Here is a 136088-nt window from a genome sequence, read left to right as displayed (position 1 = left end):
AGGGTTCAAGGAAGTGCAATGTCAAATTTGGCGCGATTTGGGTATGTGATACATTCAATAAATGTTTAATAAAAAGATGACTAGCGATCTGTAGCTGGGAATTCCTCAACTTATGTGATGTCAATCACGACAACAGGAATGACAATGGAATCTGATTCTGCAGTTCGGGGTTCTGCGTACTCAAGCTTCACGTAACTTTGGATAAAGAGGTGAACAGCTCTTTGTGCAGCAGCGATGGTGCAGCTTCAGCACTGAGTCCTGCAGCCAGTCTTCACTTGCTGTAGCTCGATTACTGAAGGTCACTTTTACGGTTTCAGAATCCAGCCTCACCACAGGCTAAGCAAACAGTCCATTCCAAAACTCAGGTTTAGAAGCTAGGCAAGACAGTATTCGTTAAGGGAGAGCATGAGTTGTCATCTTTTTAGCTTGGTCACCCTGGCCTCACTGATGCATCAGTGTTATGTCAGTTTAGCCAGGCTTCCCCTCTCGTGTCATGGGTGCGTGCCCCGGGACAATAGGCCGCTGCTCCCTCAATCCAGCTATGAAACAGAACAGTGATGCAATCTCCAACCTCCTCCATACACACAGGATAACGGATGGCCTTCTACAAGCACAGCAGTCATAGTAATCCAGGCTCCAGGAACACAGATGGTGGATCTGATCTGGGTCACAGAACTTCTGAAATGTGAGGTGTAACCATCACAGAGAGATGTCCGCCTGTAGCTTCATCACACCAACACTTCTGTGACTCTCGCCTGCTTTTGCACCAACATGTATGACTGCAGAGAATAAGCTTAGCAATCATTGAAGTCTAACATTCATCTATTTGGGCTCAGTTTGTCTAATGGATTAGTCTGAATATTACATGGTCTCATTGGAACTGATGACTGTCATTTACCATGACATACATTGTGTGTAAGGTCAGGTCAGTAAAAAAGCTGTGGCCTAGTAATGAACTATATTTGAAACGAAAATTAAAGCAAGGGTTGGTAATCCTGGAAAAGTTAGCAAGAGCATGCTACACAAAAAAATGCAACTGATACATCCTACAACGTAGAGTAGGGGCCAGAGCCTTCGGCTATCAAGCCTCTCTCCCCTGGAATCATCTTCCACTTTCAGTTCGGGAGGCACCCCCCCTTTCTATGTGTAATAGTTGGCTTCAAACCTTCCTTTTTGATAAAGCTTATAGTAAGACTTGGCTCAGGTCTGCCTTAAAGGCCTAGATTGTCGGTGGACACTTGGAACTTCTGTTTCCTCCTCTCCCTATTCATCACACTAATGTCTCATCAATACATGCTACTGACTTGACTTCCTCCGGGGAGTCCTTGTGCTTTATCGTTGCATATCCAAGATTGAAGCTATTGTGGACCGTGGATCACGGTGGCAGCTGATCGTGGATTATGATTATGACTACATTGCTTAGACATGCACTGAACCCCAGAGATACTGACTTTCTGCTGACTTTCTCCAGCAAGTCCCAGGCCCCTCGGTCAAAAGTCAGCAGAAAGTCTGAAGGAGCGAGAAGTTGTGAAGTTGACGTTTCAAAAAACCAAAAGAAAACAAATATCTTCAGATGAAAAAGCAGTACCATACATGTAGAAGACACCATCGAAGATGTCAGGAGAGCTGGAATTTATATGTTACATAATGCCTCTGTCTGCTGTACAACCCCTCACCTGAACGCTCTGCAGATTTCTGTGTTGTTGTGAACGCTTCTGAGCAGAGAACTTCAGAGACCCAATTCTTCTGACAGCTTCCTGAGGTCATGTCTGAAAACTGCTATATACTACTATTACTGGTGAAATCGTTATCATTACAGATGTCATTGCTGCTCCCTTCATCCCTGTCAAATATTTTCTTTTGCATTAATACTTTAAACATTGATACATCTCTCCATTTACATCTGCCCGTCCTGGGAGAGCGACCCCTCATATGTGGCTCTCTCTGATTTTTTTCCTTGTTAAAAAAGTTTATTATGGTCATTTGTCCTCACTCAAGTCGAGGGTTAAAGGCAGAGAATGCTGCACCTTGTAAAGCCCAATGAGGCAAATTTTGATTTGAGAATATTGCAGGATTTAAGAAAAGTTTTTTCAAAAAGCATTTGAAAGCACTGACTATGTACTGATGACACAGCACAGTACAGACAGAACTGGGGGATAAAAAAGTTGTGCTGCGAGGGGAGGGGAGGGGAATTTATGTGGGATGAAATCATAACTATAATATTCAACAAACTTGACAACCCACTTTCCAGTGGCTTCTTCTTAGGCCCTCCCCCTCATTCCCAGACACGTGAGGAAGTGGAACATGGTTGCATAGAACAACTTGTCACATGGGGGGGAAGGGCCCATATGCGCCTTCGTTTAGGCAGTGGTCCACTCTAGTAAATATGAGCCTGTTGATAGTGATGAGTGTTGGCACTGCCAAGTCAAGGACACGCTTGTTTACTCCTGTCATCCCCAGCAAAGACCCAGCTCCTCATTTTACTCCTTCTGCCCCACGACTTTGACTCTTAATGATAAGATAAATAGAGTAATATAGAGTGAGTAAATATCCAATCACAGGGGCAGGAATTCCTCTTTTGATGCCAGGTATTTCACCTGTTAATATTAAAACTTGAGGGTTGGCAATAAACAGGAAGTCAGGGTTTTCCAGATGTACGTTCTTTTATGTATTGTTTACACAAGGAGGGGTTATCAGAGGCAGAGGCTAGGAAAAATAAATTCTACACTGACTGATAACAATGGGAGTATATTTCTGCCAAAATAATCATTTAGATGCAAATGGTCTTTTGAAAATTACTCAAGTATGTTTCTCTACAAATATTATGTGATATAATAATAGTGAAAGGTGTCTATTATGTACATATTCTGTACTACCTCACTTTTGACTATCTGCAGCTGTAACAAGTGAATTTCCCCAGCATGGGATCAACAATGTATATCTTGACATATATACGCGAAGAAACAAAAGTTAAGACATTGCCATAAGCACTAAATCAAATTGCTCTGAAACTGCCCAACTACTACATATCTATTCATATGAACCACAATTTCATAACGGGCGTAGTTATGACCAGCTTCATCTGTGATATTTGGTCGAAGACTGAGGCAAACCTTACAAGTTTAACTTCAGATTCTGCTGATACATTCCTCAAGTGCATTCTTGAACCTGCACAGAGTCCATTAATTATGGAATGCAACTGTGCACAGCCATGTGCTACAATGGGGGAGACTCTATTTGCCTGGCTGACCCTCATAAACCAACTTCCTCCTCCAGGTTACTGGCAATGGGAGAACTGGAAGTGCATCTGTAAACTTGTGCAAACAAATCAATATTCCAATGAGAAGCAAACTCTTGTTCATCTGAAAACACTGATACTGGAGATAACAGCCAACACAAGCTTTACTTAGTACATCGAGCAGTGGAGGGAAAGCCCCTCACAAGTCCTTAAATGATGTCACCAGATGCCTCGACACCAGAAGATTGCAGCTTCCTTAGCTTGTTGGAGATAATACCATGCTATCAGTCTGACACGTTCTGACAGGCTGTCAGTGCACAACCAGCCAGACCCTGACCCACTTTGAAGAAAGCAGCTGACTGCTTCTCTTAAGAGTCTGCGGGGAGGGATTGCCTGGTTGAAGGTGGGGGCCCTCAGAATTTCTGTTTGTAAACATACGTGTCACAGAGCATCGAGAGGTGTGCAGGCTTATTCAGGAGAAATGACGAGTGTTGTGTGGAAGTGTGTGAGCCGTCAAATTTCCAGGAGTGTCACTGTTTATGATATTGTCTGTTGCGCTGCCCATCACTCACATACTTCTATTGAAACGTGTTGAACTGCCTCACTGTTATCAGCAGATCAATGCTAGTATTGCACCAGCACATCACCATGGGAACTATCTCAAGAGGAAGGGATGTATGTGTGAGCTGTGTGGGCAGAGATACTCAAGCCTTTACTGGGTTGTGGTGAGTTCGGAGAGGATGCAAAGCCGTTTAAAGTAGGGTCATTTATTTCCAAGAAAGAAGTTTAATGCTAGCAAAGAATTTTCAGCTGTGTCACTTACTAATAAAGCAGATGACCAATCTTTCAAACCTACCTAGTTTGGTCTGGACCTTCAAACTTTTCAGTTAAGTTCAACCAAAGTAACACATGCCTTGGACCACAGCCCGGAACAACAGACCAAACTTTAGTTCAGACAAAAGAGGGGATCTTTGTCCGGATCAAACTGAACCTTGACATTGGGGTATATATAGTCTGTGTTGCTTTTATCTGGTGACCTCTTATAGCTCTACAAACACTTGTTTCACACCTACACTCTACCAATGAGGCCAAACCCCTCCCTGGCTTTACCCTTGACTCCTAACCTCCAGGACAAGAGGGATGCTTTGCATATTGATACTGGCTCTCATTTCCACTAAGACATGGAAACTTAATTGGGTTAGATTCGATGTCGCTCGTCTGGGTGGCCAGGTCCTACAGTCTGCTTGTGGCATTTGGGTCCTTTCCAAGCCATCGCACCAAGTCTGACACTCACAGCCCTGCCCCCTCCTGCCTGCCCCCTCCTGCCTGCCCCACATCCTTGTCTGGCCTACTGTCACATACATCCTGCCAAATTGTGGCACAGAATCGACCAACATGACTCAACATGTCTGTAAGCTAGTGCAACTTTTCACATTTCACTCATTTTGTTCACTTTTCTTTAAACTCTTCACCATTCTGTGATTATGTGCAGCAGCTAACTGCAAATTTAAAAACAAAAGGAATGCGAGAGATTTGTTGTTCTAATTGAAGAAAAGTGAAATTTTCGAGATCTGAATGGACATTCTCTTGCTTTTGGGATGACTCAAACAACCAATACTAAAATAGTCAAAAGGTTACATAGTAGATATAAAATCTGTCTATGACTTTGAGGTCTTAGATTTTCAGATTATTTGTTTTGATCACACAAAGTGCTCTTGGACCATAGTGATCATTATTCTGTGATTTCTCATTGTAGCCAGTCAAACTATCTTTCAACACTTTCACCATTTAGTAGAGGGCTACAGCGCTCACGTGGTCTCCTGAGAACAACAGATGCACAAGTGCACACACACAGATACACTGATAAATTAAAGCAAGATGTAAACTCAAAATTCCCATCACACACAAACACACCAAAACAAGGCCTGACTTCAGCCTCCCTCATTCCTGGAAAGGAATAAATCAACCTTTTTTCCCTCTCATTGACATGCGGATCAAATAAATGCGAATGAACATCGAGTACCAGCACTGCGGTCATAAGTTTAAAGCCAAGGACTCGCTTCTGCACTCCAGTCAACACAGCAAAACCTACCGGGCAGAATAAAAATACACAATGCAAAGTTTGGTTTTGTGCTGCAGGAATAAGCACTTACTTGGCTTATTAACAAAGTGATTTGCATGGATTTACAACTTTGTGGTGGATTCAAACAAACTAACAGACTTAATACAGTAGAGTCCTGCAACAGTTTGGTGGGTGGAGCCTCTTTGGAAAATGAAAACAACATTTCTAATCTCATAGCCTACACCAGAGAAACATGAGCTGCTCATCTCTGGTATGTTCCCCGCAGCGTCCTCAAAATCTGCAGTTTCGTTGACAGCAACAGAGTAAATTCTTTCATTTCAAATAAAACTCAAAAATCCAGTCTCACAAATGCGATGCAGTCCACTTTGAAACTGAGACGGGGTGTGTGTGATGGAATAGATCACACACACTACTTGTGTCTGTGCAGCCCTCGTAGCTTCTGCACTTCTCCCTGGAGCTCATTGTACATTAACAAGTTCCATATGAGCCAAGTATGCAGAGAAAAAAGTCATAAACAAATCCACTCCTTCTGCTCTCGACGTGCTCCACAGGATGTCACGTGGCACCGACGACTGCCAAAATCTAGAAGCATAATATTTTGATTTTCCTGTGTGAGCGCGCTCATGTACCCACCCACCCACCACCCACCCACCAACCACCCACCAACCCACCCACCCACACACACAAAGTCTGTCTGAGGTAAGACCCGTGCACACAGAAGATTCAGCCCAAAACAAACAAAGCAGGGAGACATTCACCATTTAAGGACTTCCACATAAGTGAAGTTCATTGGGTCACATTGGAAGTAGACCTGGTTAAAACTTTCAGCTCAAGTCTAAAGCGTCATTAAATTTACTCTCTTTTAAAATGTTTGCAATCCTAAAGACACTTGAACAGAGTGGGAAGTGGATGAATTGTTGTGTCAGGTGTTTAAACTAGGACAAAGAGAAGGCCTGCTTGTCCTTGCAAATCAGATTAATGAGTAGCAGATGAAATGCTGACTTTGTGTTTTTTTTTGTTTCTGGTGGGAGGCGAGATGTGGAACTAAACTTCTTTTCAGATGCAAAGATCATTAACATGAATGTCACACCTTTGTGTGCAGGGGTCTTGCTGTCATGTGCACTCTGTTGTTCACCGGTTTCGAAAATAAAAACTGTGTAAACATCATCAACTGTTAAAAGTCAAGAATCATGACACCTCCCCACTTGGCTGAACACAGAGAGTGTGTTTTTATTTTCCATCTGTGCAAAAGGGATTTTTGCGGTTCGGTTGCTCTCACAAATGTGTGGGATTTGTGTGCATGTGAGTGTGTGTGCGGGCGTGTGTGTGCATGCCTGATATAAAAATGTGTATTTGGGAGAGAGAGAGAGAGAGAGAGAGAGAGAGAGGAGGGGGTGAATGCAGGTGACTGTTGTATTAGGTAACGGTTCAGTGAATTCAATCTGACTTGTATCTAAACCTCATAACATTGTATTGACACAGAGGACAGATTGTGCAGAGAGGGGGGGGTACACGCAGGTTTTTTAAATGGTAAGCCCACTAAAAAAGGCCATTGACTCCTTTCCCATTGCCAGTTGGAGTGTGCCAGTGTTTTTTCAAACTGAAGCAGCTGTGGTCATACAGGATGAGGTCCCTGATCTTGCCTGGAACATGGGGTCGGTCTCATGAGGTCTCAACCAGCTTGTGTGGGATTGATCCGTAGGTATTGGCGAGGTCATGCCAAGGGACTAGGTCCACCCTACATTTCATTTTGGCCTGGTGGATCTTCAGGCCATACTGGCTGATTGCATCCATTCCCATTGCACACAAAAATCCCAGATATTAGCAGGTGATCGTTGTTTTTTTTACCAGTGAAAAAGGGGCTTTGTAGAATACATATCGTACACCTGTAGTTTCTACCAGTGATGCTTTTGTAAAGTTAATTTAATTTGACCAAATATAAATGCTGAATATATATATAAAAAAAAATAAAAAAAACAATTAGTGGAACTCAAACATTGCATAATTTTTTGGGGGGTATAAAGTAAATTATTTTCATTGCAGTAATCCAAAAGTATTCTGATTAGATTACATTTCACAGTAATCCAATGGACTAATTACAAAACTTGCCATGTTATTTGCATTCAGTAACCGACTAAATTTTAAAAGTAAACTGACCCAATCCTGTGAAACAAACATTTTTCTATAGTCTTTGACAATCAGCTCCTCAGATGTTGCTGTTCTGTGTTTAGTTCTCAAGTTTCAGATGTTTGCGTTTCTTAACATTTTCTCTTTGTGCTTCTGTTTGTTTGGCGAGTGGGGTCAGTGTTTCCGAGCCTTAAGGCCCAAAAAACAACTATGATAATTTTACTTTGACCTAAATAACTGAAACAGGAACAAGAAGAAAGAAAGAAAAACTACAGGAGAGACAACATACTGTGTTTTATCTCATGCGAGTGTCAAGTCTATGCGTCTTATCTTACACCAGTACAGCTGTATGGACTGAACCTCTGGTCTAAGCCTTCTCTCTGCACCCAGCTCTCAATGTTTGTACGAATGAAATTGGGTTGCATACACATATGTTGGTCTGCCATGTCGTCACGAGGATGCCTCAGCTATCAATATGGTACCAGCTTAGATAAAACCAGGGCACCACTCCAGTTGTATTTGTTTCTATGTAGTGCCATGGCCAGTAAGTGCTTCAATACCACTAGTGCAATCATTAGTGCTATCATGATGAGAAACCATCAATATCACACGGACAAAAGCGCTTCAGACCAGGGTGCTATTGACCCTGCTGCTGTATTCACTCTCTGTCCTGAGAGAAAGTGGATGTCCGTCAATAACAATGAGACAGGTCAGCGTAGTAGCTGAGTTATATTCTAAACTTGCAGCATATAAACCTCCCAACATCTGCACCAACTGTTCCCTAAATGAGTCCACAATGAGCTGCTCTGCAAACTGTCCAGATGGTTTTGTTGATTTTGAGGGAGTCGCTGACGATTTTGTGAACATCAGCATCCATTTGAAAATGCCACCCCGGAGTTTTCTGCTGCGAGTTTCAGTGCAGCTCTCTAGGTTCACGTGTTCCCAAGGCTGCTGACAAGAAAGAGTTACAGCTGAGCGCTCAGAGAGCTATCCTGCATTCCCCAAACGGCCATTTCTGAAAACTCAAGTTGACTTCTTGGTATGACATTACTTAGAATTTCTATTGAGCACGTGGATTTGATCCAGAGCTGCATGTTCACATCAGGGTTTCAGAGTTTAATGAGGAATCACAGTTATTGTAAATTTGTTAAAGTACTTGAACGGCTACATTACCCAACACTCTATTTTGGCTTACTCATCTTTTATACTTATAATTGGAAGGAATGTGCAGTGTTGCCCAGTCTCGACTCCAGACATTAATCACACAGTGAAATGCATAGTGATATTGATATTTCTTAGCCAACTGAGCATCTCTGATGAAGTTGGACAGACGTGCACAGGACAACACATCTCCACAGGGTTTATGCCTTATACTGCACCCAGCCACCAGGTGCTTCCATCTTTTTATACGGCCTATGATTTCACTTGCCGATTCTGTTTTGGATCTACTTTCCACTTTTTAACATGAGCTTAGACTCCTTGGATGTTAGTCTTCAAGTTATTAAATATGACAAATTAGTTTTTATTGTATCTGAAAGTGGTTTATATTTGCAATTCAACAAGTAGCAACAAACTGGAAACTGACTGAACATTAATAGCTCATATACAGCTGTAAATACATTACTTGAGATTATAAACCAACAGATATACTGTATATTCACTGTGGATATCAGTAATGGATGCTGATCTGGTCCTGTAGCATTCCACAGAGTTCATTTTCCTAGAACAAACCTGAAAGTGCTGACTCAAAGTGTAGATTCTAACTTCCCTGCAGCAAGAGTCACGCTTCACAAATTAAAACCGGCTCTGTTCATGACAGAGTTATAAAGTTATAAATGAGTGGCAATTAGCATCATTAAAAAATACACGTGTCTAACAATGTGAACCAAGACATCAACCTTCTATGCCCATGTCACAATCCTCCCTAATTCCCCAGCCACTTTTCAGTCCAACTGCAAACGGTGCAATGATCAATTACGCATTGGGCTGGTTCTTTTGAATCAATCTGTGAGGAACATCCCTAAGGCAGTTTAATTGATTTGTAACATTGTGACGTCTGTGTTGTGGCACATTGCTCTGGGTGTGGTTCAATGTGACATTGTCAAATGGAACTTGCACGAGTCACTGTCACTTTGAAAACAAGATGATTAAGCCTCTATATTTATAAAAATCTGTTGTAAATAAATAAAGTAACTAAGGATGGACGACATTACTGCTCCCCAAAAGTGAAGCCCAAATATTTTTGATAGCCACCTGGTGGCTGGCGGCAGTATAGGTTAAAAACCCTTCCTCCTCCATGTTAATGTATGGTACATGGAGTAAACTAAAGTAAAAATGGAACATGGTTTCTCTCATTTGAAGTAGTTCTTATCCCACTGATGTATGTTCAACTGCAATTTTTTCTGTTAAGTTTGGTTTTAATTACTTATGTGATGCTATAAAACCCGGTCAAAACCTTATGATTGACAGCTGACACTGACTCGTGATTGGTCGAGCATGTGTATTGGCAGGACCTCACTACTGTAGCTCCATCCCCTGATCGCTACTACAGAGAAAACGGCTACAAATTTATGCGCAAGATGGCGGTGTTCGTATCCAGGATATTTTCACTTCATTTCTGGATAGTGGCAGGAAGTGGCGACACATCACTCTTCTTTATATAACGTGTATGTATAAATCAAACAGTGGATTCTGTGCGTAGAAAAATAACCTGTACTTCAAAATGTATTTGTATAATATTTAACATTTGAGCAACAAAATACACTTTCTGTATTAACACATTTGATCTAATATCATATGTTTATATGAATAAAGAGCAATTTTGCATTCAAACATACATAAGTGCAGTTGAGGATATACCATAAATCTGTGTAAATCGTAGCATGCTGTATTCATGGGGGAGAGAGTGTGAATAAAAGCAGCAGCTCGGTGAGTTAAAGGTTTGTGAGTGCAGGCTCTGAGCACTATTGGGGTGCTGCAGTGTTTTTCTGCTCATTCTCAGAGCACGTGATGATGGATGCACGATTCTGCAGAGGTTACTTTGACCAAAAAGCTGTACCTTTCCATCGCTCCTTCATCCCCTCCCTCTGGTTCTCCCTCTGTCCTGTCACCACCCCCCGCACCATTATATCTCATGTAAAGTATATGCATCATTCAACGTGTTGACGTGCTTCTCCTCCCACTGACAAAGTCACATTATTGATTACCTCCTCCATCCCACCTGCACTCTCTCTCTCTCTCTCTCTCTCTCTCTCCCCACACTTCTCTCTGCTGCCACCCCTCTCTTTGCTGCAGTGTGGAATTTTCCAAGCACGGCGAACGCTGCAGTGCCAAGGCTCGCATGATGGTATGAAGGAGGAAAAGGAAGGGAGCATTGTGATGAAGGACCCACATCCTCATCTCCTTCCATAGATTCAGACATAATGATAGTGGAAATCCCCCAAACACACTGAGGACATTTTATGTAGATTACACTGAATGGATCATTAAAAAATCATTAGCATTTCTACTAGCATTATATACAAGCATCCTAGTGAAATGTAATGGGAATAAGTTAATAAATGAAGAGCCTACAGACAGTAACCAATTAATCACAGATCTTGTCATTTTACTCATAGCAATGATGGTCAATTACATAATTTTCTCATCTCCTCTATAAATATATCACTGAACAATGACACAGCTCACTACATATTTAACTCTTAGTTTCGTTAACACTTACTCATTTTCCATACCTCATTTCCTACATTCAGAGAAACTGTGGCTACATTTTCTCTAATGTGTTTGTGTAGTCAAAGTGCAGTTAAACAGAAGGAGTCTATAAAGGACAATATAAAAAAGATGAGGCTCTCCACTTCTCTTCAATAAGTATGGAGAATGTGACCATTTACATATTTCTATCACAATAAAAGATACAGCATTATAATCAAGGCAAGGGATTTTTTGTTCAGGACAAATGGTTCCAGGCAGTTGCCAACGGTCTCTACAGGAACAAGAATCATGCGGCCTCAGTCAGATACTGCAGTGTTTCTGGTGTGAAAGTGGAGGGGGTGACTGGAAATGTGTTAATGACATTCTGTTACTGTGACGACTGTGCAGCAACGGCCTCCTCTTTAAATGTGGTAATGGTTGCGGTAGGTAGATTCATGTGGCCGGTCTGCAGTCTGCTCAGACAGCGTTAGAACAATGATGTTGTAAATGGTTGTGAAATTGGTTAGCTGGAAGTGCGTGTGTGCGTATTACTTCATCACAGATGATGTGTAGGGCATGACAGCATTTAGCCTCCTACTGAGACTCCTCATTTCCAGAAACCTCAGTGGGCACATTCACATAATTACCATGGTGTCCACGCACATTTGCAGTATACACACACAGGTGCTTGCCTGTTAGGTTCACCTCGCTTAAACAAATGCAGTCTAATACAACAGTATTGAAATAAATCCTCCTTTCAAGGTTCAGTTCTATTTCAGTCGATTCACTTGTTACAACAAATTAAGATTAGGATACTGTGCCGCTCCAGTCACCTCTATTAAAGCCTTTACGGGAGATGACCTGTGATGGTGTATGTGAGACCACGCCTGCACTTAGGAACATCCGTATCTTCTTACACTCTTCATTTCACTAGGAGCCCCTCAGTCGGGGGAGCTAAGTGCAACTGGTTTGCTCAGTTTCCTTAGGCTACTGCTAGCTCAAAGTTAGCTTAACTGCCCCTGTCGGTGTTAGCCATCACTGCCTTAATACTGCCTACATTCAGATTTCTGTTTCAACCACAAGCTTATGTTTCGGAATGAGCACTAAGCTTTAACAAGCAAAGAAGTCTTCTGTTCGACCCTGTCGTCAGGGGTGCACCTTTGTTGAGCTCTGCTTTAGAGAGCTGCTAATCATTGAGGAGGCTGTAGTTTGTGGTGCTGTTGAATTGAATTTTGCTATACAGACAAGTGTGTTATTTAACCTCCCCTCATTGATATAAATGGGGTGGACCAAATAATAGACTAGAACGGTGATTGGAGGGCAAATACCTCCGCCAAGGCTAATGCCCTATCTTGCCTTGTTAAAGAAAGAGAGAAAAAATGGAAACTGGAGGCACTTCTTATCTGGATTAGCCACACCTCTCCACAAAATTTCATGGAAAGTGGTTTTTGAGTAATCCTGTTGACTGACAGACAGACAAACAAACAGCATGAAAACAGACCCTCCACGGCAGAGCTAAAAAGCCAGTCAGTATGAACCAATACAACCTACACAACCGATCAATTGACAACTTGGGCTGCTGTGGCTGAGGGGTAGAGTGGTTGTCCTCCAACCGGTCGGCAGTTCAATCCCCAATCTTCCCCAACCCTGAATTGCCCCTCATAGAACAACAAAGTGCTGCTAATAGATGCACTGTATGAATGTGTGTGTGAATGGGTGAATGAAAAACTGTACTGTAAAGAGCTTTGGGTGGTCATCAAGACTAGAAAAGCGCTATATAAATACTTTACCATTTACAACTCCTTACATCATTTTAAACAAAAACTGAACTTTAAAACCTTCATGAAGGGCAGATTTACTAAAGGGCTGAACAGATTGCGTCACTTTCAGCTAGGTTTCCCTAATAAACTTGTATCAAAGCAAACACACTTACTCACACTCAGTATAGTTGTAAACAGATGAACTTTACCTTAAAATTACACTGTTGTTTTAAGACATGAAACGTGAGTGTTGCACAATCCACCCTATCTTGAATGGATCACATATAGTTAATGGGATTACACTAATCAACACTGAGTGGCAGTTGATTCTGGAAAATTCTTTAACAGGATTACAAATTGCTAAAATTGTCTTTCTCATTTAAAGAAAAAAGTTATTGTAGGACTCAGTGACAGTGACCTATCTGAACCATGCAACATAAATTGGAGTTAATGGTTAGTAGAAGTGTTAGCGTAATTGCTTGGCACCCACCCAGTCAAGCCTGAGAATATATCAGGTAATTAGGTTAGACGCTGCTATGCTGGCCAATGCTACGGATGAGTGGAGCAATTGACAGCAATTTGCCAAGACATTCATTGAGAAGGTTTGACATATATGAGATATATCCAGGGTAACAAACACCAACCAGCATGGATGTGTCTATGTGAGAGAAACCTCAGTACCTCCTTTGTTGCTCTCTTTCTGTCACTTTCTGGTGCCAAAGAAAACTAGCCCCAGTGAGCCTCCGTGACAGGAGAGGGTTTATGGGAATCCCGAGTGGCCTGGGACCTGGGCCAGAGTAGGCAACTGCCACAGGTGCCATTCATCTGTCCTTGTATGCACAAGCTCAGGGACACTGTCAAAGCAGCCAAAAGGAGAAGGGTCCAGCAAGGCCGACATTAGGTAACCAGTTTAAAACATAGATAGGTGAATCCTCAACAAAGGACACAGCAAGTGTCTTAACACCAGATACTCCACTTAACACAGATCATGCATCTCTATATAAAAATTGTGTATTATTTCTTCTATCCAGCTCTTTAAGAATGTGCCTCAACTACTGGCCTATGTACTGTAGTTTCAGCCTGTCTGAATCAATTTGTCCGATGGAATAATCCCAGGGTTGCATAACTCTGACCCCGAGCCCACCATCATAACCACTGGCGGTAAATCCCAGAGATCAAGAAAGGGATCAGACAAAAGGAGAAAAGAAAGAACAATGACAAGGCAGGGTGAGATAGGAGGGGCCAGGGATGTAAAGCCCTTTGACTGGCAGGCAGCAATGGGCAGTTGGCGCTTTCCTCTTAGAACACAGAGTGGGTGAGAACACGATGGCTGCAGACTGGGGCACGGCCAGAAAACAGAGTGGCTTGTTCTGCAAAAACAAATGTCAATACAAGCTCCCAATGAACAGCGTCCGTTTTCCCTGTGCTGTGAGCAACATGGAGGTGGCAGGGCTTAAGTAAACAAGTAAAGTGAAGAGGTAATTATGCCAGCAGGAGCTGCAGTGGTATCAGATAATGAAATGAGGCAGACAAGAAGAAAGATTTTCTGAAGTAATCTGTATTTCCCACCTATTCTCCTTGATCGGGCACAAAGCCTTCAGACAGAAGCTCTGCCAAAAAGAGAGCTGGGAACTGGGACAGGCCTCCCTGGGCGTAAGATAAGCTATCAGTGAAAAGTCAGGAATGAAAACAGGCAACCCAGAAATTGTCTTGGAGGGAGGGATAATTAAAATAAAATTGATAAATCACAGCATAGGAAAGAAGGGGGTGTTGAGACAGTTTCAAATCACTTTCTCTTTCCATTCTCTTTTCCATTCTTTGTTTCTAAAGTAAGATACCTAAAAAACCCTGCTAGCACCTGGCTTGTATCTGCCCTGGAAATAGATACACCGAGCATTCACTCCTGGGTCAAAGGATTCTGCAGTAGACGTGTTTTTTTATCGGCTCCGGCACCGATCAGCAGTGTTGAACACAAGACATCCAGATGGACGTGCTAATTTCTTCTTCATCTTTTACTTTATTTTGGCAGTCTACACGCAGATGCACATAGTATTTGGGGGTGTTAGCGAGTACATTAACATGAACTTTGGCATACTTGTTTTTGTTTTTTTTTCTCGGGAACTGCGTGCTAAAGCAATTTTTTCTTTTTATTGTGCAAGATGCACAACTGGGAAGACTCTGACATGTTTGTGATGTCTAACATGACTCACTGGGGTAAAAATAACAAAAAAGGAAACTCCCATAGTGGTAATGGGAAAGGAGTCAAATGCCTTTTCTTAAGAAGTTTTACCCATGTTTAAAAATCTGCGTATACCTGTACATTTTGGTGTAAAAGTATTAGTATTCTTTGTCAGAGAACTTGGTGGCGACATTTGGACCAGGCGATTGGGTTCATACTGTGAACTATACTGAGAATGTAAGCAATGATCCTTATAAGGGTAATGACTGTAAGCTTGTTATATTCCTGATCTTTTTGGAAAAGGATGGACACAAGTTATTTGTTATTATTGTATATTGAATAGAGAAAAAACGCAAGTGGGCCACCTTATAGTGAATAAAGACAGTAACAGAAGTGCTTATCAAATCATCAGCTAGAATCTGAAACCACTGCTTCCCCCACACACCTTCCAGTCGTTGGAACTGGGGCGAGGTTAAAATTGGCAATTAACAAGATGACCGGAGGGGAGAACAAAAGCTGAGTTTTTTTACATTTTTCCTCAGACTCTCTTTTTTCATTCTTCTCTCAACTTGTTCATTCACATTTGTGTACACCCGAGAGCAATGCTGCAGATGATGTCCAGGTGAAAATGTGCATCTCATCCCCATATTTTAGCTATTATAACAATTGCCCTCTCACTATGGGGGCAGGCTTTTCACTCTTCACTTGAGTGCAGTAGTCCAGGACAAATATAAACACATTCACCCTCCTACTGATGTGACAACACATTCTTTTATTCCAAGCGTACATGGGTCTTGATAGAGAAATGTCAGCCAAAGTTGGGGTGTTAACACATGCATGACTCCAGCTTGTCTTTGCAGTGTTCACGTCAGTTTCCTTTCTTGCTTCGTTCTCTCCATAACACCCCTTCATCCCAAAAGAACACACTCAGTCCCACAGAGGCCTGCAGAGAATTTCCTGGACTTGGACAGAGGTGAAAAATGAGAGGTCAGACATCCAGTCAGCAGCCAGAGTCAACACCCAACTTCTGCTTGCTTTGGCAACGGCAAGACAGTGAAGACATTTCATGTGTGCAGCATTTTTTTCACTTGGTTTAAACCAATACCAAAAACGATAAAAATCAGGAGGGATTTGTGTGTGTCAGTAATAATAGCCTTCATGTGCCTTTCTACAATACATTGCATATGTTTTGCATGTGTGTCTTTGAGTATGTGTGCATGACCCTCTCTTTATCAGCCATTCATCTTTGTGGCGAGCCTATGTGTCAGCAGAGCTTAGCCGCCCTGAGAACCCTTGTAGGCATCACCACAAGGAGCAAACATAAGCACATAGGAAAGGTCATTGACACTATTGACACTATTGACATTTGCTGCTCAGAGACCTTTTGCCTATGTAAGATTCAGGGAATCTGATCTATGTCAGTACGTTGGAGTTACACAGCTCGTAACAAACATGCTGAGGAAATCACCAGACTATTTACAAACTTGGGCTAAGACAGAAGACTGAAGACTTAGCTCTGAGTCATTTTTGTTCTTTCTAGGTGGAGTGTCAGAGATTCTTTGAAAAGGATAATTATGTGTATGACGGCCTAATGCCATGATGGCTGCACAATGATTAAGAACTGGACTGGACTTAAAAGAAAGCTATCATACAAATCCAACTGTACTTTAGTATCATGCACAGACAAGGTTTTAGTCCATGATATTAAACACCTGTGATACAGCGGGTTTGAGTTCATGTATTCCCGTCACATCATCTTAATGGGAGCACCATCATAAAAATAGATGTGTTTGGGGACATTATCTCACAGGAGGGATTTTATTTTTCCTGTTAAAACTCATCTCATCTGTGTCGGTATCTCCAGCAAGGGACATACCAGTTATAAATGTGCTCTGAGTGAGATACATAATATAAAACATATGCATATAAGATGAAAGGGAATTTAAATTATTCTTTTTGGAGTTTAGTTTGTTTAAGCATGCATTATATATGAGGTAGTTTGTACACTATTGCTAGATTATTAATAAAAAATTGAAAATGTTCTTAACTCTATTTTAGGGTCAGTACGTATAGTTCTTATGCCATAGTGGTGTTAAAATGACTAATGAAAATCAGACCTAATAAATTAATGTATGTTGTTTCGTTGCCTGTGATGTTTGAATGAAGGCAGTTTTGGATCACAACAATGTCGGCACGTTTTTACAAACACTCTTTATGAGAGGGGTTAGTTTTTATTCACCTTATGTAAACATCAGAGCTAAATATCCTCTTTTACACCACAATTTGCAGGTATATGCAGGTTCTAAAAAAGGCAATTGACTCCTTACTGATTGCTGCTAGAGGAGTTTGCCTTTCAGTTTTGTTTTCCACGTCCCTCACCTCCCTCACCTCGCTGTCTCGCCGGTGTTGCATCTTGCATAATATGAAGAGATTAATCACTGATGCATATTGTTCCCAAGATGAAAAAAACAATAAGTACACATTCATGGCGATTACGCGTCAATACTTGGTAGTTCAATATGTGTCATAACGTCTAAGCTGCCAAAATAAAGAAGAAGAAGAAAAAGTTAGCAGTTAGCACGTTCACCCATACGTCATTGCAGTCATTTGATTTAGGAGTGAATGCCGATTGTATCCATTCCCATTGCAGACACAAGCCAGAGGGTTTTCTGACCTGTGCCTCCTAGCGCTTATTTAGTGCATGTCACAACTAGTTTCTCAAAATATATTCAAAAGCTCATTTTCCTAAAAGATAATGTGGATGTATGTCATCTGTTGCTTCTCTCTGCGATGACAGAATCTGCAAATGTGTTTATATCAAACTACAAATCATAACAGGATATATACGGCACAAAGACTTTGTGTACTGGAAACAGGAGTACAGCAGGTGTTACATGATAGTGTGTGTCTCTGTGTGTCAGGGCCTCTCCGGGCCTGAGCGCTTCACTTATTTATCCAAACCTCCGCAGTTTGTAATCTGAGCCTCTGGGACATGGTAATCTAACACGGGGCAACCTCTGATCTGAGGTGGCTCAGTGGATCCAGCAGGATACTTAATACTGCACATCAATATGCCTGCATACTATTATGTGCACATGCTTCTGTCAGTGAGAGAAAGAGAGAACGATTTTGTGTTGGTAATTATACCGACCAAATAGACTATTTTTGAAGCCCCCAAGAGAAAAGGTAAGAAAAGAGTCAAATGATCCCATCTCACTGTGACCTCAGCTATGTTCCAACACGTGCAAAAGACAATTATCCTGATAACTGGGGCATCACTGATGTTTTCCAAAATCGTTCCAACGATGTTTGCTGAAATATCAATGAAATACTTGATCAAATATATATGTTTAGAGCCTTTTGTCTGTTGATGTGTTTCACCAGACAATGCATTATTGTCTGGTGTAGCCAGAACGTTTGCCGACTCTCTCAAGCCGACTCTCTCTGGCTCAAGAAAACAGTGTGATCTGTGTAAACAGTGCACAGTGCCAGCAAATACACGACATCAGGTCTACATAAACACACAGATCCGGAGGATGATTGGTGGGCTTGCACCGATGCGGTTGCATCACCCGGTGTTTTTAATACCTCATATCTGCTGAGCTGACAGACCTAACCGCACGTAATGTACTGGCAAAGGCTAAGCGAAGCGCTGCCCATGACTCCCTGTTGGATATAGGTGTTTAACAGATGACACCCCCGTCTCGGAGTCTCTAAAACATCACAGTTGGAAGATCACTGGACTTTGGCTGGTCCCCTGTCATCAGAGGGCTTACAGGAATCAACCGTTTATCTACGTTCTGTCAAATGATACACAGCACTGTTAAGGGCTTTGAGAATCATTTTCTTTTTGCCGGAGTCAGTGCTGAGTAAGACGGTGTGGTTGGCTCAAAAACATGTTCACATGCAACCCGACCACTCCCTTGTTGTGTGTCCTCCTGGCCTGAGCAACTGAACTCAGCCATGTGAGGAACACGTAGATCCAGGGGTCACAGCAACAGTAACCCCTCAACACATTGCAGCAGCCCCTCGTGCCAGCACTGGTTTAATGGTCATTCCTAATCTATAAATAAAGACTTTCCCAACCTCTTGTAAATGGGGTGCTCTCGCACATTGTGGTCTAGTACTGCAAGTCCCTCTCAATTAAGAGTCACTGTGGCTTGCGTCTCAATCTAAAAATGTAAAAGAGGCGGATAGATAACCAATTAAACACTTTGACCCAAATGACATCTCCATATTTGCACATTTCCAAGCACATGACAAAAGCCGATGAGAGGAAAGATTGGACCCTGGATTTTCTGGCTAACGTACAAGAGAAGGTTCAGACTTAAATGTCCTGGCGTTGTCCCAGTGTCCCAACGTTCCAAAGCGCACTTTCTGCAGATTTCTGCAGGGTGTGGCTTGTACACAAAATTCCTAAAAAGATATTTATCATTCTTGAAGTGAATCCTGGTGTAGGCCAGACAGATGCAAGAAAAAAAACAACTTTTGGATGCACTATCGAAAAACATTACAAAAGACCTCATCTCCACTTTATAGAATATAGCATAGAATTCACATGCATGCACACTGTATATACCCCAATGAGGTACTGCAACGATTTTATATAATAATAATACTATGAGATAAAAACATCGTCATAATGTAATTTATACTATATGATGACAAATGATAAAAGGAGATGGAGCTTATGTCTCAAATCTTATCGTTTGCATAAGTTTATACATTACTACACTATATGATGTCATTTTCTGACTTCAATGAGATGTTGTGACAAGGTCATTCCTTCATAATTGATTTTTCAATCTCTATAATATTCAGGTCATGTCTTTAGTCCTATCGGTTGCAGAGCTCCAATCTAGAAAAATGCATTTTGGAGCTTACATGATGTCATTTTATTAACGTCTGTCTAACTTTTTCAAGACGTCACTTACAATAAAAAAATTGTTGATTTTTCATATGATGGGGAAGAATTTTCGGATCAACAGAAGCATAAAATGTCTTTGTAGCTTTAATATTTGCATTATTTGATATCTTGGAAAATGTGTCTTTCAGACCACACTTTTGTTGACCTCGATCTTTTACCTTTGACCAAGCAGCCAAAATAGTCAATCATCTGGAAATACACACACACACACACACACACACACACACACACACACACACACACACACACACAGAAGTGAGAACAATACCTTGTTTCCGACTATGCAGTCGCACAGGAACACTTTTCACTTTGGAAAACTTGATCTGATAGTTATAGTCTGTTATATGTTGAGATAACAGAACAATAGAAGCTGCTGCGACTTCAAACAGGAATAACTACAGGTTTCATTTCAGTCCGTTGCTGACAGGAAACATCTGAGTTAATCTGTAATTGACGCATTGAATGCACTGAACTTCCTGCTGACTCAGTTGGGCACAGTTCCAGAGAAGCAGGACTAATCCTGAAAAAAACCTGAAAGAACTTCACTTAACTGAAAACAAAAATGTGTTGCCTCCATGGAAATGAAACAGAAACTTGACTGAGATTGTTTTGCTCTGACACACCTGATGGGAAACAGAGCTTTGCAAATGGACCTGTCTTATTAGGAGAAGAGTACAGACTGGAATGGTTGAGCCCCCATCCCCTGCCTTCTTATTTACCACCTACACAAGAAGATTTTTTATTATTTTCAACATTGTACTGCCTGCAAAAAAACAGCTCTGAAGGCACTCATAATACAGCTGGAAATGGTTTCTAAAATAAAAAATAGAGTTAATTTGAGGAACAAACTAAAATTAAAAATACCCTGTCTCTTCTCCTGCATTTTAAAAAAACCATGCAATGGCAGTAATTGCTCAAATAATATAACAGTGTCTGGCTACTAAAGAAAAAAATGTTTTACACGTATTTTGGATAAAAAAGTAAAATTTGTGAAAACATCTCCATAGATCCCCCTTTAAAAACCCATGTTTCGTCTCTTTGCAACCTGCTAAACCTGATTTAGAAATATAATAAAACCATAATTGCCACTAAATAAATACATTGATGTGTTTGAGTGGGTGATAACACTATGTATGTTAGAGTCTCTCCAAGGTCAGTAATTATAGATAAAAACACATACTTCCAGTCTGGACATTAGCAGTTAGCTGTTAGCCATTATCCAGCCCCTCAGGGTTACTCTGTGGCTGACAACAGTAAGGCCGCTGTTAGCTGTCCAGGACTAGAACAGGTACAGATAGGCTTATTCTCTCCTGATATCAGGGGATCAGACTCAGTCTTTGTGTGTTTGGCATCCAGCTGATAGCTTCAACAGAGCAGCCACTGTCTGCGCTCGATGTCAGAACATTCAAAAGACTGTTCAGTATCTGTCTTTTTGTGTACCGGACTTTTCTCCTTCAGTTCATGTGTTGCTCTGGGGCGCCAGTCATCCTGTTTCCTACCCCGGGCTCAACAGCGATGTTACCAGTGCAGTCCAGCACACTGAGGGCTACAGAAAGACAATCTGAGGTCTGAAAAGAGGAAGTGCATTTGGGAGTGGGCTGGCTGAATTCAGGAAGTGGACTTATCATGACGATCTGCACAGCGAAACAAAGCATTCATCCTGTCCTCTCTCTCTAGCTCTGAGATACAGTGTCCTCATAACTGCTGAGTCTGCTCATGTCTTAAGAAAGGACGATCACAAGATGCAACGGCTAAGACAAGAGAAAAAATGTGGTCTTTAGTGCAACAGAGATTACAAAGCCGGTGCGACGCACTTTTACTGACGTTGATTTATATGTAAAAGTAAATAAGAAACAAGTTCAAACACAACCGCCCGTTCTGTCTAGTTCACAAAGCAGCCGACACAAAAACACAAAAAAAGACGCGTCACGTGTCATGTTCACAGTGCACAGAGTTCAATCTCCCCTGGGAAAGGTGAGTATAAATAAACTAAGGAGTGGTGTCTTAACTGGTGGACTGTCGTGAGCATAGAAACAGGTCTGGTAGGTACGTAAAGGAAAACCCAAAGAGAAGTTGAGGTGAATAAACAGACAGATACTTAACTGAGTACACGGATGGAAATACACAGACACGTGGTCTTTGTAGACAGGGGAGAGAGTGAGGAAGTACACACACGCACGCTCACACAACCAGTGACAACCCAGTGCGCACACACACTGTCTCCAGGCCTTCAGAGGACACTACATTGACTTATTAGAGGCTACTCTGTCTAACCCCTACACTATCTTTGCCTTAAAATTGAATGATTTACAGGGATTTGTTTTTTTGCTTTTTGTCACCAGAAGGAAGACAAGTACCGATAATGTGGCTTTGTAAACAGATTCAGTTCTCAACAACATCAGTTATACCTACATGCACACACACTCACACACACACTCACATACACACACACACGACTGCACACAGGTTGTCCATGACAACTATGAATTACTGAATTACATAAAATCCAAATGCATAAAATGTTTAGCATGGAAGTGCGTTTAACAACAAGATGATGGAACAACAACACAAGCAGCTTTAATAGGTGGAAAATAAACAGTGCAGTTATGTTCTAAGGAGTTGTCATGAGAGAAATAATTGTTTAAGAGATAATTGATTAATTAGCAGCATGCAACGTTCCAAATATGCAAGAGTGTTCTACCTCTGTATTACCAAGCAGCATTTTTGGTTGGTGACATGTTAGGTTCAACCCTGAGATCACAACAGTGGCTAAATCACCACGGTAACTGCTGCACACCTAACCTGCTCCACTGCAGGTTAACTTCAGAGGATCAGATCAAAACCTGCCAACAGACTCACTACTGACCAATCAGATCACTTAAAAAACAGACATCGTTTCTACAGGTTTCTACAGGTTCCCAAAAAATAAAAAGCAATATTTAAAAAAATAGCTTTTAACAAATGGTGGGAGAGTTTAACACACAAAATAACACAATCAATACATCAGAACTATTAACTAAATGAATCGAATAATAATAGTGCAGCCTAAAACCCTTTTAAATGCCTGAAGTCTGTTTGAAATTTTTTTAAATCAACATAATAAACCCTGAGGTGAATCTGTCATGAAGAGGTTCTGTTCAATGATTTATTAACCAAGATCGCCACCTGGTGAATATTCATGTGAACTGGTTTTCTTTTTAGGTGTAAACACATGGATGTACAGTTGGTTTGTATAAATATTTTCTACTTGTAGTATTTGTTCAGCAGTTGTACATTGTACCGGCAACAGGGACATATAAAATATATGACAGAGGAGGAAAGTATCAAGGAACATATCTAAGTAGAAGCTGGAGAGAATTTTAGTCACCTATTTGAATAGTGTCTTTATTTAATTTACCTTTATTTAACAACATTTATTTTTTTAAATAAACCTTAATTACTTTTTATTTACATTCTGGCATCATAAATTCTGGCATTAATAAATATCTTGAATCAATTATTGTATCATTTCTTGTTTATAATTTTAACCAACTCAGAGTACATCTTGAATTTAGCCCAAAATAATTCAATTGACGAGCGAGACCACAAGATCTTGGCTTTATGGATGTGACATTTTCCCATTAGATTTATTCAGCTGACAACGCATTGAGCTTTGTCATTTTTAGCCATGCTGTTTCCAAATTAATATTGGAAAAATGGTTCTTCCATACACTGTTTTGTCACAGATTTATATTAAAATTATTATACAAGTTTCTAAATCCCTGTAAAAGTTATATATGTGTTAACCATGTACACAAACATTGTAACGCATTTCAAAATAAACAGAGAAATGAAACCACTTAACCATAATAAAAACATTTCACTTTGTAAATATGCTTCTATTGTTTTGTCTTCAAATACCCTACAGTCATTGTTTTTAGAAAAGGTAAAAATAAGGAGGCCTCATCTCGTTATCATGACTTCAGAGAAGATAAGTGAATCGTTTATTAGTCCCACAACAGGGAAATATTAAACTATCTAACAGCTTGTATTGTTTATTGCTGGGGCTGTTGTAGGTTATAAAAGTATATAGCTCTTTCTGGTAAGAGTAAAATAAGGCCGAGCCCCTCACAACTCCTGGTGCAGTTGACTTACACAATTTCTTCCCCACTGAACACTCCCATTCTTCTGAACATTTTACACTCTTTGGAAATATTACTTATTTACTCTCTGTCTATAGTCAGTTGTGTTAGTTTTACAAATTTCTTGCTGCTAATACTTTTTTACAGTTTTATTTACATGTTTTAATATTTTTACGCTTATATATCTGCTGCATATCTTCTTTTAAATCAATGCTGAGGACATCCCTGTTTGCTACGGCCTTTTAAGAAAATCAAATAAGTACTTGTTTCCTTCACTACACAGTTAATTTCACTTTCATTTCTAGTTTGAATGCACCATTTTTAACCGTCTTTTGAATGATGTTGCTTTTTTATTGTTCTACATAAAGATATATAAGAAACTCATTTCTTCGCCTTCATATTATCTTTTTTGTCGTCATCTTCAAAGCGACCGGACGAGTTCAAAAAGGCGAAAAAAAATATCCATTGTACCTCTGCCGAAACCCGGGATCGAACCAGGGACCTTTAGATCTTCAGTCTAACGCTCTCCCAACTGAGCTATTTCGGCGGATGATGATACGTAGCATCCGATTTACTTTATATAACCACGACCGGAAGAATCTAGTATTTCTGTAATGGTGGTGATCATAGTTTGAATCTTTTCTCCGCCTCTCGCCCATTAACACCTGAGACTTGCTCCCACCATGACCCACAACGCACAAGCTAATGGGCCGCAGCAACCTCTTCAACTCTGCTAACACTACAGGTCGTTTAGAACAGAGGAGAATCTCCTGGAAACTTTTCAAGACCCAAGAGATTCGCTCTAAAAACAACATCCGAGAGAAAGGAAAGAAAACGTCACCTGGAACAATGGCTCCCGTAGAAATACGTGGGCAGTTGCGGTTGTTTTGACGTCTGAACGCAAGATGGCGCCATTGCAGACCAAAACAAACTGGTTGTCTTGTGGGTGTCTGATCACTGAGGGTTACAACGACAGTAGAGACAGAAGAAACATTATGGTGCTTCTTTTAAAGTGCAATTCAAGACATTATGAAAGTGTTCTGCCACCTTCCTATTGTAAGTGATATAATCAACAAGTTTGCTGTTTAAGTGGAAAGACATGACATTTATATTAGAGCAAGACATTGTTTTATTGCTCACACTTTGTTTCTTGTTGTTAATAAATATACTGAACATATTTTATATCATTGCTTTTGTCTTGTACGTAGGCCAAAATACAGGAAAGCATGCATCCTCATTGGTTTAATCATCCGACCTCACAGGAGAAGTAGATTGTATGAGACTATTCAGAGTATTTAACATGTTTATGGTATTTATACGGTTTAAAATTCGGGGGGAAATCAACATGAATTCCGTCTGCTGATTAAATCCTCGTTTTTCCATATACAGAGTGCTCCTGGAACAAGACGTTGATGAAACGTTGCAGCATCAGATAACATATTACTCATATCAAATCTCAAGGCCTCTGCAAGAACCGGGACCAACAGGTACATAAAGTCCTGTCAACGCACTGACAGCCTATGGTTTTTTATTCTCTCCATTACTGAGCCACTACAGGTTGAATTATTTGCTATAAATCACAGAAGAAGGGAGCGACTTGAAACACGTCCTTGTTGGCTTCTTTGACACGTGGCTTGGGTGTTTTTTGGATGATATCCCTATTATGACAGGCAGGAGCAACATTGTACAACTCTCATGAGCCTCAGTGGTAGACAAAATTGTTTCTTCATTTTTGTATATTCTTGTCAAGCTTTATTCAAATTATTCTGTATTAACTTTTACTACTGGTATTTCTCTTTTTTTCTAATGGGCTTCTGCAGTGATGCAGTGCTGTCCCTTTATTAGTCATATGATGTCCCGATGCCAGATTCTATGCCTCCCATCCCCTTCCCTCTTTTCCCACTAATCTCCCCTCCGTACTGCGACTCTCTCTCTCTCTCTCTCTCTCTCTCTCTCTCTCTCTCTCTCTCTCTCTCTCTCTCTCTCTCTCTCTCTCTCTCTCTCTCTCCCCCCCTTCTCATCTCCCCCCTCTCTCTCTCTCTCTACGTCTCTGTCTCACATTTTGGTTCCTCTGTCACCCCCAAGGTGACTTTCCTTCCTCCTCAGACACTGCAGCTGTTCGTGGCTTTGTTCTTGAAGGCCCGAGTGTGGATAAGAGATGAGAAAGATGCAGACTGGCAGAATAAAGAGGAGCAGAACCAGAGGAGGAAACAGGGGTGTTAAAAGAGGAGGAGACTGATGAGCGTATCAAGTAGTGTGGAGGAGTCTTCAGTGTCAATTCACTGCACAAATCAGTGAGGCAACAAAGACACACACACACACACACACGTCTCATGTGCAGACAAATTTGCTCTAGTTAAAATGAAAAATTCAAGCGTTCACATCAAGGGAATGAGCTGCCTCGACAGATGCTTACCTGGCTAACAAGTTTCCTCTTTATTATGGTGATTAGCACAGTTGTCACATCACAGCGAAGCGTAGTGAGGGATCAATACAGCCAGCACTAAATACTGAAAGTAGCTGGGAAAGAGTTTCTAAATTTAGGGATCAGAGAAATGCTGAAAAGCAGTGACAGCTGGAACAAGGAGACAAACGTTTGGACAGTGAGGTGCAGAGGATGAGAGATGTCGGACACTCCCAAGTCACCGGGATGAGTCCCAGCAGCTCCCTCCCAAAATAGCTGCAATTGTGATGGAAGGCTTTTGACAAAACCTCCTTTCTGAAAGGGCTCCTGCTCGTGAAAGTGACAAAATTGGCATATTCCTCCATTTACACATCATTACACAGCATCTGCTGGTCGAGGCAGATGGCCGCCCACCCTGAGTCTGGTTCTGCTCTCTAGGTTTCTTGCTGTTGAAAGGGAGGTTTTTCTACTGTCTCCAAGTGCTACTCATTGTGGGAAGTGTTGCGTTACTATTGTTACGTCGCAACCTTGCTATGTAAAAGGCCTTTAATTAACCCTAACCCTACAATAGTAGTGATATGGCCCTATGAAGATAAAATTGAATTGAAATACCCTGCATTAAGAAAATGGTTGGTTGGTTCAAAATGGCAACAAAAAAAATGTAATCTTTGTAAAATAATACTGTAAATAATTTGGATTGTGAAGTCTGTAATTGTTATACTTTAAAGAAACACACTCACAGGTAAATAAAAAAGAAAACAATGTTCCATTTCTTCTGGATTTATACATTTTTCCTCCGTAGGCTATTGCTTTTGATTCCTTTTTTGTTTAAAAGCATCTGAAATAGAAACAAAAGGCCCACATTTTTCTAATTTCAAATGATCTGAAATGAACATTCCAATTTTTTTTTAATTAAAATTACAAAATCCTGTGAAAATTTAAAAAAACTAATTCCTTGGATGTAAGAATTAAAATTTGAAAAACAATGACCATTACATTGAGCCTGAAAAAAGCATGAATTGACACAATGACCAGAAATAGACCAATTCTTATATTTTTAATACAGATTTGGTTCTGTCCTATACAATAACACATAATATAAATCTTATACAATACTAATAGGTCTCTATACACATGGTCATAAATGTACAGTACAGTGTACACACATACAGTATTAACACAAATACAATTACATGAATCTTTTCTTTACAGTAACTTTCCAACTCACTCAAGAGTTTATCACAATGGCTGATTTTCTGTCCGGCAGATGATTGTGATACAGAAAATTTTAATTTAAATTCTAAAACCCAAAACAGACACTTCAATATTTACATCCCTGAAAACTGTACATGAATACACAAGATTTACTGTCTTCAGTCCGGCTCATAGTGTAAAAGGGGTGAGGATGAGGGAGGAGATAGCCCAAAAGCCCCATTGGAGCTTTCCAAGCCCGTACAAAGTTGAATGTGTACTCTATCTACAAACTGACATAAATCTTTTACCTACTGTAACAACCATAACACAACAGCTTTTTGAGGACTGGTTTTGTGTTTTATGTCCATCATGTCTGGAAATGAGACATGAAGCCCTGAGGAGAGAGACAGATACAGATGTAGTGTAACATGTCCAGGACTCGGCACGAGGGGACGTCCCCTGTCAGTGGTTGTTTCTCCATGATTGGATTCCTCTGCTAGTTCACCTGCAGTGACTACAGTGAGAAGTTGTAATGATGTTTTTCACAAAATATTGCCCTTTGATTCCCACTTAAAAGCTGAAGTGATACAATTTCAGTAATATTACAGTGGCCCGTCATATACACATAGTTACAGTTGCTCCACATAATTTGTTTTCCCGTTCTGCCCAGTGGCCCTCTACTGTTAATCAGAGGATTTACCCTCCGTCTTCTCTGCAATCTAAAGCGTAACAAGAAAACCAACAATTCTGTGTTCACATTCTCTTAGTTCACATCCTCAGGGTCATTGCTTTGCTCACGATTTATTGCACATAATCAGAGACACACACGTACACTCTCGTTTGTTTATTTATGCACCCGCACCTTACCGCAAACACACAAGCATACAAGCACACGTGTAAACATTCAGACACAATCACACAAATATCCTTGACTAAGCCATCAAGACCATTAAAGTATATATAAAAAAAAACATGCCTTAACTTGTGCACATTCTTCTAAAATATGCTGCTTATTGGAAAATTTAATTTCAGTCAGTTTTTTTGCAGTTTTCTTATTTTGTTTGTGTGAGCCTGTAAACTTTGTATCTGAATGCCTGCATTTACCTGCCATTAATTTGACTAATACAATATGTGCCAACACTTTCACTCTGATGCATTGTTGTAAACATACAGCAGGACATTCAGCACCAGGTGAATATCTTAATAACTCAATTAAGGCATGAAAAAATAGGGAACGAATGAGAAATATATTTGAATCAATATTTTCTCTCTGAGAATATCTGTGCAGGTAGATATAGGTGTGCTTTCACAGATAATGACTGACTATACATCCGTGTGCATGAAGCGTGTATATGTGTGTGTGTCTGTGTATATATTCATGCAAATGCAAGTTGAAACTGCAGGAGCAATAATGCGTGTGTTTTCTGTGATCTATAATTTTGAGTAGCTATGGTTATGGTTTTTTTCATAATTCTTGGCCAACGTTGCCATGGAGAAATGGTGGCCACCTTGTCAGTCAGGAAGTGGACTAATGAGGGTCGCTGAGAGCAGAAAGCTGCCTCTAATTGGAGCTCAGGACTTACCTGTCTCCACATCTGCATGGAAACAGGGGTCATGGGATTTGTCCTGACCTTTGTAAACAAACTGGATCTTATTTCTCTCTCACCCGTGCATGAATAGACACCAGATCCATCTCCAGCAAAGTGGAGACACACAATTCTTTACATTCACACACACACACACACACACACACACACACACACACACACACACACACACACACACACACACACACACACACACACACACACACACACACACACACACACACACACACACACACAAACACACGTGTGCATGCTGAAGCTTCATTCCTTCACTGCCTCGGTGAGGCATCGATCAGTGCCTTCACTGGCCTCTACCCGTGGTTTACGACTCTTCCTCTGGCCTCCCCCCTCCACCCATGAGTTATGAATAACTGTCCCCCCGCTGACAGCTGGGTCCACCTGCAGAAGGGATACCACCCTCTTCTTGACCCGTGTTTTGAGAGCGCGGCGAAGCTTCTGCCTGGTGAAAGCATAGAGCAGAGGATGAAAGATAGTGGTTCCATAAGCCATTGCTAGGAAGCAAAGGCGGATCCGCACCAGGCTGTCGCTGGGACCCATACACAGGATCAAAACGTTGACCAAGGACAGAGGGGCCCAGCATCCCAGGAAGGTGGATATGATGATTAGGGACATTTTTAGGACGCGACGTTGGCGTTCCCGGCGGTCCCTGTGTCTGCGTACTGCACGCCTCAAAGCGATGATGGCCGAAACTGAGGCCTGGACTCCCATGGAGGAGGCAGGCAGTGGTGAGGTGGCGTGGGTCTGCATTGTTGAGGCTGAAGCTGAAGCTGGAATGGGAGAAGCAGGGGTAGCCGGTGTGGTTGCGATGGGGGTGGTGGCAGCAGTGCTGACTGTGGTGACTGTTGCTCCGCTGTCAGACATCCCTTGGGGCATGGAGGAGAGCGGCGGGGGGGATGTTGGTGTAGGTGTGGGAGAGGGGATGAGAGGAGGATGGCTAAGGTTCTGGTTCTGGTTGGAGGACACTACCTCTGTGGGCAGGCTCAGGTCCTTCTTCTTTTGCCTTCTGCAACGTATCCTGCAGGTGGAGTCCTTTGAACGTGAACCCCTCATAATGTGGGAGCCAATGCGGATGTTGAGGGCCTGTAGGATCTTGGAGTAGGTGAACAACATGACGATCACAGCGATGAAGAAGCAGGGCACTTGGAGTAACAAGTGGTAATACATTGCCAGGCCTGTGTAATACCCCTGCCCTCCGACACACAGCAGTGTCCTGTTCTGCCATACTGGTGACAGGTGGTGTGAAGCGGAGGATGGGTGAGTGGAGGGTAATACGGAGGGAGAGGGGGAGGAAAAAATGGTAGTCAGTCCAGTGGTGAATTCAGACTCATTATTCTGCCTTTCTGGCTCCTCATCCTCGCCATCCTCTACCGTTGAAGAGAAGAAGTCCCCCTCAAGGAAGGGCAGGAAGAAGACAGCCAGAGATACAACCCATACTGCTGCCAGGAGCAGCGCAGCACGCCTGGGGGTCAGCAGACGACTCGCCGGACGCACAGAGATGTCATATCGGTCCAGACTGATCACCAACACATTGACCGCTGTCGCCACGCTGGTGAACGTGACACAGGCCTCATGAAAGCAGCACAGCGTGGCCAGGCTGCCGACTCCACTGTCGTTAGCAGGCAGCAGGATCACAGCCACAGTGAGCGGCAGACACAGCACACAGACCAGTATGTCCAGCACATGGAGGTTGACCGTGACCAGGTTGCTGACTGAATCCACCAGGTTTGACTGAGCGCAGTAGAGCACAAGCACTGTCAGGTTGCTGCTGAAGCCCAGCACCAGCTCCAGCATCAGCACAGTGGTCAAAGACACCTGGAAGCCCAGAGGGTAGGGCGAGCTCCAGCCCTCCTCCACACCCACCTCGCCGCCGCCATCCAGCAGGCCTACCCCCTGGCCGTCACTGGTCTCCAGGAGGTCACGATAGCCTTCGGTCTCCATTGGCGCCTTGGCACTCCTTCACACATAGCAACAGTGGCCGCCACCCCAGACCATGCTCTGTCTCTCCTTTCCCGCCCCGACAGCACTGAGGACTATGGTTGGATCAGAGGTTGATTCTATGAAATAAAGATACAGAGAAAGAAGATGATGAGGACTCAGACAGACAGACAGACGGAGGACACACACCAAGCAGTTTAACAGTTGACTCGTCTCATATTTACTCAAAAATAACACTGTACAACAAGTACAAGTCAAACTTGTCAGATTTCACAAGTGAGGGGAAGCCATGAGTTGAGACAGCGAGGTGAAAGGGATCTTGGCAGTCAAGTGGAATCATGGGGTGCAGTTCAAGCTGCTGCTGATGACCCATGATGTCTCACTGGGCTCAGGCAGTTAGACGACAACACCCTTCGCATAAACAACAGTAGCAGTTAGAGCAGAGAGAAAATCATGGCAGGATGGTCTCGTGGGGGACATTTGCAGGTATGATAAGCAGAGGACCCCTGGACAGTGTAGATGTCTTAACAAAACCAACAGGGATTTATTTCCTACACTTACAGTTCATGTATGTGCTGAATCCTGATACAAAGATGCTTCTAGTGAGCATGAGTGGGTGGATGTTTGATTCATCATTATGCAACATACATTATATGGGTCAGAAAAGAGTCTTGCAGCATAAGGCAGACATGCAAGACGCAACCATACCTGTATTATTAAGATGGCACTGACATGTGTCTTTAGTAGTTAAATCTACCTTTACCTGCAACGACCCACCTGGTGAAGACAATTAACACAACGATATAATCCTGTCTTGTTTTATCCACCAGCAATATGAAACAGCTCCTACCTCCAGGAGGAGAGGTGGCCGGGACATTGTTAGGCCAGTAGAGAGACCTTATAGTGCACGTCAACAACGCAGGCACCCAACTGAGGGTGGCAGCAGTTAATAGTCCTTACAGGGAGATGTAATGAAGACGAATGATCAATGATCCGCAGACAGTGGCACATAAACAATGCAAGTAGAGAAAGACCCGCTCTCCGTTGCATCCTCTCTCCACTCCTCCCTTTCTTTCTCCTCTGCTCTCCTACATTCCTTCCTACTCTGATCCCCTTTTGCAGGAAACAGGCTGAGACAGACTACTTTGCATGTAGAGCATGTTATTCATGGCTGGCTGCATGCTCTCCTGTGCACTGGGAAGGAATCATACAAAGTCCTGGTTGATTCAAGAAGAGATTTTTTATAGAGTAAAGGAGAAAAATCAGCTCCCGCCCTGACTCTGTGGATGAGGAAGAGATACAGGTGTGTCCTTGTTGGCAAGTGCTGACCCCGGCCTTTGCTGTCAACCTTTCCTCTGCCACAGCTCTTTGCTCTCACTCTCGTGGCTTGCCCTTTTCCCTTTTGTTTTATTTCACAGTTTTTCCTGCCATTTGTCATGTGGAAAGGACCTGCAGGCAGGACAGGACTCAGTGTGGAACAGTGGTCTATCTTAATCCACTAATGGGTTCCATAGGGTTTGTGATGCTGCTGGAACATTGATTTAAAGCATCATCGATCTGCCAATTTAACAAGCCCGAATCAAGAGAGCGCACAAACTCACTTGCTATCCTGTCCTCTCAAAGGTTCCTGCGCTCACATTTTGAGAACCACATAAAATAGTTGTGGGTGAAATTCTTTCTATTACCTTCTTTTAACACATGGTGCGTTTATGTGATCAAAGGTCACAGTATCACAAAGTATGTTGACTTTTATGAATGAAGGAAATGTTGGAAGCATATCAAATCTACATTAAAAAAAAATCTCGGCCCACATATGAGGTCACTGTGAGCTTTTACCTTTTACCACTTAAATCTAATCCATTTATCTTTGAGTCCAAGTGATAACTAATCAAAATTTAAAGAAATTCCCTAAAAGCCGCAGACTTGATATTCTGTTATGAGGCCACCGTGACCTTAAGCTTTAAACACCCAAATCTAATCAGTTAATTCCTGAGTCCAAGTGAACATATGTGCCAAGTCTAGAGCAGAAAAGAGTTTTGTGAGGTCACCTTGACCTTTGACTGACAATCAGTTCCTCTGTGAGTCAAAGTGAATGTTTGAACCAAATTTAAAAGGATTTTCTGGAGGTGCTCCTGAGATATCGCAAAAAAAAGGAAAGTGTTTTGTGAGGTCACAGTGATGTAAATCTTTGACCACCCAAATGAACCCTTTGGTCCAACTGAATGAAGACATTTCCTCAAGGTGTTCTTGAGCAATCGTGTTCACAAAATTGGAATGGGCGGAAACATGATGCTGTGGCCGGTGTAGAGGTATAAAAACAGGATGGTATAACACAGCAAACAACAGAAGACTTAATTCTATTTTTAAAGATAATCAGCTCCTGTTTTTCACAAGAGTAAAATTAGCAGATTACGTCTGGAGTTCTCTGCTTTGATCAGTCTCATCAAACATTAGGCCATCGTTTGTTTCTATTGAGTCCAAACAATAATTAGAAGTGGATGAGGGTTTGAAATGAGCAGACTCAATAGCTTTCAACAAGAGTCATCTATGCACCTCTATGACTAAGAGCAACATGAGTCACAATCAGTCCTGTGATAATGGAGAGTCAGAACTGAGTGATGAACAAGATACAACGAGAGATACAAAAGAGCCACAGACGAAACTGTGGAGAACGTCTGTGTTAGCATGTTGTTTGGGGGCAAGACAAACGTCAGAAGCCCTTTATATGTGCAGCTGTGACTCTGACCTGCAGGCAGGGAGAGCCACACGGAGAGAGGGAAGAGGGAGATTAGACAAGGTGCTGAAGTCTGGTTAGAGTTTCTAATGACCTGCAGGGTTTGTGTATTTCACTGGGGAATAAAAATACTCAGGTTCATTTGAGGTGAGAGATCGTATTCACATGAACAGTCCTGGTAACTGAGAAGTCCATGTCAGTGCACTGCTGTAATGGTGTTTCGGTTGTAATCAGTGTATTGTACTGTTGCAGCCAAGTTGGTGTGAATTAGCAGAAACAAGGTGGAAGAAAATAAATTGCATCCTGTGATTGACAGGTCAGGCAGAGGGGACAGCGGCAGAGAACAAAGAGCTTCAGGCATCAAATACAAAACATGTTATATTAGGAAATGACCCAAATACACAGACATTAAAATATAAAAAAGTGGGACAAGTTTCCTGACAACTCTGCTTTGGAAGTTAACATGAAACAAATTTTGTGTCACTCACACTCGATCACTCGCGATGGGAAAATGACATGCAAATTTCGTCATTTGCTTCACTAGCTTGACTTGAAAGATTTGAACTTGAGCGAAAGATAAGCCTGACGTGATGTAGCAAAAGCCAATCAAGGTTGAGATGCACCGACCCGAGTTTGCATGTCATCTAACTGGCCACTGATCAGCCTCAGGTAGCAGCGGAAATCATCTAGAAGCAGCTCCTGGAGAAAACAGTGAGCACAAATGATACTCGTGCAAATAACATGACGCAAAAATGCGCTTGGTGTGAACATAGTATTAGTCGTCAAAACACAGCATAATTCACAAGAAGTCAATCCTTCAGTCCATCCACTGATTTTACTCTGGTTTTGCAGATGGTGATTCAATTACAGTAGCTTCTTTGCTTTGCTCCGGAACAACAGCAACAAACTGACAGTATCTGAGACTGCACAGCTTGCTGGACCCCGCTGTCAGGGTTATTATACGTGTTGGGTACGAGATGACAGGTTGTCAGGCCCCTTTTTTACAATATCACAGGGTAAATGCTAGAGCAGATTCGGTTGTCACTCAGGGACTTTGAGTTTCTCTCTATATTTTCTAGCCTTTTCTCATCTCTTAAGATTTTGCAAACACTTCAGACAGATGCTAGATATCCATATATTTAGCTTCTCTTTTTTTCTCCTGATGACACGTTTCGCACGCTAAATTAGTTCTGCAAAACACAAACAACAGGCATTAGACGACAACTCAATACCACACAATGTAAAGTATTCTTGGCCGGTTTGTGAAGTATGTCTTAGTGTTTCAACACACATCAGTAGCACACATTAGGAATATAGGTGTAGCACAGAGTTTTCATCTGAGGATGTGGAGAAACTGTGAACTGAAAAATTAAATAATGTCTACTGAAATTGTACTCAGTATAGTCTGTACCTCTGCTAAGGCCCAACAGTCTCATTAAATTCAATCAAACCTGCACCAAATTACACACACGCATGGATATCAGTCCCCTAAATATGCCTGAGCCATGCAATATTCAACAGGAAATTGGTGAAAATCTTGAAAAATGCAAAAAGTGTTTTTTTCCTTGCCCAAACCACATCCTCCCATCAAGTTTCATCGTAATCTGTCCAGTAAGTTTGTGTTATCCTACTAACAAACAAACAAACAGACAAACTAGTGTAACACACAGTAGAGTGCATACCTCCTGTGTTCTCTAAGAAATCAACGAACATGTTGAAAAACACCCTATTGCCCATACTGCATCTGTCCGCCAAGTTTCAAGGTAATCCACCCAGTTATTTTTGTGTAATGATGCTAAAACAGGTTTTATTCTGGATGCAGCCCACCACCGTAGGGGGGTTGACGCAGACAGAGCAACTGGCCGAGCAGATGCTGAAACCAGAGCAGGTGGAGGATGTAGACTCATACTGGTTATGTCTCCATCGACCCCCAAGATAACTGCAGTGAAACACACTTTGCAAAAAGACTGTAATCAACACAGCGATACGGCAGCTCAGTGGATGCCAAGGTCAAATTCAAGTTTAAAGTTAATAACAAAGCCACAACCCGCATTGTGTCAGACATTGTGTTTTGTCTTGTCTTTATGCCTGTTCTCTTTTGTCACTATGGAAACTATTGCATCCATGTTTTAGTCCCAGAGATGATTCTGCACAAAAACGACTCTCACAGGACGCATAAATGAGTAAATACACTGAAATGTTGTTTGTGATCTTCCCTTTAATGGATAGAGACAGACTTCGTTTCACACAAGACACACCTTGGATGACCTTGCTAGACTGCAACTGGACTTTCATGGTAATGCACTAATAAAGGATAAACAGACACACACACACGGTAATATCTCAGAGGACATACCATTGACTTACATTGATTTCCTTGAGACTTACTCTAACCTTAACCATAGTTACTACTTGTCTAACCCTTACCCTAGACTTAAACTAAAACTAGCCTTAACCTAACCTATAATCTAACTGTACATTCAGTTAAACTAAATTTATATTGCGTAATAGAGACTTGTTTTATGTCCCCATAAGGAAGACAAGTCCTCATAATGTGTAAATAGATTCCAGTCGCCCAACATGACACACACACACACACACACACACACACACACACACACACACACACACACACACACACAACCTAGTATTTATATCTTATTGAGGACACTTATTGGCATAATGTGATTCCTTTCCCCTTACCCTATCCCCCAACCATCACAGCTAATTCTATTCTAATCTAATTCTAAACCCAAACCTAACCCTAAATGTTGGGTCTTTCAGGTCTATTTCTCAAAATGTTCCTCTTGAAGATGTAAGTACAAGTACACAAACACTCACATATCCATTGCAGGTCTGACATCAGGCAGAAACAGTCGATTAAACCTGAACCTTTGTGACATGACTGCTGTCCATCTTGTTGCTGAGTACCGGAGTATCAACCTGCTGCTGTTTCAAGTGCTTGTCCTCCACCAGGTCAAAGAATTAGATTGGAAAAAGTAAAAGCTTTGGTAGTAATCAGTCTCTGGTTGCTCTGATAACATGACAGTGTCGCTGCATTGTGCTGTGGTTTATTTGGGCTGCTATCCACAGAGAAATTGCCATCTGTTTCTTCTCTTCCCCTTGTAAAACTGTAAAATGTCAGAACAAAATGGTGAGACTAGAAAGACGCATTTGCTCTTTTATTCGGTGGGACTGACACTAAAGTTGACATTTAGGGAAGAAATGGAAACAGAGGAGAGAGAGACCGATGAGAAGGGTTGGGAGTGAAGGAGAAAGAGGGGAAATGACAGAAAGCAAAGACGATGACGGTGCATGCAGCACACCGAATCATGGCCGCCTTAGGTATCCCTAATGTCTGCAGTGAGACAATCGATCAAAGGCTTAATTTTCCCACTCAATTCGTCCAGCAGCGCTAACAGCGAGCAGCCACCAGCTGGGCAGCAGCATCCCTGGCAGGCTCCCAACAATACAGCCTGGACAGGCCAACAACACAACCTGCACAGTGAGAGCAACAACATCCAAACCTATGCCTCGTGTGTCTCTGATCAGGAAAACTTCAAGAGACAAGCATTTCAAATTTAAGAATACACAACTCACTGACTACTGTGTAGGTTATAGGTAGGAGTGTAACTCTCAAAGTGTTAAAACCAAAACTGAGGCCAAGCAACACTTGACACTGTAACATTTTAAAAATGGGTTCTCATAACTCCTGCCAGCTCGCTGAAGACACACAAGCACACCATGCAGTCCACAATGCTTCGCTAACTGCCAGCCACCCACCCACGCGGCCCACCACCGCCAGCCCACGCGCTCTCTTGTGTGCTCTCTGCAAGATATGGCGGAAGATGGATCGCCGTCCGGGTTGAATGACATCGTGTGTGCTTTAGAAACTGCTGAATCCCATCGGCACTTGCATCTGAGACAAGTGTGGGAGAGAGGGAATGGGGGGGGGGGGTTGAGGTAGGATGAAAATGAGAGGTAGGTGAAGTGAGGGAGTGGTGGATGAGAGGAGGGCTTAGGGGTGTGCAGATGGATGCTGAGTCGTGTGCTTGCTGGAAGGGGAATGTTTGTTCCCTGCTTACTACCTCTATCCATCTCTCTTTTGAATAGTCCCTGTTGTGCCGCCTCGCCTCCCCCCTGCACCATCCATCTTCAAACACATGGGTCCCTGCTTTTACACTGAACCTATAGACTATTCTATGGTTTTGAGTGTTGTACCAATGCAACATTGCAGGTAGCCACCCACAGATCGCTGTCACCACATCAGAGACCCTGTTGGTAAAATAAACAACTCCCTGTCACTTTATATCCCACAAATCTGACAGGATGCCACCTGAACATCCATAAGGAAGCCGTAGTAGGCAGGTTGATTATCACAGCCTATAATCCATAGGAACAGCTCTATTGAGAGAAGAACCTTGGTCTCTGGATTGCTCTGGTCCACTGGGCGTGAGGCATCATTAACACCTGACAGCGTGTTCGATGGATTTCATTTAGCTTCACCATTCATTAAAGACACCCATCTGTATCCTCTATGCAGCGATGACGTCCCAAGCCTGTAATCTTGCTATTACAAGCGCCACCCATCATAAGCACTAATTAAGGCTGCCACGCAATCCCAGCCCTTAAAAACAAGAGGAAATCAAAATCATGAGCAAAAGCCAGCGAAATGAAGTAAAACTGAGCAAATCAGCCGCCTGTTCACTAGCCCCACTGAACAGAACAGCTATGATTACTATTAAAGAGGCTGAGACAATATAACAGGATAAAATGGAGAGATATAACAGCGTTCATTATGTGTCTATTATACCAGTAATTTCTCCTATACTCTTTATGAGCTCTGGAGTGATTGGTTATGATTAGCGACGTCTCTCTTTCAACAGCGGTTGTCAGCGGGACTTAATATATCGTACGAATGCAATCGACAAACTAAGGTAAGATTTGTGCTGCACAAACATGTCAATTTGTATTGTGTTGTAGTGTTGTAAATAAGTAGCTAAGTCAACCGGGGTCTGTGGTCGCTTCAATGCTTCGTTGTTGATAAAGAACCAAATCGACAGCTATTCGATTGACACTTTTAAGTAGGAAAAAGCCTTGACCCTTGCTCCTGTGTAAATACGCTGAACATACACACACTGTTAGAAGATGAACTAGAATTGTAATGTTTCTTTACTTCATCTTTTAACATTTATTTACAATAAAAGCTTCACTTTGAGGGAGCCGTCGTGTCCTCCATTTTTACATACAATACTTACTCACGCTGCTCAAAAAAATTAAGGGAACACTTAAATCACACATCAGATCTTGATGAACGAAGTTTAAAATCTTTACTGATGTACATTGTATCATTTGTTGAGAGCAAAATTATGTAACAACGGTCCATTGGAAACCAATCATCAACCCAATGAGGGCTGAATTCAAAACCACACCGAAAATCTAATAATAAAATTTAAATCACAAGCGGATCCAACTTGCGTGAATTTTATCACGGCAACTCAATGCCATCAATGCCTTCGTCATCCAGGAAATGCCTAAACACACATGGAGGTCTGCGTGACCCTCCAAGGATATGCCCCCCCAGACCACCACCATCACATGTGTTCAGTGTGAACCTGCTCTCATCTGTGAAGAGAAAGGGTCACCACTGGCAGACCTTCGGGCCCTCATGCGACCCTCATGGGGTCCGTTTCTGACGGTTGGTCACCAGTAGCCTGCTGGAGGTCATTTTGTTTTGCCCTGGCAGTGCTCCTCCTGTTCCTCTTCGCACAAAGGAGCAGATACCGGTCCTGCTGCTGGGTTGATGCCCTTCTACGGCCTTGTACAGCTCTCCTTGTGTAACGGCCGGTCTCCTCCATGCTCTTGAGACTGTGCTGGGGAAAACATTTTTGCAACCGCACATATGGATGTGCCATCATGGAGGAGATGGACTACCTGTGCAACCTGATAGGAGTGCAGGTACCGCCTCATGCTACCAGTAGTGACAAGTACAGTAGTAGAAGAAGAGTCAGTCAGGAAGGATAAGGAGAGAGCAATTTTTTGTGGCCACCACATGCAAAAATATTCCCTTTTTGGAGGTTGTCTTGCTTTTGCCTCTCCGTTGCACCTGTTGTCACTCTCATTTGTCTTTCTTTACTTTCATTTCATCCATCACTTGTCCTTCCTAAATGGACAGATTTATATCCCGGAAGTTTAACTGACTTGGTGTTACACTGTGATGTTCAAGTGTTCCCTTAATTTTTTGAGCAGTGTACAATGATTCAAACAAACATGCTTGAACAAACCCAACAGTTTCCCACTAAACTGCACCATAGCACCTATAGTGAACAAAAAGTCCAAAGGGTACCTTTCACAAGGCATCCCAGTGAAACCATGAGAAACCCCAGACAGAGCAGTGATTTTAAAAACATCTGAATGCTAATCAGGATAATCTTGCACACGTGTGATGCCAAGCTGTGCTTTAGCAGATCAGTGTCTGCAGAGAGAAATCTCTCTCCGAAGCAACACATCATGTTCTACAGTTGTCTGAAGTAGAGAGCGGATGAGGTCCGAAAATAGACCTGAAGAATAGAAATAACAGATTAAGAGGATGTGATGGATTATTAGAAAAAGAAAGACTTGAGGCTGAATGCTTCGGGTTAAAATGATTAAGCTATTTCACTCCAGCAGGCAATTAGAGCTCAATTAATGCCATTTATCTCCAGCAGACAGGATTTCTTTGGCCAAGGGGCCACTGTACTATCACACCATAATGACGCACAGAGGTCTTACCTGAGGGGGGGGGAACACCAACACACACAAACACGCAGCCAAACATAATACAGACTTATGACACGAGAGGTTTCATAACAAAACCACAAGGAGACGGAAACTTGTCCGTAGATGAGGTTTTGTCCTTATTTTCAATAAAATTTGAAACCGTTATGCTATGAAAAGAACGCCTCGACCATGATTTTCCCTTAAAACGGGCTAAATGTTTCCGAAATGACAATAAGTGAGGCACATATTAAAGGTACAATATATAACTTTGGCTGCTGGGGGTCTCTCAATAACAAAAAAATAGTTTGATGATATCGTTATACAGCGTGGGATCATGGGAGTTGTTGTCTTCACCTCCATTGCCCATAACAATTTACCCGACGTGGCTCAGGCACAAATCGTGTTCACGGATGATGTATTCAAGTTTTATTCACGTTACCCAGCAAATGACAAAGAATAATCCTGATCTGTTATGATTTACACTTAAACCGTATGTCTGTGAGCGTCTAGCGAAAAAGCAGATGCCTCTGCCGCATTCATATATTTATGTGATTCTGTTAAAAATATACATAAATACGTCATGTAAACAAGACAGCAGCCGTATCCCTGGTCTGCAGATGGGTGGACACACTGAGTCTGTTAAGTCTTTACATATGGGTCCACTCCTTCGTGTTGCATCTGTCTCCTTGCTCTTACAGGCTTTCTCACCGTGGCCATTCCACTCTGCACTCTCTAATGATTTATTGTTCCATCTCATCTCTCTATTTGCTTTCTCCCCAATCATCTACCCTGCTTTGGTCCAATGACAGTCCTGAGATCGTCTCCGCCTCTGCTCCGTCTCCATGCACTCACACACTTCAAGCAACGTTGTTATTTACTATATTTGGTAAGAGGATTAAGTGTAGCGTGCTTTTAATTTCACACCAGCGGGCGCGAGTGCACTGGAAAGGAGGACAATCAATCTCAGCCATCAGTAATAAAAATGACTGCGTATACAAGGCAAGTAACGGGTGTTTATGATGTTTTTACCTTTTTCGTACTTGCTCTGTACTTGTTGTTTTGTATCTGTAGTTTTATACAAGGACATATGCAATCTTGTAGTCAAACAAAGGTTAGTGAGTTGTCTGGCTTTGGTCAAGTAGGTTGATTAAAGTGAATATGGCCATTCAGCTCAAAAACACTGTTCTAATATTGGAAAATACAGATATAAACACACAGTTTAAGGCTTTTGCAGAAGTAAATATGGTGTAATCATTATTTCTATTAACTGAGAGTGAGATTTTGTCAGTGTAAGACTACATTTTAGATCGATGAACATAACAGCTTAAATTTATTTTTAATGCTATATCAAATAAAACTAAACAAAAATAGTGGCAATGGTAATAGCTTTGCCATGTTTCATATTCAGTGTGAACCAATTACAAAATCTAAAGCCATTTTAGGCCATTTATCAAAAATAACACTTGAAACACAAATGCCGACAAAAAAGAAACTTCAAAATAAATCTTGTGTGTTTGTCCCACACTGTTGTTTCCCTGTGAGAACCCACAACAACACTCTGACCATCTCCTCTTCAGGTCTGTTATATAAAAGGTAAACACAACTTTCAATCAATCGCCACGTCGGACAGAGGTACAGCTCTCCTTTGGACACCACGCTGCAGTACAACACTGTGGCGTCTAAACCAGAGAGTGACACGTGTGGTGGAATATTTCCCCCACGAGCAGCATCAAAGCTTCTCTATAAATACATGCACAGACACAAACACACAGTGACCCATATGCGAAGCAAACACACGGTCTGTCACCGAATAATGTTGAAAAATAAGTGTCCCTTTGAGATTCCTATAGCAGGGATTTTTACGTGGAAATGAGAATGATTTTTTTAAAAGGCCACAAGCAGGAAACCACACAGAGCCTTAACTATTAGATTTTAATATTCTGCATGTTTATACTCATCGTAAAATATATTGGGAAATGAACAGCTCTAATGTAGGCTACTTAATATCAAGATTGTTACTTGAATAGTTTGTGAGAAACTGAGGTGTTTCATGAAAATCACAATAATCATATAGACTGAGGAGACGGTCAAGAATAGAACAAAAACGTTTTGTAGAAATATTCACTTTTTGGTAAAAATGTGTTTGCATTGCTGTGTAATATTATTACATTTTAAAGCTGCCTTCTCAACATTTAATTTAGCTTTTACTCTAACTTGTTACAATCAAAACTAGTTTAGTGTTTCAATATTTCAAAGACTACATTCGGAAGGTTCTGCTGGTTGTTAACAAATCACACTATATAACAACACTGCATCAGGCATAGCACGGGTTAGGATTAGGGACAAAAGATAATTACAAGTCTTTGATGTAGAAAAAAACCCGTTACAACTTTAAATAAAACAAATCACATCAAGAAGGCAAACAATTTGATTTGTCGTTCGTAAATAAAAAGCACTGATCCATCACTGTTTATCAACTTATGCAAACAAGGAGCAGTTTGACATGAAATCAATGGGAGCAGTAACCTTGCTCTGCAGCAGGAGGAAATCCACCACAGAGAGCCGTTCTTCCAGCCTCCGACCAAACATGTTCCCATTTCACGTCTCATGAACAAGTGTTCAAAACAATCTCACTGTCACTGCTCCGTATTCACACAAGTGAGGAGAGGAGGCTATAGATTACATAAGGACATTTGCAGTAGTATTTGTAGTTGGATTCATGCACAGGAGGAAACTTGAGGTAAAAAGAGAGCATTATGAATTCTGTGCTGCACAGTGACACTAATCATATTTCAGATTTGAGATTTACATAAAAGCTGAAGTTAGGCGAGGAAAATGCTAATGTTCTGTCAAGCTGTAAAAAGGGTTGTATTTGGATGACACTGTTTCTCCCTCTCTTTTTTTTTATGATGGAGGGTTTCAAATAAACGCAGAGCAGCTCAGATAAACAGTCCTTCAGACCTAGAGGTCTCATGGGGTGATGGCAGTTCAATAGCAACAAATCACGTGCACTACATGTGGAATAATTTGACTTGATTAAAACAATAAATGTAAAGTGTTTCGTTGCTGCACTGAGCCGGAGCTCTTTCTAGACCATGAGACCGGACAGCTACGCGTCAAGCCTGGTGCATCCATGTGACTGAGGCACATCAACAATCACTGTGGCTCCCTGGAAAATGATCAAATAATACAACACTGCAGGCAGAGTGTTATGTGTTCCTGCATCATATGCGCGGTTTCACATTGGTTTTCTTTCCCTCTCTGGTCCAAGTGTCGTCTGTTGCTGCTGCACATCGCGAGGAAGCTAAAAATGAGCCAAGGATGTGTGTCCCACACCAGATCAGCCACTTCATCATCTTCATCAATGCAAACAAGCGACTAAAATGAACCAGTGACAAGTCAGGCGGCTGCGATCAAGTGCGGATGTGAGGTGATGTTTTATTACTGTCGTCTCGGGAATCCAAACCGGTCTGGGCTGATATTGTCCCACCGATGGACAGACCAGCATCCATTTCATTTAGCTGAAACCCCCAAGTCCAGTTGTCTCCTAATACAACCCGCCCACTGTTTTTATCGTTTAAAAACACGATATTTACTTGAAATGCTTCAAATGAGTGTCATGAGAAGTGCGGCAGTCGGAGTGTTGGAACTTACCAGTTTGCAGAGTGGGAATCCCCGTTATACATCCCTACTGCAGGTGTCGGTGCGCTGCGCTGCGCTATGTCTCCAGCTCTGGACCCTGATTCACTTGAGCGCTCTCCGGGACAGCCGACTGTCAGCCAAAAACGTGACCAGAATAATTTGCCTCCGTTTTGTCATAAATATTACAGCGGGAGGAGGAGAGAGGTAGGAGAGGGGGTGAGGGAGAGAGAGAGAGAGAGAGAGAGAGAGAGAGAGAGAGAGAGAGAGAGGGGAGGTGGTGGTGTTGATGGGGGTCCTACAATCTTACTCCACTCCACGGTTATACACGCACACAGTGCAGCAGCCGCAGAGGCAGTGGCTGCATGTCGGTGCACCCCCCAGCTCACAAATTCAGGTACAATATGATGTCAGGGGGGGGATGTTGTGTTCTTTTCTTTTACCTTTTCCCTCCCACTTTTCACGCAGAGGTCTTGCGCATCTTCCCACCGGACGCGAGAGGATGCGCCAACCCGCACGCCGGAGCGCAGTCGCTCAGTCCCAGCAGCAGCGACCAATTACGGCGATCTTCTGCAGGTTGAGGGGAGGGGAGCGAGGGGAGGGAGGTGGTGGTGGTGGGGTGGTGGGCTGGGAGGGTGCAATGGAGAGGTTTGTTGGAAGGGGAGGAGACAGGGATGCAGGAGGAGGGGGGAGAGTGGGGTGTGTGGAGTGTGTGTGTGTGTGTGTGTGTGTGTGTGTGTGTGTGTGTGTGTGTGTGTGTGTGTGTGTGTGATGGCGAGCCTCTCACAAGGACGACCTGAGATTCCTCAAGGGTGAACTGCTCCTCTGTAGTAATTCAATGAGATTTACCCCCATAGTTCCCCCTTTATCTCCCTCAGTCAAAACATATGACACACACTTCACCTGATCTCCCTCAAAGTTAAATGATTGGAGTCTTGGCTCCACTTGATAATATCAGTTCCCCCACACACATCTCCTCATGCACTGTAGAGGAGGGAACAGGCTTTTTGGAGTCTTGTGTCTCTTGCTTTGCTGCACACTGAGTGTGTGTGCACCTGCTTCTGTCAGACTCTAAATTTCCATGTGGCGACTCAATCGCCCGGTGGAGGATAAAGTGAAAGAGCAGATTCATGAGGCTTGACGCCATATTTCACCTGCTGCGATTGTCTCATTGTGCCGTGCATCCCCGTCCAGTGAGCACATGTGTGCAGGGATCAAGGTCACTGACTTTAAAATGCGACCTTGAGCGCACAATAAATATGGCAGTTCTCAAGCTGAATCACAGATGGTAGTTTTTTAGCAAAGGTCTCCTTGAACCTGTTACACCTGCAGCTGAAATCTCTGTCTGACCCAAGTATATAATAAAAGCATGGTGGTATAAATGCTGTCTACACAACCTTGAAGAAAAAAACATTTCATGGTGTTAAAACTGTATAAAATCGGTGAGGATTTGACATTTCATCCACCCCCTATGTCGGCCTATTTATTTTCCATCCTGATCTTGACAATGCAGTTTTCTTGGTGGCACCGATATAAAAATTATTGTGATAGGGTGAATAGTGTGTTATGTGTAAAGCAAAAGTTCACATGTTTTTAAGAATGCGGATTTGCTTTATTTCCGTCAGTTAGATGAGAAGATCAATATCACTGTCATGTCAGTCCAGTAATTGTGAGTCTAACAGCCAGCAGCTACTAGCTTAGCATAGCATCATGATTGGAAACACAGGCTGGCCCAGGACAGTCCAACAGCTACAAAATCTGCTGTAATACTGTAACCATAGACTATATATAAATATGGGCAACTGCTCTCCACTTCCATCCACTCTCCAGAAATGAAATTATCCTGGATACAAAATCTACCATTGTGTGCAATTGCAGCGTATCTGAAATCACTCACCAATCACTATATAGTGAGTTCGCCATTTTCTAGTGGTTTTCCGAATGTAAATGTCAAAGTTTTTTATACCCTATATAGTGCACTCATTGTTTCCCCCTATGCATCGTGAAAAGTAGGGCACAACCGATGGTCACTAACCGATCAATATGAACCATCATGCATTTCGACTCAAGGCGGAGAGACGAGAGGAAATAGAAAGCAAACAAGTAAATAGAAGGAGAGCAGCACATCATAGCACAACGTGGGGGAAACAAGTATATTTCTACATTTAAAGGTGATCATTCAATATGTTTATTTATCTTAAAGTTTAAATAGTGTAAAATTTACTGTAGGATTTTCCACAGGCCGACGTTGTTGCTGTGTGTCATACCACGTAATGAAGTCATTACTTGCGCAGAGAAAATTTGGAACCAGTTAACTTTAAGCTTTACATGTGGAGCACAGAAATGTGTATAAAGGAACTGTAACTTCTTTGATTCTTGGAGAAACAGACCGTGAGCATTCCAACTTCCCAGATTTCAGCAGCACTTCACCCTCTCAGCACCTTATTTTCAGCACACCACCTTTTCCTTTCACTGCACCACACGTTTTACAGGACACCGAGGCCCCCCCCCTGAGCCTGCAGCCACCTGAAAATGTGAAAAATACTGTGAGTTGCCCTTACTACAGATCTTCAACCCTTGAACAGTCGCAAATGCTAGTCAGTGATCAGGAGCATCTGCCAAACACCCACATACCATATGTCTGTGACACTCATGCAAGCAAAAATAGAGAAAAACATCTAAACATGCACACAAAATACCAGAAAGCAAATAAAAACACACATGGACAGAACGTCCACAGACAGCAGCCTCAATGTGAGACATGTGCACACGCTCAAACGCACAAAATACTCAGTCAATATATATATGCTAAGACATACTCTGGTTTATAAATCAAATACAAGATCCCCATCGGTGTAATCTAAAGGAGAATATCATCCATCATGATTTTCAGCACACTATCTTAAATATTATATCACAGCCTTGTGTACTCCACCATCACCTCATCTATTTTACAGACTTCCCATATTTCCTAAAATGCCTTTCAGGAAGAAAAGGAGCCTGAACTTGCCTCATGCAGCTGTGGCTTAAGTAGCAGCAGCTACAGTAAAGCACGAGTAACCCAACATGTGACTGAGCGGAGGGAGAGTCACTGTACGTACAGATCCTTCTTCTGCAGAGGATTCTGTTGTGTTAACACTGCCAAGGCAAAACATTAATTCATTAATTAAATTAAAATAAATACCCCATTTATTTTAAGAAGTGAGTTACATTACATTTCATTTAGCTGACGCTTTTATCCAAAGGGACTTTGTGACCTTTTTATCAGATGTGTCAGTGAAAAGTTTCACTGGGTCAGAAACCCAGGTTGTCTACATTCGTCAAATTATCCACAAGGAGGAGACAGACAGACCATCAAACAAAGAGATGCTTGTAAACTTTTGTCTTTAATGTGCAAAGAAAAATCTATATTGAGGCCACTTAGAGGGTAAAAAAACAGTTGTAATTTTACAAGAATACAGTAGTAACATTAACAGAATAAAGTTATAATTTAAGGTTATGCGTCATTTTATGTGGGGGATATCAGTCCGTCGGTTGTGTGGAAATGAGGAATGTGGAGCATCTTGTTAACACATTTTTTAGTGGTTTTCACAAATAACGAAATACGTCATTTTGGCTCATCAGCATCACATTATCCTAAGTGTCAGGACTTTGAAAAAATTGTGAAAGAAGTTTCCTTCAGTTTTATTCTGAAGATAGAACCACACAATCTTTGTGTAAGATTGTTGCCTCTGTAATGGAGGAAGAAATTTGGAATTTGGTATTGGTCGACCGCAGTGCTATCGCTGGTTAAATCTTGAGTTTCATAGTTTCTGGAGAAACGATGAGACTGTGACTCAAGATTTTGGATCCTGCTTATTCCTTTTTTTTTCTTCTTTACTCTCGTGAAATAATGACTTTGTTCCTCATTAACTTGCATCTTTATTCTTTAAATATTATGACTTTATTCTCTTAATCCGTAGAATGTTTTTTTACTCCACTGCTCCAATCGTTAAAAAAACACAACCCCTGATCTTAGAATGTTTTTCTGCAAAGAAGAACGTACAGTGACCTCCCAGTTCCATCCCTGGAGAGAGATTTTCCCGTCAGGCATCAATAAAGCATCGCATCAGACTCGTGGGTTCATTTCTTTTCTTTTTTTTCTACACAGTGTATATGAACCGTCTGTGGTCTCATTTTCAGAACAATGTAGACATGGCACACTTATTGGAGCGATAATATACATTGGCCTGTGTATTTACTGTACTCTCTGTGGTGTGGGTTATTGAGTGCATCCCTGTGTCCTGTCTGACAGCAGGCCCGGTGGTGAGGGGTCCGTGTCTCCGTCTGTTTGGTGCAGCATCAAAGAACCTCTGGCAAACCTGAACACAAGTCAGGACCTGAGGCTCAGCCTGGTGCCCGACACGCTGACCGGTCAGTTGCACGATTAGATGCAACTGTACCCTCAACTTACTCTAAAAAAATACTGACTACGGTCTGTGATATTTTAGGAACGATAAAAATAAGAGTGCTTTACAGATTAAGGTAAGAAAAATCATTGAGAAAATCAACATAGACAGATCAAAATAGAAAGAAGCAGACAGAGTGCACATACGCACAACACTGACTTCAGCTAAGCCTAAATGCTCACATCAGTTTGCTAAGATGCTCACATTGATAATGCTAGCATGTTGGTGTATTACATTAGCTCTATTTGCATTTTCATGATATGTAGCTGAAGCTTGAGCTGAAGTTTAAAAAGACGACTTTTTCCCATGCACTTTATTCAGTAAGTCAATTCAATAGCCGAAAAGACAATGCATTGTCTTGCATGCACAAGACAATACAACAAGGTCAGATGCACACCCGTCAACAAACCAATCATTGTCAACGCATCCCAGTGTCCTAGGTCCTGATTTTCAGGTTGGGAAACGTCTTCTGACTAAATCATAACCAGAGGACTAACTGGTTGGTTTTTACAATGTCTGCTTAACTGTCTGGTCCCAAATTCACGCGCAACTACATCCCATTGATTTTCTATGAGAGCTTCAACACAGTGGTGAGTATCAACTTTATCTGTTATTTCCATTTAAAATGCAAAGAACTACAACTAAAGACTAGTGCTGCTGCTACCTAGTTAAATCACCATCTTTATTTTCCCAACGTCTTAAATCTGAATTCAAAGCTCCTAGATTACGTTGTGTTTTAAACATATTGAGGATATAATTTGGATATTTCTAAGCACAGATAAATAATCATACCCAGCCCGGCCTGCTCTTGAATCTGACCGAAACATGCTGTGGAAAACATCCACGTAGACGTGGCTCGACAGATAAACGTTTGAGGGCGACAAAGACGACCAATAAAGAGAGATAGAGAGAGGGAGGCAAAGTGAGGGAAAAGAAGGCAAGGAAGGAGAGAGAGTGGAGGAAGACAAAAGACATAGTCCAGCCAATTAAAATCATGCATTATGAAGGAGGTGAAACAATTTACCTTTTACCAATATAAAGAAGGGGAAGCAGGTCAGCTCACTAAATGCCACATGTGAAGTATATTTGCGAAAGAAAGAGACAGTTTGCTTTACCCTCTCATTAGTGAACCCAGGAAGTAGCCCTGGACCTGCACAGTGGGTCTGATATTGACTGTTTCACGGTGGCTGTATGACCCACCGTGGTCGGCCACCTTTAGCTGGTATTTGGTAGTGGCTGTAAAGTATAATTTTCTCGATGCAGTATGCCCACTGCGGGTCCCCCGGCTGCTGCTGTTCAAATAAGTCTAATGGGCTGTGAAATGAGTTTTATCTCTGCACACAATATGGCTACAGAACCATTCTGGACTATCAAGTCTCCCTAAAGGCTGGGCCAGGAAAATGTATTTTTGTTCTAAATTACATACAGTGCACCCATTATGAAAACACTCACATTTACATACACCCTGCCTTAGTAAAGCAGTAACACATTTTGGCCAGCATGAGTATGCTCCAATAAGAGTGAGCGGGCACAGGTGTCTGTGTGCGTTCACCTGTCGGCCCGACTGTATGCATTCATCTGTCTGTGGACTGTATGCGTTCATCTGTATGCGCCACTGTATGCGTTCATCTGTCTGTGGACTGCATGCATTCATCTGTCTGCACGACTGTGTGCGTTCATCTGTCTGCACAACTGCATGCATTCATCTGTATGCGCGACTGCATGCATTCATCTGTTTTCACGACTATATGCGTTAACCTGTTAGCACAACTGCATGCGTTTATCTGTCTGTGGACTGTGTGCCTTCACCTGTCTGCTCGACTGCATGCGTTCACCTGTGCTTCTGCCGTCAAAGTCTGTCAAGACATTTCTGGTTTGATTAAACCACAAAGGGACTGTGTGATGGATGGAAGATGAGATGAGAAGTGACCTGTCACTTCGCCCCCTCCTCCCCTTTTCACCCACAACCTCTTCCTACCTGACCCTTGCCCGTGTGGTCGGCTCTCCCTGGGTGGCGTCTGACATCCCTGGTCCTGTCTCCTGCCAAGCTCCCACCCTGTTCTTCATCGACATGTACAAGCCTGTCACTTCCCTCCCATCCCCACTCAGCTGTATGCATGACTTCTCTAGCACAGCAGCAGCAGGGGCCTCCTGCACCCCATCTGCATGCACAAACGTCATCATTCTCTTACAACTACTCTACCACTACAAACTGATAGCTGTGCTTTCTTTTCTTTTATTTCAAAACCTGAGCCTCAGGGTGCCGTTTGATTCAGAATGGAGATATTACTCGAAGCTTGCCACAGATGATATGCTGAATACGAGCGATGGAGCCCTGGAGCCCACTAATCCAAACTGATACACCTCACAGACGGCTTCCATACATCCATCAAAAGAGACAAGGAGGGAATAATCTTCTGTCTCACCTTGCAGTCTGCTTCTGTCTTCACTAAATGACCATTTATCTGCATCACTGTCATCCCTTTCTCTCTTTGTGTTCAGGGCTTCATCATTACTGCTACTAAAACAGCTTTTTCAAACTAAAACAATCTCTGTCCACACAAGTTTTAATCACCATCCATACTAACACACAAAAACGTATATCACATGGCTCTAAAACTCAGTAGTTTGGATGCAAGGCACATCTGTAGCAGGGTAGATGCGTTTTTTCAAATGAAAAAATACCAATGTGGACGTATCACCTCAGTTTAGTTGTTGTAAAGTGGCGATTGTCTGTTCAGGAAATAACTCTGGACAAATTTCAATCAATCAAAAGGCAATTACTTAGTGTCAGTTAGTGTGCACAAGATCAGAAAAGTCATTTGGGTAATGATCCCTCAGGTCTGGAGCAACAACACAGTTTGAGTCATTAAGGGAATGAATTGTTAAATTGAAGATGGTGTTTTTGGATAAGTGAAGCAGAATTAAAAACTGAGGACAGCTTTACTTAATGAAAATCAAAGCTGAGATATGAGCTCGAAGCTTCAAGTGGGGTCAGAGGTCAACAGATAGGGATCTGCACCATCTCTGAGAGAGCAGGCATGCTAGCTGCCCTGAGAGGCTACAGAGTCAAGTGTTCATAGTGATACCACTTAGCTCAGTAGCTAAATCCTGCTGAAATGCGATTGCTGCTCATTGGTTCCTTCTTTGAGAGCCTACAGTTTATTTGTTGATGTAGGTGTCTCTGATTGAAAGGGCAGCCGCATTCAATTTTTATCATCTGGGCTCGTGCCACAGGGAGAAACCATTTACTGTTTTCAGGCATGAACTCGCCGGGAAATTGGAACTTGACATTTCCCAGAGTTTCACATATGAGGAACGTAGCAGGAGGTTGGGTCAGATGCTTTCTCAACAACAGGAACATTTCCAGAACATTCAGGCAAGCGGTGGTGCCTGAGTAGTAAACTTAAACTTCTTAACCTCTTCAGATACTTTATGTTCATACGTCTGATCCCAAATGTATCTGCTCCAGGTTTGATTCTGTTATCAAAAGATTTTTTTCAATAATTTGAGTTAATTGCGTGTTTTTTTCATCACGCTAAAAGTTACTCTGCTATGAACAGGATCTATTATGTTATGACCGAAAGCTCTCGAATCTTGTTGTCTTTCCAGGTTGACATCTTCGTTGCTGTCTTCTACATGTGTGGCTCCTCTTTTTCATTCCGAAATATTTGTGTTCTTCCAGTTTTCGCGTCTGTGGCATGTTGAAATTACATGCCGACACACTTGCTGTGAATTTTCCATAAAGTTCCTGTCGTATTCTCATATGGGCTCGCTCTGACATTTTTTACATTTTACATGGGAGCGGGCAGGAAAATTACTTGGACATTTGCGTTCTCAAAACTGCCCCTATGGACAACAGGAAAATGGTGCACTTCAGTGCAAGTCTAAAAGCAGCTATACCCAGGTTCATTTTGCCAATGTTACACCACACTATCAGCGATACGTCTTGTCTGTGTCGCACAAGTTCCAGCGAGCAGGAAGGGCCTCACATGTCACATTTCCATCTGCCCCCTCTCCTCTACAATAACTACTTTTCCACCACTCTCTGCTTCCTAGTCAGCTGCAAAATTACAGATTACAGATTTGCTTACAGTCAAGAGAGGGAAGTGGATGCCTGGAGAGAAGAAAGATTGAGGGAGAGTGGCAAAAGATGGGAAGGAGAGAGTAATGGCTGTACAGAGACCTGAGAAAGTCAAAAAGGAATCTCGGGCCATCAGAAGTTTGAGCATAAGCAGAAATACATTGAATGACAGTAAGGAGAGATGAGAAATGGCATATGGTAATTTAGGCTCATGCGCCTCAGACGTCCCATGAGAGCCTTTTAATAGGGTGGAGGCATAGTGACACTCAGGTGGCCCTTGCTCATCACTGCCATAATGAAGAGAATATGCTAATAGCTGACTCATCTGCTGGAGGAAAAATTTAAGAAAGCAAACAACACTGTCGCCGCTGTTTATGTTCATGATGGAGACGGTCAGGAGAGGAGACAAAGTGTTGAAGAGGCAGAGAGAGTGAGAGAGGAGCTGTTGCATTATATTAGCAATAAGATTTAGACAGTTAATGTGCAACTAACCTCAGAGCCCATTGGCGATAGTCTAATGATGAATTTGCCTCTGGGGGCAACGACCAATATTTTGGGGCTACCGGTAAAGTTGAAATCTTAGTCAAGGCTCCATCCAGTCACCATTCAACATTCACTGTTTACAACAATTCTCAACACAAACAGTAATACTTTGTCTAAGTGTTTACGGTGCAGACGACATTTTCACAAATCTCTATTAATTGCCGTCTGTATTTGATTGTTTAAGGACGAGCAACCAAAGCCTGCTCAAACACGATTGGTCAAACTAGAAACCAGAAAGCTTCTGTCTGGCCCCAAATCTTTTCCCTCAATATGCTGAATCTTGAGATCAATGCATGGCGAATGGCTCTCGGACTTTCAATTCACAGTTGTAATGATCTCCTCAGATCTTAAACAGTTTTTGAAACTCATCATTAAGCACAAATATTCCATGCATAAAAATCAGATAATAAAGTCAGTAAAATGGACGTGATGGAGTATAACACCCGTTTCTAATTGAAAGTGCTTTGAGCACATCCAGAGCCCAAATGCTTGGATCAATAGACTGAATAAATGCTTCAACTCGCACAACTTTGAGAGCTTAAACGAAAGACTCAGAGGACAGAGAAAACTCCTGATGCCCCGTCAACACTCTCAAACTCCAGGAGATGAAATAGATAAACCTTGGGGTCAAAGCATTGAGGGGAATGTGCTGTGAACAGCACACACAAGCTTTAAAGTAATCCTGCACTTCTTTTTTTTGTCCTCACAGAAAAGTGTGTATTGATGAACAAGTATATATATATATATATATATATACCTCAAAAGGACCCACACAATGGCTCCTGTGTTTTACTTGATGAGCAAAATGTGTGAGCAAGTGATACGGATCATATGCTAATATGGCTGAGGGGGTAAAAGTGAGATTGAGCACATTTCTAGCATGTTTCATTGCTATAGCAACAGCCTTTGTACTTGTGGAGGGAAGTGGGTGGCAGGAGAAAAAAAATAGCAAGAGTGAGAAGAGTGATGGAGAGAGAGAGAGAGAGAGAGAGAGAGAGAGAGAGAGAGAGAGAGAGAGAGAGACTTTGGCGCGCTCCTCTCTCTTGGTTCCACCAATCAAGCTCTCTGCCAACCCCAAGACCCGGGGGCTTTAAACAGTCAAGGTCACTGAAGAGGAAAAATGAACAACTCCTGAACGTGTTCCTTCATATACCCTGCATCCGAGAGAGGGGATGAAGAGCAGTTCTGGCTCACACAGATAGAGGGAGCCACCATTGTACTCAGAGCGTGTTCATGATTGTCCTCCGCAAGACCCACTACTTACCAACAGAAGGCTGAGAGAGGCTTGGCAATACCCTTGAAGGGTCATGGATGAAAAAGAGGGGGATTTAATCCTTATTGTTCTTCATTTGGCAGGCTAACACTTTCAGTTTTATAGAAAGAACAATATAACCTGATATATTATCTATCTTTTCATATTTGACAATATCAGATTTACAGCTCTGAACATGCCTCGTTTTGTATGCAAAGACTCATAATCGCAATAATATTCTGCCCCGAGTTCAACGTTTATTCCCGGCAGTGCTGCTTTTATGGTGGGAATTACAACAAAATGGATATGGCCTATATCTCAGTGCATGCATGGACGCAGTGAGTCGGGCACTTAGTCCATATTAAATTACAATTCAGTTGTATCCCACATTCAAACGCACATTAGCATAGGTCCGTGAAGGACAACCTTGAGTCACGGAATCAGAGTGTGTCTCTGTGTCAGTGTATTTAGCAAGAGAGCCCCCAGGAGCCCCCAATGTAGCAGAGTGAATATCAAATTAGATTAGGTTAATAAAGCTCCCCCGTCTCATAAAGACGCAAGTTTTGCAGTCTGTCTTTTGCATATGAGCACCCCCCCTCCCCTCACACACACTTACAGCCACTGTCCTCATATGTCCTTTCAAAGACGTGCAGGACTGCTCTAAAAGGCTTTGGTGCCTTGTGTAAAGCTGACTGGTTATGGCTACTGAAATCAGTGACGGCTGCTATTTTTAGGATGGGCAATATATCTCTAACACACGAGTCATGATGAAAAACACACACACACACACACAGCAGACAAGAGGAATTGAGCAGACTGAGGATAAACCAGGCGACAGAGTTTGTAAGAAACATGTGAATTCATACATGTCTTTAGGAACAAGGAGATATATATTTCCATGTTATGTTTGGAATCAGCGTTCATCAAGTTCATCAGATGGTTCATTACATGAGTCGGTCTGGATGATGAAGCGACAGTGCTCTACATCCTACACAGGTACTGTAAGACTCCATGCTGTGGTACCACAGGGTGCTGATGTTTTGTAATGAAGCGTTCAAGTGTATTTATTCCCAAAACAGAATCTATTTATAGAGAGGCTTAACTGTCTCTAAAGTAATATATCTAATTTCGCAATATCGAGCTGCAATTACAGTACTGGATAAAACTATTATGTACTTAGAGTCCGGCATTGTTTTCCATGGAAAATCTAAATGTACAATAGTAAGGGAAATATTGTGCGTTATTCCAATACATTTATGAGGAAACAAAATCAGATCAGAACTTTAACCAAAAATACATGACCAGCTTAAAAAAATATTTAGCATTGTTAAAAATCACACTATCCGCATATATAAAATATTCAAAAGAATAATATGTATGTTAACATAACACTTTGAGCCGTGTCATTCTGTGCTTTTCTTCTCAATAGCTAAAGTTAGCAGGTAAATTATTCCGATTTTTCTTCCACTGCTGGTTACAGCATCCAGTTTTCATCCAGTTTAACAGTTTGGGTACGGTCCTCTCCACTTAGCATGACAACAATGCACACAAAGAAGAACTGGAAAAGACCTGAATCCTGTCACACTTAGATGAATGGGAAATACCAACCAGGCCACTTCGCCCATAATCAGGGGCCATTATCACTAATGCTCCTGTGGCTGAAGGACAACAAACCCCTGCAGCCAGGTTCTACGATCTGGTGGAGAGCCATCCCAGAGGATTGAAGACTGGTGGTTGATACAATTTATAGTTTAATTTAATCTTTAACCAAATTCAACACGGAGAACCTGAATATAAAACAACACCAGCCTTCAAATAAAGTACCAGTATTATTTCAAAAATCAGTAGTGTGAGTAGTGGTAGTTTAGTGTGACACTGCAGCAGTTTGCACTGGGGCCTGTCTTTGCTCATCACCTGAGCCATTTGAGGCCTTTCTCCTCTGTTTATCGTTACATCCACAGACACTGTCAGCGCATCGTGATCCTGTCCACAACACAGTGTGCATGATTTGTTAAAGCTGTCATGGAGGCACCCAGCACAATAAGGTGCTGACTGAGCTACCTTTCTGAAATGAAGTCAGGTGGAGGAAGAGGAGGAAAGTTGCCGAGGAAGCTGTTTGAGGCCTGTTGACGTGTGATGAAGTGGATATGGAGTCAGTGTGTGTCCCACCAGGGGAAATCAGGTGGGGGCAGAGAGCATAGAAAAACCCAAGGGAGGAGGACTCATGACCAACAAGCAGAAAATCCTCTCATTAATAGAATCTGCAGATGAAATTAGAACATCTATATCAGTCACGCACGTACAAACGCACGTACCCACACTGGACAGTACCTTATCTCCTCATCTTCTCCATTAACCCCTTATGTCATGATTTCCATAAGTTGGAATATCCCATTCTTTGTAAGCACTTAAAGATCATATCAAGAAAGATTATCAAATAATCTAAATAAATCGGAGACATTATCGTTACTTCTCATTGTCATAATCAAACAGACTTGGCCGGCTTCAAAAGCACCATGTGCAGAACACAGAACACACCAGCTACATTTTTATTAAAACATTTGGTTTATTAGAAATGCTTATTAAAAAGTTTCATAATACTAAAGAGACAAAATGATTTGCACCACACAAACACACGCTTCCATCTCCAATTAACAGTATAAAAATACATTTTAAAATAGCACCTTTTCTCTGGCAGGTAAACATGCAGTCATGGTCAGATATGCAACTTCCCCCCAAATAATAATCCATTATGTACAAAGACAGCCTAAGAATATTGTGCTTGATTCTTCATATTTAATACAAATGATAAAACTATATCCAGCGTAATAACCCAGTATAGTTGTGCTTGAATAGTTGTAATTGTGTGGAGAAGTGAGGGGAGTTATTTCTGACATTAGAGGTTCTGAAGTTCAAGTTTCTGCCCTGAATTGTTCTATCTGAGTCTATCTGATAAGAACAGAATAGTAGAACTTCAAACTCTGTTGTGTGTGTGATGCTGTGGAGGGAAGTTAGGTGGTTCTGCTCGAGGTTACTTCCTGTTAAAAGATTCATTTTTTCGCCAAATTAAAGACGCGTCATTGTGGGAACTGTTAAGTTTCTCTAAAATTTTTAGGGTCTTCACATACTATGTAAAGTGCCTTGAGATAATGTTTGTTGTGATTTGATAAGATTGAATTGTATAAAATATTAAGTTATTAATATATTTATTGTCAGCAGGATTACACAAAGACTACTGAACAGATTTCTACTGAACTTGGTGGAAGGAGTTTATAAGCATCTTCAATAGTGTCTAAACAAATATTGAGATATGCATTTAAGGTTCTTGTTCTTTAAATAACGTTTCTTTTTTTAACCTTGTGGAAATGTTATAAATCATTTTTATTTAAATCTTTTTGGTTCTGAATCAACTCTGCATGAATTCATCATTTAATCTGTGTTTTTTCATTCCTTACTGCAATTCTCATTTATACAACTGGGCTTTGTCGCTAGAGCCATTAGCTAACCTAACTGACTGAAATCTTTGTTTTTATTTAATGAGGGAAAAACACACACAACTCAGCCCACGTTGCTACAGTAAATATAATAATTACAATAAACACAACATCCTTATTAACAACCAGTTCGATAAGTTCATGGAAGGTGCAGCTTGTCATTTAATATAATTTCCTGTTTGGTGTATTTCATTAAGTGTAGCTTAAGTGTCTACTTGTGTTCCTCTTTGCTAAAACAGCTTTCATGGGTTTGACTGCAATTATGGTTACTTTAGACTTTCTCCTTCCTTCCCGACACATTCATTCAGGCAACAGCTCTGAACATCATGATTACAAAGACGGCAACACAGCTGAGTCATAGCAAGTTGAATTCTAATTAGTAGTATCTTTCAGCGTTAATGGAGATCTGAGCATCAGCCACTTTATTAGGGATTTTTTTAAGGTGACAAGAAGCACTGAAGGAGAAAAGGGCCCAGATTGTTGCAGCTTTTGTCAATGACTCAGATCATCAGGTCACAAACTGTACACAAGAAACAAATAAATACCAAACAATGGAAGACTGAGTTCAGATTTACAAGGTTACGTCTTTGGTTTCATTTAAGCGGGAAGGAGAGGGTGGAAACAGAGATATTCATTTATTGTTTTACCAAATTCTAGTTTTTATTATTGCAATGGATGGTCGTGTTTAACTTTCTTTCACATGTTTGTTGTGGGTTTTTACTTTTACTTTACTGTGTTTTAATGGGGTCGCCTGTTTCTGGCCTGGTTATTTTGGGGTCAAATTGGGAACCCATGATTTAAACACCTAATGACTGAATAACACAACAAACTCGAGCCTCAAAGATGAGCACCATGAAATTTACCAAACTGGTTTTTACTAAAGAAACATTGTATTAAAGTGTAAAAGGTGAGTCAGGTGATCAGTCTTCTCCATGTCTGCAGGCACATGTGCAACATGAAACTAAAGCAATGAAGTATGTCAATACTGTGCTATGGGTTAATCAGGGATTCTGAACAAATTATAATATTCAGTGTGCAAATATTAAAAATCTTTTACAACTACACAAAAAACCTAATAAACACTGTTTTGCATAGTTTCGAGAAAATAAACTGAGGAGGCTTTCTGGTATCTCCTCTCAACCCAGGGTGAAGTTTGGTTGGGTTTAAAGAAACAATAAATAAACAAAAACAAATCTTGACCATTGGCATTGGACAATATAATGATCTATAAAAGACATATAAAGCTATATAAACATTCCTGTGGCTGAGGGAGAAGTGGCCACAATCACCGTGCTGTCTTCAAGGGATGAGGATCACCTGCACAACACATCCTTTGTTAGAATGCATACATTCAGTACCTCACAAAAACTAGAGTGAGTGAGTCAGAGTGTGAGTGTGTGTGTGTGTGTTTGTGTGTGTTCACCTTCAGCCTCCCCAAGGCAGGCCTGTTCGCAGTCCTCCAGCTCGAGGAAGCGGTTGTCGTTTCCTTCACAGCCGCTGTAGATGAAGGGCCTGCAGGCCTGAGTCTTATGGTTAAAGTACCAGCGCAGAGTGTATCTTCCACAGTTCCCCTCATCCATGGGCAGCTGACATAGTTCTGCTGGAGCTGCACAACACACACACACGTAAAAAGTGTGCACACCCAGACACTAAAAGGTATGCACAACGAGGAGAGGGAAAGCCAGGCAAAAATGAGCAGAGAAGCATTAAGAAGCAGAAGGGGACCAAAGACAAGCACTCATAACCACTAAGATCAAAACTCAATCAAAACCAACCTCTTTATCAATTTTAAATGCAAAGGAAGACATCAGCAGTGAAAGATTGCTTGTAGTATATTTTACTGGAAGCAAATATGCCTCTAAAGCCTCTAATTGGGTCCAGACTTTCTCCGAGGTTTTCCCGTCACACATGAACAAGGCAGCAGGAGATTCTCTGTTCAGACGCGTTCACAACAACCCCTCTGCAGCAGGCAGAGGAAGGACGCAATGTATTGATTCCGCTGCAGAGATCACGTGTTTTTGTTTACAGCACCTCGACACCGGCGTCAGCTCTTATCACCAAAAGCTGTCTTGACATCTTATGTGTCTTCTACCTGTTTGGCTCCACTTTTCCATCCTCAGATAATTGAATTAGTCCCTTTTCTTTCATTTTTGCATCTGTTGTGTGTCCGCTCCGTCGGGGTGAATCCTCCAGAGAATCTCCTGCTGTGTTTTCACATCAGCTCCTTCAGACATTCTCCGGAGTTACTGGCCGGAGAAAGTCCAGAGAAAGTCTGGAGCCTCTCACTCGGATGTTTGCGTTGTCACATACAGCCCCTCTAGAGAATATCAGGAGTTCAGTGCCTGTCTGAAAGCAGCTTAAATCAACAGCAGGGCAGCCTGAGACACACAGACAGGGCCAGACACCAGGCGGGCAGAGATCAGCCATAATTCCATCCCGAACCGAGATGACGGCACATGAGCTGATTTACCTTCCCCTTTGACTGTCCTCTTGGCCCTGACTGATTTGGACTGTTTGACTGGTTTCTGACCAGCAGCTGCTGCTGTTCGCTGAATGTCAGCACTGGCTGATTTGTTTGGTTCAACTTTGACTGTATTCTCTGATTCCTTTTTGACAGCCTCACCTGTCGACACACACACACACACACACACACACACACACACACACACACACACACACACACACACACACACACACACACACACACACACACACACACACACACACACACACACACACACACACACACACAGCAAACAGTGTAGACACATTCAGCAGAAACATACAAAAGAGAACGAAACATTAATGTGATGATACAGTCAGAAACCGATGCTGTAATGTCACAGACTCAGGGTACTGCGTGTGCTTGTAGCCGGCTGTGTGAGAAATATACAACACGTTTTCATAATGTCATGAAATGAGCACAAAGTGAAACACAGACACTAATTAGCAGACATGCTCTTCCAGCACAAATTGGATAATGAGCAGATTGAATAAACCAAATACAATTTGACACGCCATCCTGTTTACCACGTGGAACAGATATGTTGATAGAGTGTAAGTTTATTTGGTTAATGTTAGGGTCATTGTGAGCTGAGTAAAATCATTGAGTTAAAAAGGGACATTAAAGTATTTCTCTACCTATTTCTTTGTCTCATATTCTGTCTATTGTGGGCGGCTGTGGCTCAAGAGGTAGAGAGGTAGCTCAGGGTGTTGGAAAGTGCTACTTCACTGCATGATGACATTGGACATAGCATGAAACACACAGTACCATCGCTCTGATTGGCAGAGGGTGTGAAGTAGAGCAGTTCATCCATGGGGTCGTCGTAGGCCTCGATGGAGTAAACGTGCTCGTAGTCCGGGTCGTTGGTATTCACCACCACACGCAGCTCACGACCTGAAAGGAGAGCAGCGCCACACGGGTCAGAGATCCTTCACCTCAACCTGCCAACCGCCAAGCTTCAGACAGAGGGAAGGATCCCGAACCACGTCAACACAAGAAGCTCCAAAATACTACAACAGCCAGTTAAATAGAGGCAAGAGTAAACCCTCATATCTGGGTTTGTCTGTGTTTAACCACAAATGGAGTACTCTGTTTTCTTGTAGAGAAAATCACCCAGTATTCAGAGTATCTCCAGCACCACCAGCATAATCCTGTTTGTAAGAGACACAGACAGACAGAGCGAGTCCGACAAGCAGAGCGACGGACGGACACACTCACCCTCCTCACCCTTTCGGGCCAGTTGTTGCTCGGGTGCAGGCCGAGCCCTGACCGGGGGTTTTGACCGAGGGTCCGGGCCTGAACCTGAGAGAGCCAGAAAAGGACAAGGAGGAGTGAACGGGGACACCAAGGGGGTGGAGACAGAACTCGGGGAGAGAGGGAGACCAGGTGAGTGTTACACAGGAGGGAGAAGAGGGAGGTCGGAAAGGCAAAAAAGGAAGCATGGAACATCCTGAAGGTAAGACCTTTGGACACGTGAGCCAACAACAGCCCCAAATGCACCACAAAAATCATTCCCCCATTCCAACACTGAAACATACACCCCCGCTAAAAGGAATTACAACGTTTTTGCAAGACTGGCCAACATGAGGTGATCTTCCAAAAACTGGTCGTAATCCTTTAAGGACTCAAGCTGCTGCTTTATGGACTTGTGTCGCACTCGAGACAAACAATTTTTGACTTGAGTCCAAGTCAAATCAGTGCTGATTCAGCTGAAGACAGAAAAAACATTACTGTACATCCTCATTATGAAACATGCAGAAATTTCACGAGTAATCATCAGAGACAAATCATTGTTTTGGTCTCATCCTCAGTAACGCTGCATATTTGTGAGCAACCTGCCTCATCATCATTGATGTAATGACTGATCTAACTGTTGCTTCATCACACTGATGTGGTCTTACATTGGTTTACGTTATTTCAAATGTCAGGGAGAGTTCACATTCATTTACATATTCAATTTCTATCTCCGCCAAGGAACTTGTTTTCACCCCAGTCTGTTAGTTTGCAGGATCATGCAACAGATTTCCGACGGAATTGGCAGAATGATGGAACATGGGCCAAGAAAGAACATTTGTTCCCATGGAATAATTGATGGATCTCGATGAAAAAAACAGGAAGCAGATATTTCTGAGCGTGTGCAATTCAGTGCATATGGATTAAATGTAAGGGGACTGTTGGACCTTGGCGGAGGTATGAGCTCTACTCTAGTTGTGAAAATATTTAATTGAATCAAGCCTGTTGGTCAGTTTAGGATTTATATACAACATGCTCTACAGTGAGAGGCTATTATCTTAGTCAGAACATTGCATCCATGCAAATAAAAATGTTTCTGTTAATATAAACTATAAACTATTAATGAATTAATTAAATTATGACTTGACAAAGACTTTAAATACTGAGACATGACTGTAAATTGCAACAAATTAAAAAAGACAGAATTATCATTACACAGCAGCAGATATTTAAATTTTCAGCTTGTATTGATATTATTCAGGATTCGTTTGAAAAAGAACCAGGTCTGGGAGTGTGTTTGTTGTGTTCTGCCGTTCAAACAAACGCAAACAGACACGAATTCCCTTGATTGTTTTTTGTGTGCATTTGTGTGTTTAACTGATTTGCAAAACGAGGGCAAATGCACTTCCGTCTTTTTGAAAATGTTATAATAAATGAGAGCGACAGACTCTGCAGCAGCATATGTGATACAGTATGCCGCTGTGACTCATGCTAAATCACAGCCCTTCTGTCCACATTCCACTCCGCTGCTGCAGTCGAACGGCTCACTCACCTCCGCACGCTGAGAATCAGACAGATGGACAGGGAGGAAGCAGAAAGAGAGGGAAGAATAAAGGTCAGTTTTAAATGACATGTCATCGCTGTACTTCTCTACACATTTTTAGAGTGACATCGAGTTGAGCTAAGGCTGTGACTCATATGCTGTGATTACCATCTGAAGTTCAACGTGGGGACAACACAGAAATTAGCGATGCAGGCTGCGTAGAAAAGACTCACCACAGTGCTGACTCATCTCGGACCGAACATAATCTCTGATCTCATGCTCCTGAATTCAAAATAAAAGAGGGAAACATGACAAAAGTACAACCCCAACATCGACTCGTGTGTGTGTGTGTGTGTCTATGTGTGTGTGTGTGTGTGTGAGGGTAACAGTGTCTTTGAGCCCCAAGGCAAGGATCAAGCACTGACCGTCATGCCTGGCTCTCCGGTGTCTCCCTTGACTCCATCTGGGCCCATCTCTCCCTGCAACAAAGACAGGTATCAGCACACACGCGACCCACAGAGAGGCTTGTAGCACATTACTTCATTAAACTGAGACCAGATGCAACTCAAGAACTAAATGCAAAGTCAAAGTGAATAGTTAAATCTGAAATAGTGACTCCTAAAGACACATACAAAAATGTGCCACTTCAGGCTTAATGACAAGCAGCTTTAACAATATGTGGTTGTCATTTTAAATAACTAGTTTTCGGTGCATACAAATGTAACTGTCAGAGCGACGAAGCCCTTTGCTGAGGGGATCACGAGAGCGAGGAAACCCAGCCTCCCTGAGAGAACTGTCTGCGTTTGGCACGTCGTGAAATGAGTAACTCAGTGCTGTCACTGTGTGATGGTTCTAAGATAGTTTTGTAATAGAAATCTCCTGACCTCAGCACTAGATTCCTTCCTGAGACGATGGAAACAACCATCATACAGAAGGAGACAATGTGGCACTAACCTGCTCTCCTCTTTCCCCCGAGATACCTGGGATACCGCGTGGACCCACCAAGGATGGACCGAGAGGCCCTCTCTCTCCCTGACACACAAAAACAACAACATTTTTGTTGTTTTTGAACACAAGGTTTTCACACAACAACAACCACCACAATAAAGTTCCATGCATATATAGTGTCTGGAAATAAAATGAAAATGAAGTGTTAGTCTCCAACTTAATTTCTTTCCAAAGACTTTTGTACTTAATGCAGTTGTGTTACATACACAGCAATTATGTCTTAAATATACTAGTTCTAAGTACTATGTACTAACTTAATTGTTTCTACTCAGCACATCCATTTTCCATTTCTCTTACATATTGTATCATTATATATTTACAGTGTTTTTTTCATTTATCTTTGCTAATGTTTTAATCTTGCGGCTGCTGCAGGAGGACTCAAACCTCCGTAATGCATGGATTATTATAAATTGCTGAAATAAGGCATATATATAGGAACTGATATCTATGAGTGTGTGAAATTTGATGCAGCGTGATTGAATCTACGGGGACTGTTGGCCTTTGGTGGAAGTATGCGCTCTACTGAGTACCATTCTAATTTGAGCTACTTTTTCCATCCCACTGCATAAGAAGAACATACTGTACGCTCTGCCTGCTTTTCATAATGTACAACAGAAGAATACTGGTTTCGTTCAGTAATAGATTTAGACTGAATCCAATATGTCAGACAAAAGATGCATTGATCAGAAAGAGTGAAAGCAAAGGTCCTGCTCTCCTGTCACCTACTGTCTTCAATCAAAACCTTCAGACAGGTGAAGAAGAAAGACGAGAACAAGCTAAAGGAGATAAAAAGGGCTGTATTCGGTTTATATCAGTCTCATCAGCCTTTAATGTCAAAGCTTTTTATGTTGCCACTGGGCCTCTCAGACACCTCTGACAGCTGCTATTTTGTGCCATCACTTAGTGAAATAATTCATACTTTTTTCCTTCTACATACTGTACTGTTCTTCACTGGATCCCCATTAAATCTGTGCTTATAACTGATGCTGCATCCATTTACTGATGTAACAAGCGATTGTTGAAATGTCACTATGTCCTATTCTATGTTCCCATCACCCCGACCCACATAGAGAAAACTGGACCAGAGTGTAGAAATAAGCCATCATCAAACCACAGTGTGAATATTTACCTTCTGTCCCTGGAGCCCCTCAGGGCCTTTAGCACCAGCCGGTCCCTGAGACCCAGTCATGCCGGGGGCCCCGTCCACTCCTCTGGGACCAGGAGGGCCAGGCACACCAGGCACTCCCTACATGAAGCACAGAGACGGTTAATTACATATCTCTAAAGCTTTTTTCAGACATGCACTGAAGTGCCAACATTTTCATGAAATTTGTTCTTCTTTTTTTTGAGAAGGCAAAGTCTGAGTCAGTTGGTCTGAACGTTTTTTCTGGACCCCCCCCTCCCCCCAATGTGAGATTACAGCAGGAAAATGTCTCACAGTGAGCGAGTCGGTGTGTGCCAGGGGCAAAACTGAAAAACTGAATAAATTAATAAAATTAAAATAATACAAATATGTCAGGGTGAAAAAAAGGAGCCATTCACGTAGATGCAGATGGAGAGACAACTACATTGAAGAGCTTTTTACTGATGAGGGCCGACACCGGTGTTGATGTACCGTAAATCAAAATTGTGATTTCCGCAGTGGAATTAATACCTCTTGTCCTGCCTCCTGCATGATCTACCCAGTCGTCACCCCTCACCTGAACACTAATGTGTTGAGAGACTCATTTTTCTGGACAGATTTTATGTACAACTCAGGTTTACTGTGATTGTGAGGATGAGTGATGCTGCAGAATCTGAAGACTACGAACAGAGTATAGTGTGATTTTCATGAGGTTACTTTTAGACCTGAATGAAAACAGTGCCAGAGAAGTGTAAATTACAAACTCACCCTTTCACCTTTCTCTCCCTGAGTTCCTTTGGGTCCCGCAAGCCCATCAAACCCACGATCTCCCTACAAAGACAAAGAAAAGTAGTCATACTTCACTCTGAGAGGAAGTTGTTGCACTAATACATTTATTATAATAGAGTGCATACCTTGGGGCCCACTAGTCCTTCTTTTCCGGGGCTCCCAGAGGCCCCAGAGGGTCCGACTTCCCCCTGGAAAACGCAGAGAGCAGAGACTGATGACAACCAATCTTTAAAAGTCACATAAAGACATATGACACACCACATGATGCATTTTTTTCCTACAGATTATGAGTCATACCTGTTCACCTTTTCTTCCTGGTAAGCCCGATCTTCCATGAATACCAGCATCCCCCTGAGCACATACACATTCATACATTTAGTTTTACTTACCACGCCATATGTGACTCATACAAGTCTGACTCACTGCATTTATTCACTCGCAGGCCTCATATACCAGCAGTTAACACTATATGTGAAACATGCTTCTGTTTATAAGATATTATAAAAGAATAAAAATCCCACGGTTTTATTCAAAGCTGTTTCTTGTCCTCTTCCTACAATGTACCATTTTTCTGTCAGTCTCAATCTCACCTTATCTCCTTTGGGTCCATCGCCACCACAAGCCCCCTTGGGTCCTCGGTCACCCTGGAAACATATAAGTGTATCACTGACAGAAATCTGTGTTTCAGAAAACAGACTGGTGAGTCACAAAGAGACAAAATGCATTAAACCATCAGAGAGCACATCCATACATCCATACTCTGACCCACCACACAGGCTGGATCACGTGCACAAGAACGTGCACTTCTACATACAGAGAAACACATTTAGCATAAAAGCTCCCAACAACAGCGGGTATGATGCAGAGGTAGCTGCTGTCACGCTCCTGAATATCTTCAAATTTCGACAGTGAACTCACGTACAGGACACTTTGATACAGCTTTAATGTTATAGTTCATAAAAATTTACTGTAGAGTAACGATAAAGAGCATGAGCATGGGGAAGGAAATATCCTTCACTCCCATTCTGCATGTTATACTTCATAACACCTAAATATTACATACATAAAGTTTACAATTCTGCCTCGTGTTTCAATAGTGGAGATTAAAAATAGTTTTATAGATGGGGTGTGAAGATTCGAACCATATTCATGTCCTTGTACCAACTACAGCCGAGTTTTGACCAAAAGTAGCTTGAACTTTATGTCCCAGGAGATTTATAAAAGATTTCTGCACATTGTGTTCACTTGGGTCCAAAGTCCAGCAGAGATTAAGAAAACAAGCTTGAGATGTGAGAAACCGACAGCTACAACAAGCTGTTTCGATGTCCACCAGGTGGTAGTAATACGAAAGACTATACAATAATGATGTCCCTTTATTAGAATTTACAATTAATTCATATTTTTTTACAGGTGCAGTCCACAGACTGTGTATAAAGACCGACGTTGACAAATCCCCAAATGTGAATAATGTCGGTCGGTTTCTGTGATTTTAGGTAGTTTTTATACTGATGTATGTCCCAGTGTTTATGTTTCAGGTAAATTTGGTTTTAATTCGTTATTTGATGCTATAAAAACAAGGTGAAACATCTTGATTGACAACTGAGATTGACTCCTGATTGGTCAAGCATATGAATATATATATATATATAACGTTGGTTACAGTCATATCGACAGAACCTCGCTAGCACAGCGCCAGGCCCCGGTCGCTATTGCGCAGACTCTGACTTCAAATGCGTAAGATGGCAACTTTCATATCTGGGATATTTTAGCTTCATTTCTTGATAGTGGGAGGAGGTGGAGACACGTCATCCAGCTTTATATACAATCTATGAAACAGGCAGTTAACTTACCAGGATAACAAAATCCATCAACCACTACATTGTAAAATGTTATATCTTATTTGTTTTATCTTTCCAAAAAGAAATGAGGAGTAAAAATGACAATTCACCACTTTATGGCTGGTTGCCAGTAAACCAGTGAAGTCTCGGTAAAGTTACTGCTCCAAGATGTAGCCCTGTACTTATCCTCATGCAAAACAGTGGATTGTAGTTTTTATACTTAATACTATTATATTTGAGTTCATCATTAATCTTTGGACAGAGCCATGCTAGTCATCTTCCCCCTGTTTTTATACAGAGCTAATGTAACTGGAAGAATTTTAACAATGTGCCATTTTAAAGATGCTGCGACTATTTATAATTATATGGGTGCTGTTCGTGTGCTTTGTATGTATATGCTTGTGTGTGACTGGCTGTATAATATTTGTATTATGTTTATCACATTGAGATTATCTGATGAAATAAAGTTTATGATAATAATAACAATAATAATTAAAACACTAGCCTGCCTCCTTTCCTCTGAATCATCTCCCACATCTTTGACTGGTTCAGTGATTCAAACAGAATTCTAATGAAATGGGAATTCAGTCTCACGCTGAGTAAACCCTCATTTCAGACATTAATGAACGATGTTGAGGTGAAAGCAAATCTTTTGTCTAATAGAATTTGTATTAATCCTTTGCAATGGTATACATTTTATGCTGTTGTTGGTTTTGTCTTCACCACCCTGTGAAAAATACACCAAGGTTGAAACCACACAGAATGAACACACACTGCCTCACAAACAGTGACAATACCTTCACTCCTCTCATTCCTATGATACCAAGCTCTCCCTTGTCGCCCTTGTGTCCTGACAGTCCATCTTTTCCTGATAAACCCTGAAAGAGAAGAAAGAACACGTCTTAACACCACAGAGAGAAACCCACATAAGGAAATGAAGAAGTTGTGTTTTGTTGGAAGCAAAAGCACAGACCGATTCACCGGGTACTCCGGGCTGACCGGCTTCTCCCTGCAGCGAGAAAACAGAATTACAGTAATTAAAGCAGTGACACTATTACCTGCTCCGACGACGCACTGACTGGCTTCGCGGTTAATTATGATACTGATTTTAATCACAGCTAAATGCACAGTGTCACTTGCCTTCTGTCCACCAGGGCCACGTGCACCTTGGAACCCAGTGGAGCCTCTCTCTCCTGGTTCTCCCCTCAGACCCTGATGTTAAATACACACATACAGACAACTATATATATTAACTATTCATAATATCAACACAGGGACATTTGATCTATCTGCAGGTTTTGGTTACTGCAGTGTCACAGTATGCTGCCTAAATGTTGTCCTGCTTTCCTGCTTCATTAGAATCAATGCCTCAGACTGCTTGGCCTTCAGATTCACAATATAAATTATTTTATATCATAAACTCCTATATTCAATTAAATACAGTAAATCAAATTGAAAACAAGTTTGATAATTATTAAATAAATATTTACTTTATTAGAAGAAAAATAAAGTAACACTTTTTAAAAAATAATCTTTTTATTTTGGACGACTAGTTGAACAAAACAATCAAAGTGAAGATGACATTTTGTGCTCCTGGAAACTCACGTCTACATTTTTCACTATTTTCAGTTATTACCTCACCAAACAATTAGTTTATTTCTCTGAAAAACAATTAACAGATAATTCAAGTATGAAAACTATCACCTCTGTTACAATAAGACAAAAAATTATTTACCTGTTGTCCTGGAGGTCCTTCTTGACCCTTCACCCCCTTTTCTCCCTGCACACCTTTGGGTCCCCTGTCACCCTAAAGTGAAAACCAAACATGTAAGAATAAAAAATGTCATTTTACTATAATAAACAAATGCTTGACACATCTGTGTGTTCACTGACTGTTTCGCCTTTGTTGCCCTTTTCTCCATTAGGTCCTCCCACGAGCACAGTGTCCCCCTGTGAGGAAACATACAGCTGTTAACATTCTCTTACTAAAGCCAAAGGCGAAACACACAATGTTTCGTCTTGTTGCTTTTTTCTGAAGCTGCTTCACTTCTAGTATCACAGTTTATAAGATCTGCCAAGGAGGTCATTTTCACACATCTGGTTGTTGGTTAAATTTTTTGTTTATCTGTCAGCAGGATAATGTAAAAAGTTGAAATGTCCATCCGTCCATCCGTCCATCCATCCCTCCACTTATTAGTTGGGGCCTGTTTGAGGTGAGCTGAAGGTCGCCAGCGTATCACAGAACCAACATACAAGACACAACAACCATTCATACTCACATTCACCCATACGGACCAATTTAAAAGTACTGAACTGATATGCATCCAAATTGATGGAGGGAGGTTGTTTGTCAGAAATTTCTCAGGAGGAAATGTACAATCCTGTGCAGGTTATCAAACTGCTACAACAGATATGTGAACAATTGTTTAGCCTTGGTGGAACTATATGCTCTACTGAGAGCCACTTAGTATAACATTGTGTTTACTCCTATTTCTCCTCCTCACAATACAGTAAATATCTTGAAATAGCTCTTTAACAAAACAGCCACTTCCAACAATATAGTTCCCTCTGTCTCCATTTTGAGTCACTGTTGGATTTAGCAAAACTAAAATGCCACTCATACCTCTGCCAAGGCCTAATGGTCACCTTCAATTAAAACAAGCATTATAGCTAAGTAGTTGCAGGTTTCTACCAAACAGCGGTTGGAAAAAGCCTACAGCCCAATGAAATCACATTTAAATCCACTAGATCCTGATTTTATATGGTTCCACATGATATTGCACACACTCCTGGATATTAACCTCCTAAATATGTCTGATTTTAATTAAATCACAATTCAAACATAATTCTATGAGAAATCAAAAAAAAACAAAAATAACCCCACAACTCTCTGGAGTGAAAAAAAAGCAACAGAAAGTGAAAGAAAGTGGTTCCACCCCCTGATCAGGATTTGCACCAACATTGAATGGGTTCTTTCCTGACCCATAACACATCCTTCCCTCAAGATTCATGCTAATCCGTCCTGTGGCTTTTGTGTATGCTGCTGACAAACAGCAGACAAACACATGCAAATGAAAACATAATCTCCTTGGCAGAGGTAATAAACAAAGAGAGAGAAGAGTGAGCAGTAGTGGAGCTTATTCGATATTAAATTGTCCACACCTTCTCTCCTTTGTCACCTTGAAGTCCGCCGTCTCCCTGAAATAAAAAAGATTGACAGCACGTCAATATGCTTCACTGCAATAGAAGAGCAGAAGACGAAGCTACAGCTACTTAAAACACGAGGACAATTGCAGTGAGAAAAGAACTGATGGTATTTACCTTCTCTCCACGAATTCCACGAGTCCCTGGGAGACCCTGATGAACACACAGACACACACATGCTTCAGGGCTACACAATAATAATGATACAAATAATAATAATAAAATTCATCATCATCATAAAGACCATGCACGTTTCTACACCTAAGCAAGTTTTCATGAAAATATCTCAGTGATCTCAGATCTCAGGTATCTCAGTGATCTCAGGTAGACACTCCTGTTGACATTGCTTTGAAATATTGTATTGCAACACTAGAAGGGAAGACTGTTATAATTATCAGTATAGTCAGTTAATTGTCTAAGAAAAGCAATGTCCTTGGAAAATAATAGCTCCTCCATAATAACCACATGGGAAAAAACAATCCTATACAGCTGTTTTTCCCTCTATGCTTCCATGTAGACGGTCTCCTGACGGATTGGGCATTTTAAAAGCAGAACCCTGAAGCAGATCCTGAAAGCTTGACACGTGTCTGTCTGTCGATATCTGTCGTGTTCCTGAGTGATGGATTGAAAGGAAAACATTTGCTATTTACAGATGAGCCTCTTTCCCCGTCCACGCCAGCTCGTCCCTCCTCGCCCTACAGCAATGACAAACAAAGAAGACATACAACCACGTCACTCTTAGTTTCCATCCTCCAGAGGCCAGTTCATATTAGATCACAATTTTCAGTGATATTACAGAGCGACCGATGACTTACTCGGGGGCCTGGACCTCCTCTCTCTCCTCTGGGACCAGGCATGCCAACGCCAACTCCCCCCTGGCAACAAAAATGATATGAATACCCTTAAAAGAAAAAAATCCATTAACATTTACGCAGTTAAACAGATATATTTGTCTGCTTGAGTAGTCACCTTGTCACCTTTCTCCCCGTTGGTACCAGCAGAGCCCTGGAAAACACGATATTGATTGTATAAAAATAAATAAAATAAATAACATTTGTTGTCTTCGCTCTCATCCCCTCTCTGACAGATTACTTGATTAAAAACGAGATTTTTTTATTTGTTTATTTAATTGATCTTTTGAAAATAAAAAATCTTTTAAACAGCTGTATGTCAAGGTTCTTGGTAAGAATAATTAAATGAATAAATAAAGGAATAAAATAAAAAAATGTGGTTTTAAATAGTAGAGTGCCCAAATTTCATTGCTTTTTTATTGATGAAATAACTAGAATTACTAAACTTACTATACTGGAAACAATATGCCTCAACCAACAAGTCTCCAAAAATTTACAAAATATGTAAGTTACTCAGAGAAATTTTACAAGAACTGTAAGAGAGATTAAACTACATGAAGACTATCCTTAGAAAACTGCCTAGAAGCATTCATCAAAAGATGCACAAAAGTCCGGTCTATAGACAGTAACTTCTGTCTGAACACTGTGGAATAAAACCAGGATGTAAACTCACTGCTTGTCCAGCAGGTCCAGATGGACCAGGAGGTCCGACATTTCCAGCACGGCCTCCAAAACCTTGGAGACCCTGAATGAAATGAAAGTCATTAGTTGAAAATGACACCAAAGAAGTTCAGGTTAAAAGAGTATTGTGTGATCAGCAGCTCCACAAACCCTCTCCCCTGGTGGTCCTGGAGGTCCTGATTGTCCACTTTCTCCTCTCAGGCCTGCCAGTCCCGCGGTACCAGACTTTCCCAGTGGTCCTGGGGGACCAGCTGGACCAGGAAGACCTGGATCCCCCTGAAATATACATTTAGATTTTTTTAACCACAGTAACTAATTAGAGAGCAAAATACCTAAATTATCCTCTGCTGCACCACATGCTGTTACTCACTTTTAGACCTTGAGGCCCGTCCCGACCCGGAGGACCTGCCAGACCGATGCCCTTCTCTCCCTGCAACACAAATTTCATAACTGTTACATTGATTCGGTTTCATTTCACGGAAAATAATAAAACATAAAGCAAAAGCTCACCTTATCTCCTTTTGATCCAGGAGATCCCTGTGCGCCCTGCATAAAAAGAAGATTTTATGTTTTTGGATTTTTTAAACCGACATCAATAACATATTTTTGAAAATAAAATGTTAATTGATTGTAAATAATAATAACAAAATGCAGAGCTTTGTATTTATTTGAATGGTCTGTCCAAATATCACTTTGACATTCATTATACTGCTGGTGCAGACATATTCCATCAGTACTCTGCTTGCATCCTGGTTATCACGGCTCGTTAACCTCAAGGACGACAAATAATCAAAAAAGTTCATCCTCTGAGGAGATTGGCCTTAATTACAGTCGACACTTTTAGATAGAAGGTCCAGAGACTTAAATCACATTGCGATAGAAAACTGGTTGATTAAAGTGGGATTAAATCATTTGACCGGCGTTGAATATTGTAATATTATATATAATATTTATATATTATACTTACTTTTGTAGAAATTACAGAAATGTCCTACTACTAAAACACATAAGCTTAAATGGGATATATATATATTTATATAAATATGGGTTTTATTAAGTATTTGGGCAGTGACACAACTGACCCTTTCTACACCAAGTTTTTGATGTGATTCATTTATGACATAAAGTCTAAGACAAATATTAACTGTTTAAGAATAACAGGCATTTTTTTACAGAGCTCCTTCATTTCCACAGCCTCAAAAGCAACTGCATGAACTAAAATAACTATAAGAATTATTTTTAGTACTTGGATAAAAAAAACCCATTTGCAGTGAATGACTGTGAAGCCTGGAGCCCGTGGACATCCCCAAACAGTTTCTCCCACTCGAGAAGCCCTGCCAGGCCACTTCCTGCAGCCTCCCTCACTTTCTGAGTCTTTCTGGCCACTAAGTGAGAAGCATGCTCAATAGCTTTCGCAGTATGATTTGGTTCATTATCCGTCTGTACTGTGAAGCACCGTCCAATCAGTTCTGCAGCATTTGCGTGAATCTGAGCGGATCGTGTAGCCCGGCACACTTCAGAATTCATCCAGCTACTTCAATCAGACGTCACATCATCAAACATCAGTGACTCAGTGCTATTGGCAGCCATACACGCCCATTCCTCAGAACTGACTCCGCCATGTTTGACAGCTGGTGTCGTTGGATCACGAGTCGTTTCATTTTCCATACGCTTCCTTCTCCAAGTTAATCTCGGTTTCATCTGTCTGAAGAATCTTGATCGAGAACAGGGACGACTTTTAAGATGCTTTCTCACAAAGTCTAATCAGCATTTCTGTTCTCGAGCGTTACCAGTGGTTTGTAAATCTCTGTATTTACATCCGTGAAGGAGTCTCTTGATTTTAGACTTTGACAATGTCTACTACGTGCAGAGTTCTTGATTTGGCCCCGTGGTGTGAAGGGGTTTTGGCGTTCCTGAGCTCTCCAGTCCATTACTTATTTTTAAAACTGTACCACTGTAAAGCATTTAATTGGTCTCTCCTTCGGTTTCTGCTCTCTGTCTGATAGGCCTGATTGTGTTTTCAGCCGGACTCCTTCCCTCGCATCAAGACCTTTGTAGAGACGTCCCAGCTACCAAGTGCAAATTCACCAAATTGTTTCACCTGCTTATCTGGTGATTTTGACATGCGATAACAGGGGAGCGGACCACACCAGAGGAATTACCGCCCTGTGGTTGCATGACTCCGCCAACTAGTGAATTTTCAGTCTTCGTTTTCCAGACTGATAAAAGGACACTGTGACCTTTGACCTCTGAAATCTAATCTTCAAAATGGGAAGATTCCTTAAAAGACAGACTCTTGTTCGAGAGACCAAAACCATATTTTGAACGTGACCTTGACCTTTGACATTTTAACCATCAGACTCAAACCAGGTAATCAGTGAATCAAAAGTGAACATTTTTGACAAATCTGAAAAAAATTCCCATACGGTGTTTTTGAAATATCTGGTTAACTAGAATGAGACGGATGGACAGTCAGCACATCACAGTATAAAACGTAACCATGCAAGGTTTACTCACATCTTCTCCAGGGTCTCCTGCTTCACCAAACACTCCCTGGTGTGACGACAAATCAGACTTGGAACATGTTGTTGTGTTAACGTTAAGCTTGCGTGTGGATTTACAGCAGGATTATACTCACTCTTTCCCCTTTGATGCCAGCACCACCTTTATCCCCTCTGTTTCCCTGAATGACAGTATGCAGTTTCAATGAGAGAGCACTGAACACTTTCAGTCTTACTTACAGAGTCTTCAGATCTAAAGGCTTTGGTCAGACTCACCTTCTCCCCAGGTAGACCTGTCTCTCCAGCCGTGCCTGGCAGCGTTAGACCAGCAGGACCCTGCGTCAATCAGGACCAGCAGAGTAACGTCAGCTCGATTCAGCTTCAGGTTTTTAGTTTTTCTATTTCTGGACTAGGCTGCATTAACTGAGTTCAATAGCGTTCAATTGTCTGCAACTACAAAAAGAGACACCTCAATGTCAATGCTAATTAAAGTGACTCACAGTTTGTCCTTTGGGTCCAGGGGGTCCAGCCACTGCCTGTAAAAGTGCAGAAAAATTATATGTTTCATTGTGTGCTTAAAAGCCTGAGCTTTCAAGAATCATATCAGCCCAACAATCCAGCTCCCGATGCAGCATGACGTCATCAGCAAGGACGCACAACAAATGCACAACTCTTCCTGTTAATCAGTGCACTTCACTGAAGAAGGGTGAACCTTTCTGGTCTGTTGCAGGTCTTTGTCTATTCAACTGTACTTGAAAATATTTGAAAGAAACACAAGGTCTTGCTGGTTATGATGATACGCGTTACTCTGTTTGGACCATCGTCTGAATGTAAACAGGTGGGCGTGACTCAGGAAGTAGAGAGGGCCGTCCATTCAAAATGTTGAAGTGTCCTTGGGCGAGATAATACACATCACGTTGCCCCTGACAGTGTGCGAATGGTGTGTAAATAGAAAAAGTATAAAGTGCATACTGAAGTATTGTTTGAATGTGCATGTAAATGGGCCACTTGCACTGTAGAGCGCTTTGAGTAGTTGATAAGACTAGAAAAGCACTATATAAATCTCCACTTTTTCCCATTATCAAGAAATGAAGACAAAATATCGTGGATACAAACGCTGCCATCTTGGGCATCTTGAGCCGGGGTTTAGGCAGCAGTGAACGGAGGAAAGAGCCACAGTCCCGCCGATACACGCTCAATAAAGATGCTCAAGATGCTTTGGCTCCACTTCTTGGGAGCAGGCATGTCGTCCATCTGTAAATACAGTCTTTGGTTTTGACTGTCATTACATCCCAAAAAGTTGTGCCATTCATATGCTAATTAATGAAAGAAAGTAGAAGCTCAGCTCTCGTTTATAGCTATATTTTAAAAAAAAGCTTCAAACATTCCTGTCATCGGGCCCGGGGCAACTGTGGAGCTGGGAAAATGCAATGTCACTTCAACTTTGGTTTGTGTGATTGTGTGGGTGCGTTTGTGTGTGTGAGAACAAATGGTGGAGCTGCTGAGCAGATGGCCCTTTGCAGACACATGTTGCCTAGTTATTTATCAAACCGCTGAACTCACTGACAGTGTCACTGTGGCTCCGTCCAAGGTGCTAAACCTGAGGCCTTCAGCAGTGAGGGCACTGCTCGAGATATTTGTCACGATTCGTGTCAGCAACACAAACAGCAGGGGTGGCAGCGAATACTGAGCACAACACAAGCAAGCTCCATCTTTGTCTTTTTGTCGAGCCACATTTGACCAGGGGAGAGAAACTACACTACGAGAACTAGGAAAAACTATTTGCACAAAACAGGGTGGGATATCTAGTGGCTTAGTGGTTAAGATGTACGTACTTTACCATATGGTGTAATCCCAACATCCCTGATTCAATTCAGGGTGGAATTATGTTACATGTCTCTGTACGAAATTCAACACTCTATTGTAAACTTAACGATCTATTATAGCATGAGCAAGAACAACCACATAAGTTGTTACAAGCAATAAGTGGCAAAACAAAAAGTGCACTTGAGAAATAATCACAATTGGAAACTAGAAATACTACACTGCAGTTGTATGCCTCCACCAACCATCAGTGCAGTTTGTCTGCATACATTTTTTACAGACTCATGTGAGGTCACTGTGACCTTTAGCCACTTAAATCTAATCAGTTCGTCTTTGAATCTAAGAGATGTCACCTTCACAAGTTGGAAAATAAGCTTTGTGAAGTCACTGTGAACTTGACCTTTGACGACCAAAATCGAATCACATGATCCTTGAGTTTAGGTGAATACTTCTACCAAATTTGAGGAAATTCCCTCAAGGTATTCTTGAGATTTCCCGTTCACAGCAATGGGACGTACTGACGTACTGACGTACGGAAGAACCCAAAACAACATGCCTCTGGCCACTGACTATCGCCGTCGTGGACGCATAATAAAAAAGTTGTACCGAGCCTCGTCTAATAAATCAGAAAGAAGAACAGATGATGATTTTGACTTTGTGATGATGTGATGAGTTGAGAGACAGTTATTTGACTTTCTCTGTCATTTTCAGTCTCACTGAGCTGAAATCTGACTTAATTGAGATCCTCCTTGGCAGAATTGGGACAAGCTTCGTCAAGCCAGTCCCTCTTAACAGATGTCTGCAGTCATTCAAATACAGGCAACGGGCAGACAATAATAATTCAGCGTGAGTTATAAGGCAGGTTCGTCTTTTGTCCTGAGAAGCCGTAAAATATTGATGTCAGGAGAAATCTTTAACAGCTTCACCGGAACACCCGAATCCTTGTGATTTGACAGTTCCTTTCAGTTTTAGTGCACAGACTGTGATAGAGTTGACCTAGAGCAGCACAATACATCGGTTAAAGAGTCTTCTCTTTCTTATTATATCTGATCATAGAGTCCAACTCACATTCTGACAAACCACATGTTATTACATCCACTGTATAATACCGATGAATTGCAGGTCATGAGAAAATCTAGATCACAATGTACTGTTGCCAACGACTACAGTGCTGCAATTTTATGCTTTAATATTATACAAATTTTATGGAAGCATAGTTCAAACTCACGGTCGATGCCTCAGTTATTTGTAGCGAGGGCGGCACTAAAAGCCTCCACAGGGGTTTCCCTATATTTACTGCAATTCTGTGAAAAGACTCTGGGGCTGTTCTGCACCAGATAATATAGACCTGTGAGTGTCCTGTGACAGCAGGAAAAAAGCATCTGAACATGTTTCAAACTCGTGAAAACTAATTTTGCTGGGTCAGCAAGTGAGATTTACTCTTTGAATGTCAATCAATAACAGAGATATCTCACTGAGACAGCCTGCGTGGAGAGATGACGTCCTTGTATTACATTACTGCCTAATCCCAGCTCAAACTAAAATGACCGCCCTGCAGTTGTATGCCTCCGCCGATCAGTGCAGTTTCAGTCTACATACATTTTATTTCCAGACTTATGGGAGGTCACTGTGACCTTTGACCACGGAAACTAATCAGTTCATCTTTGAGTCCATGTGACAACTGATCAAAATATGAAGAAATTCCCTAAAGAGCCCAAAAACGAACATTTGTGCCAAATCTGAAAGAACTCTCTTGAGGCGTTCTTAAGATAAAACATTCACAACGCAAACTGGGGGTTTCTGAGGTGACCTTGACCTTTCACCTCTGACTTCTAAATTCTAATCCAATCATTCTTGAGTTCCAGTGAATGTTTGTATCAGATGTAAAGAAACTCCTTATGGGTGTTCCTGATATATATATATATATATCAAAATCAAAATCAAAATTACATCACGTAATGCTTCCATCCAAGTGAATGTGTATACCAAATGTGATAGGATTCCCTCAAGGTGTTCTGGAGATATTACATTCAAAAGGCAAAAAATGTGTTTTGTGACCGTGACCTTTGACTTTCAACCGCCAAAAAAATATGTTTCGAGACCTTGACCTTGATCAGACTAAAAATGAACATTTTTACCAAATTGAAAAAATTCCCCAAAGGAGTTCTTTAGATATTGTGTTGAATATGACAGATGTATTGACGGACAAACAGACAACCTTATGCTTTTGGCCATATGGCTATCGCCTGCGTGGAGGGTGAGGGAGGCATAAAAACTCTCCAAGAGGTGAGGGGCATTCATACAGAAAACTCATAGAAGTGTGTCTCTCCATGAGAAATGAATTGAAATCAAATACTTAACACCTAAAGCAAAAACATTGGAACTTTTGACCAACTTTAAGAGATGAATACATTTCTGGTGAACGCGTCTGGTAACAGCAGCTCCAGCCCCAGACGGACAAACAACAGCTGCAGCCCTTGAAGGAATACTCAGAACCACCTATTGCTGTGCATCAGATGAAAACTCTCGCAGTGGGAAGCTAATATTAGCGCTACAGAAATGTATTTTTATATGACTTCAGGCAGCAAATCATTCTGCATCATATCCAATAAAAGCAACCACAAAACCAATTTCATCCACTTGTCCTTTTCGCCAGAGGCACCTCGGTAGGTACAGCATGTTCTCACCTTCCCTGGAGGGCCGCTGTCTCCCTGCTCCCCCTTTAAGCCGTGCTGGCCTGGAGGTCCACCGATGCCCTGTGCAACAAATTACACAATAACAACGAGGAGGACCTGATAAAAACAGCATGGTGCACATCACAGATACACATGACAACGTGACACACACACACACACACACACACACACACACACACACACACACACACACACACACACACACACACACACACACACACACACACACACACACACACACACACACACACACACACACACACACCTGCTTTCCTGATAATCCATGTATTCCCTCTTTGCCAGGCACCCCATCTCGTCCAGGAACTCCAGGTTTACCAGCTTCACCCTGAGGAGCAGGATGTTCTTCAGTATTTGTAATCGGTACTTAATAATAAGCATGTGTTGTCACATTTAGATTTAGGGTTACTGAAGGGTTTGCTAATTTGTATCCGTTAAATTCACCTCAAACACTGTGAATGGTGAGAAAACATTGAATGTGAAGATTTCACACAATGTCAGATTTTAGAAGTAGATTTTCTTAGGCTATATTTCATCAATAGTTACTTTGATGATTGGATCTTTACACAAACCTTCATTAGTTTATAATAAGAATCTGACTGAGAAACAAGAAAGTAGTGATATAAATGTTGGTTGCAGGGGTCAGAAAATGCACGTTTTCAGCTGAAAGTGGGGTTAGGGTTAGAAATCCCATCCTGCTTTTTAAAATTAAGAACATAAAATCTATCAGAGGAAGCCATTCATCAATAAGAGCTTGGTACACATGTTTCAGAGGTTTTGTTTAATTATGTTCCCATTTTCAGTCACAACTAAAACGCCCCAGGCTCAGAGCTTTTCTCCTGTTCGACACCTCCTGACTGTGCAGCGACAGAAGCAGCTGGATCAGGATTGCATACTCACCACCTGCCCCGACAGTCCTGGGGGGCCCTGTGGACCCTGCAGGAGGAAAAAACATACAGTGGTCAGAAGGGAAACAACGTGATACACACCATGAGATTTCCGGTGACTTTCATGAGAAAACATGAAAGCAGTTTTTTTCATTCCCCCTGAAGAGAAGCAGTGATTTATGGGAACACTTACAACAGCTCCTGGGGGACCTATTGGTCCTGGCAGACCTGTGCTCCCCTGGGCACCAGGAGGACCCTGCAGAGACAAAGAGGAACAAGCTCACACACTGCTGATCTGTTATCAATGACTGTGATATGTCTGGGTTCTATAGGTCAGTGGAAACTCTTGTCTAAAAGATAGAGTAGTCCTGTAGCTGTTTTACCTTGACGCCAACGCCTGGTTCTCCTTGATTACCCTGTGAAAAGCAATTTTTTTTTTTACTTCGGCCGACAAAGTGACAAACAAATGAATTTTTACATGAAAAAATGAACAATTCTGAAATGGTAACACCTCAGTGAACTCACCTTCACACCCGATGGACCTGGAAGCCCGTTGGGACCCATGGGGCCCTAATTAAAACACATAAACATGTAAACTGTTGGTAATAGTGTGTGGATTTGTAAAGATGCCTCATCAAGTGCGATACTTACAGTTGGCCCCCTTATGCCGGTCTCTCCTGGGTTTCCCTACAAGTGAAACACATGTATTGTATAAAATGCTTTTTAGGCCACATTTTAAAAGGTATGATTTTACATTTCTTAAAATCTTATTTGCCTTCTTGCTAAGAGTTAGATGAGAATAATCTAAAACTAAAGCAAATATAACAGTATTAACACTTTTTATATAGATAAAACAAACATGATATGATATAATGTGTTCATTTGTGGAGCTGGAGATGCTTCTACATGTATTGTGTTTACTTCGGACATAGAGGGGAAGGCTTTTTCCAATACAAGTCTTAATGATAAGTTCAACTAAGATTACAGGTGGTAGCTTCATATTCAACTTTATATATATGTAGCACCAAATCATAACAGACATTAACTCAAGGTAATTGCTTAGTGAAGTCTATTTAATGAATAAAGTGTAATGTTTAATGAACAGACATGAGAGTGGTATCAATCTTTTTTCTAACTCTTGGAAAGAACACAAATAAACTGCATTTTTCCAAACGCATTTTTTCCCCCTTTAAAGGTAGGGTTGCTAAGTTGTTTGTGAGACAATATTTTGCTTTTTGCTTAGCTTTTCCAGGATTACAAACCCTAGCTTTAAATGACATATTAATTTCACAAATATGTTCATAAATATGCAGCATTTCAAATTTGTATGTACATGTAATTATAACATAAATAATAGACAGGCAGATTGGCATGAGGTCGTCTCTGGGAGACACAGATATACAAAGACAAACATGACAACAGGTAGGATGACACAAACACAGAGGAGCAACAATGTCAGCAAACAGGCACTAACATGGTAAACTGAAAGAATCAGTGCTATGCAAGGGATGAGCGCGCAACCGACAGCAGGCACAGCTCCATGCATGATAAGCAGTCTTCAGCGATTCGACAACAAAGTACTTTTTGGAGTGCACCCAATTTAGTATTCCCCCCCTGCTATTGTACATTGGATCCTGGCGAGACTGCGGCTCAGGGTGTCAGTTGACTTCCTTTCATCTGCTCTGACAAATGTGTGGTGTTTTACGCATTTAAAATCCAACTTCAAAATTCTTCTCCTGAGTTTGACACGGATGCTTTGGGGACAGGTGGTCTTGATTAATAATTCATGAGGAACCCATCAAGGTCTAACTCATCCCAAATCTCAGAAGGACGTGGCCAATACAAATGAAATAAGATTAAAGTGATGAAATTTTTCCTGGAGGGTCCATGATGGTGTTTGCATTCTGATAAATTGTTCTACTCTCCTGTTGTTAAACGCAGACACATCTTTTATGCTGCTAGCTGCGTGAGCTACAGCACAGATGAATCTATTCAGCTTTGTATCTGATACCACAGAGACGGGTTCTCACAACCCGCCTTCCTCCACAGCCCAAGCATGCCAGCCAGCAGCAGAGAACCTACCGGTCTGCCAAGTACTCCTGGGAACCCAGGTAGGCCCTGGAGAGGATGAAAGATGGAGCCAGGTGGATGAGAGGAGAGTGGGGGGGACAGGTTGGTAGAGGACAGTGTTGGAAGAGGGGGGAACAAACAACACAGGAAAGGAGATGGACAGAGATGAAGAGAGAGAGGAAGTTAGAGAGTGAGGTGTTAGCTGCACAGGATCTATGAAGCCTCAGCCCAAGGAGGGGAGAAGAGAGCTCCTTCTGCTCTGTTCTTTCAGCCAACCCAGTGGATTCACTCTGCAGGTCAAACCTAAGAGAAGGCGCCGTTATTGGGTTACTGGTTACTCACTGGTTGCCCTCGAGAACCAGCGGGCCCTGCTGGTCCCTGCTCCGACACGGAGGGGAGGGAAAACAAAAAATGTGAGAAGTGTCTAATATCGTACCTCTGTTCATTTATTCATGCTCCTACACAAAAAGACAGAATTTTCCCACAGTGTGATTCGACTTTTAGTGATTACTGTAAATGGTAGGAAAAGATGACGATGTCCTCTGATGGGAACTGAAATGCTGTTTGTTTTGTATTTTCAAGATCTTAAGCAGGAGCAGGTTGTCTTTTGGATGCATTAACAATCTTATGCTTACATAGCAACACACTGTAAATCGTTAACATGGGTAAGATATTTTAAAATGTATGGTTGCTTTACAAGAAACATACACTTACCAAAGCTGTTGACTGAAATATTCACTACAGAAATTTGCAAACATGTTATGTTATTATATTTATATGTGTGCATACATTAACGAGACCCAGTACCCCCCACTTACCGCTTTTCCATCCTGACCAGGTTTTCCCGGTTCTCCTGGTGAGCCCTGAATTTACAAACCATAATAATAATAATATATAATAATATATTTCCCAAGATGTCAGTGTCATTATTGCAATGGTTTAATCTAGACTGCTTCTGAGTGCCAACTCACCGATGAGCCATCACGTCCTCTCTCTCCACCCTCTCCTCTGTCTCCTTTATTACCTTGAGGTCCCGCAAAACCCTTGAAGCCATTTTACATACACGTTAAATGATGTGTATATATGTGATTCTGTAATAGATTGATTTTGTATATCTTTTGTATCTTACTCGATCTCCTTTTGGTCCTTGTGGTCCTGCTGCACCAGGCTCTCCCTTCTGTCCTGCAAGACCTGGAGGACCTCTGGCCCCAGGCGTACCGATCAGTACAGAATCAGCAGACGCTCCCTAGAGAAAATACAAACATAAAGATTTCTTAGATCATAAGATCACAGGGTTTCACTACATCAAAAACCAGGATACAAAGCAGTTTACCTTTTGACCTGTTGGACCGGCTGGCCCCGTTAGCCCAGTTTGTCCCTGACAGATAGAGGTGATCAATTTATTGTAAAGATATTTGGATAAAACATTAATGTTGATGACATCAGTCCAACATAAGAACTTACACCCTCTCCTTTGTCCCCTCTCTCTCCCCGTTCCCCCTGAAAAATACACAGACATGAGGTTAGTCAAGTCATGTTGAGTCCATGAGAACCTCTTGATTTATTGACCTCAAGCTCTTTACCTTATCTCCTGGTCTTCCAGCCTCTCCCAGTTCCCCAGCTCTCCCAGGAACACCCGGTATCCCTGGCTTGCCTGACTCTCCAGCAAGCCCTGGGGGTCCCCCTGGCCCTCGTTCTCCAATAGCTCTTCCAGTAGGCCCTATTGCGCCGGCTGGTCCTCGATCCCCTTGATCGCCCTTTGATCCCCTGTCTCCTTGAATACCACGAGCACCCTAATGTTGAGCCAGAAGTGGAAAGAAAAATATGTTATATAATATATAATACTGTATAAGACTGTATTTGGTTGATGGACTTTTTATGATCTTACTATGGATCGTCATCAAGTCTATTTATATACCCTTTGCCTCGTCATACTTACATCTAAACCAGATGGTCCTCTCGGTCCTGACTCGCCCTTGTCTCCTTTTTCGCCTCTCTCTGCCTTCTGTACTGAAGGAGACAAGGGTTTGTCCATCCTGTCCACAACCACCTTCAGATCAGACACCTGTGTGGAGGGCAGAGAAAGGAAACTTTATAACTTTCAGCCACACATGTCGGTCTCTGAAATTATTTAGACCTCAAATAAAGACAAAGTCATTTAGTCAGTAAAGACAAAATCCTTTCTGTAAAATCTGAGCAGCTGAAAAAACTTTCCGAGGCCAAAGTGAGATCAAATGGTCATTTTAAAGAACACTTATGATACATTTTAGTTTACCTTTCCTCCAGTGTGTAATACATTCTTTTGTTTACGTCCCTAGTTCGTCCAATCTTCTGCATTATGTCACATGACTTTACGATACTCCACATATGCAAAATGCATGTGTAGCCACTGGTCAGGCACGCCCTCTAACAAAGAAAGGTAAAGCGAGAGCGGATGCAGACATTTCCGACAAGCGCTGTAACCGATTGACCAATCACAACAGAGTGAGTGGGCAGGGCTTTATCTGGAACAAACTAAACTAAAATTAAGACCGAAAATCTTGTATTAGACAATATACAGAGTAACGGAGATAGACATCCTCACAGGGTAGTAAACTCCTCCACACTGTTAGGACTATGTTTACTCAAGGATCTACATCAGGCTTTGGTCCACATCTGTCACAAAAACCCTACGTGCTGTTGTGGATTTAAATTACTTGCGAATCCCATTCAGAGTTTGGTCATGGTTACTCTGTTAATCCACTTTTACTGGACTGACATTTTCATTTTCAAACTAATTAAACTGTTGACACAAGGGGAAGGACAGATGAACACCAGTTATAAATATATCTGGAAGCTGCTAATGGTATGATGACATTTGCAAATGAATATGAATCAACGGAAAAATAGGTCACTTTGCAAATGTTCCAGGAAAGTTTCAATTAGCAGGACAATTCTGCTAAAAGATTTATCCACGTAACCATAGTATAATAATATAATAGATGCATGAGTAAAAGTGATGTGGAAGCTGTTGGGATATTTGTAAATGAATATTTATTAAGGCAATAATTGTCTCTCTACCTACTCTACTTTGCCAATTGTATTTTTAAAACTAATCCCCCAAATAAACAAAAACATATTTTGATGTATAAATAATAAACATATCTGACTTATAAAGGGAACCTGGTTTAGGAAATGTGCGTTAATGCGCGTCTCTGTGATTATATAAATCTGTCTCCTTAAATAACATAGAATACGTGGGAACTAGAAATCTTATGACACCTTTACAGAGGAACACACTAAACAAACATTTTACAGAATCATAGAAATACAAATGTACAAAGTACACTCCACATACCTGGATACCAAAGCTGGCCAGAGCTTTATGTACATCCTGATGAGAGAAATGAACAACATTCAGAAAAGATGAAGCACATTGGCGATAAATGAATTGACCAGTCACAGCTTGGTCATCACAGGTGTTGTACTGATGTCTTACCGCCGCTGTCCCATGTTTGCCCGGCGCCCCGTCCTCTCCCGGGTCCCCCTGCCAATAAAAAAGATATCAAAGTGTCAACGCTAAACACATGAAGCCTCCAACGTGTCACATTTTCACTCCAATAGAAAAGAAAGTTTAACTTACAGCATCACCTTTAAGGCCATGAGAACCTCGTTCTCCCTGAAGCAAAGAACATTAGACGTAAAAAAAAAGACACACTAAATGGTTATTAATCCAACACCAACTGAGATCAATAAAGACATGTGCGACTCACTCTGGCTCCCGCAGATCCGTGAATCCCTGGGACGCCCTGAAAGACAAGAGCAAGGACATTGATAAGAGCAGGAAGAGATAAGACTGTGGGAGGGATGCAGCAGCATACAGAGGCACATGTTGATAAAACAGACATCACTGCTCATACATGTGGGAGACACTGCTCCTTTTTCTGATGCTTCTGCAAAATGAAAACGATGATACAATATAATAGAACAAAAAACATGGAACAGGATTCTATGAGAAACTACATGCAGAGGAACTTTAACTCTGCCAAGGAGCTTTTGTTCTTGTTAGCGTTTGATATTTCGCAGGATTATGCAGAAACTACCTGAACAGATTATCACCAAACTTGATGTGATATGTTTCAGGGAAAACAACAGTAATGTTTTGTGCTGATCTGGATCAGAGGGAGGATCGAGGATTCTTTTTTTCCACTTTCTTTAACAATGTGAGTTGAGTGCGTTTTTAACATTTTTGTGGATTTTTCAAACAATAATTCATGGCTCTTGATGAAAAGCCATGAATTTTTGTATTCATTTATAAGTGTGTGAACTTTGGTGCAGACCAAACTATTTATATTGAAATGTTATTTCATAAGGAGACTGTTAGGCCTTGGTGGAGGTATATGTGCTCTACTAAGTGTCATTCTAGTTTTATATGTATCTGCTCTCCCATTCATTCTCCATTGGCCCTAGGTTGTACATATTATCCACAGCATATCACATTAAAGAAAAAGCAGGGAGATATATATATATATATATAAATAAATAAAATAACATCAGAAATTCATGCAGACTCACAGGGGTTCCTGGGGGACCCTGAGGGCCTGGGATTGGTGAAGCTGCAACACCTTTCACATACACAACCTGAGAGACAGTGCTTGGATTAGTAATGATAACTATCATTGATATTCATAGCACTGTAAAATGTGTCTTCATGTGATGCACCTGTCCTGGAGGACCAATGTTGCCAGGGACCCCAGGTGGCCCCGGAGGACCGGAGGGACCTAAAGGCCCAGGGAGGGCCCGGTCTCCTTTCTGCCCATCACGGCCCTGGAAAATATGCAATAACACAACTGAGAATCTCGTCACACGGGGTTACTTTCGCCAATGCTATAGTAAAGGCTGAACTATAAAATCAAAGCAGGTGGCCGCTGCCACCCCTCCACTGATGTTCCAGAGATAATTAATATGACTTTGCACATGAAAAACAGCACGCTGACATTTGGTGCTCCTTTGGATTTCTCTCAGAAGTGGCTCACCCTTAAAGGCTAAGCTTGATCATTAGAGGCTAGTGAATTTATATAGCTGCTTCTGAGAAGCCTATTGATTCAGCAGTGAGTGAGAGTGTGATGGTAATGTCAATGTCAGAGTGAGCTCCAGTTGATAAATACACACTCGAGGGGGGAAAGTGTTGCGGAGAAAAGAAAAGAGGAAAAGCTGATGTGTAATACAATAAAGCCCAGGAAGGTGGGATCAATACAGGACGAAGGTGGTGAGAGAGGGCAGGTTAAGACAGGCACGATACTTTAACAGAATAATAACATGAAGGAGATTTGGCAAAACTGACATCTCTTCCGGCTGCTCCAGCTTCTCCTTTGTCACCCTGTAGATTAAAGAAAGAGGTGTCAGATAAAAAGTAGAAATAAAGCCATAAAGAGCACAATCTTATTTTGTTTTATATTCTATTTAATAAAATGAATCTATTCATATCTTCCTAAACGATATTGTTGTCTAAATAAATGCTTTTGCAAGAGATTTGTCCTGTAGAAATTAGAGCACCTTGAGAAATCAAAAACAATACTCTCTTAAATATGCAGCATTTTAAATAAGGCTGATAAAACAATGAAAAACTATGGATTTATCACAGAAATTAGACTCCAGTGTATTGCTGGTGTTTGTCGTCTAAATTATTATTATTATAAGTGTTGTGGATAAATCCTGATACATACTAAAAACTAAACCATCCTGTCAGTACAAGGTGATTTTACAGATTGATGAAGAGCTACAAACCTTCCTCCCATCTTCACCTGGCACTCCATCCTCACCCTGTAGGTCAAAACAAAATGCATTAAAGGCTGCAAACACAAACACACACACACACACACACACACACACACACACACACACACAAATGGAATAATGGGCAGTCTGCTGAAGGAGCACTCAGATAATTCAGTGCCACTGCTTTAGAGGTTCACTTAAGACAGCCATTAAGCAGCAGGCCCTGAAATACACGTCGGCACTGCTTTTGATCAGCATCACTCACAGGGAAGAGTAGGACTTGTTCATAGTCTTACTGGACAGAATCAATATCAACATATATCAAAGTCACAACACTGAAGCATGAGCAGATTACGGTCTGTCAGGAGAGGGAGAGGATTCGTTCAGGATGCAGGAGTGTAGCAGCAGAGCGAAGTTCTAGAGAGGAGTTACCATTTTGCCAGCAGCCCCAGTTTTGCCATCTTCACCTGCTTTACCCTGAAACACAATGATGATGACACACAGTAAATTAAATGTGCTTGAAAACAGACTGAGATGTAACAAGTCTTCAGGTCCGAGCATGATAAATGACTGAACCATGTGCGATCAACTTGAGAAATAGAGGATGTGGTAGAAAACTGTTGTTGAACTGCTGTAAAAAAACGTCAAAGTTGCTAAATTCTGCTCAAAATGTTGCTAAATGTTGCTCGATAATGCAAAACACGAATTAGCATAATCCTGATGTCATTCCATATATTTGCATTCTGCCTAATTTCAGCCAAAGTCATCTTTTTCTATATTTACTTCTGGCCTCCACACTGCTCCACACATATAGTGCACCAGGCACATACAGTGTAAACTCATCAAGTAGAAGGCCCAGCCAATGTGACCAAACACGTCTCGAAACCGAATATCATTTGGAAAAAAAAGTTTCCAGACCCAACCTGACCCATCAGGCCCCAATGGGAACCATTGAGCTCTGGTCGGGTATCTTCACTCTAGTTGCTAAGTGCTTTTTGAAAGAAAAAAAAATAAACCCTGACCAATGGTGTTATGTCATTACACAGATGGTCATCATCACTGAATCAAGACATTGGCATTTCTGGAGCTGTCCTTGCTGTTACAGTTCAGGCAAAAAACATATTCATAAATACAAAATAAAGGGCTTTGTCTGTGTGTGTGTGTGTGTGTGTGTGTGTGTGTGTGTGTGTGTGTGTGTGTGTGTGTGTGTGTGTGTGTGTGTGTGTGTGTGTGTGTGTGTGTGTGTGTGTGTGTGTGTGTGTGTGTGTGTGTGTGAGTACTCACAGGTGTCCCTGCAGTTCCTGGAGGCCCAACAGGCCCTTGGGAGCCCTGTTCTCCTCTGAGTCCTGCTAAACCCTAGTGAAACAGACCGACACACACCAGAGTGAAAGGTTTTATCTCATTTTAATCTGAGTAAATATCTGATTTAAATCTGACTTAGATTGAGTCACACTTTGCAGTATTTTGTGGGAAGGTTTACATATAACAGAAGAATTATATGTAAAACTTGAACTTAACAGAAAGTTGTGTAGTTGTGGGCTTAAAAATCATTATTTTGGTCAACATTACATAACAGTGAAACTGGCCTGGAGATGAATTTCTCAACAGTCGTCTTATGCAACTGTCCACAGGAGTGACGACTGAAGCTTAACATCTCCACAGTGCCCTCTGCAGCTCGGACAGTTAAAGTGCAACTATGTGCTCCTAATTCAGACGACTGAAATATGTTGGATCCGTCCTCCTGGGTTTCATCATGTGTTGATTCAGAGTATTCATGGAGAGGAGGGGCTGTTCACAAATGGGTCTGCCGTCAATGTGTTTGTGAGAGAGATATATGTATTATCTGTATCACTTATACTGTATATTTTATTTTTATTCCATTTAATTATTTGATCTTACTATAGTTGTTTTGTTTTGACACACTGTCAAGGAAATTATGTTTTCATCAGCATTTGTTTGTTCATCAATTGGCCGGATTACACAACAGCTATTGAACAGAAGACCATGAAACCTGGTGGAAGGAAGCAGTATGGTATTAAATTTGGTGTGGATCAGGATCAGGGGGCAGATGAGGGCATTTATCAACATTTTTGTAATTCGTGGATCTTGGTGAAAGAAATAAATCAGGCACAAATAGGGCTGATGTATAGAAATGTGTGCAGATTTGATGCAGGTCCCAGAAAAAGCTGGATCTAGTGAATTTAAATGTGGATTCATAAGGGGACTGTTGGGCCTTGACAGAGGTTCGTGCTCTACTGAGTGCCATGATTTAATATGATTCTGTGATAGTCTTTTATACTGTATTTTTGCTTTGGTAATACACACGAATATTATGCAAATACAATAAAGCTGTTTGAACTTAATTGGCAGGGTCAGGAAATTAAAACAGTTCATAATAATATGAGAAAAAAGGAATCTATTAGCTATTGCAAATAATCAAATAAATCAATGATTGGGAAACTGCATCGGGTCCCAGATGGTTCCCTTTGTAACTGGAAAAACCTCGGGGACAGAGCTTCCCCCCCTTCCCCTTTACTATATTATTTGTATTATTTGTACATTATTACACGAGTACTCACTCCTCAGTCAGACTACATCGATCTTATAAATATCAGCATTTATTATCGAACGATTAAAGAGAACTCAGGGCCAACTGTATTTTTCAAGCTGACATATCCACACAGGAAAAGAGAGACTCACATCTCTGCCAGGATCTCCCTGTTTCCCAGGATCACCCTAAACACAAAGAAAACACAGAGACATGTATCAGCCACAGTGACACAACCACCACAATTTACATGCAGTTTTTTACGGTTCGGTGAAAAGTTGTCAGAAACTGGAATACCCTCTGTCCAGGTGGTCCAGCAGCACCAAGTTTACCATCCAGACCTGGACGTCCATCTAACCCCGATGCACCACGTTCTCCCTGGTCACACAGAGGTTTAGGAGTTAGGAGACCACATTTAAATTACTGTAAGAGAACAGTTGAAGTGTCTCAGGTCAACTTTAGGCCATGAAGCTTTCTGCCAGCCCCTCTGCACTTCATCCCACTGGGAATCTACTGCATGGGAAACAGAATCCGGTGGCATGAAGGACAGTGAGACCTGCCACTCACCAGAAAGCCACTCATCAGTGTAATTTTTTACACGGCTCAGTAGAGTAATCTTACATTTTAAGGATAAATAAGACTTATTGATTTCAAACCTTCTCTCCAGGTGTCCCTCTTTCTCCCGTGTCACCCTGGAAATATGAGAAGTGAAAGTGATTTAAAGAAATGCAAAAAAACATTTCAGATATCCGCTATAGTTTTGAGAACTGAAGTAGAGAAGCAGTGACAAAAATCAAACTCACTCTTGTGCCTGCAGGCCCCCGTTGTCCCTCAGGACCCTTTATAGACAGCAGGGAAAGGACAGCGAGTCACAAAGTCTCATCAGTCACGCAGAACAAATCAGCGGCGGAAGGGGTCAGCGTGCATACAGATGCATATACAGGGGCCCATCAAATGTTCACGGAAGCGTTTACAAATTGCAAGAATGGCACCAACTCACTCGTAGGCCTGGGGCTCCGGGAGTCCCTGCTTCGCCTTTCGGACCTTTGTCCCCGTGGTCCCCTGGGATGCCCGCATCGCCCTTTGAATCAAAATTACACAAGTTGTTTTAGGTGTGTTCCAATTACATTTTTTATTCAATTAATTTACATGTTATTTTAACTGTAGGGTAAATATAACATGATGGTTTTACTCAGTGTTACTTTCGGCGTACAACCGCTGTACAAGAGCAGTACATACTTTCTCTCCACTTTTTCCTTTCAGCTGGCCCTGGATGTCCGCCTGTTAAGAAGAAAAAACATGAATGATCACTTCATTTTTAATAAAAACACATTAGAAAATGCCATTTTGTTTTCAGTAACATTTTATTTTCAAGCATGACACTAAAATTTGATTGTTAGACCTGATCAGCACAATATATGTATGTGTTGTGTAGCTATTAATATCAATACTTGTTTTATTTAATTAATATGTTATTTTAATATGTTACATAAAAAATTTCATTTTTAATTAATGAAATCTAGTACTGAATCAAAGATCTGTTCAATGCATGTATAGGTGCTTTCAATGTATTTCCCATGCATTAACATTAGACTAAATCTTTGATCCAATTCTGTGACCTTGACCTTTGACAGGGTTAAAAAAAGAAAATCAATCGTGCAAGTTCTGTCCCTGCACCCAACAAAGATGAGAAGTTGAATCCAAATTGGATTGCATGGGCTCTATAGCTATTACTGTAACAGAGAGACTGACACCACAGATTACAATACACCTACTCTATACCACGTAGTGCTGGTAAAATTAACTCTCTGGTCTAGTTGGAAATAACAGCACATGTAGCACTTAATGACCTTCCTTGAAATAAATGATTCACTGGAAATGGCACCATCGCTATGTTAGAAGGTAGTGAAAGTAGCATTCAGAGAAAAAAATATGATCCACACACCCTAAAAAGATAGTGATCAAGAAACTACAAGAATCAATACAAATAATCCAACAGCACAAATCCAAAATATTTTGCAGCAATAAAAAAATCTATTTAGATTTACCACAAATTTACTGAAGACCAAGAAAATGCATTTGAGAAACAGTTTAAAGTAACAGAATTCTACAAAGGACTCTAACCTGTGCCTGACAATAAATCAACAGGACCTGATGGCTCCCCTGCTGAATCTATGAACAACAATAATTTTGAATATTGTAGCTCCCAATTTCAACAGATTAACAGCTAAAATTAAACTAAAATCCATATTTCCATTGATGTTAATATGTCTCCAACCTTTTACTAAAACCTTTAGACCAAGCTGGCTTCATTAGGAGGACACTCATCTAATAACCTACCAAGATCAGTCTTTATGCAGTTGATTATCTATTGTATCTGTAAAACAGTTACCAATATCCATCATTGGCAGAATTGTTAAAATCTAAATGAGCAACACAACACTGAGGAACGGCATCGGAGAAAATAATTCTTTCAGTATATCTCCAGAACAAATCCTCTGTTCCAACCAAAATCATGATTAAATCATCTAACTTAGATCTTCCCCCTCTAACAGTGGACCTGATCATCACTACCAAGAGGAAGCAAATTCTATCAGATACTTTTTCAACAATCCCCAACAACAGCGCTCCTGAAGTATTGAAACGAGACCTTCACGTCAACCACGAAGTCTCAAAAACATCTTCTCTTGAAACAGTGTAGTCCGCCATTGTTGATGTTGTGCTTGAAGTCAGCGCAAGTGTTTCTGGGAAACCCGAGACGTAGATGTATTCAGTGATGTACTGGTGTGGCTTTAACGCGGCTTATGCCAAGTTAAAAGCAAACTGGTTCATATAAGGTTTGCAAGTGGAACCTGCTCTGAACCAGTTGTAGCACTCAATGCAAACATCCAACCCATCAACTGCTGTGGCTCAGTGTTCCAGCTGCAGAGAGAGAGGCATGAGGGTGGCCTGGGGTGAAGACAAATTCCTGGGCCTGATTTATTGTTTCACAGCTGAATGTGAACACTGTGGTCTCACACCTTTGCAGTCGGCTAAAAATAGAGACAGTGTCTTATTGAATGTTTATCAGTATTGTCCAACATTACAGTCTTGGAACAAAGTTTGTCAAGAAGTGAGTCATCAGCAGGTCAGCAGTGTGTTGCAGGTAGAGATGGATCTGAGAGATGGAGGAAACTTGCTCGGAGTCTTTTTTTAGAAGATACTGATTTAATATGTATAACATAACTCGCACGCACGCACGCACGCACGCACGCACGCACGCACGCACGCACCCCTGCATACCCCCACCTAAAGTACGCACATTTATTTTCTGACTGGACAAGAGGGGAGGCTTGTTGCTCAATTAATATACTGATTATAATTATATTGCATAGTGTATGTTGATTATTGTAGTATTATTAAATTATAAAAATAACATACTGTCTCATTATATTATCATTCTAATGACACAGTTACTGGCCCCTATGCACAATATGTTTCATCCGTCCCTCCATCTGATGATATTGTTGTGACATCATCATCAATCAATCAATCAAATTATATTTGTATAGCCCATATTCACTAATCACAATTTGTCTCATAGGCTTAAACAAGGTGTGACATCCTCTGTTCTTAACCCTCAACTAGAGTGAGGAAAAACTACAAAAAAAAAAAAAACTGTTAACAGGGGAAGGAGAACGTAGAAACCTCAGAGAGAGCCACATTTGATCCCTCTCCCAGGACGGACAGAAGTGCAATAGATGCCACGTGTCATGGAGAACATCATACATCATACATGTATTATCACTGTATGATTAACACTGTATTATTAACACTGTTTTCTTATTTCGCTCCCCCACACAATCCATATCATGAGCATATCATTATGACGATTATTTATTATCTGTGTTTATTGTCTCCGCTAAGGAGGTTATGTTTTCACCCCTGTCTGTTTGTTAGTTTTTATATTTGTAAGCGAGATTACACAAAAACAACTCAACCGATTTTCACGAAACTTCGTGGAAGGATACGTGTGGGTTTGTTCCATTTTGGTAAGGAACTGGATCAGGGGTGTTTTTCAACATTTTCCCAGGGAATCATTTATGGAATACGATGAAAAAGCATATTGAGGAACCTGATATTTATGAGTGTGCGAAATTTGGTGCAGTTTGATTGAATTTAGGAGACTGTTGGGCCTTGGCTTAATCTGTTATGTTTTTTGGTAAGGGTCACCCTAACCCTTATGTTCTCTTATTTTCGTTGATGCTATTTATACTAGAAAAACAAGAACCTTTCGGAGACTATAATTGACCTATCTCTAGTTAATACATCTTTATAACATGTGGAAGTATCTGACCTACTCACCACTTTTCCTGGTGGTCCCGGTGGCCCTTGAGTTCCCTAGGAGAAGAGAAGTTTGTGAATCAAGTAGAAACAGTACAAAGTTGAATAAGGACAAATAGACAGAGAACAGACCTGCTCTCCTGTATCTCCTCTCGGTCCTGCAGGTCCGGGGCTGCCCTATGATCGAACACAGATCAATAAAGATGCTGAGCAGCTGACCTTCCTTCCCTGTTTCTTACTGCCTCGCAGGAATAGCACAAGAGCATATTGATAAGCTGTCTGTAAGATGATGCATAAAATGTGTCTCACATTTCGTCCGTGCTCTCCTGGGTCTCCGAAGTCTCCTTTCTCTCCCGCTCGTCCAGGTTGACCAGCCAGTCCCTGAGGGTGGTCAATAAAAAAATATCTATGGACTGAACTTTCCATTGATGTAACTGGGACGTTGTTGAGTTTCAATAATGAAAGCTGACATTGAAAATTGTTTAAAGAAACGTGTCCTACCCTCAGTCCTCGTTCTCCTGGCTTCCCAGGAAGTCCAGACTCCCCCTGGTGAAAAACAAGTTTATACATTCCCAGCAACACCTACACACTCATGATTATATACAATCGTTTCTATGATGAGAGAGGTTGTGGGGAATGGCACCATTCAAGAAATATATTCCATCACAAAAGGGAAATGAAAGTGTGCACCTGAGAACGAGAAATGGAGATAGTAGGAGAAGAATATACTTACAGGAGTGCCCTCATCACCCTTGTCTCCTTTCTCTCCCTGTAAGATGAAAGTATATATAATTCATTACATTTTAATACGGAGAAAACAGCAGTGGCACTACATTGCAAAATCTGGCTGTATAAAGAGGGTCAGAACGGATAGCATGTACAAAGGAAGAGAAAATCTTGCATCACACACAAAAGGTGTATTTGCTTTTACCTCGAAAAAGACATCTTTGGAAAGAGGTGCATGTTGGAAGGAATAAAGGCAAAGCTTAAGAGCCTGTTTGATGTTTTATTGCAGCATCCAGAGCAACATGATATAACAAAAACAGATTTTTACTACACTGAAATATATACTTCTTACTTGTAGTGGAAACTATACTGTACAATAAAAGTTGGGAAATATGGTTGATAAAATTGTTGATATGATTATGAAGATAATGATATGGATGTTCCCCAATACCAATATATATCACTATCGATCAAACAATAATCATTCAGACATTTTTTAAATGATACGAGAATCTTTCATGAATGCTTTGGTCTATAAAAACCTGTAGATTTAACAAGAAAACAGAGAGAAGCAGTAAATCCTCATCTTGGAGAAATCCAACCAGTGATTGTTGGGCAATTTTGTTAAAATGTTTAACTTTAGGGCCTCTCACATTTGGTTTAGGGGTTAAACGTAAATGTCTGTCAATAAATACATCTATAAATCAACTAACCTCCAACAATCATACCATCATGATATGATTATCACCCAGCCGGACTTACTATGTCTTATATTTCTACCCCAATGTTGTTTATACTGTTTTTAATAGTTTCCTATTTGTTGCCCTCACTTTTTCATTGTTGACTTGTTAGTCATCGTGCAACTATGTTTTGAAAGGCGCAATATAAACGAAGTCCGTTATTATCACTATTATTGTGAATATTATTTCTATCGTATGCAAAGAATATGACTAAGCTCTTGATAAGGGTATTGTAAAGGTGCAGAGAGATGAAGCTGTATGAAGGTGAACCGTGGGACAGTCCATGGTTTTAAGTGGCCGTACACAACTCTGACCTCTTTCCCAGACAGACCAGCTTTCCCTGGAATTCCTGAGCGCCCATTCTCGCCTCTCTCTCCTGTTTCTCCTGGTTCTCCCTAAAAAACAGTTCCAAGACCAGTTTTAGAATCAAGTTAGTTCAAACGAACAGAAAGACTGAAGAAAACACAGCAGGCCTCTCACCTTGGCAGCTGGTCTTCCATTGACACCAGCGAGTCCCTGAGGGGGAAAGGCACATGTTTTATGCATTTGGAGTTTGGGTGGTTTTGGGGCATGACTCACACTGACAGGGGACACACTGGAACATTTCAGGAATGATTGGTGCTATTTTCAGGAAAACCTTTCAGAAACCTGTTTACATTATAAATAAGCCAGTTGTTGTGGAGAGTTTTTACTATGAACTTACTCGTTCTCCTGGCTCTCCTTTAGGACCAAAGACACCTGACCCTCCGGACCCTGAAGACCCCTGAGTGAATGACAGAAATAAAAAGGTCATTTGTGTGACGACCCTCTCTGAGACGGCTGTTTGGTTGTCAGGTAGATTCACCTCACCTAGTCCTGCTACACTATGGTGGCATTCAGACAGTCACCCTCTCCCTCATGACTTCCACAATTTAAATTTCCTTTAAAATAAACTTAAAATTCATATGTGGTCTTTCCTCCTTCATCAAGCCTTGAGCCGGGCTGTTAGAAATTGCGGGCTCGTCCGGGATGAAGGTCTTGTCGGTAATCTAAGTGAGTTTGTGTCAATTGTCTCAAAGTGGTAGTGACCGTGGGTGGAACTCTATGCTCGGCAGTGGTGGATCTGGGATTTTTCTTAATCAGGGGCCATAAAGGAGCCACAATTTACACAAAGGGGCCATGTATGCACGTCCCGATGCTCGGGACGTGCATACATGGCTTTCTGGGGGTAACTGCATTACATGCCATGTTAGTTGAGGTTAGTTAGCCTCAGTTGTGGGGACTCCAGTTGAATATTTGCTCCTCCCACTTTGTCCAGCCTTGAGCCAGGTTGTGACATTTCATACACATTATAGCAGATTGTGACCGTGCACATTCACAATCACACACAGACAGTTGTACACTGTGTCATCCAGTGGTTTCTCACTTTCTCTCCTCTCTGTCCAGAGTCTCCTTTTTCTCCCCTTTGCCCATCGAGGCCAGACAGACCTCGCTCCCCCTGTGGAAGAACAGAAAAGGGAAGGAGACCAATCCGAGTGAAGAATGATGGTGCCACTGTCCAGTCAAAATGATAAGTTACATTAGAACAGAATCTGACACTCTACCTGTTCCCCTTTCTTTCCTGGAAAACTTGGACTCTGTGTGATTTGAATAATACAGTTTAGGGTCTTTCACACACACAAAACATTCATGGAGAGCATATTCAAAGTAAAGAGACAGATGACTTATTACATTTCATTATTATTAATTGTATTTTATTACTCACACTCCTGCCTGGCTCCCCTCGTGCTCCGTCGCTTCCCTGCGGACAGACGGGTTCACATGTTCTTTCATCTTTGCTCAGAGAGTCATTTCATCAGATTATGAAACGTTCTGTGAAGGAATCACGTTCCCATTGCCCCCGCCGACTCTCGTATGATTACACTTCATTGAATCAGTCTCACCTTTTCTCCTGTTGGTCCACCGAGCCCTGGTAAACCCTGATGACAAATGAAAAGATTCATTCATGAGGCTCACGTGCATTTATAACAGTCAGCCCCCCAACAAATATGAAACATAAAAGGCACACTGAAGTCATTAGCCAATACTGCGTGATGGCCTGTCACTCACTCTCAACCCTGTTGGTCCTGGAAGTCCTGTCTTCCCCAGATCCCCCTGAGGAAACAGAATTATTCACAGAAACAGCACAAAATCCCACAAAAAGGAAAGACTCCAACTGTTTAATTAATTTAAATGAAATAAAAAATAAATAAACACTACTGCACTCACCCTCTCCCCGGTTTCACCAGCTGGTCCTCTCTCGCCCTGCAAAGATACACGTGCAGAATGATGATTGATTTCTAAAGAGAAACTTGCCTGGTATCTCTCTCTCTCTCTCTGTGAGCACATGCATGTGCAAATTGCATGATCCATCACTGTTAGTGTTGTCACTGCAGGAAGTCGTCTTTGATTGGCCGACTTGTTGTCAACAACACCTTCATCTTATAGAAAGATGCAGCAGCCACTGTGAAATTGATCTCGCTGCACGATTTTAGATTGGATGTTTTTCAACATTGTCATTGATTTCACATAAAATAATTCATGGATCCTGATGAAGAGATATTTAGGGGACTGATATTTATGATAGTGTGCAATTAGGTGCGGATCCAAATAATAATTTGGATCTAGTGAATTTAAATGTGGTTTCATGATAGGACTGTCGGGCTGTAGTGGAGGTATGTGTTCTACCGAGGGACATTCAAGCTTAAATTATAAAATGATATGCTACTGTTACTTGGGAAAGCCTGTTTGCATTAATCACAGGTTTGCTCCAAAAATAACTTTTATAAGGGGAAAATCGAGGCATCTACAGTGTAAATATATTTTTTAGACGTAGAGAGAAAGTCCTTATTTACCAGTGATTGTATTTTCACCGACTCGCAACTATGAACATGATCTAGCAGAGGTTCGTCTCATTGGTTTAAAAAAAAGAAAAGAGAATTGGTATAATAAGGCCCTGGGATCGACATTAAAGCTGCTCTTCTCTGTTCAGGTACAAACAAGTTCACAGCAAAATATTTTTTTTGGACTGAAGTGAAATGACAGCCCGCTGCGTCTCCACCCTTTTCTCGCCAACATTTTCTACATGAACCTTTCCGACCTTTTCAGGCTGATGAGACTCACACATGACGCACACAGAGATAGTTGATGTTGCATTCAGACTTTTTCATTTTGGAGAAATTACATTTTCCCCCCTTTCCCTCTGGTAAAACTAAAGCAGGTGCTGTGTGTGTGATTGTGGACCAGTCACTACACACATACTGACACATACACTGGACTGTTTCTCTCTCAGATCGTGTGACTCACCCTGTCTCCCTGTGATCCCGGCTCTCCTGGCTGTCCTCGGTCACCCTGTCCAGAGCACACAGTGACAAAGGTCATTCCCTGTCCACACACAACAACAGGATGGATGTCTCTTACCTTTATCTTACCTTGATGCTAATCTCTCCTGGAGGCCCGCGAGGACCCTGAAATACACGAGCAACATGTTTAAACATAAACTCATCAACTCTAATGAGAAGATAATATTTTTTTAGATCTTCTTAATTATGAGCTTGGCTGTTACTTTGGAGTTTCCAGACAGGGCTAATTCATTTTAATAGTGGATAGCGCCAACATGTGGCCATTTATAAAGTCCTTTATAAGTTCACAACCTGAGAATTATCAGGGAAAGAACAATATTGTATTCCTTGAGCTAATATATACATCCTCATAGACCACTCATTTTATTGAATATTTACCAATTATCATGTAAAACCTAAGTACATTACCTGGAATACTAATTCCTTTTTTTTGTAATTGTCATGTAGACTAATGTTATATATATTTATTTTAAGTGCATAATCTTATGTGCAATATTCTTTAAAGTGTAATATTATTTTTTGTCCTTCAAACTGTTCCGCTATAGCACTTCTAATTTCATTGTATGGCTGTCTATTCTATTCTATTCTATATTTTAACGGTATGTGCAGGAATAAACTGCAACTATGAGCGGTACTACAACATTATGATGAACTCAGATGACCCCAATACAAATGCTGGTAGACCAACTCAAGGTTTTAGAGATGTACCGACTGTGGAAGTTTTGTTAATCTATAAAAGCAGTGAGGTTGTCTTGATACAGATCTGATTTTTTTTACAATAATAAAGCTAGAGGATTATGCAGCCTTAGCAGAGGTGTGTCTTATCAGTGCTTATCAGAATTTATTGATTTAAGACTCAAGATGTTTATTGTCACAGCGGTTATACAAGTGCAGTCATGTGAAAAGCGTTTGCTGGGAAGCTCCATTAAAAAGTTACAGTACGTTCGGGAGGAAAATATAGAGTAAATTAGTAATAAGGACAGAACAATAAAAATAAAAAGATAATATATGCACAAATAAAAAATGTATTTGTAAAATTAAATATACAATATTAAAGTAGGAATACTTATTATGAAGAGATAATAAGAACAAATAAGTATGTAACAGTGAAAAATGATAGTTCTTGCCCAGTTTTGCAGAGTCAATGTATTTACATTCTGGTAAACTGGATTCTTCTGTGTCTGACCTACCCTGTCCCCAGGCTCTCCTTGCCTGCCTGGAGGTCCGGGCAGCCCATCAGTACCGTCGCCCTGGAAAAAACAAGCACAAGCCATTTGTCTGAGATAAACACTGCAGGTGCTCAGCCACTCGTACACTGAATCAATCTGCAGCTACCTTGTCTCCTTTGCTGCCCTGTGGTCCCGTTGGTCCTCTAGGACCCTGAGCCCCTGGAGATGTTGCAGTGCCCTGATAGTAAGAAAGTCAATTAGCGAATGCAAAATACTCCCCCCACGTGCACACGCAGGGTTCATCTGCAAACTCGACATGTCAGCACAACGCCAGTGATTGACAGCGCTTACCGAGGAGCCCTTCTCGCCCTTCACGGCCACCCCGCTGCCTACTCCTGGAGGTCCCTGTCAGCCAAGAGAGATAAGAGCTGAGAGTCATTATGCTGCCGAGGATATTTCTGCCGTGAGAGGGCAAGCTGGTGATAGTGTGACTCACCCGCTCTCCTGGGCCGCCCTTCTCTCCCTGCAGAAAAAAAAGATGGGGAGAAGGAGGGGATGCTGAACACTGTTGTTATGTTGTTAAAGTTTCCCTATGATAACAGATCCAGAGATTCTTGTGCTACACGTGTACAGATAAATACACAAAAAAAACCACCTCTCCTCTGTTCCTTGTATTTAAAAAAAGTGGAAAGCTAATGTCACAGTACCAGGAAGAAAACTAAATTATTGAAATTTTTCATTATTAATAAAAACTAAGTGACTTGATCATTCTTTTTGATCCAAGGAAATGAATTATTTTCTTTCTGAGGGATAAGAAACTGATATCTAGTGTATATTTTCATGTAGAGTGATTCTTTTGAGTTTCCAGAGAAATATGACGTATGAGATATGTCCTTGGAATAGAACCAGTATCTGAAATTATAGAGCTAGAGACATCTGTGTGCCGCCATCCTTCTACTTGGAAATTATAATTTGAAAAAGACTGAAATTAAATTCATTAGTATCACTAATAAAATCAAAAATCACAGCCTCAACATGATTCTGGGGAACAAGAATCCCTTCTCAAATCATGCATGAGCTTCCACTCAAGAAATATGTACATGGCTCTATGCTGCCACCATGTGTGCGAGTCTGGCAACAACTTGGAGTAGCAAGAGGACTCCAACAAGAATTCACCGAGGTTTTTAAAACGCCTTGAGAAACCTGCAGGAAGGTTTCACACACATTTATATTACAGAATAGGGAAATCTAAATGGAGGACAGCATTGAGTGAGCATATTGTGTCTCTTAGTCTTTAAAAAACAACAGAATTGTCAATGTCTTTGCAGCTGTAAAATATGTTCTTATATAAAACAACTCATTCTAAAAGCCTGAGTATGAAACTATCAGTGGAAGTTTCATCATCAAATCACAGCGAGGGAACTATTTTCATTATATACCAAGACATTATAACAGTAAAAACAGCAAATTCATGTTTACCAACCCTGCTGTCTTTATACAATACCAGCAAACAAAGCATCGGATCAATCGTCACCTGGATAAGAGACTGCTCATTGCAGTTTAGAGCAGAACTGCATTTTTCAATTTAGTGACCTACACAGGGTAAGGTTTGTTTCTTCATGGATAAGATCAAATAAATAAATCTGTGTAAATTATCTTGAACAAAATTTGAGTTCTTCCAGATTTGATGTCGATATCTTCTAAATTGAGTGAATTGCAGTGAAGCGGTGGAGGAGACAAACCTTGATGGAGAGTCCGGGTGTACCTGGTATCCCAGAGCGGCCATCCTGACCTGGTAACCCTGGAATGCCAGCTGTCCCTTTGCCCCCGTCGCTGCCTGGTCGACCCAGAGAACCCTTAATGAAAAAAATACACAAATACTGGTAAGTATATGGATATAAAGACTATTGAGTGTAGAGGGTTTGTGTGCGTTGGGCCCATTGTTGTATTCATGTGGTACATAATAACCATACAAAGCAAATGCAGATAAGTGATGTGTCTCATGGTTGATTAAGATCATCCTGTGTCAGCCTCTTACCGGTATCCCTGGGATGCCTGCTTCTCCTTTCCTCCCGGGCAGACCATCTCCAGATGTAGCAGAGCCTGGATCCCCCTGAAGCATCAGCAAAGAACCATCAACATCACTTTCAAACAAGCACACACCAACTACGTGAAATGTACTATTTCAGCTCACCCTATCACCTTTACCGCCCTTTGACCCTTGGGGCCCTGTTAACCCTGGGTCACCCTGTAAAATAAAAAAATTGATAAAAAAGGAGGTGTAGGAAGCAAAGACATTAATATTCATATGTCAAAGTCTGTAGGTGAGGAGAACCATTACTCACCGGATTTCCTCTGATACCAGTCAGGCCCTGTGAGCCCTGCAGGACAAATGAACAACATTATGCTTATACAACAACACGAACACGTCCAGCAGTTCTGTGGATTTATGTTCCTCTACTCACCGGGACCCCTGCATTTCCAGGGGAGCCTGGTCGTCCCGGCAACCCCGGATTCCCATCAATACCAGGAAAACCCTGAACACCAAACAAAATGTCAGACTTTTTTCTATCAGGATAAGTTCTGGTGATGTTGTTGCTTCGGCCTCAGCTCCACTCACTCTCTCCCCCTTTTCTCCTTTCACCGCTCCAGAGGGGTCAAAAGGGACAGATTGGCCCGGGGGACCTGCGCGTCCCTCAGGGCCTCTGGGGCCTTCCCTTCCCGCCAAACCATCACGACCCTACATCTCACGCACACATAAGTAGACACATTAATTAATCGAAAATAGCAGAACGCTGCTGTAATGCCAAATAATATCATCATGGTGAGTGTTAACGAATGACTCACAGACTCTCCCTTGCGTCCATCAGCACCATCTCTGCCTCCCTCACCCTGTGGGCGTCAAATAAAGAAAAAGTGGCACTTTAACAACTGAAGATACAAATTACAAGAGAAGCGGTAAAAAAATAACAGAGCAATATCTTCATCGTACCCTCTCACCGCGCGCTCCCTTCTCCCCCTAAAAGAAACAGTAAAGATGAGACTTGATTAGAAATCACAGGAAGAAAAAGTTCAGTGTGAAAGTGCAGATAGAGAATGACTCACCCGAGGGCACTGAACAGTGCACTGCTCTGGACCTGGATGAACCTAAAAACACAAGGATAGAGTCATGAGGCTGAGAGGATACATTTAATCACAATGATAAAATAGTAAATGCAAAATAATTTATATCAACATTTTATATAACTATAAAAATGGTTAATCAGAGTCTCTCTGATTAAGACACAGCAGAATAGAAATTTTGTTAATTTTCACAAAAGCGTTGAATTAAGCAGTGTGCTCCAGCCACTTGGCCATCATCTGTACCGCTTCTCCTTTGATGGTTGAGGGCGGAGCTGGAGCCAATCCCAGCTGAGAGGCAGAGTACACCCTGAACAGGTCGCCAGCGTATCACAGGACCAACATACAGAGTCACAACCAACAACCATTCACACCTACGGACGATTAACAGCCACCAGTTAACCTGTGACACTAATCTGCATGCGTTTGTACTGTGGGAGGAAGCTGGAGTACCCAGAGGAAGTCCACGCAGACACGAGGAGAACATGCAGACTCCACACGCAAAGGACCCTTCTGGCTGTGAGGCCTCAGTGCAAACCACTGCACCACTTGCAGCCTGCATTCATTCAGCTACATGCAATTTCCATTAAAAGGTCACAAATAACCATCAAAACATTTCAATATGGGTCCACGTGTTGGCTGAATTGAGAGTCAGACTTTTGGGGAAATGTCTTGTGTCTTGGTCACAGTAAGCTGATAAAACCAAACTCAACCCTGAGGCTGAAGATAAGATTATAAACTGAACATATGGATTTTTCATGTTTCTTCTCACATCTGGTATTCTGGCAATTCCACAGAGTAAGTCGGCCAGATCACTGTGTTGAGTCCCCAGCTGTGCTGCATCACGGGCATACAGGATGTTCTGGGTGCTGCCGTCGGTCACGGTGCGACGTAGCTCCTCGGTTTCCGCCTGGTCAATACCCACCGCTAACACAGTGACACCTAGCAGACAGACAGAGGGGCTGCATTTTATCATCCATGTTTCCATGTTTTTTCAGCTTTTTTTTTCATTCCAAATAGGGTGCAAGACTTTAGACTTGTTTTTAATCAATGCACACACACTTCTGGAGTTTAAATCTTGAAAGCAAACTGCTTTGTACAGGTAGCTACATTCAGCAAACCATAAGTTTCAGGTCAGACTATGGATGATTAGAGTCACACTCTGCTTGTTGTTGTGCTCCTTCACACCTGAAGCTCTCAGACTGCTGGCTGCCAGAGTGAGGTTGTCAGCTGATTTTTTGTCTGCGATGATGACAACAGCCCCGGGGACCCTCGGCCTGCGTCCAGACGTAGGAGTCAGCACGTACTGTCTGGTGAAGGTCACCGCTTCTCCTGCAGAGGGGGACGAGACAATATCACAACCGCCAACACACACATCATGAGCAGGTAGAGAAAATAAGTTCAGTAAGGAAAGATATTTAGGAAAAACCGACCAATGTTGTTCCCCGGACTCTCATCGAAGGGCGTGGCCTGGATCTCTTGAAGCAGCGTGTCAGATCTTCCATGGCGATTGAGCAGGAACCATATTTTGGGTCTGTAACCGTAAACTACAACTCCGACCTGAATCAGGGAGGGAAAAATGAAGAAATTCACCATAACCTTTAACCTTTCATGCTCTGAAACTTATTTGACAAGATGAGTACCTGTGAGTCTCGGGGGCCGATGGTGTGGAGCGACCTCACTGCGCTGGTGAGGAGGTCACGCAGAGGTCTTGCAAGGCTGCTCCGATCGGTGGATGCCGGCACCAGAAACACCACATCCAGACGCCCCCCCGCACACACTGTCGACAGAGAGGTTTGTGTGGTGAAGTGAGGTAAGGTCATGAGGTCAGGTATATGAATATGTATCTGTGGGTGTGTTACCAGTGTGTTCATCTACAGAGGTCTCTGTTCCCAGTCCACTGTCAAAGTTGGGCTGCACGCTGAAGCGATATCGACGGCCCAAACGCAGCCCAGTCACCTGGTACGAGGTCACCGAAGCGGGCAGCGTAACAGACAAGCCTCGACCGGTATCTGAGGAATGTCAACAGCTAAAATGGCAGGACTGCAGAACAGAAATACAAGAGTCTAAAGCAAATAATGTATCAACATCTTTTACCCGTCTCATCTTTCCAGCGTAGAATATATCCTGTGGCTCGGGGGAGAGGAATCCAGTCTAACCGCACAGAACTCTGGGTAACCTCAGCCACTCGTAAAGTTGTAGTAGGTGAGGGAGAGGGAATGTTGGTGCCAGCTGTAGACATGGATACAGAGAATTAACAAAAACACAGCGATTTGTACATCTACATTCATGCATACAAACAAGTGAGAGTATTCTCATGCTCCATTACAAAGGCTTTTTTCCGTGACCTAAAAAATACACAGGTTTTCTATTATGTACAAGTACTTTTAAATCCATCTATTACTTCAAAGAAGACTTCAGGACTTAAGTCTGTTGTACATTTTCTCTGATCTACACATGAACTCTGTAACACTGTTTGAAATTGTGAAGACAGGACTCACGCGTGGTGACTCTCACAGACACGGGATTTCCCTCTCTGTTCTCAACCAAAGCCATGACCTGCACCTCGTACTGAGCTCCAGGGTCCAGCCGTTCTAAATCCACCGCTGTCACATCTCCACCAACCAGCTGGCTCCGTCCTGCACCACCTTTAGCAGCACAGGGCGAGGGTTAGTGAGTCGTGTGATACACACTTGCTCCCACAAAACATCCATATCCAAAGAAAACGCATTTGCTACCTCCGCCAAAGAGGTTAAGTGTTTTCTTAACATTTACTTTGATTTCTCTGAGAATCATTAATGGATCTTGATTATAATAACCAGATATGTTTGGGAGACTAATGTTTATGAGTGTGTGCAATTTGGTGCAGATCCAAATAAAAATCTTGATCTAGTGAATGTAAATGTGGTTTCAAAAGGGGAGTGTTGGGCCTTGGCTGAGCTTATGCCCTTTACAAGTGCCATTCCAGTTGCTTCATGTCATACAAAAGGAGTGCTGAAAATAAATTCCACAATAGACCCACCGTCTGTTTTCCTCCATGAAACACGATAAGCCGTCGCTCCCTGCACACCGACCCAAGACACTCGGACAACCTCTCCTCGGGCCTCCTGGACCTGCAGTGACGTCACAGTCCCAACTACGGCCTGATCTGATTCTGCCAATCAGGAGAGGAAACATGTTGAGCCTCACATTCCTCTACTTATTGTCAAGTTTGTCACTATGACAGACAATTAGACACGTTCCGAGTGGTACCTGTTCGGATGTTCAGGGTGGAGGGGCTTCCCTCTCGAGAGCCGCTCAGTGCAGAAACTAGCACGCTGTAGGCTGCGTCTGCTTGTAGTCCGTCAATGGTGAAGGAAGAGATGTCGGACGCCACATTGCGAGACGTTTCAACACCTAAACCGAGAGAAACATGGCAGAGAGATGAAAATTAAGATTCTTCATCTACAGATACATAAATCTTTTCATCATATTGCCCTGTTATCGTGTATTTATCTAATGTCTACAAAATGCCATGTATTTAATGCTCATTATTGCTCACCACTATCACTGCGCCAGGTGATCTTATAGCCCGTTGCCCTGGTGGAAGGTGACCACGCGATGCGGATCCTCTGAGATGTGACATCGATGATGCGAAGCCCCGACACTGATCCGCTGTGGGGATTAGTGCGAGTAGACAGAGAGACCACCTCTCCAACGTGCTGATCGACAACAGTTGCAATGCCGATGACCAGCCCCTCATCTGGCTGCAGGCCGTCTATCGTGAAGGCCGTAGCTTCCGGCCCCAGAACACGGGACTGCTCGACACCTGCTGTGTGAAACAAGAGGATATCACGCACATGAAAAACTGACTCCACGCCAAAAGATAGAGAGAGGAGATCAAACTTCAAAGTCAGCTGCTTTTTAGAAAAAAAGGATCATGACTTCAAAAAATCTTACATGTATATGATGTATAAGACAGATACACCATTCAAAAGGATAAACTCATAAAATGATTAAAACTCTTGAAACTTACTGTTTCCTTGTCTCCATGTCACCCTGTACCCAGTTGCCTCGGTGACACCTGTCCAGGCAATTCGAAGTCTCCGACTGTTTGCGTTTGTCACTCTGAGGTTCGTCACTCTGCCCGCACTTTGCTCTGAAACAAAGGGGATACGAAGCCTCATGTGACAAAAATGTTATGTTTAAAACTTTTGATGAAATCTTTTGGCTCATCAGCACCACATTAACATTGGTATCAGGACTTAAAATAGGTTGTGTAATAAACTGAGTCTATTCTGGAGAAAGAATCACACAGACTTGGAGGAAGTTACCTCTTTTGGGGTTTTGTAGTTTCTCAAGAAACACTGAGATTAGCAATCAAGATTTTGGATCCACAGGAAGTTGAAATATCATGACTTTTTCTCTTTAAATTACATTGTATTCTTGTAATATTCCAATGTTCTTTTCAATTACAACTTTATTCTTGTAACTTTCAGACATTGCTCTCAAAACCACAGAATCCGTCATAGTCACTGTTGTCGACAGCAGAAGGAGAGAAGAGATTTTACACCAGTACATCCATCCAAAACAATGGGCTTTCAAGGTGACATCCAGATATTGAGTTAAGTGTTTATTACATTGTTGCCTCGACTAAGAGATCCACAGGTAACACTAAAGAATATACAATAATATTTTCCAGGCGCTGCAATTGACAGATAAATGGAAAATACACAGGAACAGGAAACACATCAGCAGATTATCAGGACATCACCTGGTTTGATGTAGACAGTAACTGGGTCTCCTTCATTTTCTCCCACCAGAGCTGTGACACTGATGCCATAGGACACGCCCACTGTCAGGTCCCTGAGGTCAAGGGTCGTTTGGTTCCCGCCGATCGTCTGGATTTTTTCTGTTCCCGCTGACATGACATGAAGCACAGGCAGATGTCACATCCACAGTTGTGTTTTTTTTCATAATTGAGCAATACAAACTCAAATCAGTTACTGTACCTTCTGTGTTGAGGATGATGATGCGGTACTGTGTGGCCCCGGCTACACCCGTCCACCCAAGTCTGACTGTGCTGCCCAGAGACTCCACAACTCTCAGGTTGGACACTCTCCCCACAGGCTGCTCCTCTGCAACACCAGAGGATGAACAACTCATACAAGGATAAAGAAATGTATAAACAAAGACATCTATATGGAAACACATCTGCAGGGAATCCAACCACAGCATCATTGATGAACCAGAAATCATTTAAACATAAACTCAAAGTTTAGAGCACCCCCTGGGTAGATGTCTGACCTCTGGACGTGGTGGAGACAGGTGTGGCCTCCTCTCGACCTTCAAACAGCGTGTACAGGGTGATGATGTATTCTGTGTTGGGTCGGAGGCCTGCCAACTCATAGCTGGTGGTGCTTCTGGGAAACGACAGGGTCTGGACACTTCCTCCTGGAGACAGAGGTACGATCCAACATCAACGGGTGTATTACCTCGGAGAGCAGGACAAAACCTCTGAACAGAATTACCATTACATTTAGTGGAAGGATGTGGTATGGCTCAGGGAGGAGCCAAATTTTGAGGGTATCCAGATCAGGGGGCAGTTTTTTTAAACTTTCTGTGAGATTTGAAGTTGTTTATTTTTACATTTTCAATGATTGCTCATAGAATAACTATTAGATCTTGACTTGATAGCTCAAAGTGTGTGCAATTTAGTGCAGGTGTTTTATATTACATTAAGTGTTAAAATAATAATTTCATAGCAAATGATCACTGTAAAAAAAAAAGATTTAGATTTTGTGTGTGTGTGACATCAGACCTTCTCCCTCCCTCCACTCCAGACGATATCCTTGAGACGACTGAACGATCCTCCACGTGAGGCGGACAGTGGAGGGGCTGGTGGTGGCTGCTCTGAGGACCTGCTGCTCCTGACGCTCTGGGGAAAACACGTGTTGTGAAATATGTAGTTATGTAATATGTCATGTCATAGGTGAAGCCCTGTTGTCATCAATCCATCAATATGTCTCTCCTTGAACAATCCTGCAATAACTTTACGTACATTGAAAGTGTTATAGGTCACAAAGAGATCCGTTCCCTAATGGGATTTCACTGTAAGTTACCAAATACAAACACACGTGAATGTTCTGATGGAATTTAACATGAGGCTTTAGCTAAACTGTCCGATAGAATGGGTATCCTAGAATATTTACAGTCAGACAGAGGAATAGTTAAACAAAGTGAGATTCTCTTCTTAAGTATATTTTTGGGCCTTTATTGAGAGCACAGTGCGAAAGTGTGAAATAAGTCAGAATGGGGGAAGAACCACAGCAAGGGGCCACAACTGCTGTTCAGATTTCTGTTGTGAAATTATACAATAACTACTGGTACTATCGCTGACAGTTAAAAAATATCAAACACCATATCACAGCCCCGCCCTCAGACTGCCACTGGAGTGTACGACAGACAAACACCTTCTCTTTAATGGAGCGATGCTTGTGAGCTAGTTCAGGCTTTCAACTCACGCCGCACTGCTCTAATGATGTGACATTCTTCACGCTCCACAATCCTCTATAATACACAACCTCCTTTGCTTGTCTTTGCAGCTACTGAATCAGTTTCGCTGCCTGGTGATTCAGCCCCTCCACGACCCCAGCATCGACCTGCAGGCTCTGACAGGAGGGTGTCAATGATATTTGCTCATTATATCTATGTAATCATATCTGGGGAGATGATGAAGTCGGAGCCTTCACGCCAAACACTAACTATGTTCTGCTGCTGCAATAAACATTTCAAACGTGAGTTGTCTGAATGAAATACTGTAACTGTGATAAACGAAGCAGGTGTCAGTGGGACGCACACAGGTCAAAAAAGAAGCATTGGAAATTCCTTCATGCAACTGTAAATGCCGGGTCGGACATCGGCAAGTACACAAATCTACAGATCCAATACCACGTCTTTTAAATATATTAGTTTCACCCAGATAAAACTGCAATTTTCTTTTCCTTGTAATCACTTCTTCCACACTGCTCTAACTCCTCCAGAAGTCTCTTGCACCTGAACATCTCTAGGAACAAATGTAGGAACAAATTTTAATTTCATTATTTTGGTTATTGAATGCTAAACAAAGCCACTGCAGCTGTTGGAAAAGGACAAACCAAAAGTCCACTGATAAAACATCTGGACATGAACTATAAATGTCACGCAGTCTTTACTAAATTGGTTTGGACATTATGTTTGACATCCTAAATGAGAGACAGCTTATTGGAATTGAATCGCAAATAAACATGATTCAATGTGGTCCAGACTCGAAGCAAAAAAAAAATCCTAATGAGAAGGATGTAAAGTTGTAAATCACAAACCACAGACACCACAAACCTCTGCTGGTTTACACAGGAACAAACACAAGAGAAACAAGCTCAAAGTGTAGGTCACTGTGGTGAACAACATGTAGAAGAGAGAAGACATCGCATGTCTCCCTCTGAAGTCTGGACTCCTCCAGTCCTGTTCAATGCAGTGACTCAGTCTTCATTCAAGTCACATTGATCCCACTGAAGTGACTCCATATGGGCATTACTCATGACACACAGATGGCGTGTGTGCGTGTGTGTGTGTGTGTGTGTGTGTAGGTGCACTAGAAATGTTCCTTAAGCAGAACTGAACAGCAACATGTGTTGGTTCGTCAAAGCAGAGACAAACAGCAGGGACGATTGTTGGCCATCCGCCCCGTCCATCTGCATTGTGTTCCTGTCTGCTTCCACGAAGGGACACAAATTATGTATGTAATTTGGCTTATTGTTTTGGTGTGTGTGTCTGCTGTGACTTTTGAGAGGGAAGACTATACGATACGAGCAGAGAGCGATGTTTGTCGGACGACCACCTACCTATCTTGAACCTGGCGGTGGCGGCAGGGCCCTCTTTGTTGCCCTCAAACAGCGTGATGATGGTGATGATGTACTCGGTGTCGGGCTGCAGTCTGGACAAAGTGTGGAACTCCCTGTCGCCAGCGAGTTCCACAGTCTCAACATTTCGACCTTCGAACAGAAGTGTAACAACAACAGCAAAATTGGAGAAAAAAATTAATCAAGGCTGAAGAGACAGATGTGGATGTGTTTGACGGCGTTTGCATTGTCCTGACCTGTAAACGGTCCCCAGACCAGACGGTAGGCCCGAGCACCAATGACGCCTCTCCACTTCAAAAGCACACTGCCCTCTGACTCCGTCTCCACTGATAACTGCTTCACTGCCTCGAGGCGCACTGAAGAAATATATGAGCAAACAGAAACTTAGAATATCAGCCAATTACACTGAAACCCAATCCAAACCACAAATACTGTCAATAAAATACACGTGTTATAACATTTCTACCACTTTGTAGCTTTAATATTGTGTCTTTACTTGTTTTCAAACCAGCCACAGGACAGACTCACGTGTTCGGGCGTTGAGGGTGGACGGGGACGCCGAATTTCGGGGGAACAGGGGGTAGAGATTGATGACGTACTCCGTGTCGGCCTGAAGCGACTCCAAGGTGACGGACGTGGAGTCGGCGGACAGAGACTGCGACAGGAGCTGAGCCGCTGGCTGACCTGCTCTTCCAACCACACAACCAACAGGACAAAGAGACAAATTAGTGCACAAACAGCGATTTGCAGCGATAACTGCAAAAGCTGCAAAAATCTGGATGTGTCTTTCTCTGGCCTCAAAGTGTGTATTATAATATTTAATGCCTTTAATGGAATGAGCTCGATGCATCCTGAACTTTCCGAGAGACGCCTTGTCTGTGTTGCATGTCCTGTATGTGCTTGGGTAGCTGTCAGTATCCATCTGTCAGTGCCTAAGGTGCACACTTGCTCGAGCCGGCACACAGAGAGAGACAGGTAGAAACACCACACCTCTGGTTACAGGATACACACTGAGCTCATTTTGAACACTCTTACACATTCGCCTGCCTAAACAGAGGAGCTCCATGTGAGACTGGCACTCCTGCCCCATGTTCGGCAGGAGACACTAGTTTAAATGCATCAACCCTCGGGGGAAACTTTCCTGCCCTGAATCACAGCGTGAGCACCTTGAGACGTCTGACACTGTTGTGATCTGCGCCACACCCTGTGTCTGGAAAGGCAAGGACGAAATTAAAATGATGAAAGGTGACATAAGTAAAGGTGTTCTCTGTCTATATAATTTTCGGGAATGGCCGTGATAAAATGTTATTTGATATCTTAGGTAATGAGCGGGTTATGAAAATCCTTAACTGACAGCTCGTGCCTGAGGGGGGTTAAGGTGTGAGAGAAGCGATCCTTAGCTTTGCCTGCTGTACATTCTCGACATGTTTCCAACTTGCCACCAACAGGTTAACTGTTTTCATTCTCTACTGTAGCTTCTTCTCCTCCTTTATTTCTACTGCAACCCTTCATTCTGCCAAGATTTGGTTTTGTGGCAAGATAATAATTTGCATATAGAGGATATGGTGCTGACGTCCTGTAAACTGAAACACACGTCAGACATAAAGAAATGGGGAGAGGCACAGGTAATAGAAACAGGCGTGTGTGTGTGTGTGTGTGTGTGTGTGTGTGTGTGTGTGTGTGTGTGCGTGCCTGACCTCGTAGTCCATAGGTGAGTTTGTAGCCCTGGACGGGTGATGACGGTTGATCCCAGCCCACCGTGAGAGAGAAGAAGCCCGCCTGGATTAGATGTAGACTGGAGATGCCCGGCAAAGACCCTGTGGGATAACATTTGAATTACTGATTGTGTCTTGTGTGAGAGCGGTCGCATTTGCATTTTAGCAAATGTCTCTCATCTGGCATTTGCATCCTTTACTTTTTACCTCCACCAAGGAAGTTTGGTTTGTTTTCACCCCCTCCATTTGTTTGTTAGTTGGTTTGTATGTTGGTAAGCAAGATTACACAAAAACAATGGAACAGATTTCTATGAAACTTGGCGGAGGGATGCAGCATGGGTCAGGGAAGAACCCGTTAAACTTTGGTGCAGATCCAGATCTGGGGATGGATCCAGGATAAGGTGTTTTGGGTGTGTGGAATTTGGTGCAGCTTCATTGTATTAAAGGGGAATTTTGGGCCTTGGCAAGGGTGAGTTCCATTCTAGTTACTCACTGGTTCGTTGCTTGGCAGAAACAGACTCTCCCACACTGTTGGGGTACTGGGCGATGATGGTCACCAGGTAGTCTGTCCCCGACCTCAGCTCTCCTGCAGTGAACGTCCTCTGATTGATGGGCACAGTCTCCTGCAGGACAGAAGTGGCTCATCTTTTTAAACGTTCTCTCCTAAAACAAGTTTTTGCAAAGTAAATGACTAAAAGAGATGGATGAGGCGTTGAGCCCGTGACATTCCTCTATCTTCATCATGTTGGCTTGAGTACACTCAGGGGAATTTCTTTGCTCTGCCATACCTTAATCTCTACAGCATCTACATGAAGAAGATCCACCCATTAGACATGTTTATACTCAGCCTGAAGGGATGTGCTTCTCTCGCAGAGCACGGCTGACTTTGGCTCCTCAAACTGCAATTAACTACTTGACTAAGTCACGTGACCGTTTGGCTGCTCAGTTTCAAATGTCAAAACTATATCCTTCAACACTGGGTCTCACCTGATGCAAATCTGCTGTGATAGGCTGACCCAGGCCGGAGAGGGGCACGTACTGGACGACATAGCCACTCACAGGCCCCTTGGCAAGAGTCCAACGAAACCTGAGAGAATCGGTCGTCTGCCCAGTAAACTGAATGTTGGACGGACCAGAGAACGCCTCTGAGAGGAGGAAGATGAGGAGAGGAGAGGAGAGGAGACGACGAGGAGGAGAGGGGAGGAGAGGAGAGGGGAAGCAAGGTGAGAAATGGATAAAATTAGATGCAGGTTTACACATATTTGCGACTGTGTGAATTTTAGTGCGCAGATGTTAAACTGTGGTATTTAAGCTACCATCGCTGGCGTAGACGCCTCCTGCTTTGGAACACACTCTGGGGCTCACAAGAGGAAGAAGAGTGTTGAGCAGTTTGAAGTCCCCAACGAAGGAGGTGAAATCACTGCTGGGCTCAGAGGAGATCTGAGCCAGTTCCTTCCTGTCTGCACTCTTTATGCCTAACAAACACAGAGAGTTGGCAAAGTGAACAAAAGCTCAGAGGTTCATAAGCAGGTGTTCAAGAATTTCCAGCCACTGTGAGAAAAAGAGGAGACAGAGTAGAGGAGACATCTACCAACTGCAAAAACATGCACTCCTTGACTGCGCAGCTTCTGTGCGGGCTCCTGCACGCTGTCCTGTGACTTTCCATCTGTGATCAGGATCGTGATCTGAAAGGAGTGACCCACAGGCAGAATAAAAAAAAAACAAGAACTGCTATAATAATAAACATATATTGTTGATAATAAAACATTATAGAATAGTTGCTGCTCAAACCTTTGGGACATCCCGACTGGACGAAGGGTTGAAGAAGTTATCAGCGACAAACTTAAGACCAGCACCAGTGCGTGTGTTTCCACCTTTATAGTTCAGGTTTTGAACGGCGTTGACCAGATCGGTGCCATTCAGGTAAGTAGAGAAGGTGAATTCAACCCTGGAGAGAGGGAAATGTGTATTAATACTAAAGTTCAACTGATTTATCGGTTGGCTGATAAGTATCGGCCGTAAGAGCCTTTAACAGTCCCATCGATATCACTGTTCAAGCATCAATATGAAAACAATGATAAAATGTGTGCATTTGTGTTTATTTATAGTTTATTCATTATATAGCTTATGACTAAACTTAAAAAATATCAAGCCTCAATTATATTTCTTTGCCATGAGGGTTTGATTACAACATCTTAGGAATAACTGCAATTTGGATATATCGGCCAATTTATTCCCAAAAGTCGGCATCGGCCCCCAAAAAAACATATAGGTCGAGCTCTAATTAATACAACAAGACCCTCTGCTAATGTCTGAGTGATGAAGTTAATGTTCACATGTCAATCACCTGGAGGTGTCACTGTACTGTATGGCCCCGAATCGTATCTCTGACTCGCTGACGGAGCCGGCGAACGGTTTGACGATTCCGGCCATGAAGCCCTTCACCTGCAGGAAGTTCGCTCGGCCAATACTCGAGGACCCGTCCACCAGGAAGACAACGTCTGCTGCTTGCACATTATTACACCGGCCTGCAAATTGAAGTGATGGAGAGAAGAAGTGAACAAAACAAACCACATAAGCAGACACACAAACACACGAGGAGATCTCCTGCAGTGGTGGATTTAAGTAGTAGTTGGGAAGATAGCTCTTATTTTTTTTTACCCTGTGCTTCTGCCTGTTTCATGAAGGACAGCAACACCGTCACAGTGAAAACACGGCTCCACATCTTCATTACCTGGGCACAAAAGGGGCAGATAAACCTGTTAATTAAAACGTTAACATCAATATCCAGCCATTAATAAGTCAATGAAGTACTGTGAAATAACATTTACAGTAAAGAGATTGAAGGGCCTTGGGTTATTACGACTTCTTGCTCCTTCTTCCCTTGTGTCTGCAGTTCCATGTATTGGTTAGATGAAACACTGTGGTCTCTATACTTATTAATCATCCTCACTGAATTTACTGTCTCAACTGGTTATCTGATCTTGTCACTTTCCTGTTCAGCTGCATCCTATTAGTCATTTAAACCTCAGCCCTGTTATTTGCCAGGTCGTCTACGTTGCCTGAGAGTTCTGCAGCTATTGTTCCTGTCTCTACCTGCCCGGACCCACCTGACATCTTTGATTTCCTGCCCGCCCGTCTCATCTCTTTGACTTCCAAAAGTCTGTCTGACGACCAGGTGAAGTATCTTTTATTATTCCACGCTTAACGACGCTGCCTCAGGTCTCACTTCAATTTGCGTGTTACATTTTCAGAGCCAGTGAGTGTTGGCACTGGAGTGACTCAGTAAATAACCTATTTGATAATGCCAGAAATCTCTGTCTGTCTGAATGTGGAACACGTATCTCCAGAACCGTTCATCTTATCTGCTTCACACTTGGCATGTGTGTTGTTCAGGGCCCAAGGAAGGGCAGTGTCTGATAGTGATTTGGTGCAATTTGTACATATTATATGTTCAGTGTTTCCCATTAGTTATATAGATGGTGGCAGCCTGCGTATTCTAATTTGTTTCACACAAAACCTACAACATATTTGCTCACTTCCAATTTTCAGTTACGTTGATCGTGACCTGAAACTCTGAAACTCAATTGATAAAATACTTCTTGTTTGTATCTGTAAATGCCTTTACAGAGAAAAACAAGTCCACACTGCCAAACCCAGAGGTTGTTACCATGGTCTCAAATATTTTAATAATGATGTTTGGGACTAAAGAGCAGGATTTCTGATCTAATCTCTGTGAGACTTTTCCTCATTCCAAGTTTAATATAACTGTGGTCATCGATATTAACCCATAATCTGTATAATAATATACAGATATACATTATACATCAAATTCTGTTGTGACATACTAACTGTAGAAAAGAAACATGACAGCACAACAACAAATCTTTCTGTGACACCTGTTTGCAATTTGTGTGTTCACTCTTTTCTACTCTGAAAAAAACAGAGTATATGTATGTCTCGTTTGTAGTACTTACTGTGTTTAACCTGTTATGTTTCTTGCTTTGTATTGTACTGCCCTCTGAAAAAGAAATTCAGAATTTGTACTAAAGATTTATGCAAAAGAAAAAGGATTTCTGAACTTTTTAAGTTCTAAGCACTTACCCACACATGGCCCATCACAATTAAGACTAGAATTTAGTTGAATTACAAACAAGATAAATATGAGACTTTAAAATAGTGGAAAATGAACTAGGTTTCTACCTCGCTGTGTTACTATGTCTGAGATTTGCTCTCAATAACTGTGTTTCTGGGGTTAAACAACACCACATGCTGTCAAAACCACGGAAATCCTTTCAATTAGCTGCAAACAGGTGAACACATGAAGCCACTGTGATCCATGACCGCTGTGCATGTTGAAACTGAAATTACAAGACACTGCAACAGCAGACTCATATATCACATGTTGGAGATAAACTACTTATAATGCATGTCTCAACCTGCTGTAAACCTGATGTTTAAGCAAATACAGTCGTAATCAATCAAGTTACATTTACACTATATGAAGGGCTCCTCCATCTATTTGCATATAAAACATCAGTGTCTAACTCAAGAAAATACCTTTCTTCTCATTGCAGACAAAACTGTCACAGAGCATAAAATATGTAATAATTCATTTGTTCAGTGTCAAACACAAACTGATCAAAATACTTCCTGGCATTGTTAACATTTATACACGTATATGTTTATTTTTTATAATAATATAAAAAATTGGCTGATCTGCCCCTATTACAGACATCTCTGTGTCAGCATTCATGTCTGTGGATATACAGCAGTATGAAAACTTTTAGTTAAAAATGCAGAAAAGATGCATTTCATGGAGAGCATTTTTGGTTGTGGTTCTTTTTATTTGGAGTTATTTATAATACATTTTTTGAATAAACTGTAAAATATCAATCCTCCATAACATTCCTTTGTCATAAGGGTTTTATAACGACATCTAAGGATTCATAACATTTTTGTATATATTATATATTATAATATATAAATGTATATCGGCCAGTATATTGGTATTTCATTCGTTTACTCCCCAATACTGGTATCGGCATCTGCTCCGCCTTGTACTGTATCCTCCTCTCTGATGTCTTTGGCCTCATTCGAGCAGCAGTGACAGGTAGATTTGTTTTAGGAGAGGATCACACCACAACAAGCTCAACAGAACCCTTCCCCTTTCCCCTTAGTAATCAACTCCCACTCATAGATTTTGAACATTTGTTTTCTCTCTGTCTGTCTTTGGTTACTGTGTGTGTCTGGACTGCAGATGCCAGAGCAGTGTGGACGATATGTAACATTCTAAAAAATGCAACAGATCTGTTCTCTTAGACAAACTATGAAGACAGCAGGATTATTTCAGCCAGTGTCATCTTTTACACACTAGTGTCAGCACCCTGAGCTCAAGAGTTATGACTAAAACTACCGCTCAGATAATTTCAGCAACAGGTGAGGGAAATACATCATGAAAACTGACTATTTTTCACGTCCACCTTTTCACAGTGGTGATGAAAAACACAACAGCTACTGGAAATAGCACACACATGTGAGCTGAGAAACCTCTGATCTCTTCTGTGGCGCTGGGGTAAACAATATCAGAGGCAAAACCATGACAAACCAGTGAAGCTGACGATAACAAATGTGTAAGTGAGAGCAGCAGGGCGGCAGCAGACAAAAGTGATTTTCTGAGCCAGTAAAGAAAAGTGCATAAACATCATCTGGAGGTCATGTGGTCGTTTTCATCACTTGGCATTTTGTTGAATGGTCGACCCAAACCCGAACGACTGCCAGAGTGTCTCCATCAGAAAATATCCCACATGAAAAACAGCTGTGATTGATACCGTCTGACAGGTTTGATAACGACATGATAACGACACAGAACACGACATTAAAAGGTCTCCCACTGTGTTGTACATACAGCTATTACATCTATTATAGCCATGACAAACACAACTTTAACCCCTCATCTGGGGTTTGATTCTGTCTGTGAACCGTGTTGCATGTCACATTCTTGGACTCTATATGAAGATGGACAACGCATATCCACATCCTCCCACTGTCCAGAAATGAAGCCAAAATATTTCTGATATGAAGACTTCCATCTAGTGCCAAACACGTCATTTGAAGCCAGAGTCTGTGCAGCAGAGATCTGGGGATGGAGCTGCGGTAGCAAGGTACCGCTGATACAAATGCTCAACCAATCTCAGTCTCAGCCCTCAATCCTGATGTTTCATCCCATTAATTAAAACCAAAATTACCAGTATGATAAGCACTAAGAGAAACATCAGTGTGATAAGAACTGCCTAAAATGACAGGAACAATATTGGATATTCGATTTTTTAGTTTGGCTCATATCCCGTCCACTAACATGGAGTAGGCAGGCTTTATGACCCTTGCTTCAGCCAGCCACTAGGTGGTGATCAGAACGCTAAGGCTTCACTTTTCAAACAAACAATTTATTCAAACTTTAACTTTATAACACCTTCAAACTAATCAAATGCAATTTAAGTGCTTTAAGGGTGATTGACAAAACATAGGATGTTAAATGTATTAAAAATGTGTTCAACATAATCAGAAGTAAAGGTTTTGTAAACCAAATAGAATAGAATAAAATAATAATATAAAACACCACATAAAGGCAAGTCTAGATCAGTGGGAATTTATATTTACAATTAAAACCTTAAATTTAATGTTAAGGCCGCAGTCAGGTCGTCCATCATTATAGATGGTCCATGTTCCGTGCCTGTGGGTCAAAATATTAAAATATAATCTTCAAAATCTTTGTGTTCCTGCTCTTTCCCACAACACACACTCAAACACTTTATTTACAGTCTCTAACCAAATCTGTGAGTACACACAACCCTGCTGGTAAACAGTGGGCTGAAATAAATCACTAGGTAATTCATATGCCAGCTGAGGGAGTAACCCACTTCCTCTGAACTATATTATTACAGCACGTCATATCAGGTCTCTTATAATGTGTCTGTCTGTATTAAAAACATTCCTGGGGTGGTCTCCACACCTGGAATTTGAAAAGGATGAAATAACTGGCTCATGGGTATGGCCACACCCACTATCAGCCACCTGGGAATTAAACCAGAACACGTGGGTTTAAAGGTCAGTGATAGCAAAGTGTAGTTAAGTGATGCTCAAAGCCATCGTCAACTCGGGGAGTTAAACTGTCAACAGCAGCGTTGACAGAGGAGGAAAACAACTTTTCAGCGTCAGGAAGAAAGAGATTAGGACTCATCTCACAGTTTCTGCTGCAAGCTATGCAGAGGGGGGGCCGTGCTTTCTGAAAACTCAGCTCAGGCAAGATCGTTGTGCTTTAGTAGGGATGCCATTCTCCCTGGGGGGTCAGCGGGCCACAGGATACTGCAGTGTGACAGAGTGCAGAATTGTGTAAGAGCCAGGCGACCCTCAGCATAACATCAGTCCCGGGACAGAGAGACACAGCGGACAAAAACGGTGGAGAGGTCAAACGAGGACAGCGGGGGTCACAGTAATTGCTGCAAACTTTGTCACACACACAATAGAATGTTATGTGCTTGGTTCCCACAAGTTATGTTTTTTTTGTAATCTTCATTCAAGGGAGCAGCATGTTCATCTGTTGTAATGCTTTCACTCAAAACACTGCACCTGCACTCAAATAGCCCCTGTTTGTGCTCGGATTTGCACTGATTTGCTCAAACTGTGTGCTAACACTCAGATATTTTATCTTTTTCAGACGGATTTCCAGCTTCAGCTCTTTTCCCGGAGCTCATGCTACTTCTGCGTGCATGAAATGTCTGCTCGCAGATTTCTCCTCTGCTCTTAGATTTTTTTAGTGCAACAAGTGTGTCACCTATAGTAGAAAACAATTTCAAGTAAATTTAACGAACGCACCCTAACGCTAATGCACCCACAAGAAGGGCGGGACAACACTACACCTGGGACTCCATTAGTTGGGGGATTTTGAGTTGTGGCACAAAAAAATCCAAGAGCCCGGTAGCAGCGTGAGCCCGAGGAGAAGAGCAGACTGAAGAGACCTGACCATGAGTTAATCTGGGAGTCAAGCACAGACATATCCTATCACCTTTGACCTCTAACCTCAGCTCTAATACAGCACCACACAGACGTCGGCCAGTAATGGATTATCAGTGCAGGTCTTCGTCCAAACCAAACAAAAGCACAGAAAACAGCAGCTTTTAAATATCTAGAGTGAACTCCTTTGTTGGAGCAGGTTTCAAAAGAAGCATTGATCTTGTCCTCCCTTTTTACAGATACCGGATGGACTACATCAGGGAAACAACTCCATTCACCTATGTCCTTCTCCTCCACAGACATGACTGAACAGAAACAAAAAGTGAACCTCTCTTTGAGTTTAATCCAATACAAACACGGTTAAAGAGACATTTAAGCACTGGCAATACACGTATCTTTTTCAAAATTATTTATGGTTCCATCAACAAAAAGGCCCAGTGCTAATAGAACTCTACTGAAAGATCTGAAAATAATGTTCCAGAGTGGACACAAGAGAGAATGTTCCCTGACAAGCACAGCGACCAGCAGCAGTCCTGCTTGGATGACACACTTGGGATCAGTCCAGATCCTTCACTACCAGAGTGGCACGCCACAAATTCAACCAGGCATGGCTGCAACAATGAAGTGAATGAAAAGAAGAGAGTGAGAGGAAGAGGATGAGGCGAATAGGGAGGAAGACTCAGACCTGTTAAAAGGTTTGAGACATTATGACGCATTCAAAACCACATATGTCAATGGGGGACTTTTTTCAGCGGGTGCCGGAGCCAAACCACAGCAAACACATGAATGCCCTCAGAAGAGAAGCAGACAATTGAAAGCAATTGGCAAACAAAGGCAGAGGAGGAAGCGGAGGAGTGTGATTTCCCTTCATCCATGCATCCTCATGGTTTGAGTAAAATTAGTTCAGCTGAGGTCAACTTGGCTGTACACTGCCTCTTTGTCCTCTACTGTAATGAAGATCAACGCAGCCGGAGTGATGGCAAAAGGAGAATAAATATCTCTGCAGGGCAATAAAACAACAGCAATAATTTATCGCAGCATAATTTTCTATCATAGCAATATCAAAAAGTCCAATGCATGTCGAGATAATGATTATGCATAACCTCCGATTTGTTAAAGGTTTTTAAGAGTTTATAATTCTCTGTCCACAAAGAAGAGTTTAAGACCAACTAACAATAGTTAAACACCAAAAAAATTATAATAATGTGACATCCATCGTAACGACTGAACATTTTATATCATTTCTGGCCACATCACCCAGCTGGAATGCTTTGTGATTCCTTCTTTCATTTAAAAAGCTTCACCGTATTAAGTGTCTTCTGGATTTACCCTCCACAGGAACCCCTCACAATCTGATCATTTTAGAAAAGGTGAAGCTGAGGTGATGACATGTTCTGCTCGGTCTTGTCCAAAGACAAGGTTCGTGCTTCAGGGGGAGAAATAGGCTAAGGAGTGGTGTTTTTGATACAACTCAGAGATTTATAGCTTATACCAGCAGGTACACGTAGAGTATATCACTGGCCGGTTTCCCACATCCATGCATGTGCATAACATTAAGTTATAAGTCAAGATTCTATAGCTTTTAATGCAGAAATGCAACTTTCACGCTGTGCACGACTCCAATTCAGGCCAGCACTAGCGACAACCCCACACAACCCCCTACCTACCTACCTACCCCCCCACAGAGAGCCCCTCATGCCTCCTCCTTACCTGCGGATGTCTGCTCCTTGCACCGAGCCACAGCGTGCCGCTCCACACCTCTCCACCTGTGGCATATCCAGCCCCGAGCTCTCCGTGCACTGTCCGGCCACACGCTGAATAATCACGGTCCCCGAGAGTCCAGTGTCACAGCCTGAGAGGTAAAACTCCGGTGCAGCTCAGAGAGTCAAGTGCTGTGTTTGCATCCCTGCAGAAAAGTGTGGAGCCTCCTGACGCTGCCTGGCTGAGCTGAGCGCAGTGATACAGGCAGCAGCAGCGGAACAGTCCAGACTTGTTCAGATGCCTGGAGGGGACTCCGAAGCTCTGCCTTTCTTTTTTTTCCTTTTTTTTTTTACTACCTCATTCTATCTGCCCCTTGTCCCTCCCTGCTGCTGCTGCTCCTGCTCGTTTCCTGCTTCTCCTGCTCCTGCTGCTGCAGCTTCCTCCCTGCTCCTGGTCCTGCTGCTGCTCCCTCCATGCTCCTGCAGCTCCCTCCATGCTCCTGCTTCCTCCCTGCTCCCTCACTACTCCTGCGCCTGCTTCCTCTCTGCTCCTGCTCCTCCTGCTCCTGTCCCTGCTGCAGCTCCTGCTCCTGCTCACATTGAGCATCACATGGAGCCAGGAGCAGCTCAGAAAGTCACTCCGTTACTTTTCCAGGTGACACAGGAAACACAGGGTCACGTGGTTACATGTGGAACCTGTCACCTGTGTGACTTTGAAGCAGGAAGTTGGAGATTGACTCTTCGTCAAGGCATCTGTCATTTTGCTTTGGACTATATCTTTATATCTTATTACTCTTATACCTTAAGGATGTATATAACAAATGACAGTAGGGAATTAGAAAACATTTTTTTTTATATTCTAGTTCTACATCCATACATTTAAAGTTCAATTAAAGTTTAATTAAAACGATATTGTAACACCTGGTGTTGTACATCTGTTTATTTCTATTTGTTTGTTATGTTAGTTTATGTGCGCTTTACATTGTTTCGCAAATTTTTAGTTGATAAAGTTGTTTTTAATGTTGGAGATTGACAACAATAATATATGATCGTAAATACTGTTATTGTTATCTGAATCATGCAGTGATGTATTTAACCCAACATAATTACTCTAAAGTCAACAAAAAATTGTAACAATTATTTGTCAAGACAAAGGTTACCTCTGAATTATCAAAACTTATTCATTGGCAACTGAATATATATTTTGATTTAGCTCTATGTGTAGGTATTATATTAATAATCGAATCATACTCAACAAACTTTTAAAGGAGACATTGACTAGATCATTCTTAATATGATTGTCATCAGTAAAAGCTCATGGGGGCTCGTCCAAACACTGAGCTGCTATTTGGTTTCACAGAAGGAACCAGAGATGTTGGTGGTTTTTGGAGGATGTGGATTTAATCTAACTAACAGCAGGAATCAAGTCAAAGAAACATTCAGTATTATGTTTTTTTGCAAAAATCAAGGCTGGCCCAAACCTTTATGGGGCCCACTGCAGAATTTGATGTGGGGGCATGTGACCCATCGACACCACCATCATTATTGACTCTTATCAGTGCATAATCCTCCACACACCTACTGTCAATCTAACACACAAACATTATCCCTTTTCTCAGTTGCATTTCAGTTGCATTTCAGTTTCAGTAGCTCATTAACATAATATAGCATTTTGATGAATTGATGGAGGCTAGTTAGTTACATTTAACAAACCGGTTTGCCCACTAAAGTTAGCTAACCCTAGCACCCTGTAAAGTCACATTAGCTCAACTGGTTAAGTTACACTGCATGAGAACTCACCTCCACTATTCTGTAAAGAAGGGAAACAGTCTCGCTGAGTATGTTGTGTAGCTGCGAACACTATTATTTCTCAAAAGTGTGACATATCTGTCGAAGATTAACAGAGTGAACTATAGTAGGGCAGAAGCATCTGTGATTTCATTTCTATGATGAAACACAGATTTATCAATCCATTCAAAGTTTTCTGGTGATAAATAAAATGTTCTTTACGGTGTAATTATTGTTCTTTATAGAATAATACACTCCTAGAGTCGGTCAAAAGACGCTCTTCCATTATATTATCTTCTTGACAACAGCTGACTACCCTTCAGACTCACTAAGGGTCAACTGCAATTTATACCAACACAAATCAGACTCCTCACTGTTCTTTACAGAGCAGCTTCCCACTGTTAGCTCTTATTACTGTGCTAAGTTACCATAGCAGTACCCACACAACCCTGTTCGACTCATATCTTTTCTGTATAATCCTTGTTTTATAAATTTAGTCCAATAAAACTCAAACTGATATTTATCAAACTGTATCTGAAGAGAAAAAGTTTTAATAATATGAACTTTATATGTTCTGTGCTGTTAAAGTGAAGTCATGGGAATAACATGTAAATTCTTACCTGTCTTACCGGTATTTTCTGATGTTCTCTATGTGAGCGCACTGTTACCATTGCTATGTCAGTGGTGTAGCTGAAACAACGATGTATGGCAGAACTGCGGAGTGTGATACATTTTGTCTATCATGCGTTTTATTTGATCCCCACAATTTTAGGATTAAAAATACCTGCACAATGTGCTTGTTGTTCAGATTAGTGCAGCATTTCTGTGCATTCATTGCTTCTCCGCCACTTAATTAAATTTGAGAGATTTTAGCGACAGAAGCTGGTGTAAACAGCCAGTCAGGCCTGCATGAGTTTAAAAGATTATGTGCGAGGCAGATGTGGATCCTTTTAACCAGCCAACAGAACTGAAACCATAACCATGCTGCACTAATAAAAACACATTCCAGCACTAGAATGTATTTTCTCCTGACACGGCTTTTTTTAGCCTGTGTTGGTTAGGGACAATAGAGACAAGATGGCTTGAGGTTTAAACTGATTCACTTTGCATTTGATTTCCTACACTATCGTGTCATGGGACATCCCTGTTATAATCATAACCAGGCTACGACAGTAAACAACCTAAAGGTTAGGAAGGCAAGATGGAGGCTTGACTACCCAGACGTGCTGGAATCCTCAGGCCGGTGATTTACCACTGATTTACCTTTGAGCGAGTTACACTGTCTATTGTTCTGATGGATTTTTGGAGTGGCCTGTAACTGTGGTATGTGTGTGTGTAGAGATCATCTCCCAGATATGGTTTTACTACCATAAGGATTAAAGCATGTGGATGTGAAACAAGGTTTTGCTGAAAACCAGCTTGCATGCTCAGCAAACCCATCCCTGTACAAGTGGACGGAAATATAAGTGAATCGTGTTTTCAGTTCGTCAACTGTGTTTCATAACATCATTTCATGGCCAGGGGGAAGATTTCAGTGAGAAAAACGTAACTTCTCCACCACGTTATTCGGCCAACTGTGAACAATTTCTGTCATTGACAGCATGATCACTTGAGTGAGCTCAGTTTGGAAAAGCAGACAGTAACACAGTCTGAGCCACATGGAAATAATTAGTGAAGTAGTAGTGAAATGTAGCCTGTTGAGATATATACAAACTAAACATGGTCGCTCACGTAACTCCACCAATACCCAACTGCCCTCTAATGAAACCAGATTAAAATTCATGCTCCAGATTTCTGTTTGGATCTGCACCCAGTTGCACAAACTCAGAAATATCAGTCCCATGAACATGACGGATTTTTTCTGTCACGATGGATGAATTATTTTGTTGAAAAACAACCTACCTTGCAGCATTAAGGACTGGTAAAACAAAATCCTGGATCCGACCCCTGATCCAGATTCCACACCAAAATTGAATGGGTTCTTTCTTAGGTCCACAAAAGGTCATGGAAATTAGCTGAGAAGTTTATGCGTAATCCCGCAAACTAAATAACTAACTGACTAACTAACCAACTAACCAACTAACTAACTAACTAAGACAAAACTAGTAGGGTTCTCTGAGGGCGCATACCTCCACCACAGCTAACATCATATCTCACTTTGTCAAAGCAGTGTTTCCTTTTAATAATCTAGACTCTGGCAGCCCGTCAATAATTCTAATTCCCCCGCCGACAGCTTCATGATTAACCATAAATGTTGGTACACTTCTCATAACACATACGAGATCTGTAACTTGGTGTTTTGCTGTGTTGCTACATTGTATAGCTGTGTGCAGCGCTATTTGCTGAATGGTGGCACTCACACTATCGTCCACAAAGTTTTTACCATCCACACAAAGAGTCAGCCCTCATAGTTTCAGCTGCAGTTGTGCCTGTACTCAAAAGTAGCATGAAATGCAGTTCTTTCTCTAATGCATGAACTTTCACTCTTCTTTTCTGTCAGAGATTGAAAAGAACTGTATGGGAAACTCTGCAGAGAATGTGATTCCTGGATTCGCCCATTTTATTGGATCCACACCAACATTTAAAGGGTTCTTTCCTGACCTAGACCTCATGACCTTCCTCCAAATTGTGTGGTAATCCGTTCAGTAGTTTTAACATGATCCTGCTAACAGACAGATGGACAAAATGAAAACATAATCTCCTTGGTACGGAGCTAATAACTGAGACTACAGATAGTTTTAAATTACACTAACTAATGGATCTGAATTAAATCTTTCCCACAGACCACAGATACACATTAATCAGTTTGTTTCGGATGAAAAGATCAAATAATCACCTTTTTAAGGAGTCATGTTTTTTTCCAGCTGCAGAGACGTATGGGGGAGGTCCGGATGATGACATGTGATGTCTGTCCTCTGTGCTTTCTCTTGGGATTGACACTGATCTCCCCATTCTTTCTTCTCCACCTCTGGTTTCTCCTCATGTTTAGTTGATTTAACTGATTTTGAAGACGGGTGACAGCATGGGGATTGGAAAGATTATGTGAGAGTGGAGTGCTTTTCCTTGAATGGAGTCTTTTTTTCCCTTTTTAGCTTAGTAAACATACTATTGTGTGGTTGGATCTGCTGTTTTCTCTTTGGATACATGTCTGAATGCAGATGGTGACAAGAGCAGAACCAGCTTATACATTTATGTTGTCTGAGATGGAGCCAGACATCTGAGAAAGTGTTTGTTTGAGTTTTTCTAAGGACCAACCCTGTGTGGGGGCGAAGCTTCAGCTCATCACATGGCTGCAACCGTCCAACTCCCATGTTTTGATCCTCAATGATCTGCAGCTTTCTCTTCAAACACCACCTGTCCAGGTGACAAATGTCCACAGGGTCCTCGTGCCCTCATACCTCCATTACAGAGGCTGGTAATTATCTATACCACTTATATTTTTAAGGTCTGGGGGGCTAGAGTCAATCCCAGTGGACAGTGTGCAAGAGGTGGGGCACAACTTGACTAGGCCATCAGTCTGTCACAGGGCAAACGGATACAAACAACAATTCAAACTCAAATCGACACCTATTTAGATGTCTTTGGACTGTCAGAGGAAGCCGGAGTACAGAGAAAACACGATGAGAACATGCAAACTGAACATAGGTTGAAGTCGGATTTGAACCATGAACCTGATATGAGAAATGTTTAAAACACTATTGGGTCCACATGATAGGCAAAAGCGGTGTTAGACAAATCGAGCACATATTTTAAAACAGAAAGTTTTTCCTTTGTTTGATATCCATTTGTTGCTGCATGATAGTGTGCTAGAAACAAACATTCCTGGGTGGTTCTGTTGATGATTCTGATGATGATACTCGCACGGCAAAACGTACAGCAAGAATTTATAGTGTCGCTAGCCTGCAATAAATGTGGCAGGGGTGGTTTCAAATTCAATCCTATAATCAGAAGCTGGCTCCACGTGCCAGAGAGATTTGTGTCTCATCACGTCTTATCCATTTTCTCGGTTTTATCACGACCACAAGGTTACATTTTCTGAGGTTTTGAAATTGGAAAGTCATCTAGAATATTGTGGTGTAAGTGATGTACCACAGGTGCAGATTGTGTGAGACTGTATTTTTCAGATGTGCTCATTTAATGCCGACAATCCCTGGGGATTTGACAATTACATCATGTTGGATCCTGCAGCTCCAGGGTTTGATGATGTAGTAAACGTTTTTTTTCCTCACATTTCAACAGAGACATTGAAAATTATCTCATATCTGATGGTTTAATCATTTTATATTGTTTTATTTTATCGGGTTTTTACTCTTTTCTCATCTGTAAAATATTTATAGGTTTTCATGTTTGCTCTGGTGCTGTGATCTGCAAATTGTGAACCATCTTTCTCTTGTGTCTGAATCCAACCATCATTAGAACGCATCTCATATCATCTCAAAAAAATAACTCAGTATAACCCTAATACACACAATGCCTGAGAATTTGCAAAGGTGTCATAACCAAGGTCACAAGAAGCATGTAAGTAAGATCCTATATGGGGGTATTGACCAGACAGTTTAAAATCAAATTAAATCTCTGTATTATATTTAAAGATTTGATTCAAAGCTACTTTTTCTAATTCAAAGGATTTGTCAAGTGCTCAGTAACACCTCCTCATAGGCTGCGTCACCCTGTTTGACCTCACAGATGTAAGGGTAAACCCATGTTTCCACTTTGCAGGGCTTGTGCAGAGAGTGTAAATCAGACAAGTGGTTGTCAGCACCGTAGTGAAGAGAGTGTGTGATCAGATGTCTGGGTTTCATTTCAGCTACAAAAGGCTCTTGAAAATGGAAACTAAAATAGATCAGATAGATGAGGGTTGGCATTTCACTGCACTGTCAGACTCACTGGTGAATAAGGAGAATGTCGCAACCTTACTGAAGTTGGAGTTCAAACAAACTGATCTTATTGGGTTAAAGGACTCATCTTGCAACATGTGATCTAATATCGGACCGTTTAAAACTAACAAAGCTAATTCTCTTATTATAGTTTTGATGTGAGACACTTTTGCTTTATATCTGATGATGTGGCTACGCTGCTGTGACGTCACAAAAATGACCGTGGTGAACGCATCTACATCTTACTGATATGATGGATGAGATAAATGGATGTGGAGAGCTGCATGGCACAGGGCAAGAGGACATTAGTATGACGGAATATATGTCTGCAGGTCCTAAATGCTGTGCATACCACACACACGTAAGAACAAGACGACTATAAAATGAAAGGGCGTGACTGTGAATGCCAGAAACGCAGGAGTTGTTACAAAGGACACTTATTAATAACGTGACTGGTAAAGGCCTGCATTAATCAGCCAATAACAACAGAGGAGGATACCATGCAGCAAATAAATTTGATATTTTTGACACCTGGCTCCTGCAGTATTTAATTTGGCTGTGGCAAGTCTGTTGAATAGTGGTGAAATGCCATGATTGAGAAGCACAAAGACTGATTTATGAACAAAAGTTTCTATTTACTCATGTTGTCAGCCATTATATGATCGCCTGTTAAAAATAAAGGATATGCTTTTTTCGAAGGTACTACCGTTTTCTATCTGCTGCCATTTAAGTCCACCATTGTCCACAGTATAAGTCCATATCTGATGAATTATTTTTATTTTTATTTGATCAATTCACCTATGTTCACCATAACCCCAGTTTTATATATTTTGCGTAGAATGTAGTAATTTGGTGAAAGACCCGTTTAATGCAAATCAATAATCTTGATATTTTTAATAAACCAGAGACCAATAACAACTCTTTGTCAGATACATGTTCCTGTACGAGACAAAATATTTCTCAGATTCATTCAGAAATGCTGCAGCTGGACCAAGTTGAGACGGCAGATACTGTGAGACATGGAGCAAATATGTCCCAACATCATCCTGTTGTCTTTGTACTCATGTACAAGTGATCCAGCAAAACAAAGTCCAAAAAAATAAATGCGTCATGCATTCACAGAAATGTGGTTCAACTGAGCATATTATGTAAGATACCACATCCTCTGTGGGAAGTTATTCAAAGCAGAAATTTTACAACCACTGCTAGAGGGTGCAAAAGCGTTTTTTTTCTCACCAGGCTAAATGTTTTTGTTTGAACTGGAAAATGCAATAATGGATGAGCTGAAGCTGCCTGAGCCAGACTTCCATAGACAAAGCTAAGTAATGCAATGTTTTTAAAATATTGTCCAACAAGGTGAGAAGAACTTTTGACTCACTTCCTGTGGATGGAGGGATTGAGCAGAAAGAAAAGAAACATCTGTACATGGACAAGAACACACAAGATGCCACAACAAAGCAACAAGAACAATGCATTGTGTTACATTATAGATCTGGTGAAAAAAATAAACAATCACTAACACGATCAGAGATACCGAATAGACAGAATAAGAGACCATATATTGATATGCTTACATGTTTTATCTTTTTTTGGAAATAGAAAAATTGACAAAAAATACAAGGACTTCCTTCATCTAACTGGATAACTACTCTGTTGGCATAAGGCCGGTTTACACACAGGTTTGAATCAAATCATGTTTGAGATACATGTTGGTTTTCCAATGTTCAATCTTATGTTCACACACAGCAAATTGCATTTGGAAATATAAAAAGGCTGAAGACTCGACATGGGAGCATGATCAAATTAACATTTGGATAATCAATAATGTCAGAAAACCTGCAACAGTCCAGTGTCCAGATTAAAGAATATCCATGTACTGGCAACTAAGATTCAAAAATAAGATATAGATATATCACAAGAGAAAACATTTCCCACATTTTACACTGGAATTATAGACTTTCAATATAACTCACATGTATAATGAATAGTTTGTTTAATTCTAAACCACCGTTGTGCCTCTAACTCCTCCATTGTTCTTTAATATGCCACTGTTGTCTCAAAACAAACATCACGAGGCATCAGGAGACCTGCTGTCTCTACACAAATAGTAATATCTCTATAATTAAATAAAAGAGATTATGACTCTGGATGATTTCTCGATTGTTTCTGAAACAACTTGACTCCCACTGATCTGTGATCCAGACATGTTCCCACTGACCTGCAGTGGAAACTGTGAGGGGCTGCGGCTTATGTTAATGCTCAGTTTCTAATAACAAATCAGCAACATGTCTGAACAAACCAGTGTACACAATGGCACTGTCTGAGATGATTCACCAGTCTGAAGAGGATGTTCATCTGCTCAGTGTCAGCACTGGTGGGCATTGTCGTTTCGTGGCTGGAAGATCTGACGAGTCTCAAAAGATTGAAAAAAAGGCGGAAACCTCTGGATTAAATGAACGTGAGAGTCGTCTTCACATCTTCAGTGAAAGAAAATGAAGAAAAGCATCACAGCAGGCCTGGCACCATGTTTTATCTTTTATCCTTAGTATCTCAGACCGAAGCAAAAACAAATCCTGCGTCACATTTTGATTCAAATATGTTCCACATTACTTGCAGATGTTTAACATGATAACGTTTGATTCTCTTCTCTCGGAAACCACACATGTTCATATTCTGGGTGTGGTCCCGCTTTTACTGGGGCTTTCTGTCTTTTTAAATAACAGGGCTTTTCCACATAATGAAATTAATTAGTGGGACTGTTGACGAGAGCAGAGTCAGAGCCCACACTTATGTGATCAGGAACACCTGGACCTCTCCTACTGTGACAAGTCAAAATGTCTGCTGCTGCAAGAAAAAACCCTTTACCACTTAACCTTTCCCCAGGCCTCATAACTCTCCATAACAACAGGCTTCAGAGGCTATACAGTAAGTGTTGGCCTAAAAGTGCCACACTGATTGACATGCAGTGCTGTGTGTGTGTGTGTGTGTGTGTGTGTGTGTGTGTGTGTGTGTGTGTGTGTGTCTGCAGACAGATCATCACGACTTGTTGTCAGAGGAATGTTGGCATTTTGGGCTAAACACATGTTCACCTTATTTGTGGGAGATAGATATAAAGATCTAAAGTTATGTATTGACAGTATAAAGCTAAAGTCAGGACAGCCGTGTTTTCCATTCATTATCTAGACTGTGGAGGACATGTTCTGATTTGCCCTGCCACACTTTCATAATGACACAAAAAAACTTTGTACACTTCTCATAATAACATAAGAGATCTCTAGCTTGGTGTGTTGCTCCGTTGCTGCATTGTATAGCTGTGTGCGGCGCCATTTGCCTCGTGCTCGCACTATCATCCATTAAGTTTTTACCATCCATGCCGACGTCATAGTTTCAGCTGCAGTTGTGTGTGGTCCTGCAAGTGGCATGAAATACAGTTCTCTCTCTCATGTGAGAACATTCATCCTGTCTGTGGGCCTGTCACTCAGAATCTGTTGTATTGAATTGAGTTCTGCTGGAAACACTGTTAAGGTATAAAAAGTTGTTCTACAGTTGCTCTTTACAGGTTATATTCATCCATCCACCCATTATCTATACCTCTTATTCTTCAAGGGCTTGAGTCAATCCCAGTTGAAATGTGGCGAGAAGCTTGACACACCAGCACTAGCATATCGCAGGCTAACACACAGAAACCACCATTTACACCGCCAATCACACCTACAGACCATTACCCTAACCCCAACCTACGTGTCTTTGGACTGTGGGGAGAAGCTGGAGTGCCTGGAGAAACAGACAGTGGGAGAACATGCAAACTTTACACAGTTTGAAGCAGGATTCAAACCGGGAACCTTTCTCTCTGGGAGGCGACACCACTGCACCACTGTTCCACCCCGAGTTATCTCTCATTTGTTTGATCCAACTGAAGTGTAATGTCAACAATTCGCTGTTCTGCATGGTGCTATTTACATGACTATTCCTCAACCAGCTCTGACCTTCAGTGTTTATCAGTCGAGTTAAAAACAACAGGAGTTGAGCCAAAGTGCTCCACAATCACGGCGAGCATGGATGAAAAAAGTGGTGCAATGATGGAATCCAACACAGCACAAGAGAAAAATGCCATAAAAGACACAGAAGAACATAAATAACAATAAATAAGATAACAGACATTGGCTGCATCATGAGGCAGAATCCGGCTGAATTAAAAGCAAGATTAAAAAGTTAGTTTATCGATAATGGGACATGGCCTAAATGTTCCCCTTGTCCATTCTTACTTTCACATTATCTAGGCAAAGTGGTTTCAAACATGATACTAACAAAACCTTTTGATTTATAAAGGTTGGCCCATGTATACGGAGGCTGAAGTCTGCAGCAGCAACAGGTTTGGTTCTGACCTTTGCTGCATGTTTTCCCTATTCTCTCTCACCATTTCAGGGTTGCGTTGTCCTATGAAAAGGCAAAATACCCCCAAAATATCTTTTTTTTTTATTTGGCCCATGTTACAGAGTTTCAACATGTATTGTATTTCACATCATTATCACTTGCAAACTTTATCAACATCTAACCTTCTTAAATTAAACGGGAAAATATTTTTGGGGAATTGTGCATCTGAGGAAAATATCAAAGTAACCGCAGATGTTTTTTTACATTGGTTGGAAACATGAAAGGAAACAGTCACAGGAAGGGAAATGTTGAAAAGGTTTAGATGAGGGTGTGTGAGCGGTGACTAATCCCTTCTTTGATTTTCAGACGGATGACGAAGAAAATCCTCAAACGACTTAGTCTCAAACAGACATCTTGGAGTTTTCAAACAAACCCATGTGTCTGCTTTGAACAGAACTGGAGAACAGGCAGTGGATGAACAGAACAACTCTGACGTCCTCTAGTGGCCCGGGGTAGAAGTACAAATTCATTCTGTATGATTTAGCGCAGTCTATTGGAGTATATGGACATTTCTCCAGAGAAAACCTGGCGTGTTGATTAGTATCAACTTAACTGATTTATCTCCACGTTTGAAGGAGTCAGAGTCCGACTTTATTAATAAATACACAGTTCATAATAATATATAGGAATGGATCAGTAGAAGACAGCGCATGCAGCCATAAGTAAAGATGAATGTTGCAAGTTTGAGGAGAGAAGCAGAACAACCTTCATCATCATCATCATCATCATCATCATCATCATCATCATCATCATCATCATCATCATCATCATCTCTTGTTGACAAAGACAGGCTCTTTTCAAAGCTGAAGAAAACATAACTACTAAATTAATACAGTTAGGAACATTTCATTTAACTCTTTTTTTTTATTAATTAAAAATGCTCCTAATAAAGTTAAACACAATTGTTATG

General features: G+C 41.6%; 2 protein-coding genes and 1 non-coding gene across 4 annotated transcripts; all 3 read right to left on the bottom strand.

Moving 5' to 3' along the window:
• Positions 1–24599: 24599 nt before the first annotated feature.
• trnaf-gaa lies at positions 24600–24672 on the bottom strand. Its single transcript has one exon. It is a non-coding gene; the product is annotated as a tRNA-Phe (tRNA).
• Positions 24673–27567: 2895 nt separating this feature from the next.
• On the bottom strand, positions 27568–45001 carry LOC118103364 (G-protein coupled receptor 22). 2 transcript variants are annotated; one of them, XM_035150221.2, is made up of 3 exons: positions 44862–45001; positions 44434–44551; positions 27568–31405 (listed from the first exon to the last, which is right to left on the bottom strand). In XM_035150221.2, the coding sequence occupies exon 3, from the start codon at positions 31287–31289 to the stop codon at positions 29592–29594; it is 1698 nt and encodes a 565-aa protein (XP_035006112.2). In that variant the 5' UTR covers positions 31290–31405; positions 44434–44551; positions 44862–45001; the 3' UTR covers positions 27568–29591. The 2 variants fall into 2 exon arrangements, with proteins under 2 accessions (XP_035006112.2, XP_047194938.1); XM_047338982.1 differs by lacking the exon at positions 44434–44551 and having other exon boundaries at positions 44862–44995.
• A 12298-nt stretch (positions 45002–57299) lies between these two features.
• Positions 57300–124421, bottom strand: col7a1 (collagen, type VII, alpha 1). The gene is made up of 120 exons (XM_035152655.2): positions 124090–124421; positions 118344–118387; positions 117028–117100; positions 116714–116894; positions 116158–116314; positions 115958–116051; positions 115683–115841; positions 115354–115511; positions 114860–114989; positions 114349–114468; positions 113180–113335; positions 112888–113007; positions 112634–112783; positions 110572–110688; positions 110058–110204; positions 109763–109888; positions 109525–109671; positions 108787–108909; positions 108313–108582; positions 108024–108167; positions 107794–107925; positions 107273–107419; positions 106869–107003; positions 106634–106783; positions 106415–106551; positions 106205–106331; positions 105960–106103; positions 105544–105713; positions 104757–104798; positions 104644–104670; positions 104499–104543; positions 104272–104391; positions 104117–104188; positions 103997–104032; positions 103846–103899; positions 103690–103764; positions 103394–103507; positions 102148–102174; positions 102003–102056; positions 101818–101889; positions 101673–101732; positions 100552–100587; positions 100427–100471; positions 99350–99385; positions 99191–99235; positions 99025–99060; positions 98847–98882; positions 98686–98718; positions 98508–98579; positions 97806–97865; positions 97583–97618; positions 97417–97497; positions 96370–96405; positions 96138–96182; positions 95946–96017; positions 95769–95813; positions 95658–95693; positions 92553–92594; positions 92314–92394; positions 92117–92152; positions 91970–92005; positions 91611–91691; positions 91466–91501; positions 90050–90121; positions 89198–89242; positions 88775–88810; positions 88332–88367; positions 87710–87814; positions 87563–87628; positions 86761–86796; positions 86631–86666; positions 86487–86534; positions 86346–86381; positions 84948–85073; positions 84592–84801; positions 84473–84508; positions 84342–84386; positions 84138–84254; positions 83980–84051; positions 83827–83871; positions 83021–83056; positions 81590–81625; positions 81464–81508; positions 81322–81354; positions 81132–81194; positions 80952–80987; positions 80299–80379; positions 80025–80093; positions 76014–76049; positions 75790–75849; positions 75651–75695; positions 75530–75565; positions 73523–73558; positions 73383–73442; positions 73163–73288; positions 73005–73076; positions 72450–72485; positions 72296–72355; positions 72131–72175; positions 71598–71633; positions 71439–71474; positions 70170–70226; positions 70012–70083; positions 69417–69488; positions 69250–69285; positions 69074–69154; positions 67029–67082; positions 66736–66789; positions 66564–66626; positions 66418–66480; positions 65656–65772; positions 64473–64550; positions 63944–63997; positions 63752–63800; positions 63528–63536; positions 61961–62044; positions 61511–61636; positions 60710–60862; positions 59663–59845; positions 57300–59556 (listed from the first exon to the last, which is right to left on the bottom strand). The coding sequence occupies exons 3-120, from the start codon at positions 117095–117097 to the stop codon at positions 59525–59527; spliced, it is 9258 nt and encodes a 3085-aa protein (XP_035008546.2). The 5' UTR covers positions 117098–117100; positions 118344–118387; positions 124090–124421; the 3' UTR covers positions 57300–59524.
• Positions 124422–136088: the final 11667 nt, after the last annotated feature.

The sequence above is a fragment of the Hippoglossus stenolepis genome, chromosome 3 (assembly GCF_022539355.2).
Source record: "Hippoglossus stenolepis isolate QCI-W04-F060 chromosome 3, HSTE1.2, whole genome shotgun sequence".
Classification (NCBI taxonomy): domain Eukaryota; kingdom Metazoa; phylum Chordata; class Actinopteri; order Pleuronectiformes; family Pleuronectidae; genus Hippoglossus; species Hippoglossus stenolepis.
The sequence above is the reverse complement of the archived record's forward strand: the minus strand, read 5'-3'. Positions and strand labels throughout refer to the sequence as shown.

Excerpts from the sequence above, each read along its gene's own strand:
- LOC118103364 (XM_035150221.2), bottom strand. The coding sequence starts at position 31,289 with ATGGAGACCGAAGGCTATCGTGACCTCCTGGAGACCAGTGACGGCCAG.
- col7a1 (XM_035152655.2), bottom strand. The coding sequence starts at position 117,097 with ATGAAGATGTGGAGCCGTGTTTTCACTGTGACGGTGTTGCTGTCCTTC. Across the intron at positions 115,512-115,682 it reads AGGCGTCTACGCCAGCGATG|AGGCGTTCTCTGGTCCGTCC; the intron begins GTAGCTTAAATA and ends TCCTCCTCTCAG. Across the intron at positions 100,472-100,551 it reads CAGGAGAGATTAGCATCAAG|GGTGACCGAGGACAGCCAGG; the intron begins GTAAGATAAAGG and ends TGCTCTGGACAG.